General features: G+C 42.0%; 2 protein-coding genes across 5 annotated transcripts; both read right to left on the bottom strand.

The window, feature by feature from the left end:
* Window positions 1–5,333: 5,333 nt before the first annotated feature.
* LEPROT (leptin receptor overlapping transcript) lies at window positions 5,334–18,251 on the bottom strand. Its single transcript, XM_053249026.1, has 4 exons — window positions 17,936–18,251; window positions 13,556–13,631; window positions 12,260–12,446; window positions 5,334–8,457 (listed from the first exon to the last, which is right to left on the bottom strand). The coding sequence occupies exons 1-4, from the start codon at window positions 17,949–17,951 to the stop codon at window positions 8,341–8,343; spliced, it is 396 nt and encodes a 131-aa protein (XP_053105001.1). The 5' UTR covers window positions 17,952–18,251; the 3' UTR covers window positions 5,334–8,340.
* Window positions 18,252–20,372: 2,121 nt separating this feature from the next.
* Window positions 20,373–110,822, bottom strand: DNAJC6 (DnaJ heat shock protein family (Hsp40) member C6). Of its 4 annotated transcripts, none has more exons than XM_053249030.1 (20): window positions 110,631–110,822; window positions 80,675–80,849; window positions 68,736–68,886; window positions 67,554–67,603; window positions 67,276–67,424; window positions 53,493–53,615; window positions 51,465–51,598; window positions 50,616–50,810; window positions 49,746–49,863; window positions 48,662–48,741; window positions 46,580–46,773; window positions 46,382–46,462; window positions 45,408–45,857; window positions 40,330–40,479; window positions 38,123–38,194; window positions 37,215–37,346; window positions 32,440–32,706; window positions 30,239–30,384; window positions 25,298–25,474; window positions 20,373–22,939 (listed from the first exon to the last, which is right to left on the bottom strand). In XM_053249030.1, the coding sequence occupies exons 2-20, from the start codon at window positions 80,685–80,687 to the stop codon at window positions 22,838–22,840; spliced, it is 2,784 nt and encodes a 927-aa protein (XP_053105005.1). In that variant the 5' UTR covers window positions 80,688–80,849; window positions 110,631–110,822; the 3' UTR covers window positions 20,373–22,837. The 4 variants fall into 4 exon arrangements, with proteins under 4 accessions (XP_053105005.1, XP_053105006.1, XP_053105003.1 ...); XM_053249031.1 differs by lacking the exon at window positions 110,631–110,822 and adding an exon at window positions 79,828–79,841 and having other exon boundaries at window positions 80,675–80,828; XM_053249028.1 differs by lacking the exon at window positions 80,675–80,849.
* Window positions 110,823–116,340: the final 5,518 nt, after the last annotated feature.

The raw sequence follows: 116,340 nt of genomic DNA, 5'->3' as shown, positions 1-116,340 counted from the left end.
AAGGGAGATAGCAAAACAAAAAACAGAAGAAGAAGATAGAATGTCTCAGTTATAATTGGGTTCTGGAACTTCAGATAATGCGAGGAAAAGGGATAAAATAGAGAAAAATAATAATCAAGCTGAGGAACTCAGCACAGACGCTGCTGCTGCAATGCCATCCTGGCTCTTGAGGAGGAAGCTGATTATCTAGACCCGTTTCAAACTGGCAAGCTATGGAGTGGAGACTGCATTGGTTGGCCTGATGGATGATCTCCAACTGGGAATTGACAGAGGGAATGTAACTCTGTTGGTCCTCTTGGATCCCTCAGCAGCCTTTGATATTATTGACCATAGTATCCTTCTGGAACATCCAAGGGGGTTGGCGGTGGGAGGCACTAATTTGCCATGGTTCCAAGGGCAGATTCCAGATGGTGTCTCTTGGAGACTGTTGTTCTTCAAAATCTGAATTTTCCTATAGTGTCCTCTCAGGGCTCCATATTGTCTCCGATGTTGTTCAACATCTACATGAAACTGCTGGGAGAGATCATCAGGAGATTTGGTGCAGGATGTTATCAATATGCTGATGACACCCACATCTATTTCTCCATGTCAACATCATTAGGAGAAGGCATAACCTCCCTAAATGCCTGCCTTGAGGCAGTAATGGGCTGGATGAGGGATAACAAACTGAGGCTGAATCCAGATAAGATGGAGGTACTAATTGTGCGGGGTTGGAACTCGGTAAGATTTTGATCTTCCAGTTCTGGATGGGGCCATGCTCCCTCGGAAGGACAGGTATGCCGTTGGGAGTGCTTCTGGATCTGAGCCTCTCCCTGATGTCCTAGGTTGAGGCGGTGGCCAGAAATGCTTTCTATCAGCTTTGGCTCATACGCCAGCTGCGTCTGTTTCTTGAGATGAACAACCTCAAAATGGTGGTACATATGCTGGTAACCTCCAGACTGGGTTACTGCACTGCACTCTATGTGGGGCTGCCTTTGTGTGTATACTGGAAACTGCAGTTGGTCCAGAATGTGGCAGCCAGTTTGGTCTCTAGGTCATCTTGGAGAGACCATATTACTCTTGTGTTGAAAGAACTACACTGGTTGCCCATATGTTTCCAAGCAAAAGGTGCTGCTTATTACCTATAAAGCCCTAAACAGCTTAGGTCCTGAGTATTTAAGAGAACATCTTCTTTACCCTGAGCCCGATTGTCTGTTAAGATTATCTGGAGAGGTTCATCTGTGGTTGCCCAGTCATCTGGCGGCTACTTATGAATGGGCCTTTTCTGTTGCTGCCCCTGGACTTTGGAATACGCTCACTGTTGAAATAAGAGCCTCCCCATCTTTGGCAACTTTTTAAAAGACACTGAAGACACATTTATTTGTCAGGTTTTTAATTAGATTTATAGTTTTAATATTTTTAATGTTGGGTTTTAAATTATTTTAATGCTAATAATTTTAATGTTTAAATGATTTTAATTGTTTAATTGATTTAATGTTTAAAAGATTTTAATTGTAAACTGCCCAGAGAAGCAAGTTTTGGGTGGTATATAAATATGTCTTAAATAAATAAATAAGGCTACCAATCTAGGATAACCAAATGGTATGCAAAACATTTTGATTCCTTATCACTAGAAAGCATTAAAAGCAGCAACAGATAAAGTAAGTTCAGGTTCATTCACATTATATTAAGTGGCAAAGGAAATGCTTGTATATAAAAGGAAAGTGAATACTTTAACATACTGGAAATTAAGGAAGTATTAGGTGTATTTGACCTTTGAACAAATTGGCCATCGCACCATATTAGAACCAATTGAAACACAAACACATATGAACAGTTCTTCTCTGAGTTTCTCTTATCGCTACTGACAAATATCAGACATTATATAAGCAAAACACAAGAACCTTAAATTGAACTTAAGATGTTTACTGAGCAACAGTTGCTGTCCACATGTGCAGAACAAATATGGTTTTTGAATGTTTGTTCTTGTATGCTTTTCTCTACTGGCATTAATATTTTACAAACTATGTAAAAGGTAAGTGCAAGCTTTTCATTGAAAATAAATGGAAAAGGACAAAATAGATGACGGAAAATGTTCCAAGTATTGTTTTATTAGAGTTTGAAAAAACTGGTTTCCATTCACAAATATATTACAATATTGTATTATTTCAGTGACTACTTCAAGATATAGCCTTTACAAATGTTACAAAAGTTCATATTTATTTTATATAAAACATGAAAAGCTAGTTAGAGAATACAAAGCAGCTGTTTTTTCAAAATATAAAAATAATAGCACACCATTGTTTCTATGCACGTCTTCTCCAAACCATTGTAATTTTGAGCAAAAAGGCACTGTGGAGTAAGTTTTCTACCATGTTATGAAAACTACTTATTATGAATTAAATGGATGTTCACAGAAAAGTGGCAGGTTATTCTTGCTTTTTAAACTTTTGTGTGTGTGTTTTTTTAAAACAATCCTAGTAGTGTATCTGTTATATACCACCGCAAATAGCCAGGGGCAAACTCATCCGAGTTTGCATAGGAACTGGGGGTGGGTGGGAATTACCTTGCCCATAAAAGCATTTATGCTCCTATTTTAAAGGGAGAAATATTAGTTTGGCATCTGCTAGAAAATTAGTAGTATTAATGAGATTAATAATAACTGTAATTAATTCTAGTAGTATATTCCAGTTTGTAAAGGAACCATTTTGTTGGGATGGGCAGAAGAACACTAAATTTCACATTAGTTTCAAGTTCAAAGTTATGATTTTCCCCCTTCCTTCTCAGTGCCACCACATTAACAAAGCAACCTTAACTTACCTTTCTCTATTTACAGGATAACTAGAATTTTAAAGACTAACTTTAATTGCTTTTAACTTCAAACAGAATAAAACTTCCAGTGTCACTATTCTGCCCCATCACTTGCAAAACTGCCCAAATGTTAGCAGCTAAAAGATTACTACTATTAAATCTACTAGGCACCCCACAACTGTTTTTAGAAGAATTTTAGTACTCTAGAAGTGGCCAAGTTTTGTCACATTTTATGTAAATTGTGATTGGCTATTGTGTAATGTAATGTTTTTGGTCATTGACTGAAATGATTGATTAGTACTCTGAATAATTACAAACCCTGAGACATTTAAGATTTTAGCATTCTGGATATTTAAATGTTATGGTTAAAAATGTGGCATACTTCTACCATTAAAAAGCTTACTATAGCTAACTTAACATTCTAATTTAGCAATTTATTGCTCTGGATCTTTTAAAAGAGTGTGTGTGTGTGTGTGTGTGTGTGTGTGTGTGTGTGTGTGTGTGTGTGTGTCTGTGTCTTCACAACTTGAAATGAGATGAACTCATGATTAGGGAAGTTTTCCAGCATTTTCACTACTAACTAAGCATTTAGACTCCAAGGTTTCATAAGACTGGCCTTTCAAAAGCAGAAAACCACATACTTAGGTAATTTAAACATGGTAGCTACCTCTCCCCAAAACAATAAACTGGGTAAATCTACTCCCAGTCTGTTTTTAAAATTTCAGTGTTACCGACTGTGCCCATAATAAATTCTCCACTATACTAATGAATCCTCTACGTTAAAAAAGCTTGATTGTAATTACAAGAAATAAATGTTTAAAAGTTGGCGTATACATTGGCGGACATGTTCTGCAGCTAAATGTGGGTGGTGTAGACCTACCTGTGCCACTGCAGGGCTCCACCATACATGGCAACACTGCTGCACAAGGAGCTTTCCCAGAGAGCAGGCTTTACCATGAACTGCCAAAAAAAAAAAAAAAAGGCGCAAAAAGTGGATTTTGTAAACCCCAGATATAAATGGGACTACACTCTTTTTCATGTGTGATGAAAAACCCAAATTGTGTGTACAGTGCTCCCTCATAGCTCACAGAGACTTTAGGATAAGTTTGGTCAATATGTGAACACACACCTCCATTCTGGATATGTGAACTAAAAGCCAGATGCAAAAAACTTCAAGAGTGTTGTTCCAGTACAGCTCACAACTGCAGGGTTATATTGGAAACAATGCAGGTAGCACATGTGTGCTAGAGCCCTGCAGTGGCTCAGTGGGTGGGTCTGCACCGTCTATCTTCTGCTGTAGAACATGTCAGCCACTGTGTTTAGCAGTGCACTGTTATTCATGACACAATCAAACTTGTCACAATTTAGCAGTATAGTAGTTCAGTAAAGTGAACTAATGTCTACAAGACATTTTTTAAAAACTGAAAAACTGCTCTTGCCATTAGATTGACAGGACAGATACTTTCCTTCTACATCTATTAAGTAAAAATTGATTGTAGAAGTTGCTTTGGGATTATGATATATTCTGCCAATAAGCTGCATGACTGCCTAGGGTCATATTTATACTATTTCTTCAACTGAACAAATCCATAACACACTTTAGTTACTCTTCTGGGGAGTTAAAAGGAGGTGGGAACAGGAATTCTGGTCCCTCTTTGAAAAACAGCACCTCTCTCGCTCCTCCACATCAACTCTTTGCTCATGTGAACACTACTTTATTATAATTCTGCAAGCTCACTCTCAGACACCACTCCCTCTTAGGAAAACAAAATGTTTAGTCTTTATGAACAGTGTGTAGTGTTCATAAACTATAACTGAACAGTAAAGTAGTAAGGAGGCGTAAAGTTTTGAAGAAGCCCTTCAGGAATACCCAACACCTTTTCTGTGTTCATGCAAACACTGGAGCTTGCTACAACAGTCAGCATACAAACACAAACTGCTACAGCCCCTGTAGCATACTCAGCCATCAGTTTTTATGTCAGAGAAAATGAAATAACTTTCAATTTTTTTATTTCTAAACTAATGTAGTTTATCACATCCCTCTTCACCAGTACGACACACACTCCTACTAGAACAAAATTTGGTATTATGTGCAGAATACTGCACCCTGAGAAACCCAGCTTTCATTCTCTAAACGTTTACAACTATAAAAGTCTGTGAAAATATGCTTGCAAACAGGTGGAGAATGTTGGTGAAATTTTGAAGCAGAGAACTACCAGGCAGAGAGTAGAGATTCAGTGCTGTGTAGCTTCAGTGCTCCTTGCCCTTTCTAAGGATGCTGTGATAACAGAATTTGAATATTTTTTTTTTAAAGATATAGAACCCTATATAGCAAAGCTACCTTAAGTAGACTGCTTGAGGGCCGTGGAATATCAAGAATAATAAGGAACTAGCTGATCCAGTGCAGAACATCTGCACCCCTAGTTTGCCACCACCACTGCTTTCTCCCCCCACCCCTGCTTTTTTGCCTGCCCGCCCCTGCTGCATTCTCCCCCCGTCTTCTTCCCCGCCCGCCCCCTACCCGCCATCTTCTTCCTTCCTCACCTGCCATCTTCTTGTTTCCCCTCCCGCCCGCTGACTGGTTGGCTGCCACTGCCATTTTCTTTCTCCCACCCGTCCTGTGGCTACCCAGCAGCTCTCCGAACTCTTGCGAGAGCTGCCATGCATGGGATTAGCCATGGATATGCCTTAGAAAAATATATATAAAGGTGGTGATGGCGAAGATGCATGATTTTAGCAGAAAGGACATTTTAAAGAGGAAACTAATATATCAGATGCTGATAAGCCATAAAAATAAAACTAGCAATATAAAAATTCAGTATTCCAATAATGCACAGGTTTCCAAATTGTGGTAATTCCGGACAGAGGGCTCTTCTAAGTGAGCTTCTCTGGTCTTATGCAATGAAGTGCATGTGGAGTGATGGTCTATACCAAGCAATTCTTGCACTAGGTCATCCCACTACTTTTTGTCCACACCAGAGTGCAGTGCATTGAGAAACAATGCAGGTTTGGGTTCCTTCTACTGTTCTTTTGTTTTTGTTTTAAAGAATTTAAATTTTGGGGTTGCACACTACACTTCCAGTTTATCACACTTCTGGCTTACCAAATTTCTACAGCATTCCTCGCTCCACTTCTGTCAAGACTCCCATGGAACTTGGAATGAAAGAAACCTTGTTTGAACATGGTTTTCAGTGTTTCCCTGTTCTTTGGTTTTCATTGCCACTCTTTTAATAAATCCTACCTGAACATCCCACTGAATTGTTCACTTCCTGAAATCCCACTGAATTGTTCCTTTCCTGTCCAATTGTCTCCTTTTAAAGAACTGGGTGCAATCCAATACATACTTTCCTGGGAATAAATCACTGCACTTAGTTGGACTTATTTCCAAGTAAACATGCATCTATGCTGCTGCTGGGAACATAACTGCATCCTTTCTGTGTTTTTTGATGTTAAATTGCTGCTATTTTGATTATGGGTGAGAAGGCAAGAAGAATTAGCATAAATATTGCTTTTTTAAAAATGTAAATATAAAGGGGGAATATTTGGTGTTTAGAGTAGCTCCCCATTCTCTGCAGCATTGAATGAGGTACACAACAATCATTTGGAGGACCACAGAGAGAGAAAAAGAGAGATGGAGGAGTGGGAGAAGGCTTCTTTTCCTAAGGGCTGAATAATAAGAGCAAAATTGCACTTTCCCCCACCCTGCAAAAAAGCTAATAAGTAATGTTATTGTTGTAACCACAGATCATAACACATACATTTAAAAATTTAATTTTAAAAGGGGGGGCAAAAGACAGTAATATCACCCAATCAACCACTGTGAAAAAAATAAAGACCTCACAAGGTGAGAACTGGAAGTGAGGTCAGTGTGAAAGTGAAGGGGCATTGTGAGGTCTGAACCTCCTCTTTTTTGTATATAAGATTTCTGTACTGCAATTGCTTTGCTTACTCCCTGTGTTAAAAAGCTGAGTAGGGCTCAAAAGTTCACAGCCCCTGTTCTACAATTTGGTTTTGGAGGGAGAAGTGTTTTACTTGTTTGATTTTGGAGGGAAGAGAGGGTTTGATTTGATTTGGTATGTTTTAAAATAATGGAGGGCATTTGAGTTGTGTTTATTGGTTTGTTTGAAAAAAAGAGAATATAAGGAGACTGCCTTCAGCAGATTTAGTGCAGTGAGAGCTGAAGTTGAGCTCAAGAGAAGTTGGAGAGCTGAAGAGAGTTCAAGAGAAGGAGTTGCTGTCACAGATAATCAGAATTGGTGCTGGAAAGAGAACTGAGAAATCACTGGGAGAGTTGTGACTCTTTGGAGGACCAAATCACTCCTAAAGTAGCTGAAGAAACAGTCTGGGACTGAACCCACAGAATTGGAAAGGAAGAGCAGGACCTGAAGCTGAGCAAGGGACAAGCTAGACTTTTGTGCATATTTTATTTTATTTCTTCTTCAGGGGCATAACTACTATTAGGCAAGGGGAGGTGGCTGCCTGGGGGCCCCCATGCCTCAAGGGGCCCCCCAGAGGCAAGTCACATGACTATATATTGTGAAGAGTGTGTGTGTGTGTGTCAGCGAGGGGCCCATTTTAAAATAGTGTATCTGGGCCCACTCCAGCATTGCTACGCCCCTGTTCTTCTTTGTGCTCATTTGGTTGCTGTTTTGCACAATAACTATTGTATACTGAATTGAACTATTTTAAAATAAAGTTTTCTTGTTTTGAAGTTAAAAATGTGTGGCTACTGTCTGTTTCCCCACGCCATGCTTAGAAGCCTTTCCACCATACCTAACTTTTAATAAGACAGAGGTTTGGAAGGCTGTTTTAGTAGACACAGCCTAAGGGGGTGGTGTGTGTGTGTGGTGGTGGTAGTGGTGGGGTATAGACCATAAAAGTCTACTTGGTGGCAGTGCAGAAGTTTAGGATCACAGGGCTGGTTGAAACCGGGCTGTGACATGTTGTAACAGCATGGTGGGGTCTGTGACAGGCATGCAGGGAACTCTTGGGAGCCAGCCCTCCCATATGTCACCACCTATTCAGATAACCACTCCTCTACAGGTTGTGCTACAGTCTGTCTTCATTTTTTCATCCTTGTGCAGAGTATTCCCCTTCCATGACCAAGTTAGGATAAATGTAGTAATGAAAAGACTTTGGTGTTTCACAGATTGTCAAGCAGATCATGGAGCAAAATTATTCTTCAATATCCATAATATTATCTGGACCCTCCACAAAAGCACCCATAAGAACCAGCTATAGTGTTGGAGTAAGCCACCATCTGCAAAGACTCATGGATACAATTTTTCACTTGGCACTAGCCAAATATTCAGAGTGCAATTTAAAGTACTACAATTTAAAATGTAATTAGCTTCCCCTGTGTTAGGCTAACACCTATATTAAAAATTACATTCAATATGCAGAATGTCTAGTATATAAGGCTACAGAGCATCATATAAGTCAGAACATGCACATATATACATGGTATATATACACACAAACACAAAAGGTTCCATGTTACAGTCAGTTTCCATATAAGCTATATAGTGAAGCGCTATATCACAGTGAAGTCTACCACTGTTCCCAGTTAAAGTCATCTCCTCTACCAAACAGAACAAAAAAACCTAAAATAGTCAGGAAAATTACTGCATTGCCAGCTAGGACAAGACCACAAGCTCCCCATGCGATCTGAAATACAAGAAGGGGGGGGGGGAATTAACTAACTAAATTAATTAACATTCATTGATAGAAAATACAGGTTGTTTTGAGCATTAGAGAAGTACAAAGAAATACAACATCAGGATGCTAAAAGCACTTAAGAGCAAGTAAATTCTGAGTACTAAGCAAACTAAAATAATTAGTAGTCATTACAGAACTAGTGGTATACTTCAAAAATCTCATTAAATATTTTGCTAACTATACTGAAATACAGAACAATTACTTATCCTTGAGGTATAATAAAATTTGGTCAAGAGCAATTCATAAAAAGTTTGTAAGACATTCAGGGTGATTTGTTTCAAGCTCATCATCAAGAGCAGAAAAAAAAATCATGAATAATCATTTACAGTCAGCCTGCCATGTGTTTTCCCCCAAAAACAACAAAATAAAACCCTCCAGCCATCAGAAGATTTAAAGGTCTAGAAGAAAACAGAAAAATACTGTCTGCCTGCCAGACCTCAAATGAAAAATGAGGAATTTGTGGGGAGTGAGGAAACCACTTCTAATGAGAAATTTAACTTGCAGGGTGATGACTGGAATAATGTTTAAAGCACTGTCTTTAAATAATAGTCACATCTTGACATCTCTTTGAGTCAAGATTCAAAATGTAATAGTGTTAATGATAACAGAAATGGTATAATGTTTGACTGGATTAACACTCTTGGGACCTGGGGTTTAAAGAGTACGTTCAAATGCTGCAGAATGCACAACAGCCACATACAGATGTAACACTAACACCATGGTTTAGTGTTACATGTATTTGCAAAGCTGAGCCTTGGACTCAGTAAAGTACTCTTTACACAACGTGTACTTCAACTATGGAATTTGCTGCCACCAGATGTGATGATGGCCACCAATGTAGACTGGTTTAAAAGGGAATTAGACAAATTCATAGAGGATTGGGCTATCAATGGTTATGAACCTGTATATTTCCAAGAGGATGAGAGGAGGCATGGCACTGAACACCAGGTGCTAGGGGTGGTGTTAGGGGCATGCTTCCTCTAATCCTAAGGGGACATAGTTGCTATCCAACAGAAGGAGGTGATTGTCCTCTTTTCCCACTTGTGGGCCTCCCAGATGCACTTGGTTGGCCACTGCATGAAGCAGGATACTGGACTAGACGGGCCGTTGGCCTGATCCAACTAGGCTTTTAAAAAATGTTCTCATGCCTTACCCAGTCCTCAAGCACAAGGGGACTGAAAGTTGTTGCTTTAGAACAAACTAGTTTCCTGTGACACTGAAACCTGAGAAATTCTAGTTTATGCCATCTACAGTTAGTTCAAAAACGAGGATCTGGAACTGCAGTTTGACACAGTAGCCCTTGGAATGGGTTTTGGCTAGGGATGTGCGAATCGATTCAGGTACAAATTAATTTGTACCCAAATCTAGCTGATTCAGGTGATTTGGAGACAGAACAAATCACCCCTGTGGTCCATTGGCTAGATTCAGGTCCAAATTGAATCGTGCCAGATTCGATTCAAATTGCATCAAGATTCGGGTTCCTCCTCTCCCCCCCCCCCCCAATTCCCAGCTTTCTAAAAAAAAAAAAAAAAAAAGCTAAGTTCTAACCTTTGTAGAAGTGGAGTTATGGAGCAAAATGTGTGGTCACTATTCTTCAAGTGTTTGGATTCTTTGGTGTATAATAACTTTTCCTCAATGTATCCCTATGAGGATTCATTACACACCTTTATTTCTTCTATTCATGTTGACTGTATTTGAATAGTGTCAACTGTCAACTGCCATGTGCACACAAGACCCCCCACCCACCCACAAGGCAGTGGGGTACTACTCAGTTTATGTTCTAGAAATGTTTTCAAGTGTTTAGACTCTTTGGTGTCTAATAACCTTTCCTCACAATGAATCCTTATCAGGATTCATTATACGCCAAAGAGTCTAAACACCTCAAAAAATCCTAAAAAATAAACTGAGTAACCCAGTGTGTGGGGGGTGGGGGTGTGTAGTTGACACATGGCAGTTGACAGTTGGCACGGTCCAATGACTGTCAAAATGAACAGAAGAAATGAAGGTGTGCAATTAATCCTCATAGGGATTCATTATGAGAAGATGTTATTATACACCAAAGAATCCAAATTCTTTGGATCCTTTTTTTCATCCTTTTTTCAGAAGTATTAATATGTTTATTAGCAATTAAATCTTGAGTTATGCAGTTCAAACTGATACAGGCAAAAAGCATTGATCTGAAGACAGAAATGACATAGAAATCATTTCCAGGTCATTTCCAACCATGCAGACCCGCCATTTTGCTTATTTAAAACTGGGTCTCTAAGACCCATCTGCGAATACACAAAACCATGGTTGTTGAAACTGTGGATAATGAGGGCCACCTGTACATGAAGGCCACAGTGTACATAAGATAAGACTTGCATGGCATTTATAATTCTGCTTTCATAAATATGCCCAATACATTGTTATGTGCTAATTGTTATAAATAACATATTTTCTGTTCTTAGAGTAGTAACGTATGTTTAAGTTTGAGAAGTCTTAGATACATTTCACACTTGCCCACACCCAAAAACATAGAATACAATGGCTTTTTCCTACATTGTCAAAATTTCCAGATGTTTTACCTATCTAGATTTCAGCAAAATGTTTTTTATATAAAAGGAGGAGTTAGAGCTCTCTCTAATGGTGTATTCTTACACTGCATCCTTCAGAGATAAATCTATTTGAATCAAGATGCAGAGGCAAGATTTAAAACAGTACTACTAGAAAATAATTAGTTTAAATTGTGGTGATCAAATTTTATAGACATCGTAAGTGTCAAGAATCTCTCTAAAATACCTGGGAGTAAATAAAGCAGAAGGAATATTGCAACTAAATACATGGAAAAAACATACTAAAGATATTTCCATTTGGTAACAAAGCATCAAGTATACTGACCAAAAGTTGTGGATAAATGCATTTAATTTTATTTAAAAGTGCATAACCCACTGAGCTGGACTCTCAAAGTGCTTACAGCAAGCATAATTATCAAGAGAAAAATGTAGATGGGGTAGAAAAAGCTCCTCATCATTCATTAATAGGAAGTTTTGAGCACAGTGAGTAGGAAACTGTACTTGAGGTATCTCATTAGATTATCTTGAAGAACAGCCAATGTGAGAGATAAAAGGGAATGCAACAGTGCCAAAATGATTTTCTGCCCAGTACTGTTGCATATAGTTACGGCCTTTTCTGGACTGGCAGGCCCTGGCAATAGTAACTCATCCCTTTGTTACCTCTTGCTTGGATTACTATAACATACTCTTCCTAGGGTTGCCTTTGAAAATGAATCGGAAGCTTCAACTAGTCCAGAATGCAGCGGCTGACCTCCTCAAGGGTGGCCGTAGATTTGATAGTGTTACACCTCTTTTACGGTCGCTGCACTCGTTGCCTGTTCACTTCTGGGTCCAATTCAAAGTGCTGGTTCTCACCTATAAAACCCTTATGGGCTTAGCACCTGTAGATCTCCAGGATCACCTCTCTCAGCCAGTTGTATCCCGACATGCGATCTTTTCAGCTGGCCCTCCTTAGTGCCTCAGGCCCTGGTGTAGTGTGTGGTGCCAAGGCCCGTAGGAGGACCTTCTCCTATGTGATGTAGGATGCGACCACAAAACCAAGAACTAGGTGCATGCTGCTTTTGGGTAGCATAGTATCTGAATGCAAGTTAATCAGTTATTACCTATTTGGCAATAGCCTATCTGCAGGATAGTTTAGAAAGGTGTCGAAGCTCTGAGGTGTCAAAGAGGCATATGAATCAAGTGTAAGGCCTTACCACTTTAACACGAGCAAGAATCATAGGAAATCCAAATGCAGAAACGACAATTCCAGTTGTGAAAAAATATGCCAACTCCACGCATGCACTGCTTGCAGCATCTGTATCATCGCTTACTCTTTTTGCAATCAAGTGAGGAATAGGACACATGGCGTAAAATATCAAAACAAAAAGTGGCCAATACACACTGCAGAATGATAAACACAAAGAAATGGAAAAGATACATCAATTTAAAATTAACTTTGTGCCCAGCTTATTTTTCTCCTCTGAAATCACAATAAGTCAGAAACACACCCACATACACACAAGAAGTACACTGGAACCATAAACCCAATACATCTACGTACCTTTTGGCTCTTCAGGTGTTTTTTTTAACCCCAATGGCATGTATTATCCTTATCCTTTTCCTTATCTCCCTACTTATGTCAATTACCACTAAACACCCACTTTAGCGAAGCTTTTCTCAAACCACACTACCTTCACTTTTCTCAAACCAAGCACTACCTTCACTTTCTTCTTCCGCTTGCTCTCCCACAAGTTATGCCCATTGACATCTCTGACCTCTTGCTCATTGTTATCTCTAAATATAAACTCATTTTTTAAAAAACCAACACAATTTTAAGCCACCTTTTAAAAATTCTAAAGAAATGTACTTAGCAGAGATGCGGGTTTTAAAAAAAAATCCAGAAACCTTTCCCATACTTTATTTTTCTGTGGAAAATTTTCCATTTCTAAAAATTCATTCATTAGTAACAATGAATTGATGCTAAGACAATTTTAGGCAAGCTTGGCAATTTCAAAGTTGTAAGTAATACTTTTCAGTCATTATCCCTAGGAAGTGTGGGAAAAAGAAGGTTTTGTAAATGTATGTGTATTCCAATAAAAATATTTTTTTGCATAAAGCTTTGAATTTTTTTTATAATGCTTAAACCACATTGTGTCTTTATTGATTCCACCACCACCACTCTGCCAAACAAATATTTGATTTCACTTACTTGGCTACTTGGAAAACTTTAAGAGGCAAGATGTAGTATTGTGAAAAGTAGTATGATGAATTCTTTTTTCTAAATCTCTAACTCAAAAACATGCTAAATAAGATCACAATCTATTTAGGCATCAATCAAATTTGCACAGAAATTTTTTCTGAGAAAAAATTGTGTAAATTTTATGCAAATAAGAAAAATTGCATGGGATTTTCCAATTCAAAAATTTCCAGAAAACTCACATCTCTGGTAGTTAGAACTAGCAAGTTAGGTGAAAGAGTATAGCACATATCCCAAAGTTATATATTCTTACCCATAATGTTCTAAGGCACAACCCAGCATGAGAAATGTCAGACCAATTACTCCAGTGAATGATAAGCCAACCAGAGCTAAAAAATAAAAAATAAAAGGAATGAAATCAATAACATGAAAAACTTCAATAATGTTGTAATACAAAGTGATCAAATATTGTATTTAAATGTTAAATCTCATGTGGTAAATGTTCTAACAGCACAACTTTATTTGGCTTTCAATAAAATGTGGCTTTTAAAGAATTCTGTATACCACCTAGAGATACACATATCAGGCGGTAGATAAATACGAAAAATAAATATGATAAACATAATTCCAGGTTAAGTGTTTACATGATGAACATTTATAGATTTCTTTTGCTCAATTAATTTCTATTTTACATTTTTTAAATATTCCACTCTTCTTCCAATGAAGAGTTGTGTACATAGTTTTATTTATTTACTTACTTACTTACTTACTTACTTACTTACAATATTTATACCCTGCCCCTCCAGTGCACTACTGCTAGGAGTGGCTCACAGCAATAAGACAGACACAGATACAATAAAATAAAATTAACTAAATTTTAAAAAGTCAGATTAAAAACCACAATTAGATTCAAATTAAAACTGAAAATTATAAAAAGCTAAAGAACCTACCAGAAATAACAAAATAATAATGGATCATTAAAAAGCCTTAAAAAGGTGTGTCTTAAGATGTTTTTTAAAAACACTAAGGGAGGGAGCATGGTGAAGCTCTTCAGATAGGGTGTTCCAAAGCCGACGGGCCACAACCGAAAAGGCCCTGTCTCTAGTCCCTGCCAACCAGATCTCTCTTAGTGGCGGGGTCATGAGCAGGGCCTGAAATGATGGTCGGAGGGCCCTGGCAGATTCATATGGGCGAATGCAGTCCAACAGGTACCTTGGCCCCAAACTGTGTAGAGCTTTAAAGGTACCTTGAATCTCGCCCGGAAGCAGACCAGTAGCCAATGAAGCTGACTCAGGGTGTAATGCTCATGGGTGTAATGCTCATGAAGCAACTTGCACCCACGAGCATCCTTGCAGCAGCATTCTGAACCAGCTTCCGAACAGTCTTCAAGGGCAGCCGCATGTAGAGTGCATTGCAGTAGTCCAATCTGGATGTTACCAACACAAGAGTGACTGAGATCAGGTCCAACTTCTCCAAGTAGGGTCGCTGCTGGCATACCAGCTGTAGCTGGTAAAAGCGTTTCTGCACACTGCTGCCACCTGTGCTTCCAAGGATAGTGCTGGATCCAGAAGCACCCCCAAGCTGCGGTCTTTGTCTTTCAAAGGGAGTGTGACCCCTTCCAAGACCAGATTTATCTCATTACTCGGATGATCAGTTCTACCAACCCAGAGCACTTCTGTCTTATCTGGATTGAGTTTCAGCTTGTTTGCCCCCATCCAGTCCAAAACAGCCTCCAAGCCTTGGTTCAGAGCATCCACTGCCTCCCTGGTGTCTGCTGACTTAAAAGATAGGCAGAGCTGGGTGTCATCAGCATATAGATGGCACCGCAGCCCACACGTATGGATGACCTCTCCCAGGGGCTTCATGTAAATGTTAAACAGCATGGAAGACAGAATAGATCCTTGTTGCACCCCATAGGCCAAAGGCCAAGGGGTGGTGCAGGTATCCCCCAGGACCACCTTCTGAGTACAAGCCCCTAGGTAGGAACAGAGCCAGTGTATAACCGTGCCCCAGGTCCCAACCCAGAGAGACGTCCCAGGATACCATGGTCGATGGTATCAAAAGCAGCTGAGAGGTCCAGGAGGATCAACAGAGTCACACTCCCTCGGACTATCTCCCAGCACAGGTCATCCACTAGAGTGACCAAGGCAGTTTCAGTCCCATATCCTGGTCAGAGGCCAGACTGGAAAGGGTCCAAGTAATCCGATTCATCCAGGGCTGCCTGGAGCTGAGACGCCACAACACTCTCCAACAGCTTGCCCAAGAAGGGGAGGTTTGAAACAGAAATGAGCAATTTTATCTGCAAAATGTAAAGCAAATTAGGGATGTGCACGAATAACTTTGGCGCTGGCGGGGGTAGTACTTTAAGGGCGGAGGAGGGTGTACTCACCCCTCCAGCCGCATTTCCCCCGCTAGCACTCTGTTATCTTTAAGCCCCTTGGGGTGGCAGCGTTCCTCCCTGCCGCCCTATTTCCCCCATTGGCCAGAAGCAGTGAGCGTGCATGTGCCCAGCGTGTGCACACAACGGGCGCACACGTGCTTGCTACTTCCGGCTGTCGGGGGAAACGGGGCAGCAGGGAGGAACACTGCCGCCCCGAGGGGTTTAAAGATAACAGAGTGCCTGCGGGGGAAATGCGGCGGGAGGGGTGAGTACACCCTCCTCCACCCTTAAAGTACTACCCCCGCCCGCGCCGAAACCACCCCCAGCGCCGAAACGTTTTGGAGGCCTTTATAATGGTCTCCGAAACATTTCGGGCACATCCCTAAAGCAAATCGGTCACAGTGGGCTGCCGAATGTTCTGTTTGATAGTCTTTGGGGTCCTCACCTAGGAGGCCTCAAACCACTCGAAAAAGCTCCACTGGATGACACTGAGCCGATGCGATTTCTTCACCGCCATGACTACCATAGAGTAGGCCCTAATATGGGCTCTAGCCTGTCTTCGGTCACATCCATTCCGAGTTTTCCTCCAACAGTGCTCAAGCAGTCTACCAGCCTGCTTCATTGTCCGCAACTCACCCTATACCAGGGAGTCGCTTGGGCTCAGCGGGTTGGGAGAGGGTGCCTAGGCACGACCATGTCAATCGCCCGACCCATCTCCTCTTACCAAAGGGAGACCAGGGCATCAACAGGATTGTCTGCAACTCTGTGAGGTAGATTAAGCTGAGAGGTAACTGGCCCAAAGTCACCCAGTGAACTTCATCGCTGAACAGTGATTTCAGCCTCCTCAGTCCAGTCCTAGTCTGACACTCTAACCACACTTAATGCATAAACAACACTAAATGAACTGCATGGCATCCCAGAGTTTATAATCCTGCTGAAACCAAACAACTCTAGTTCTGGTCAGTGCCTGGATGGGTGACTACTTGGGAAGCTAACACAAGTCACCATAAACTCTACAATGGAAGCAGGAAGACAGATGGACTAAATGTGTAGTTTTAAAAATAAACACCACTACACCAAGAACTACAGGTTTGGGGGTTTGTTTACATCAGAGCAGACCACCAATAAAAGTAAGCTTTGGGTCCAGAGCTCCTATGCTTTTAAAAGCTGTCCAGAAGAGAAAACATCAGCAAGTTCCAACCATACTACCTGACCAACTGCACTAACCAGAATTAATCTATGCAATTATTAGAAACAGGAGCCCTGCCCTCTCTGGCATCTGGATGCCCTGCTTGGGAGGGAGCTGTCATAACCCCATTGCTTCTGAACAACTCAGACAGGTGTATGACAAAGCTATACTAGCAAAAACACAGAGCTTTCCACCAGAGAGGTATTGCCATATGAGTGGTGAAGAAATTAATACTGTGGGCATCCTAATTAAGAAGCATGAAAAGGTTTAGGTAAAATACTTTGCTCATATATTTCTACTCTCACCTTTCCACCAACTGTCTCTAACTGACATACAAAATTAAAATTAGAGTAAAATCAACGAGAAACTTCAATAAAAAGGTTTTTAAAAAGATAGTATACTGTATAGTGGTTAGAGTGTTGGACTAGGACCGGGGAGACCCGAGTTCAAATCCCCATCAGGGGCATAACTACTATTAGGCAAGGGGAGGCAGCTGCCTGGGGGCCCCGCCTTGAGGGGGCCCCCAGAGGCAAGTCACGTGACTATATATTGTGAAGGTTGTGTGTGTGTGTGTGAGAGAGAGAGAGTGAGCGAGGGGCCCATTTAAAAATTTTGTCTCTGGGCCCACTCCAGCCTTGTTATGCCCCTGATCCCCATTCAGCCATGAAACTCACTGGGTGACTCTGAGCCAGTCACATATCTCACCTACCTCACAGGATTGTTGTGAAACCCTGAGTCGAATCATGCCCAGCCCAGGGTGCACTACTGCCGCCGCCACCTCTCCGTCCAAACAACAAGGTCAAGGGTGGGGAAGGGAGTGGGGCGCAAGCAGGCCGAATATTTGGGTCCCCGCCCGCTCGTGCCCAGTGCTGGCAAGGCAGACGACACACACGGGCGTCGGCTGGGACACGGGCAGCAGCAGCAAAGGGAAAGCCAGCCCGGGGCCGGTCCCAGCGGCGTGTGGCAAGATGAAGCCCCTCTCCTCCTCCTCCTCCCCGCAGGGGACCGGGCCAGGTGGGGGGAGGGCGTGGGAATCATGGCGACGGTGAGGAAGGAAACCTAGCAAAGAGAGCAGTCCTCAAGGGAAGAGTGGGGGGCGGCCGAGGGAGGGAAACGGCCAATACCTTTGATCCCCGCCATATCCCCTTCCTTTGCGGGGCGACTTCCACTACTTCTGGGCCCGCTTTCCCAACCATGAAACTGAAGAGGCGGAGAGAGCCGAGGCTTCTTCCGCCTTCTGCTCACGTGATGGTACCATACTCCTCCGTCCTTCCCCTTCCCACCGTGTCGGGGGAAAGAAAAAGCCTGCCCGTCTCGTCAAGGCGGAGAGAGGAAAAACACACGCTCCTTCCCCCTCTGGTGATAGCGCGCCCTTATCTGCGCCTATCTACTCCTTTCGAGGCGGAGGGCAGCGCACCCCCGCCCCGCTCCTCATCAGCGCTTCAGTCCCCCGGTGGGTGTAAGCCGGGGGGGGGGCGGGGCGGCGGCTCTTTTGGCAGGAATTCTCAGAAGTTCGTTGTATGGGGCAGGGGAGAGAACACACACATTATATAAATGTGGCAATTATTGGTTTCACGTGGGGTTTGCAGTGATTAAAGGACCCACCAGGAGTATAGAACAGAAATATTATTAGGGAAATCAGCTTCAACATCCACCGGAGTCCCCCCTACTCCATACAGTGACAAGCACTTTCCAGTAGCTGTTCCCTTTGATCTGCATCCCTTCCTCGTTTCTGTGTTATTGTTCCCTACTTAGTTCTACGTACATTGATACAGCAATCGCTACAACTGTTGCTCAAGCACTAGGGGTATGCATGGTGGCTGGGGCACCAGTTTGGCCTGGGACTGGGAGCTTTAAGGTATGAATATTTATATACAGCTCTTTTCAACCAAAGTTCTCAAAGCGGTTTGGGTGCCCTGTCCCCAAAGGGCTCACCATCTAAAAAGAAACATAAGGGAGATACCAGCAACAGCCACTGGAGGGATGCTGAGCTGTGGTTGGATGGGCCAGTTGCTCTTCCCCTGTTAAATATAAGAGAATCACTACTTTGAAAAAGGTGTCTCTTTGTTCAGTTAGCACAGGGGTAGAAAAGATAAGAGGGGAACAGGTCCTCATATGCTCTCTGCCGCCCTTTGGAGCTTCTTGCTAGGACCGCACCTGGCCCAAGAATCCCGCATGACTCCAGCAAGCACATGTCCGTGCATGCATGGACAGCCATTTGTGTGGTGAGCAACACCATGCTGACCACACAAACTGGACCCATGTGTGCACAGACGCCATGCGTGTTGGCGCTGTGTAGGGATTCTTGGGCCAAGTGCTGCCCCAGCAGGAAGGTGCATGGTAGGACAGAAGGTGGATAAGGATCTGCTCTCCTCTTAAAGCTCCTGCTCAAACCAGTGCTCAAACCACAGTTTGTGCACACCCCTATCAAACACCAATGTGATCAAATGCCCCAAATTGTCACTGTCTCACTATACACACTTGGGCCTGGGCAGAGTTAGGTGCATGCTTCTGAGTTTACAGTTCCCAGCAGACTACTGAACTCAGGTGGAGCATTTTGAACGAGGCAGCCAACTTCAATTTCTCCACTTAAGTGTGTGCATTCCTATGTGTGTGCATTCCTATGGCACACCTCAGCCAACAAACATACACACTCATCTTCCATTTTTAGGATACAGATACACCACTGTACAGTTGCAGGAAACATCTACATTTCAGCTGCAATTATTTAAAAATATTGCTGTAAGCCTTGTCAAAGTAATGTATTTAGTTTGAAGACCATCTACATTTTTAAAAGTTCTTTAATAGTGCACCCAGATGCAATAAAACCCCTGCTAACTGGGCAAAGAGGCACCCTTTACCATGGTGATTCTCTTTATTTAGCAGGGGGAGAGTAACTGGCCCTATCCACCCCCAGCACAGTACTTCCAGTGACTGTTGCTGGTGTGTGTCCTATGTTTCTTTTTAGAATGTGAGCCCTTTGGGGACAGGGAGCCATCTTATTTGTTTTATTTCTCTTTGTAAACCGCCCTGAGCCATTTTTAGAAGGGCGGTATAGAAATCGAATTAGTAATAGTAATGATGATGATGATGATGTCATTAAGTTGTATGACTCAAGTCTATTGCTCCTCAAATAATATATAGAAAGGGACCTAAACTAAATAGAGAGCTGGAAATCTGTAAAATGTGAGTCCCATACAGACATGTTGTAGAGATGCATTCAGATGGTTTTAGACACATACATGTTTTTGTATCAATGAGTGTAGTACCAGGTTGCTCAAGTGTATAGTACAGATAGGAAGTATACTGTTGTACCTGTGTCCCACAGGTAAATGTGAATAACTGTATCTGTACCTACACAGAGATTGTACAAATACTGAAAATAATGTGTGAATAGGTCATTAATCAGTAGTAGAAAGTCCTGAGTTCAGTCCTCACCATTTCTAGTCAAAAGGGTCTCAGGTAGCAGTGCTGGGAAAGGCCTCTGCCCTAGACCTTCGAGAGGCTACTGGTCAGAGTAGACACTACTAGATTTGATAGACCACTAGTCTCACTCATAAGTGGCAGTCATATTTTACTTCTTGAGCATTTAAATTTATCTACAAAAGCATAACATACAAATAAAATGGACTGAGTTTGGAGCTTTTTTAAAATATATACAAATGTTTTAGGCCAGTCACATTTTATTGAATATACCATATATTTACACACACAAAACACACATTAAGAGTTTTTAGTCAAACAGTAAACCTGAACACTGACAAGCTCTGTAACTATCAGATATGACCAAAAATAAACCTGTTTGAGTTCAGTAGTTTTGACACATAGCAGGTCTCACTTTCATGCACCATAAAAACACTGCAGTTTTTAAAAGTGTTTAAGAGGAAGTGTTTAAGAGTGTTTAAGAGGAAGTGTTTAAACTGGGTAGGTTTTCCCCCTTTTTTACTGAACTAGATGAAGCTTAAATGATATCTGGTGTTTTGTGAACATGTTAATTAGAGGGCTTTCCCCCCGCTTTCTATAAGTCTGATGTACAAAGCAGATGTTACCTTTTCATTTTTAAAAAGTATGTTATATTAAATCCATGTATATACCATAAGCATAGTTCACACAATATCTACAGATGTGAATGAAACAGAGTAAAACAAGTCACAGGAAAATGATTCACATTCCAAAAATGTTTTTAATAAGACAAGCACATACTTGATCAAAACATTTCATAATATGTTAATAAATAACATCCAGTTTGTTGTCGTTCAAACATCTTAATCTTTTGTATATATAAAAAGGAGAACTTGGTGTTTTGTTTCACATTGGCAGTAAATGGCAATAAATAATGGATCAATACAACAAAAAGATGGCATTTAATATAAAAATAAATGTCGGCTGGGTGAATACATGCTGTATCTGCAGAAAAGGGTTTTTTCACTAGAAAAAATCAGAATGAGAAAAAACAGATTGTCTTTAAAACAGTTTGATCACAATTTTCACATTGGCTAGAGATTTCTTTCTTTAAGAATGCCTATGAAAACCTCTCTCTCAATTCACTACTATCCAAAAGGCAGATACAGATGGCCAAGTTTTTCCATGCAGTAACTTTTGCATCTACTATGCAACAGCACTATGAGGAAATAGGCTGTATAATGGGAGCCAGCATGTGATGACTCCAATGCCATCATGCCATCCACAAGCTGCAAAGATCTCACTTTTGAAAGCAATGTCACACCAGAATCTATAAACATTATGGATCTCTTCACACAATCCAGTTCCACATGGCTGTCACTGCAAATTGACAATGTCAACAACAGAGGTGGTAAGGACGATGGTGAAGAAGAAGAATATCAATCCACCCTATGCCCTACAGATTCTGGACTTCATTCAGGAAATGTCAGTAAATAAAACTGCCTTTACAAGTTTCTCTACAAAAGGAGAAACATTTCAAAGTGCTATGTAAAATTAGTTTTGTCGGAAGGTGAGAAAACCTACTTTTGTTCTATCTTTATAGATGCCACCATGTGAATATATGAACATTATTGCTTACTGGGCCAATAGGTATTTCATAGGTCAGTAGATTTCACTATTTGCTTACTTCAGATTTGATAGAATTGAGATTAAGTTATGTCATAACATAAGGTTGTGTTCACAAATGCTCAGGGAAACTTTGGATAATTTGATCTGAATAAAGATAATGTGAATAAATTAGGAGGAACGACCCCTCTTGTCACTGGAGAAAGCAAGGATTAGTTTTTGTTTTACCTGCTGTAGAGTTTTAAGACATTTCAACTGGGGATATTCAAAAGCATTTGAAAGATATATTAACTCACACCCTCACTTCTTCTAAATGCACAGCACTCTCAAAACTCAATCAACTATTGGATTCAACATTATCTTCAATAGGTTTGTGCCTGCAATTAAAGACACTTCCCAAACTCTGTGGTGGTATAGAATGTCTGGTTATCTGCTTGTCTGAAACATGAAATACAGTACTATGCTTAAGGCAGCAGCAAATTGCCACATATATATCCAGTTTCATAGCTGTCCCTTTCAAAAATATAGTACAGTAAATAACTGAAGGGTCAAATTATTGTCAGATCATGTAAACATCCATATGAACATCCTTAAGTTTTAAGAAGGTTTGTCCTGGGAATACATTTTCAACACTACACCACTCCCTGGTGATACAGAATTCAATTTGTAAGCAATGGAGGATACTTTGTTTACCTCACTTGTTCCAAGACAAAACGATCCCAATTTTCTAGAATGCATCCTTACCTACCCTGTTTAAACCTGAAAGAACACTATATGATTAGTGCCTAGAACTCCTCTCTTTGCATTTGTAATTCATGGCATATGTAAGGAGCAGAGTCCGCATTTCCCCCCCTCTTTTCATGACGAAAGTGTTAATATCAGGGCTAGTTTTATTATTTCCAAATTTCCAGCCAGATATCAGTTCAGCTGTGAGAATCTTGCGGCAAGAAACTATATGAGCACTAGCACAGGTCTACAGCAATGTCTGAGGAAGAATCCTAATATAAGGGCTTTTGGCCTTGGTTTTCAAATTCTGACCAGGCATCATTGAGCTCCATAAAAATCATCTTTGCATATTGTTCATATGGCTGCCCTGTAGCCTAGAAGAAAACACAGTAAGACAGAAACATATTAAAAGCTGTTTAAGGTAACACTGCTCATGTACCATATGTTCCCAGATAGAAGACTATTCTGAATTTAAGACCAGTGGGGAATTTAGCCATGGACCACAGGGCGGGGGGTCCATGGCCTCCTGTGGGCCTCCAAATGTTTTGGGGGACCTCGTCAGAGCCCTAATGCCCTGCTACTTCTGCCCACACCTGCCCCACACACTGCCACTATTTCCTCCTCTTCACCAGTGAGCTGAGTGGAGGAGGCCAACCCCCCCCCCCCGGTGGTGTTGGTGGGCACAGGTGGGCCTCCTTGGCCTGCGCACGTACACAGTTGATGTCACGGGATGCGATACTCCAACTGCACTAACATGCAGGTTGAGGAGGCCTGCCTGCGCCTACCACCATGGGGATGGTGGTCTGCTCCACTCACCTCCCCTGGCAGTGAAGAGGGGGAAATAGTGGCGGCACATGCGGCAGGGCCGGGCAGCAGCAGCGGATCAGCTGTGGGGCCAGCCAGCCACCTAAGAGGTATTTTTAAAAAAATTAAGGGGGGCCTCACAGCAGGGGAGGGATGGCCTACAAAGCCCTTCAGCTTCAGGTCTGGGCACTAAAAATACCTGAGTGCATCCCTAACTTAAGATGATCCCCTTTAAAAGTAAATACAGGTTATGCCTGCATTTACTTGAACAGGACTCTGAATTTAAGACGGCCTTCCTGATTTCTATTATCAAAAAACTGGGGGGGGGGGTAGTATGGATTCAGGTAGAGGACTGCTCTAGAGGTTTTTATGGATTTTCAAATACATTAAAAACATACTACAGGAATTTTTGCTATCTTCCATCCCCACCTATCTACTAAGGATGTACTGAAACTAGTTTCGGCTGTCCAAATTGCAGGCACCTCCCTTTACATCCAAGGTCTTACACAGCCCCTTTAAAGCTGAAGAGAACAGGTCTGTACCTGCTCCTCCTCGACTCGCCACCATTGGATGGCACATGTGCAGAAGCCATGTGTGTGCTGGTGCCACACAGAGACAGCTAGGAAATGGCCTGCCTGTGCACGGGCATAGCTGGGAGGAACACCGGGATGGCAGCAATGGCAGTGAGCCGAGGAGGAGCAGGTACAGACTTGCTCTCCTCCTCTTTAAAGGGGCTGTGTAAGCCCTCAGATTTAAAGGGAGGTCCCTGCAATTTGGACATCCACGTCACATTTAGGCACATCCCTAACATCTACCTATTACCTGTATTCCTTTGTGACCTAAAAAGCAGGCAGCCAAGCTTCTCCATCCGATTGCCTGGAGGAGATGCTTATTCATCAAAAGCAACCAAAACAAATGACTATTTCTAAATTTGAGCTTTATACACATGCATTACTTAGGATTTACATCTGGATTTATATAGCTGGATTTATCTCTATGGTACAACAGAAGGAGGCTGTGATTTCCTCCGATACATATTTATTACCTTTAGTGAATTATCTCTACAGTCATCTGCAGTTAGACTTGCAACTGTGGTCGATGTCATGGTTACCTATTGATATAGCTCCCATACACTATAATGCTGTTCATTATGATCTAAAATCTTGTCCACAAAAATGTATCAACAGGTTCACTTTATTCGATAACGCTATTTCCTTTGTCACTCATCAGACATTTTGTTGCCCTGGGAAGAATTATTGCTTTTGACAGTCCTTTGAACTATGATTACAGGATCAGAAACCTATGCGCTAACATACATACAAGGCTTTCTTTCTTTATTCAGATGACTGAAGCGGTTTATTAACAGGCTTAATATTTTTAAAACCCAAGATTAATATCCAAGTCACCCAGCTCTGAACCCTGTGGTTTATATTAGCCTATCTCACCCACAAAAGGCCTCTAAAAAGGAACCACAGCCTTCCAGTCACAGTAAGGACCTGTTCATAGCTACATAATTTGTCTCTTCCAACGCTGTCAGCATTGAAAAGCTGGTATTTCTGAGCATGATGTTAGCAGAGGATGAAGCTTCAGGACTTTCTGGATGCTGTACTCATGCACGGCATCCCTGCCCACAAAGATCCTTTAAAAAAAAAAGTCTGAAGAGGACTAAATTCTCTCTACAGTCTTAAACATTTTTAAGCCCTATATCAACTGAGCTATACAGTTCTGTCCCTTCTGGAATAAACTCCCACCCCCCTCCGCCGCCAGCAAATCACCACATTGATAATAAATGAGAGGCATAGAGAAACCATTTCTTACTAATCATTTTAAACCAATAATGGTGAAGGTAAAGTGATGGGGTGAAGTCCAGTAGCAATCTAAAAGCTAGTCAGTCAATTAGATGATATGTCTAAAATCTAGCTACTTACTTTATCAGGATGAACAACAAGCACTGCTCTCCGATAAACTTTCTTAACTTGCTCAGGAGTGACAAGATCTGCCATGCCCACTGGTTTCCATTTAGTTTCTCCTTCCCATAACACTGTGTGCATTGTGGACAACAATGCTCTTATGTTTCTCTCCTTCCCTTCAATCCATTCAAGGATCTGTGTAGACAGATATAATTGTGAACCAGACTGCAAAACAACACCCACACCAAGTAGTATACACAAGTGTGACTGAAAATTTAAACACTTTTCACAGACTTGCTTCAGATCTTAGAATGGGGGGGGGAGAGAGAGAGAGAGAGAGAGAGAATGAATCAAATGGAATGATTTTTTAAAAAAAACACCAAGTAGAATTTGGCTTAAAAGTTGGTAAAAACACCTAGTATCTATCTATAGTTCTCCAGATTAGAATAGTATTTTAAGGCTGTCCCAATAAAAATGATATTTAATATGGATGCCAAGAACCTGTGGCAAAACTGTCTTACAAATTTCAGTCTCCCACGCAGTATCTACAATTAAGTCCACAGCAAAAGGCTAACCAAATTGTTGCTGCGTGAATAGCAGTTAAGTTGCTGAATGAAATAGGCTCTTGCCTATGAGGATTCATATCATCATTTAAGAACATAAGAACCGCCCTGCTGGATCAGGCCCAAGGCCTATCTAGTCCAGCATCCTGTTTCGCACAGTGGCCCACCAGATGCCCCTGGAAGCCACAGGCAGGAGTTGAGGGCATGTCCTCTCTCCTGCTGTTACTCCCCTGCAACTGGTACTCAGAGGCATCCTGCCTTTAAGGCTGGAGATGGCCTTTAGCTCTCCAACTAGTAGCAGAAGATAGATTTGCATGAAGGTACTATATGCACACATAAGTTAAGGTACACAGAAAGAAACTGTGCTACCGGTAGCATTGTGATGGTGATGGTGAGGATGATGATGATGGTGGTGATGATGATGATGATGGAGGATAACTCTTACTTTTGCATAAAAACCTAGAACTTTTGGGGAAAGGGAGGGCAGGAACAAAAGTGAGAATTTTGTTCTACCTCCCTTGAACTCTCTCCTAGTTACCATGGTGGGCTCAGTCCCCTTCTTCCTTATTTGAAGGAAGCAAACTGGGCTCAGAGACCCTCCCTCTAAAGGCTTTGTCAATAAAGAGGAGTCAATAAAGAGGAGGCTTTGTCAATAAAGAGCAGGCTCAGCACCGTCCCCCTCACCCCACATGTGCACACATGAGTTTAGAAACAGGAAGAAAGGCCAAGTTTTCAAGTTAAAAAAGGCTTGCACCTCCAAAACAAATCACTGTGGGATGAGGGAAGCTCTAGCAACTAAGAGATAGGCTCTCTCAGAGCCCAATTCGACACCCCACTCCTGCCCCCAGGTTAACAGACCAAAAGCTAGTGCCTGCTCTCTGCCCTTTGGTGCTGAGGATATTTCCGGGTCACATGAAGCATTCATGTGTAACCTTTTCCCATTTGATTTGAATCCATTGGAAGGGATTCATTCCAACCCCTGCTCCACCCTAAGGGTAAGGGGTCTTTACCATCAATAGAGATTCTCTTTTACCCTATAGAAACTCCCCCAATCCGTGAACATGATAAGAGGTAGGCTTGTGAATTGAACCAAACGTCTACCTAATCCAGAAATTCTGCTTCCTATAGCCAAGCAGATGCCTACAGGAAACTCACAAGCAGGGCACAAAGGCAATAGTCCCCCCCCCACTTATATTACCTAGCAACTGATATCCAGTGGCATACTGCCACTGAATAGGGGTTCATATAGCCCTATGGACATGGACAATTAGCCACTGCTATGGTCTAATTCTATTTTAAAGCCATCTGGCAGTGGCCATCACATCTTGTGGCAGCAGCAAGCATATATTAATCATTGGTTGTATGAAGACATCTATTTTTTGTACTGGAGGACTGGAGAGTAGCAAATGTAACACCAACTTTCAAAAAGGGATCCAGGGGCGATCTGGAAAATTACAGGCCGGTTAGCTTAACGTCCGTTCCAGGCAAACTGATGGAGAGCATCCTCAAGGATAAAATTGTAAAGAACATAGAACAGGCCCTGCTGGAAGTGAACCAGCATGGCTTCCGCAAAGGTAAATCTGGCCTCACAAACATTTTGGAGTTCTTTGAGAGTGTAAACAAGCGTGTGGATCAATGTGATCCAGTTGATATAATATATCTGGACTTCCAAAAAGCTTTTGACAAAGTTCCTCACCAAAGACTCCCGAGGAAACTTGGCGGTCATGGGATAAGTGGACAAGTACATGTGTGGATTGCTAACTGGTTGAAGGACAGGAAACAGAGGGTAGGGATAAATGGAAAGTTTTTACAATAGAAGGAAGTAAGAAGTGGGGTTCCCCCAGGGAGCTGTACTGGGACCAGTGCTTTTAATTTATTCATAAATGATCTTGAAGCAGGAGTAAGCAGCAAGGTGGCCAAATTTGCAGATGATACCAAACTCTTTTGGGTAGTGAAATCCAAAACTGATTGGGAGGAGCTCCAAAAGGATCTCTCCAAACTGGGGGAGTGGGTGAAAAAGTGACAAATGCGGTTCAATGTTGGCAAGTGTAAGGTGATGCACATTGGGACGAAAACCCCAACTTCAAGTATACGCTGATGGGATCTGAGCTGTTGGTGAGTGACCAGGAGAGGGATCTTGGGGTCGTAGTGGACAGCTAGTTGAAAGTATCGACTGAATGTGCCGCAGCTGTGAAAAAGGCCAATTCCATGCTAGGGATCTTTAGGAAGGGGACTGAAAATAGAACTGCTAATATTATAATGCCCTTATACAAAAATATGGTGCGACCACACTTGGAGTACTGCATACAATTCTGGTCACCACATCTAAAAAAGGATATTGTAGAACTGGAAGAGGTGCAGAAGAGGGCAACCAAGATGATCAGGGGCCTAGAGCACCTTTCTTATGAGGCAAGGCTACAACTCCAGGGGCTTTTTAGTTTAGAAAAAAGATGACTGCGAGGAGACATGATGGAGGTCTATAAAATCATGCATGGTGTAGAGAAAGTGGACAGAGAGAAATTCTTCTCCCTCTCCCATAACACTAGAACCAGGGATCATCCCATGAAATTGATTGCTGGGAAATCTAGGACCAACAAACGGAAGTACTTTTTCACACAACGCATAATCCACTTGTGGAACTCTCTGCCACAAGATGTGGTGACAGCCAACAACTTCATGGAGAAGAAGTCTATCATCGGCTACTAGTCAAAGGGCTGTGGGCCACCTCCAGCCTCAAAGGCAGGATGCCTCTGAGTACCAGTAGCAGGGGAGTAACAGCAAGAGAGAGGGCATGCCCTCAACTCCTGCCTGTGGCTTCCAGCGGCATCTGGTGGGCCACTGTGTGAAACAGGATACTGGACTAGATGGGCCTTGGGCCTGATCCAGCAGGGCTGTTCTTATGTTTGTTTGTCCTGAATCTATTGCCAATCAGTTTCAATGGTGTGGACCACAAGTCCTATATTATGAATGAAGAGAGAGAGAAAAAACTTCTATCCACTTTCATCACACTACACACACTTCATACTAATTTTTTTTCAAGCTCAAAAAATCAGAACAAAAAAAGGTAAACCAAATTTGGTTGCTCTTTTCTGAATCTTTTCCAGTTCTATGATATACCTTTTTGAGATTGAGAATGACAGAAATATATTCAGTACTCTATTAAAAACCTGACCATACCATAGGATTGGTGTTTTCAATCCCTTCCCTAATAAATCCCTAGCATATAATTTGCGTTTTCACAGTTGATGCAGAGTTGACATTTCAGTGAGCTATCTACCACTATGCCAGTATTTATTTCCTGATTAGGTAAATACTAATCAGACCCAAGTGTATATGTGAAGTTGAGGAGTTTTGTTTGCCCCAGTGTACATCACTATACACTTACTAAAATGTAAATACACATGAAGTTGCCTTCTACCAAATCAGATCATTGGTCCATCTGGCTCAGTTTTGTCCACACTGCATGGTAGCACTTTTCCAGGGTTTCAAGCAGAGGTCTTTCCCATACCTACTGGAGAGGGCAGGGATTAAACCTGGGATCTTCTGCATCCAAAGTATGTGCTCCATCACTGAGCGATGGTCCCTCACCAACCTTTAAATTAATCTCATGTACCATTTTGTTCCCTATCTGCCCAGTCTGATGAAACCTTTCTGGAGTTTTTCACAGTTCACTTTGCAGTTTACCATTCTAACTAAAATGTCTTTATCAAACTTGGCCACTTCAATTATAATTGCTGTAACTACATATGTATTCCTACCCTACTCCAGCTTTGTAGACAGAGGCGTAACTATAGGGGGGGCAGGGGGGGCACGTGCCCCGGGCGCCATCTTTTCTGGTCACGTGGGGGGGCGCCGGCATGACAAAAAAAATTTTTTTAATTAAAAAAATTTTTTGTTGTTAATACAAATGTTTCCTGCTCAGTGCTGCAGCAGTCAAGGGAGCGTGTCGGTGCCCCCTCCCCCACGAGCGGTCCCTTCCGCACCGCCCGCGGGCGCCCCCCCCATTGCTTTGCTGGTGCCTGGCGGCCAGTCAGTGGCCTGGCTTGGCGGCGGCGGCGGCGGCGGGCGCTTGTGAGGAAAAACCTAAGTATAATGTAGTATGTTGGGGGGGCGGGGGGGCGCCATTTCAGTGCTTGCCCCGGGTGCCGTTTTCCCTAGTTACGCCTCTGTTTGTAGAATCAGTGTCTGCATGTTGTCCACCTGAAAATGGAAAGATGGATGGAAATGCAAAAAATGCACAGCTTAATATGGTGCCCCCACATTTGGTCTTAAGTGATCATGATGATATGTTTGCAGTACAAGAGGCTATCAAAGTAAACCATCTAAATATTAAACTGTCTTCCATTCCAAGCAAAACAAAGTAAAAAAATTAATTGCTCACAAAAATGCAGCTTACTTTTAATTTTTCAGGGTCCATCTCCTTGGCCATTTCTTCTTTCCTCATTTCTGCTATTGTTCTAGGCCCCTTTTTGTCTTTGTGGGCATTAAAGCCTTGACCAGATAAGAGATCCTCAAAATCAGCAGACATTTTGACCTTTGACTCTTAATCACAAAAAAAGAGAGAGAGAACTTAAGTGACATTTTATTCTTGATCTAGGTAACATAAATGTTATTATTCCTATTTGTCTTTACCATGTACTACAGCCTGCAAAACTTGTAGCTCAAGCCAAATAACATGTTAGGAAAGTATTGTATTTTTCTCCCAAGCAAACACTCCTTCTGCCAGTACTGCTGCTGTGGATACAATGGCAACTTCTCCTCAGAAAGTTTAGGTTTTAAAAAGGCATAGCAGGGGATTCAAACACAGGTCTTCCATTTAACATGCAATTTGGCCCCAATGTGTAGGCTCTTCTCTATTATCCATAGTTGAACAGGTCATCTCCCACATCCCAAAGTCAACCGGATATACTGCACAGAAACTCAGATGTTTTGTGTATCATTTGGATTTGAATTAAAAAAGCAATTCAAGCAGAAAGAAAATGTTTCTGCTGAAGAGAATAGGAAGACACAGGATCTAGATGCATTCTGGTTATCTATATTCTATATAATTAATTCTCCAAGACAGTCCAATCTTGGATGCATGGGGATGCGTGGCAACCTCTCATGAGAGTGGCAGCACCACTTGTGAAAGTTCTAGGCTTTTGGTGGGAGACAAGCACCACGCGAGGCGCAACTGTCAGCAAGGGGTTCAGTCTCTTCAGGAGTGGCAGGAACTTGGGTGGCTGCATGTGGCTGGGCCCCCTGAGGATAGTGAGAGAGGAGGCAACTGGCACCAAGAAGTTTGGCTGCTTTGGGAGCGGCAGGGACTGGGGCGGCTGGCCACATGAGGGCGGCAAGAGAGGAGACAACTGGCGCCGAGAAGTTTGGCCACTTCGGGAGAAGGAGGCAGGAGGTGGTGGTGGGACAGCCTGGCCCTGGCTCACCTGCCCCGGCCGCCAGGGTGAGGAGGCAGCGGTGGGCCCTGGCCCGGCCACCAGTCAGCAGGAGGAGGCGGCGGCACAGCCTGGCCCTGGCCCACCCATTGGGGTGAGAAGGAGGCTGTGGCAGCCTCCTAGTCTGGCCACCGGGAGGAGGCAGGAGGTGGCAGCAGCCAGCCCTGGCCACCAGGAGAAGGAGGTGGGAGGCAGAGGAAGCCAGAAAGTGGGGGTGGGTGGGGTGAGAAACAGGCGCAGGGGGGAGTGGCCAGTTGGCTGGCCAGCCAGCCAGAAATCTGGGCATGCCAGTGTCGGGGGGGGGGGCATGGCTGGGCCCAACTAGAGGCGCAGATGCTCTGCTCCTGGGCCCACTAGTCTGCTCATAAAATGTGTTGAGTTCAACACTAACTTTATGGAAATATACTTTGGCTATTGTTAAAGTTGTGATGCAAGAACATGATGACAGATAGCTTCTGCTCATCTTGGGTGAAATTCACTGCACAATATGACATCATGTGGCGTTCCTCTCCCAGATCATGCTGTGGAATGGAGATGGGGAAAATTTACAGCATAATGATATCAGCAGATGTGACAGAATAAGATCAGTGATGGAAATGAAATGAAATGAACAAATTAAATGAAATGTCCCAAATGAAATGAACAAGCCCACCCAGACACCTGTTCCAGTGGCCTTCTAAAACAGTAGCTCAGGTCCACTATGGATGAGAAGAAAGGCTTAAGAGGGCTGATAGAAGTACCAAGTTTGCCACAACATCTTGTTCTGCCCTTAGAAACCCAAAATGCCACAGAGGTTCAGCACACACAGAAGTCTTTCTGTAAAGATAGCTCATATCTATATTAGTGTTGATTAATTTTATATAGTTTTTATTCACAGTCTTATTTTTTAGCTTATTCTACTCACTGTATTATGCTCACTGTATTATGTTTTAAGTGTTTGAGGTAATTTTATAGAGATCCCCTATTACCTTGTAGGAGTAGATTATTTTAACTGCTTCTTGTCTATTTTGCTGCTATGCTGGTCACAGACCGAAATAAAGACTTGTCTTGTCTATAATAGTTGACTGACTACCTTCAGCCTGAAAATACTAAATCTCTTGGTCTAGTATACCACATTGCTGATGTTTTACAAGAAGAATCCAAATGTTTTCAAAAGTCAGTTTACCAGAACTGCCAGGTCCTTTCCCTCGGTCATTTTGGCCACCAGGCATTGCAGAAAAGCTCACGTTGTAATTCGGCCTATTTTGGGGAGAGGAATGTGGCATGCTTTGTTGGGGTTTGGACTGGGACTGGGACCAGGAGTATCCAGTGCCCTGTTGCCAGGTGCCACCTGCCACTGGCTGAGGGGACGGTTTCTGAGGTGAACCCATGGGAGGAAAACCACCACCTATTCCTGTCGGAGTGCTGGGTTTGCTGGCAAAGGATGAACAACCTAAAACATGAAAAAAGAAAAGAAACGTGGCTTAATACTGTAGCCTGTTTAACAGGAAACCAGCATGAGGATGCTGTACTTCATTTATTGCCCCCACCGATATCACTTTTCTATAGCCGTACATAATCTCACTTTGGACTGTGGGAGGTATTCTATAGCGTTAGTCTTCCATTAATTTCAGTTTTCATGATTTGCAGTTTTGTTAGAAATAGTAACTTAAAGTTCTATTTCGATGTCAACAACATAGTTTATGCAGGGTGGTTTTTTAAAAATATACCATGCCCAGAGTTCAAAATATCATATGCAAATTTCTACTTGTTCACAAAGACACCTTTCCTAATAACTAATAACTTAGAAAGGAGATTTCTAGTCTATCATAAAAACTTTCTAATCTAGTCAGAAAAAACACTGACTTTCAAACCATGCCCCACCCCCAACCCTGATCCGCAAATACAAGATCAAATGTAGATTGAAAATACCAAGCCTTTTTTGCTTTTAAAGTTGTCACCACACACTTGAAATCTAGTTGCTACCCTGCATATTCTTCTGCTCCCCCCTCACTTTACAGTTATGCAAGCCCTTCCATATTATACAGAATGAAAAGAACTAGTCATAAGTAGCTGCACTACGTGACATCAGACACATTTTTTGTTTTGATCCTGCAGAACAGCAGTAAGCCAGCAGAGGGAAGCGGGGTGCCTAATTTCAGAACCACTGTGACATTTAAACAGATGAGGCAGTAAGCAGCAGGGGGCGAAATTCAAGCTGTTACTGGCATGGTAGAAATTAGGGGCCAAGAGAGGTGAAAAAGAAAGGGAGGCATTTACACACACACACAGACAGACATACACACAGACACACACACAGACATACACACAGACACAGACACACACACACGGAAAATAGAATAAAAAGTATTCATAGCTTGAGTAGGTATTGAAAGCAAAGGAGGCATCCACATTTTATTATCAGTTAAATATTCATTGGACCTCCTCCTTCCCAACATTACCTGCTTTGTTTCTCAACTATCTTTATTAATGGCTAACTTTCTACTTAGAAAGACAAAGCTGCAACACTGGCAATGATGTGAACATTTAGAGGATTGGGATCTTTAGATCAGAGTGTTCAAAATCACACATCATACTTTTCAAATGAAAACTGCATCATCCTTTAAAGTAATGAGTTGCTGCTTTTTAAAAATCAGTGCCATCCAATCTTCATTGGGTAAGCACCTGCTACATACAGTAAATCCCATCATATGTAAGAGTATTTTCATATATCAAACTTGAACTGTGAAGTGTCAAGCCTCATCTCTTCTGTACTGGCAAATGTATACAGACTGGTTTTAAAATGGCTCTTTCATGTTTTCTCCTTGATATTAAATATTCACATGTACCCAAATAGCAAGAGATAGGGATATGCAGTACCTGTTCAATTGTGAACCGGACTATCATGAACCAGGCTATTTTGAACCAGTTCATTGAACAGACAAGCCCAGCTGATAAGTTCAACTAAACCGGTCCGCATACCCGGACTGAACCATGCCAAATGGACCATGCACACCCCAATAAGAGAGACTTAAATGTGCCTTTACTGTTATGTCTGAAACACTCTACAACATACTATTATTACACCACTTTAAAAAAACACACCAAAAAGTTCACACAGTGGAAGGAATGAAAAGTCAGTTTCTGTCTCAAAGAAACTCTTAACGTTAAGAAAAATAAATCTCAACAACCTAAATGCTGACTGTCTCTTGAACTAAAACACACAATAAGTGGTGAAATAAGAGAAAACCACAAGATTCCGTAGTACAGGGAGGGGGCCAACCAGAGGCTCTGCAGTGTTACTGGACTACAACTCCCAACACAGTATGGCTGAAGATGATGAGAGTCGTAGTCCAACAACAGCTGAAGAAGCCCAGGTTGGTCACCCTTGCTGTAGCAAAGCATTTTCAAGTATCAGAGAGAGAAGGGCCTATGGAGGAAGAAGAAGAAAGGATAGACCTTTCAATGATTCATTCAATGGTTTAAAGACATGTCTTTTCAAACTACTTCTATACTGTCAGGAACGGCTTACAAGACTCCATGTATTCCATGTCACAGCAAAATATGGATTTTTACTGCACTGCCAAGTGTTGCTTCTTTTAAAGTGACAGCTTTTACCCTGAAGGGGAAAACCCACTGATGGCATAAAAAACAAAGAGATTTGGACAAGGCCTCTAGTATTCAGATGGCAGAGACCCAACAAGCCTGCTTAGCTGTATTCCAACTCTTTTCCTTGCACTGTCATCCTAGATCCAACAAATATGCCCAACCAGAATCATTTATACACATTAAAATTTTTCAGAATTTAATTGAACAGTATTTAAAATCCAAGAGATAAAATGTAGCCCATTTACCTCTTAATCGCTTCTACCCCTAACCCTAACATCAAGCTAATGAAAATTATATTTAAGAGCACCAGAACAGGCCTGCTGGATCAGGCCCAAGGCCTATCTAATCCAGCAACCTATTTCACACAGTGGCCCACCAGATGCCTCTGAGGAGCCCACAGGAAAGAGGTGAAGGCATGCCCTCTCTCTTGCTGTTGCTCCCCTGCAACTGGTATTCAGAGGCATCATGCTTCTAAGCCTGGAGGTGGCTCACAGCTACCACACTAGTAGCCTAATAGACCTGTCCTCCATGTATTTGTCTAAGTCCCTTTTAAAGACATCCAAGCTGGTGATCATTACTACATCCCATGGCAAATTCCTTAAATGAATTATGCACTGTGAGAAAAAGTACTTCCTCGTGTCGGTCCTAAATTTCCCAGGCTTCAGTTTCATGGGATAACCCCTGGTGTGAGTGTTGTAAGAGAGAGAGAGAAAATTCTCTGTCTACTCTCTCCACTCCATGCATAATTTTATACACATTGATAATGTCTCCCCTTAATCGCCTCTTTTCCAAAGTAAAAAGAGTGCCAGATGCTGTAACCTAGCCTTATAAGGAAGGTGCTCCAGGCCCAATCATCTTGGCTGCCCTTTTCTGCACCTTTTCCAGTTCTATAATATCCTTCTTAAGACACAGTAATCAAAACTGTACACGTACTCCAGATGTGGCCGCACCAGAGATTTGTATAAGGGTATTATAATATTAGCATTTTTAATTTCAATCTCCTTCCTAATGATTCCTAACATAGAATTGGCCTTTTTGACAGCTGCCACACACTGAGTCAACACTTTGAATGATCTGTCCACCATGACCCCAAGATCTCTCACCTGATCAGTCACCGACAGCTCAGATTCCATCAGCATATATGTGAAGTTAGGGGCAGGGGGTGGTTACCCCAATACGCATCACTTTACACTTGCTTACACTGAACCGTATTTGCCATTTTGTCACCCACTCACCTAGTTCTTTTTGGAGCTCCTCAAAATCTTGTGTGGATTTCACTATCCTAAATAGTTTAGTGTCATCTACAAATTTGGCCATTTCACTGCTTACCCCAACTTCTATAATTTATAAACACGTTAAAGAGCACTGGTCCCATGATCCCTGGAGGACTCTACTCCCCTCCATTGTGAGAACTGTCCATTTTATTTCTACCCTCTATTTCCTTTAGCTCAACCAGTTACCAATCCACACATGAACCTGTCTCCTTATCCCATGACTGCTAAGTTTACTCAAGAGCCTTTCGTGGGGAACTTTGTCAAAAACTTTCTGGAAGTCCAAGTATGCTATGTCAACTGTATTACCTTTGGCCACATGCCGGCTAACACTCTCAAGGAACTCCAAACCATTAATGAGGCAAGACTTTCCCTCTATATGTTTAAAAATATTGTCCTTAAGTATGCTTTCCATCAATTTACCCGGCACTGGAGTCAAGCTAATCAGTCTGTAATTTCCCAGATCCTCCCGGGATCCCTTTTTGAAAACTGAGTTACATTAGCTACTTTCCAAGACAGTTTAGAACATCTTCCCTTATCACCTCAAATTGGCCCAGTTCTTCAACCTCTAAACAGGAGAAGCTAAAATCCACCATTCCATCAACTTCCATCATTCCATCTCCTAACACAATTTTTCCAGGGTAACTATGGATAAAGCTTATGTGCAAATAGATTTAGTCCATTTTAAAGACATCATATTACATGTATCATTTTTACTCAAAGCGTGGATCTATATTCCATACAGCATGGATCTATATTATCCAATACCTATAATACCCTAGTTAGCCTTTCAAAGTCCCCACTTCCACCCGTTTCTGTCCATCCCTTCCCATCTATCTCTGATCAATTTCCCCACATAGATTGAATATCTGGAGTATGGCAATAATACAACTCCAACAGTATTTGTTTTCTTGCCACATTGGTTGGGAATAACTACTCACTGTGGGGGAAGAAGCCAGTGAGTGGTTAATTGCATCACTGTCCAATTTCTTGGTCCCTCTTCATTGCCCTGTGTAAAATGACTTCTGCTTACCCACGCTTTTCACTAACCATGTCATTCAATCACCACTTTTATCCTAACCTGCTAAATTTGCTCCAAGAGCCCCCAAGTCAGCAAAAGGATCCAGTGTTTGTGGCTTGGCTTGATGTGTAGGAGTGCTATGTAGTGATCCCGTAGGGCTCGTAGCAGCTGATTTGCTCCCCATACCTAGACCTAGGATGAAAAGGGTAAGCTTGTAAATAGTAATGAATGTGCTCAAAACTTAAACTAGCCTAATTCTGCAGCATTTATCAGTTTAGTCAGGTCGACATAAACAAACTGGTAACACATTTATACAAATGTTGATGTAGAAAGAAATAGTTCTGCAAAGTTGACACAGAAAATGCATTCAACAAGGAGTGTTGAACATGTTCCAGCAGCCACCCAAGAAACTTCTGGCAAAGCTAAGTGGGGGAGGTAAACCCTTAGGCTGCCTCATTAAATTTTGCCATCAAGTGAACAGACACTAAAGAATTTAACTTTGTGCATGTTCTATGAAGTGGCTTTTGACAATTGCGTTAACATAGCTAGCAGCACTGGGTAGTGTGCCAGTAGCATACAAGCCATTAGATATATTTAGCGCATGCACAAAGAGAAGCTAGAAAGGAATCCCTGTGTGTGTGATGATTTTGCATTTCATTAAGGGTTTGACAGCATCTTTGGGCAACTCTTGTACTAAGTTCAGGCTTCCTTTTCTCTTCATACAATCTTGTTTGCAAGGTACACATTTCTTGGTACCTTTGAGGATGCCTTATATTAAAAATTTAAAAATAGTTTCTTATAGGTAACTTAGAGATACATCTGTGTTTTTACCTCTTTAGGTTACTCATATGAACAGTAGACACTTTTTAACTAGTAGAAAATATAATGGTTTCCTAGCTAATATGAATATGTTTCCCATATTATATCACTTTTTTTAAAAATGCAGGGAAAACTAGTTTCAAACAAACCTGACTTGCTGGGCCATTCCCAATCACCTGAAACATCTGGCTGAATGGAAACAGTTGGTGTACTAGAAGGACCTAAACAAGATACAATTACCTATTAACATACATTTTCTCAAATTAAAGAATATATAAATCTTTGAATGTGCTTTTCATTTTCTTACTTAAACACCTTAATGGAGCACTGTTGGAAGCCTCCTATCTTCAGAAAGGATATGACAGACTCACATATACCGTATTTTATGGACTATAAGACTCACTTTTTCCCTCGAAAAATATCCGCCAAAATTCAGGTGCGCCTTATATGTTTTAACAGTTTAATATGTTAAAACTCTGAAAAATTGGATTAAAATTAAGGTGTGTCTTATAGTCCGTAGCGTCTTATAGTCCGTAAAATACGGTAAACATTTCTCACCACAATCAGCTTTGACAAAAAACCATGTTCTCATTTTCTTAGAAATCAGAACGTGAATTTTCCTAGCCTATTTATCATGAAAATAGTTACATTTGAAGCTCAGAGCCTGCTGAAAAATTGAGATGCACTTATACTCAGCTTTTAAAATGAGCCAATTTCTCCTGCAATATTTAGACACACCAGTAGTGAAATAATTTTTGGCTACTGTCACTTATGCCTTTGTTACACATTTATTAGACCATTGCACCATGTTCTATATCAGTAGCAGCTGGTGCAGGCACCGCCAGGGGGGCAGCGGGAGGCAATTTTAAGGTAAATTAATAGGTGCTTATCTCTACTAGCACTGCACCTGAATGCTGTTCTGAGCTGCAGCATGCCCTCCAGCACCCCCTGCCGTGGAGGATCACCCCTGCCACTCACCTGGCCTCCGCATAGCCAATCCCTTGCAGGCGGCCATGTGAGTGGCGGATGTGATCACCGCAGGGGGTGCTGGGCAGCACACTGCAGCTCGTAGTGGCGTTCAGGTGCAGCGGTAGTGGAGGTAAATGCCTATTAATTTACACTTGAAGGTGCCTCTCGCCACTACCCTCAGCAGCGCCCGCCCTAAAGTAAAGGGTGCCACTGAGTCCATTTCGATTACTGGCAACCACAGAGCCCTGTGGCTGTCTTTGGTAGAATACAGGAGGGGTTTACCACTGCCATCTATGAGACGATGCCTTTCAGCATCTTCCTATATCAATGCTGCCTGATATAGGTGTACCAGCAGGGATTCAAACCGGCAACCTCTTGCTTGATAGTCAAGCATTTCCCCACTGAGCCATTAGTTGGCTAGTGCCCACCCCTAGCTGGTACTATTCTATGTGCCCTAAAAAAAAGTGTTTGTATACTAGAATGCTGGTGCAGAATGCTGCATCCAGGTTAGTATGAGCATATCACTCCCCCTTTGTTTGATATACTCTGATTCCAATTTGATTTTGGGTTCATTTCAAGGCCCTAAACTATTTGTGCAAGACAATCTACTCCATCTGTGATTTTGCCTATCTGTTAAGATCTTTGAGGGAAGGTTCTGCCCTTGTGTCAAAACATTCTGAGGTTTGCTTGGCATGCAAGCATGCAAAACAGAGCCATCTTAATTGCTGCATTAGGTGCCAGAATTGTCTCTCCTGAGAACTTTGAACCAACCCATCCCTCTCAGTATTAGGCAGACATTGAATATTGTTTACTTCATGTATTTTGTGCTCTTACAGTTTGAGGACTTCTTGGTTTTCAACTTTGGCTGGTTGTCTGTATGTACTTTTAATATTGCTGTTTTATTTATAATTAATTTAATGTATTAAATTTATTATTGATTTATTTGTGGGAGTAAACACCAAAAAATGTGGTATACATGTCAAGACTCTTCTTTGTAAGGCTGAAAAACCCCTACAATCCATAATAATGTGGTTTTTTTCATGCCATGCAGCTCAAGTCTATGGATGTTTACTCAGAAGTAAGCTTATCGAGGTAATTAGGATTTGTACCCACTTAACGCTATATATTACTGTAGCCATGTTCACATTTTATAGAAAAGGACAATACCCCTAGCTAAGAAAACAAAATACAAAAACATTGTGTGTTATTGGACATGTGGACAATTTATACATGTGTATAGCTTGTTGCTGTTAACTTCAAAACATGGGAATTACATTTTGCTAATGAACATATGTGGCCCATAAACATTTAAGTAAGTGGGAATTAACACTACCTGATTTACTAGTCATTCAAAGACAAAATAGGGAACATTTGACATTGTTCATACCCATGTTAAAAGGGTCCCCTTGCACTGTAGGTGAAGGGCTCCTTGCTGCTTGAAGAAAAGGATCAGCAGTGACATCTGATGAACCAAGGAATGAGCCTAACAGATCTGGAGGTTGCTTAGGAGTGCTCCCAAATGGATCGAAGGAAGTTGCTGAAAGAACAACATATTTTTAAGCATGTAGCTTAAAAATTCCAGTACTGATCTGTATTTCTTTGCTCGGAAACTATATTGTTGCAGACTTTTTGGCGAATAAATAAATTGAATATTATTAGGGGCAGTGTGCAAATTACAGAGAGAAAGCTAAAGAAGACTTAATGAAATCCACATGCCCTACCCTGAATCTTCTCCCAACACCCCCCACACATTTATTGCCAAAGTTCCCCCCACGTAGCCTTCTGCCATCACAAAAGGTAAGGAGGCTTGACCCTGCTGTAATTCAACCACTGATTCAGTGTGGCCTGAACTGAATGTACTGGCATGGTAAGTCGAATCAGGTACTATGCAAAATTAAGGATTTGTTTAAAGGTTTTTCTCATGCTGCTGCATTTTCCATTCATTTTACCTCCAAAAAGGAAAAGCAGAAGTTCTTAGAACTGGAAGTTTATGGGAGGATATTTAAGTTCTGACTTATTCAATTGGACAACCAAACAAGCAAAACTGGCAATACCACTATAGGGATAAGCACAAATAATTTCTTTTTATTCAATGTGTGCCCAAATCAAAGCACCCTTGATTTGTTTTGTGTCTGAATCTGTCCCCCCAAATCACCCCAGATTTGATTTGGATTTGATTCAGATTTAGATTGATTTGGACCACTTATAAAGGTCCTAATGGCACCAATTTTGGGAGGTAGATAGGTCCCTATGGGTGCCATCAATCACCAAAACTTCAAGGCAGTGGAGCACTTGGTTGATATTTAATGATTTTTAAAGTTTTTACTGATTTTGTATATTTCTGCCATCAGAAATAATGGGGATTTGAAGTTGCCCTATCCTAACCCTAACATGGATCCCCAGCTTTCATTTAAAAAAAAAAAAAAAAAAAAAGCTAAGTTCTAGCCCTTGTAGAAGTGGAGTTGTGGAGCAAAATGTGTAGTCACTATTTTTCAAGTGTTTGGATTCTTTGGTGTATAATAACCTTTCCACATAATGAATCTCTATGAGGATTCATTATACACCGTCATTACTTCTGTTCATTTTGACTGTCTTTGGACAGTGACAACTGCTATGTGCCAACTACACCCCTCTCCTCCCCACCCACCCCCACACTGGGGTACTCAGTTTATTTTTTGGGAATTTTTGAAGTATTTAGATTCTTTGGTGTCTTCATTATACACCTTCATTTCTTCTGTTCATTTTGACCCCACTGCTTTGTGGGTGGCAGTGGAGAATTAGTGGCATCCAATGTGCTAACTATCTCCCAACTCACAAGTCACAGGGTACTCAGTTTATATTTTAGGAATTTTTGAGGTGTTTAGACTCTTTGGTGTGTAATGAATTCTCATAGGGATTCATTATGAGGAAATGTTATTAGACACCAAAGAGTCTAAGCACTTTTTAAAAAATCCCAACAACATAAACTGAGTAGTATCCCACTGCCTTGCAGGTAGAAGAGGGTGTTGTTAGCACATGGCAGTTGACAGTTGGCACTGTCAAAATACAGTCAAAATGAATAGAAGAAATGAATGTGTGTTGTGTAATGAATCCTCATAGGAATTCATTGAGGAAAGGTTATTATACACCAAAGAATCCAAAACTTGAAAAATAGCGACCACACATTTTGCTCCCTAACTCCACTTCTACAAGGGCTGGAGCTTAGCTTTTAAAAAATAAAAAATAAAAAGAAAGCTGGGAATCTGAGGAAATTAACAGAAAGTCTCTGAATCTCAAATCGGATCTGGCACAATTAAATTTGGACCCGCATCTAGCCAATGGACGACAGAGGTGATTTATTCTGTCTCCAAATCACCCGAATCAGCTAGATTCAGGTAAAAATCTATTTGTAGCAAACCAATTCACACATCACTACTACACAGTATACAGAGGCTTTGCCACACCATGCAAGGCTATGTCATCACGATTATGCAACTTTTTACAAGCTATTAACACTTGAAAACCACCCATGAATTTGCATTAGATTTTATTATTACTGGCCAATATAAGAAGGATAATTACCTAAAGTTGTCCTATTGAAATTAAAATGTATGTCTAACATCTATTATATTAATTCTCCTGGGTGTGCCATGGAATGTGTGTCCCAGCTCCCAGCTGATTGGCTAGGAGGCAGCCCCGGGCCCGGCGGCCTGGTTCCAGCCACGGAGATGGCTGGAGACTGGGGAGGAGAGATATAACTGCAAGCCCCGAAGAGCGCACAGATGCTCTGTGCGGGGTCGGCTAGTATCCTTTTAATTTCAATGGCACAGCTTCGAGTAATTATCTTCATGTCAGCCATTTCTTATTCTGTTTTCTTTAGCATATTTCTTATTTATTTAGAACGTTAACCTCACTTGCTTTATCAACAGTGAAACAATGTACATAATTTAAGCAATGAATTTTGTTCACATTTAGCCCCTAAGCATTTTAATACTTCATTTTCTTATTCCAGTCTGTGTTCAGTCTTCTACAAAATTTAGTAAAGGATACGAAATAGCCTGGTTATGGCTACAAGAGAAGGACGCAATGCTGAAGAACAGGACTGGTCTGGTCGTGGAGAGCTGATCTTGTGGTAGCAAGCATGACTTGGTACCCTTGGCTAAGCAGAGTCTGCCCTGCTTGCATATGAAAGGGAGACGAGAAGTGTGAGCACTGTAAGATATTCCCCTCAGGGGATGAAGCCACTCTGGGAAGAGCAAAAGGTTCCAAGTTCCTTCCCTGGCTTCTCCAAGATAGGGCTGAGAGAGATTCCTGCCTGAAACCTTGGAGAAGCCGCTGCCAGTCTGAAAACAATACTGAGCTAGATAGACCAATGGTCTGACTCAGTATATGGCAGTTCCTATGTTCCTATGTCTGTGAATATTTATATACTGCTTTTTAGCAGAAGTTCTCAGTGGTTTACCTACCTCTACCACTACTATTTATATACCACTTTTCCATGGAAAAAAAGTTGTCAAAGCGGACAGTTTACATAGAAAAAGAACAACAATATGGTCCTGTCATCCAAAGGGCTCACAGTCTAAAGGAAACACAAGGTAGACACCAACAAGAGCTATTGGAGGGATGCTGTGCTAGGGTTTAATAGAGTCCGTTGCTTTCCCCTTAGTAAATACTGTGTAACAGAATCACTGCTTTAAAATGTGCCTCTGTTCCTAGTTAGCAGCTATTTGTTTTTCTATTTTACATAGAAAACCAAATATAAACAAACACCTAAAATGTCTATACTTCCAGTGTGCTCCTAACCATTAGCTGAGCTGTTGTGACTCACATTCAAACTCTCCAGCTGCTCAGGATGAATATGACACCAGGACTGGCACACAGCCATTTTTATGAAGAATGCTATGAGGATATTAAGAATATTAAGGCATGGGAATGTTGCTCAGTGGTAGAGCATCTGCTTTGCATGCAGAAGGCTCAGGTTCAATCCCTGGAATCTCCAGGTAGGGCTGGGAAAGATTCCTGCCTGTAACCTTGGAGAGTTGCTGGATGGACCAACGGTCTGACTCAGTATCAGGCAGCTTCCTATGTCCCTATGACAGGAGAGAAGCTTCATAGGACCAAGGAACAGTCATGACTTTGTGCTATTGACAGAAAAAGTTGGGACACAGCCAATAGCAGAGGAAAACAAGGCAAGGACCTGAAGGGAAACTGTGGGAGACAACAGAAGCATGGCAGGCAGTGAGGGTGAGTGTATGTTTGCGTGCTCATGCATGCACAGCTGGTTTAGAAAAGGAGAAAATTATTAGGAAAAACATCACAACACAACAAATCAGGTCTGTTCAATTGGCAAACACACTCTGAAAACTGCTAGGCAATGAACCCTGGAGACATGCATAGTGCAAAGCACTGAGATTCGTATTTGGATATGAATTATCGAGCTACCTCATGAGCTGCATCTCTAGTTGTTTTATCACTTAGAAGACAGAATAATGTATGTTTAGCATAATTAAACAAATGTGTTGGTCATTTTCTGTTGCCTAAGTCTGAAATGGAAAGACTCAGAGCTGGCACATGATCCCCTCTTTGCACAGCTGCCACTGAGAACACTCTCTCTCCCGGGAGGGAGCACACAACTGCTGCTAGTATGTCCTAAGCAAGGATAGGCTTTTAAATATGCCTTGGCAATAAAAAGTAATCAAGTAGTTGTGATGGCATGCTAAAAGCTCATCCATGCTAAGCGCAGCATGTATTATTATCATTCATTCATTCAATTTCTACACTGCCCTTCCAAAAATGGCTCAGGGTGGTTTACACAGAGAAATAATAAGCAAGTAAGATGGATCCCTGTCCCCAAAGGGCTCACAATCTAAAAAGAAACATAAGATAGACACCAGCAACAGCCACTGGAGGTACTGTGCTGGGGGTGGATAGGGCCAATTACTCTCCCCCTGCTAAAATTGATTGTAATCAATCAATCAATCAATAACTCAATCAATCAAAGAGAATCACCATGTTAAAAGGTGCCTCTTTGCCAAGTTAGCAGGGGATGTAGTGGTGGCAGCAGTCACAACACACACACACAACCCTCCATGAACATTACTAAGCTGGAACTCAGCAAAGGAGGGGTGTTGTCCACTAGCAGCAAAGTTCTGAGAAGGTTGTGCAACTGTGTAGAGATGTTACCTCTAGTTAGTGGAGTTCACTGTTCTTTAAAGATCCAAGAAGAACAACCAGAATGAATCAAAACAGCAGTCAAAGCTTTTGGTCTGAAATAGCAAGGTATTACTCATTTGCCTAAATGAAGACTGTTACTCCAAATTAAGAGCTATGGAACAACGCTTTCAAGTTGTGTAAACAGGCCTTTAAAACCAGAGAATCCAAGACAGACTAAAGACTTTTTACAAAGAGATTACTGGTCCTAGGATAATCCTATTTAGCAGCTTAAGACTTAGAACAACACTAGCCTTTAAAGATAGGAATTGTTACCTTCTCCTATTTTGGGGGACAAAGATGGGGATGCTGAAGCTGCAGACCGTCGTGGTGTGGATTGTGCTGATCCAGTTCCACCCATCTGAAAGACATCTTCAGCAGCTGACTGCCCACCTTGACTTGGCCCTCCAGAATGGCCAGCTCCAAAGAGGTCACTCAACAAGTCAGAATTAGAGGGGGCTGCAGTGGGTGGGACTGGGATGTTCTTGTTCATCGGGCTGCCATCCAAACCCAAAAGGTCCACATCCTCAGGGGGTGCTGGGCCCGGTGGCTCTTGATGCTTCTTGCTGTGCTTTGGTACTCCGTGGAGTTTGTCAGTGCTAGTGCCACTGTGCTGACTAGAGAGGGATAAGAGTTCATCATCGGACTGCTCACTTTCTTCATGCACTAGTGCTGCCCGGTCCTCTGAGCTGGGGTGAGAACTGGTGGTTCTCTCAGATTTTTGATCTAAGTGATCGGAACAGTTCAAAGTAAGGTAGCAGTTCTGTTCATTCTCTGACACATTCTAGACATACAAGCATGTTTTGATTTTTAGCATCAAGAAGCCACACATGAAGGCAAATAATAATAATAGAACATGCCTTTATACTTAAAACGCAAGTACTTTTCATTCAATTCATAGCAAAAATGAAAAGGCTATGCCAGACCTGGACTTCTCCAATACAAAATTGGAGAAGTACAGCTCTGGCATTCAAGCAATTTTCTTCAAGAAACAGTTCTATTTTGTAATGGACAAGGTGGGGAAATGAGCATTTCATCTGATCTTTATCATGAAGTGATACTTGGAACTCCATGCATGTGCAGGTACTAGCCAGTTTTTGGGGGTTTTTTGCTATGAATGCACGACTGTGTGGACATAACATTCCTAAGCTTCTAGAATGGAAGCAGACAATGAGATGAGGGAGGGAAGATAAAGCAACATTTCAGAATTGACAATTTACATAGGTTACTCAGGCAGAAATTGTACATACCTTGCCAGCTGAGAGAGGACAAGAATGCACCCTGCCCAGCATTCTTGAGGTTATCTTGTGGCACATCTACAGAACCTCTACCTACAATGTACACAGATGTTTTAAAATACCAGATATAAGAAAAGAGGAATTTCAAGTTACCAATATTTGAATCAAAGTTGAAGCATCTACAATTCACCAGCATTATGCAACTCTTACCTGCCAGGGCAAGGGTATCTTGGTGTTCCTGATGAGAAGAGAAAAGAATGCTTGGGTTGATGTCTTTTGTTGTGAAGTTCTCCCATGGAGGGGTTAGGTCAGTCTGTCTATCAGCAGATTCTATTTCTATTTCCAGTATGGCATGAAACAGCTGGGGATATTTTTCTGGTGAGTCACATGCATCCAATTCAGGTCTAAATATTGACAGAAACTTCTTCAAATTAAAAACAAAACGGTTTGAGGATGACCTGTTAAAATCAAATCTGGAGCCAGAATCGGATGGTGATAAAGCTGATATAGTTAAACAAATAATACTTTTTCTTTTAGTCACACATGTAGAAGATAGCACTACAAATCCAGATGTAGCAGAGAGTCATCCAAATTGATAGGCATGTCATATCAATCTGCAGGGAAAGCATGTATACAGCTCCTTTTAGCGTGTGTAAAAGGAGAGGCTTGTTCGCATCAACATTCTGCCTGATGAAAAGCTATTTCAGCTCAAGCTAGTTCCAACACAACACATGTTGGAACAACATTTTATTAAAGAACTATTGTCTGTACCAGTTTGGACTGCTTTCTGCTATTTCTAAAAGGTCTGGAACCCATGTGTACAAAAGCATTGGACCTATGGTAACACAAGCAAATATGTTCTGTCAGTTGCTACAGCAATCTCTGTTCTAGCCTTGCTGCTAACACCTCCACCCACTCACTCACTCTCCTGAGCAGTATCTGGCTTATTTAAGCAGCAGAGCAGATGAAGAAAATCACTGAAGTAGCACTCCTGAGATGACTGGAATGGTTATCTGGCTAACTGAAGGAATGGTCAGAGAAGAACTATTGTAGCCATCTTTGGTACATGCAAAGGCTGATTCCCAGCCTGTTGAGTGTTGAGCTTCCATGAGTCTTCTAGTGTATTCAGTTCGAAGGCACCTGGTGTGGTGTATGTCTTGGTTACTCTAAGGAATTCCACCCTCCCATGAGCTCTATCTTAAGTCTTAACTTAAAAAACAACATACTACATTATTACTGGAAGGACTGAGGCATTTTTATAGCAAGCAATAGCTTATTTCCTAGCAAACGTTTGTAAACTTCATAGTGCATCATTTTAAAAGTAAGACACTTGATTTTAGAATTAAAGAAAACAATCATGTATCATTATTAGAAATATCTAACAGAAATCTATGACTACCAGTAAAACATACAGACAATTACTTCTGTGCCTTTAGGTCGAAGCCACGCAAGCCTTCAAAAGAATTCAGCTGTGGCTGTAGGAAGATTTCCTTGTTGCTTTTTATTGTGTAGTTTAATGATACAATATTAAGTGCTTGGACTTGCCTACAATTCTTCTATCCTAGATATCCATTACCTTAGTGGGAAAGATTTGACAGCATTTACTCTACCATAGTTGCAATAGAAATGTATTACGATAAAGTAGAAAGAGTCTGCGTTTGATCTCTCACAACATCTTCATTGGGCAAACAAAATTACAGCCTGCTTTTCAACAATTAGTCTCAACATAGGTTACAATAAAATAAAATATACTAATAACATTATAGCAGCAACACCGTAACGGGGGCAGATTAAACACAGAACCAGTAGTAAAATAACATCTTAGTCATAAAAGGCTTGCTTGAAAAGAAGGGGTTTAATAGTGCATTTGGGAAGGTCTGCTCTTCAGGGAAGGCTGTTCTTCTGGTTTTGCCACACAAAGCTTGACAACTGATTCCAAACTTTCAGGCCATAACCAAAAGAGACTGTTCAGCAGTGGTCACCAGCCCATTAGATAGACTACCAGATCTCAAAGAGAAGGAACCAACAAAAGCATTCCCTCAGGCATTCAGGGCACAGATCAAAAAGGCACCTTGAAATTAGCCCAAAAGCTTGCAGCCAACAGAACTCACATAGCAAAGGTGTAATGTGTTCCTTATGGTTAACACCAATTACCTGTTTATGACATTCAAGGCCAATTTCTATTGCTCTAGGTGGATCAGCATCCCTGAGTAACTGCCATGGTGAAGATCTTATACAGCTGACTACACTTCCTTCAACACAATGCATTGCCCCAAGTTGTGGGATACTTACTTAGTAAATTTTAACAACGTTGTTCCCAAGGCTATGAATCCAGTGTGAAACTGAATCTGGAATATTTGTGTGTTTGTCATCTAGGAGCAAAAGTTAAAACACAACTTTTAAAAAATCAAACATATTAGTCTCAGATTAACCAGTTCTACTTCACTGAAACTATTGCAATAAGCACTAACACAAGATTGTATTGCAAACTACTGCGGCATGGTATGACTGACTTTGCATACATCTATAAACAAAGATTATCAGGTTAGTAATGTGAGAGCTAGGTTTTGTCTGGTATTCCAACCGGTAATTCAGAATTTCACTCAAGAATTATTTTTCCTATATTTCACTAAACATTTCAATATTTATTTATTTTTAGTTTATTGCTGGCAGAATAATCTATTCTAGTTAGTGGAGTATCACTATGCATGAACCTAAGACTTGGGGAGGCACAGAATTTTCCCTTACCCATAGTTTAACTTCATTGGGCCAGGATGATGAGTACCCACTTCCATCATGTAACTTGCAAGAGAAATGCTAAAATGGCATTCTTGCTCTCTACAAACCCTTTCCATTTAAATTTTAGGGTTAGGGTGATCTTTCCACTCCTTTTAGGGTGGAATTACAAATGATCATTTGTGTGTACCAGGATACACATGCTTCTAAAGACCCACTCCAGAATGCTAGCTTGCAAAGAACATTACTATGGCACAAATGTCTGAATTTAGACCTGAGCTGCAAACTAAAGTGGCACCAAGCTGTTAATGTGAAATATTCCCTCAGCAATGTTATAAAAACAAGCAAACCTTGCTCCAAGCTAGCTAACAGCAGAGGATACTCCAACTGCCAAGCAGCTTTCGAAAAGGAGAATAACCCAACCTGCCTCTAATTTTACTAACATATCTCCCAGATTTTAAAGTATTGGCAAAGAATTCATCTACTTCACTTGTACTACAGAAAAGAATCTGATCCCTCCAGAAAAGGTTCAAGATTAATACAGCCTATTGTTACATCAGTATGAATGTACTTTGAGTCACCTAACCATTTCACTTATTTTATTTATTTATGCATTTCAGAAGATAAATTCGAGTCATACTTTAGCTTGAAGCCGTCCCCCAATGGTTGATCGCATGTGGTAGACAGAAATGACTACGTCACCATGGACAGTGACTCCTAATGGAATAACAACTTTTCCTTCCTGAAGACGGAACTCCCTAAAGAAAGGGAAAAAGAGAAAGCTCATCATATAGTTGAACTGAACAGAAATACCCCCAAACATAGGAAGCTACCATATACTGAGTCAGACCATTGGTCTATCTAGCTCAGTATTGTCTTCACAGACTGGCAGCAGCTTCTCCAAAGTTGCAGGCAGGAATCTCTCTCAGCCCTATCCTGGAGAAGCCAGAGAACGAACTTGAAACCTTCTGCTCTTCCCAGAGCGGTTCCATCCTCTGAGGGGAATATCTTGCAGTGCTCACACTTCTAGTCTCCCATTCATATGCAACCAAAGTGGACCCTGCTTAGTTAAGGGGACGTCATGCTTGCTACCACAAGACCAGCTCTCCTCTCCTGTTGTTCCCTATTTAAGATCAGGACAAACCTTGGAGCTCAACAACCCCATTCAGTTAGTTCAGAGGAGGATTGTAATCCAAACACACTGGCATCCAAAGACAGATGCCATTCATATCCTTTTTCAGTTTCTGTTTACATTCCGATGGCATTGTCCTGTTCAGTTTGGAAAACTGACAAGAGATTTCCCACACAAACAACGTTTCACATAGTAAATTCCATACAAGCCACAGGCATTCACATATGGCACACAACTTCCACTGCGCATATTGCACATTGTATGATGGTCACACATGAGGAGCTACACATAGTCTGAATTGAATTTCCTAGATGGAAGCTCCATCTGTTTAGGCCCATAATCAAACATCACATCAAACTTTGTTCACACAAGACTTACTTCATTCTTTCATAGTCTTGGGAAGTTGTGAAGATTCTAGTTTCTCCAAGAAGAATATCACAGAAAGGCCGGCAGCCATTTCTTTGCTTGTTGAAACATGGCACTGGACTGAGGATGACCGCTTTGATAGTTAGAGGCTTGCAATGAGGTTGAATGGACTTGTCTGCTATTAGATCACAAATATATCCTATGTACCTTCAATGGGGAGGGGGGGAAACCCAAGGAATTCACATTATTGCTTTCTGCCGCTAAGCACTATAAAAAGAAATACATATTTTGAGCTTGTTCAGTTTGCCACAATCCAACATTTTCAACAGCAGACATTCTGCTGTCACAGACAGAATTGCCATACCTTGAAAAATACAATGAAAAATCCTTAGAAACTCATGGGGAGAAATAAGCATAAGCTTCTTTCTAAGATCAATGCAGCTCTATTTAAAAGCTACAGAAGCATGTAGCTCCATACAACAGGACTACCATTAAATCCAGTGCTGCAGCAACATAAATCCATAAATTTAACTCTTAAAGTTTAATAGCATTGTTGAAGTCTTACATCTTTTCTGCTTCTGCAGTGGTGTCTGAAACCCAAGCCTCAGTATATAATGTATATAAGTTAACAACTGAAGAAGTGTCCTGGAACTTCTGCCCTCAACCAGTTAGTTACACATTTGAACAACTCGATACAATTTATTGCCATTAATTTCAATGCAGTTATGAAGCTGTACAAGTTGGAAAGAGATGGAATTGACTCAAATCTTTCTCCAAGAAATAAAGAAATGGGATCACAATATGAAAATCACATTATACTTCATTAGATATTCAATAAGTCAGGAAGCCGGCATGCTATACCTTCTGTGAGATGGCCACAGAACTATTCCAGGTCGCTTTGAATTTAACAACTGAAGGGCAGGAACTGGATTAGAGAAGAGATGACAGAAACAGAACATTGCACTGACCAGGACTGCTGATGCTACACGACCATCCTGTCAAACAAAACGTAAGAGCATCAGTCATTTAAAAAAAAACTTACCGTCCAATTAGTTACCTAATGCATACAATATCATCTGAATGAGATTCCCTCAATGTGAAAGCTCCCCAGCTAGGACACACAACAGAAACTTGGGCTTTCTTCCAAGTTAATATGGATGGAGTTGACTGATAAAATCTGCAATAAATATTTAGTTAAGGCTGACACTAGTGGTATAAATATTCACTTTAAAAAAAAGGCGAGTTGTGTCAAAGGAAGGTTTTTAATTTTTATATAGCACATTAATTTATCAAATGCTGTATACCTTTTCCTTTCTATTTGAAGAATTTAAAGTTTATTAACACAGCAGCAATTAACTGTAAATTACTTAATGTTCCCAATTGCATTAATTAATTAATGCCCACTAATACACCAAAGTACTGTACTGATCTCATCTTGCACTCCATGAGGTCCATGTGGTTTATATGATCATTTCATTTTTAGACCTAAGGTGGAAGCCACACCACCTAATGGCACAGCAGGGAAATGACAGGCTTAGCGAGCAAGAGGTTGCTGGTTTGAATCCCTGCTGGTATGTTTCCCATACTAGAACCTCTCTCCCTGGAAGTTGTTGGCTTCAGCATGAAGACTCCACGCAGCTGGATGTGGTAGGAAACATATTCAGCATTGACATCCCTGCATGTAGTACTGCCACATGAAAGCAATTCTCAGTAATTTCCACACAGAGTCAATAACATATTAAAAACAGCCTTCAGTTTGTCCTAGGAGTACTCGGAGGCCAATAAATGAGCACTGCAAGCTACTGACAGTTGCTATTTTGTTTCTATCTCTTCCTTGCCCTACTTAACTGTGCTGGGGTATAAAGAAGTACAGCACCATCAAGGAAATGCCTTTATTAGTATGGCCTCTATTTAACTGAGCAACCGATATTGGGGGGAAAGCAATATAAGTATTTACAGATGCCATTGATTGCAAGTACCACCTTAGGAAAGGCCATCAGCCTTCTCTGGGGGGGGGGGACTGTTGCTTCCTTCAAACCTGTTTTACTCATATGCAAACATACACTGATTTAATCCATTAACCTTCATATTGAAGCTCTTCTCATGATCGGTGAGAAAAACCACTTGGCGGTCTGTGGGGAAAGGGGGTTTGTCCAACCCTCCCCACAGACAATCACTAACCCATCACTGGGCAAGTGGATTGGGAGCCCAGACAAGCAGTTACTCTCCTGCGGGCCACCTGAGCCTCGCCTCGCCCGGGTGCTCCAGGGGTTGGGTGCAGGGAAGTGATGCCATTACTGGGAGCTCCCCTGCCCTGTCAAGTGTGTCCACTGCAGCTGCAAGCAGCCGTGGCAGACACACAATCGCAAAGCCCAGTTTGGGGTGCTCCCAAAACTTTGGTTAAGCAGCAGGCTACTTGAGAGCCCTCTGCCCCACCACCGGGAGCTGTGCAGCGTCCAGTGGTTTTCACGTGCCACAGAGGCTGTGCTCCCTTAGCCCAGTTTCTGCTGCGCGTGTGAATAGCCTCATAATCAATTTGCTTATTCGCACAAGGACAATCTTAGGCATTGGACTGCTCAGTGCAGCCACATTTCTATAGCAATAGTATTTCAGCATCAACCATTATAAACATACTGTTGTTTAAAAACCCAAAACACCTTTCAAAAGCAACAGTTCAGACTTATTGAATTGAAAGTTTTGCAATGTGTGCAAAAGTTATTATCACTGTAATATCGATTCAATGATTTACTTCTTTCAACCAGGTTTACTCTTATGTCATTAGTAATCTATATCAGCAGGTTTTTAGCAACAGTCAAACGTATTCTCATCAAGTGATATTAATTCGTATGAAAAGTAACCTCAAAAGTGGTTACTTACTGGCTGACTTACCATACAGTGGATGACACAAACATTTTTGGGGTTCTGCTGCAACCAGTTGTGCATATTCTTACATACAGCATAGAGGTTATGTAGACTTGGTGCTTGTCTAACTGGCCAACTACATTCGGATACCTAAGTGAACACAAATCAACTTTAGATTTCATTTTAGTACATTAAGTCATCTCTTCCATTACTCTTATTAGGGAAAAACAGCAATGAATTAATTTACACCACACTATTGTCACATTGCAGAACAAGCAGGACCTTTAAGCATATGTTTAAATCATTTAATGGAAGGAACTAGGGTAAAAGAGGACTGCAGGGGAGAGGGAGAGAACTCCACTCAGCTTGAGCAAATCAAGACCTTTAGTACTTGATATCTAATCACAGGCAAAGATTGGCATAAATAAGTCTGTAACTTTTATAATTCTAACTTCTATGCCTAAAACTGGTTCATGCTAAGATGGTTTGAAATCTTAAAAAATTGCTAGGCTATGATCCAAGTACTCACATCTTGATAATGCAATGAAGAACAATTCCTCAAGACTGGGTGGGAAGGAATATCTTTTTTCTTTTTTTAAAGACATGCCAGGGAAGGCAGAGTTTAGCTTCTGAACACTTGCCCAATAAGCTTTCAGGAAGGCTGAGCTCACTGAAGTTACTAATTTAGGATTAGCCAAAACCTACACCACCATTATCAGGTAGGCAGCGACAGTAATTTCTTAAAGCTAGGTTTCACTTTATAAGTAGATATATTTGTACCTGATAAAGTGGACTGTATTCCACAAAAGCTTATGCTACAATAAATTTGTTAGTCTTTATCGTTTACAAAACTCTGCAGCTATTCACATGACCGTTCGGGAGAGTGGAAATCTGTGAAACCTTACCTCCCCACCACCACCACCCCACCACCACCCCGATGAGCTTTCAAACATTGCTGAGAGTGCAGATCACACTCCCAGACAAGCAACTCTACACCAGGAAGCGTGCAGCTCTGGAGGCCCGGACAATGCATCTGAGTATCCCACAATGCACTGTGCACAAAGAGCAGTGCATTGGGGGATTCCCCCCTTCAGATGGGCACTCTAGGCAGCTGTATCTGTGGCAACTGCCTCTATTCCCATTTCATGCAGCCCAAGGAGACACACGATCCTGGCAGCTGGGTTAAGGGAACCTCACTCCCATAACCTCAGCTAAGAGCCAGGCTTAAAAGCAGGGTTTGGCTGGGCATGGATCCCAGGCTAGGCTACCCATGAGAGCAGCCACTTTGTATTGTAAAGAAGCTCCACTTAAGTTCCTTATGACAGCCAGTATAGTTATTAGAGTGTCAGACTAGGACTTAGGAGAGCCAGTGCAAATCACCACTCAGCCATGAAACTCACTGGGCGACCTTGGGCCAGTTACTTTCTCTCAGCCTAACCAGTCTTGTTGTTCCAAGGATAAAATGTAGTAGGGGTGGGGGTAAAATGCAGTGTACACTGCCCCAAGTTCCTTGAAAGAAGGATAGGGTAAAAATATAATTATGAATTCATCTTGCCAGTAGGATGGGCCATAAAGGGGGGGAGGGGGGGTTAGATGTTTTGGCCTATTACTATACATCTAAGTTTGACGGACACCTCAAACAAGAGTTAGTGTGGTGTTGTGGACAGAGCCCTGGATTAGCAGTAGGGAGACCCAAGTTCAAATCCCCATTCAGCCATGAAACTTACTGGATGACTCTGAACCAATCTCAGCCTAATCTGCCTCACAGGGTTGTTATGATGACAAACATAACCACGTACACTATTCTGAGCTCCTTGGAGGAAGAGTGAGATGTAAATGTAAATACACAGTATCTAAATAAAAGGGAGGAGTTGGCAATTACTTTGATGTCTACGTTCCCAGGATTGCCACTGAGCAGGGCCCATTTCTAAAACAAAGATGTCACATTCATCCCTTGCCTTTATGGCACATCAAGGATGCAAACTGACTTATAGGAAATAAAATAATAATAATAATAATAATAATAATAATAATAATAATAATAATAATAATGGGACTCACTATCCCCTCTGTTGTTTGTAATCGCCATGACTCCACTTTCACAAATACTAAACAAAACAGGCCTCGGATACCAGACATCTAAAATATCAAGTAAAATAAACCATCTGCTGTACATGGATAATCTGAAGTTTTTATGGAAAGTCCCAGTCAGAAATCGAATCACTGCTAAACACTGTCCGTATATTCTGTAGCGATATAGCAATGGAGTTTGGACTAGACAAGTGTGCTGCATTAATAATGAACACAAGAAAAATAAGAAAAACAGAAGGAATAGAACTGCCCAATGGAAGCAACATCAAGAACCTGGAAGAGAAAGAACATTACAAATACTTGGGCATTCTCCAGGCCGATAACATCGCACACACTGAAGTTAAAAGAAAAATTGGAAGTGAATACATCAGGAGAGTTAGAAAAATCCTCAAGTCCAAACTCAATGGCGGGAACACCATACACACCATAAACACCTGGCCTCTACCTGATCAGATACACCGCAGGAATAATAGACTCGACCCAGGCAGAGCTAGAGACACTAGATTGTAAGACCAGGAAAATCATGACCATCAATCATGCTCTGCACCACCGCAGTGATGTAGATAGGCTATACCTCCCTCGCAACTCAGGTGGAAGAGGAATGCTGCAAGTCCATCAAACAGTAGAGGAGGAGAAAAGAGGCCTTGAAGAATATATCAAGGACAGTGAAGAAGATGCACTTAAAATGGTCAATAATGAGAAACTATTAAACACCAATGAAACAAAGCAGGCCTACAAGAAAGAACAAGTCAAGAACTGAACAGAAAAATGGAAAAATAAGCCCCTGCATGGTCAATATTTGCACAATATAAGTGGAAAATCAAACATCACCAAGACCTGGCAATGGCTTAAGAATGGCAGCTTGAAGAAAGAAACAGAGGGTTTAATACTGGCTGCACAAGAACACGCACTAAGAACAAATGCAATAAGAGCAAAAGTCGAAAAATCCACCACAAACAGCAAGTGCCACCTTTGTAAAGAATCAGATGAAACCGCGGACCACCTAATCAGCTGTTGTAAAAAGATCGCACAGACTGACTACAAACAAAGGTATGACTAGGTAGCAGGGATGATAAACTGGAACATCTGCAAAAAATACAAGCTACCTGTAGCCAAAAACTGGTGGGACCATAAAATTGAAAAAGTTGTAGAAAATGAAGATGTAAAAATATTATGGGACTTCCGACTACAAACAGACAAACATCTGCCACACAATACACCAGATATAGGTGTAGTCGAGAAGAAAGAAAAACAAGTCAAAATAATCGACATAGCAATACCAGGGGATAGCAAAATAGAAGAAAAAGAAATAGAAAAAATCACCAAATACAAAGATCTACAAATTGAAATTGAAAGACTGTGGCAGAAAAAGACCAAAATAATCCCAGTGGTAATTGGCACCCTAGGTGCAATTCCAAAAGATTTTGAAGAGCACCTCAGCACCACAGGGGCCACAGAAATCACCATCAGCCAATTACAAAAAGCAACATTACTGGGAACAGCCTATATTTTGCAACAATATCTATAATAACAGCAACAACACTGATAATAAAATTCAGCCATCCCAGGTCCTTGGGAAGGACTCAATGTCTGGATAAAACAAACCAGTCAATAACACCTGTCTGACTGTGTGAACAATAAATCATAATAGTAATAATAATTTGATTTCTATACTGCCCTTCCAAAAATGGCTCATGGCGGTTTTATTTATTTATTGTTAAATTTATATACCGCCTTTCATTAAAAACAATCACAAGGCAGTTTAGAAAAGTTAAAAAACATAATAAAAACAACAGCTAAAAGTATTAAGCTAAAAATAACAAATCTGATTTAAAATATATAATACACAAACATAAAAACCATACACAGATAAAAACACACAGAAGCAGCAATAAAACAATCATGTAAAGGCCTGGATTAAAAGCCAAGATTTAACAAGCTTCCTAAAAACTGTGATGGAGACTGAGGAGCGAATAACCACTGGGAGAGCATTCCAAATTCAGCAACAGAGGGCAGCAACAGAGAAAGCCATGTCCCGAGTGCACGACAGCCGAGCCTCCCTCATTGTTGGCACCCAGAGCAGAAGCCCCTCAGATAATCTCGTCAAGCGGTCAGCAATCCTTGGGAGCAGGTGGTCCCTCAAGTATCCCAGGCCCAAACCTTTAAAGGCTTTAAAAGGTCAAAACCAGCACCTTGAATTGGACCCAGAAACACACTAGTACCCAGTGCAGCTCTTTTGAAATAGGTGTGATATGATCACACCGGGCGGCTCCAGATAGAACCCTAGCTGCCTCATTTTGTACAAGCTGCAGTTTCTGGATATTCTTCAAGGGCAGACCCACGTAGAGCACATTACATTAACCCAGCCGTGACTAAGACATGGGTAACTGTGGCCAGATCTGCCTTCGTGAGAAAGGGACACAGCTGATGCACTAGCCGAAGCCATGCAAAGGCACCCCTGGCCACCACCTCCACCTGAGATTCCAAAAGCAGAGCCGGGTCCAATAATAACCCCAAGCTGCGTACTTGTGCCTTCAAGGGGAGTGCAACCCCATCTAGAACAGGTAGAATCACCTCATCCCGATTGGCTCTCCTACTGACCAACATTACCTCCGTCTTGTCTGGATTCAGTCTCGGTTTATTAGCCCACATCCAACCCATCACGGCCTCCAATCCCCGATTCAGGACATCCACCGCCTCCCTAGGACCAGGTGACAAGGAGAGATAGAGCTGAGTGTCATCTGCATATTGCTGACAACTCAATCCAAATCCCCAGATGACCTCTCCCAGTGGCTTCATGTAGATGTTAAACAGCATGGAGGACAAAACCAAACCCTGCAGACCCCACAGGCCAATGGCCATGGGGCCGAGCAGTAGTCCCCCAGCACCACTTTCTGGACCCTCCCCCCAAGAAAGGAATGGAACCACTGCAACACAGTGCCTCCAATTTCCATACTCAAGAGGCGGTCCAGAAGGATACCATGGTTGATGGTACTGAATGCCGCTGAGAGGTCCAGCAGAACCAAGAGGGACGCACTCCCCCTGTCTAGTTCCCGGTGTAGGTCATCCACTAGCACGACCAAGGCAGTTTCAGTCCCGTATCTGGGGCGGAAGCCAGATTGAAAAGGGTCCAGATAATCCATATCATCCAAGACCCTCTGCAGCTGGGACGCCACCACACGCTCTATCACCTTGCCCAAAAAGGGAAGGTTAGATACAGGTCTGTAATTGTCCAGGTGGGAGGAATCAAGGTTTACACAGAGAAATAATAAATAAATAGATAAATAAGATTGATACCTGTCCTCAAAGGGCTCACAGTCTAAAAAGAAACATAAGATAGACACCAGCAACAGTCACTGGAGGTACTATGCTGGGGGTGGATAGGGCCAGTTACTCTCCCCTTGCTAAATAAAGAGAATCACCACGTTAAAAGGTGCCTCTTTGCCAAGTTAGCAGGGGTTAGCATATCTTTGCCAAATTAGCAGGGGGTTAGCATATCAAACACAGATCAATAAAGGGGTTTTCTATCACAGTGCAACAGGCTATAAAGAGCCAGACTCAACAGCAGGGCTGTTTTCCCTGCCTTTTCCCTTTACTGCTTTAGAATTAATGAGATTGCATGTGCAATTAGTCTAGATTGTTCACTGCTGTTATCCTAAGACAAGCCGTTGCTGTGTCAATACGACCAATGAACCATAAACTAAAATATCCTCTAACTAGGCCTCAACACAGCTGACTGTAAGCTATTATCTGAGAATCACATTTAAGAGAGTCTACAACTATTCATTTATCCCATGTGTATATTTAGGTCATTTTCAAGTTAAGCGTTCTATAATTTGTGAGGGAAAATATTGTTAGAAAAAAGTGTAGACAAAAAAATTAATGCAAAAAGTCTCTGATAATTTTAGGAGCCAAAATAACAGTGTTCAACTGTTCTGTAACTGAGAACAGTGGCAATGTAAGGATAGTAAATTTTGATGTTTGGAAAATCTGAAGTCTGAAATTGAATTGTGTAGAATAGGTCCTTGGATATGGACCACTAACTACCAGGACAGCACTAACATTTTGTTCAACCATTACAGAACACAATATTTGTTTACTTGCAAAGGCTAAATTTTTATTCGTGTTCCTCAAAATGCTGCCCCTTTGAAAACTGCAACATATCTCAGAAAAGGAAAAGTTAGCTAACAAAAAATACAGTACAATAGCAATAGTACAAAGAACCCTGTGATAACTTAAGGGATGTAATCGTACAGACAATTAACCTGCTTAAGTCCCTTGGAAATCCATGGGATTTAAGCAGCCTAATTTATTACATGCTTTTGCATATACAAGGGCCTACATCTTTCATTTGGGCTATAAAAAGGTTAAACATTTTAAAATTTTGCAGAAAGAGTAAGCTTTCTGCATAATCTTGGGTATACAATGGGACGGGTGCTGTAGACTTTGTATGCAGAACATCCCAGGTTCAAGCCCTGGCATCTCCAGGTAGTAGTCTCTCTAACAAGTACATCCTATATTGCTGGGTTTCCAAGATTTTACAAAATCTCAATCTTCACACAGTAGTAAATCTCATGCATTTCAACTAAATGTACTTCCAAACAAGTATTGGAAGTACGACATGATTCACTGATAGTGCTGTATTTAAAAAAAAAAATTACCAACACATGACAATATTCACATAAGAACACAAGGACAGCCCAGCTGGATCAGGCCCAACTAGCCTAGCATCCTGTTTCACACAGTAATCCACGCATGCCCTGTTTCCTGCTGTTACTCCCCTGTGACCAGTATTCAGAGGCATCCTGACTCTGAGGCTGGAGGTGGCCTATAGTCCTCAGTCTAGTAGCCATTCATAGACCTCTCCTCCATGAAGTTATTCAAACCTGTCTTAAGGTCATCCAGATTGTTGGTGGTCACCACATCTTGCAGCAGAGAATTCTGCCACAAGATTATATGTTGTGTGAAAAAGTACTTCCTTTTGTTGGTCCTAAATTTCTTGGCAAACAAGTTCTAGCGTTATGCAAGAAGGAGAAAAATTTTCTATCCACTTTCTCCACACCATGCATGATTGTATACACTGCTATCATGTCTCCCCACAGTCATCTTTTTTTCTAAACTAAAAAGTTCCAGGTGTTGTAGCCTTTCCACATAAGAAAGGTGCTCTAGACCCCAGATCATCTTGGTTGCCCTCTTCTGCACCTTTTCCAGTTCTACAATGTTCTTCTTTATGTATGGTGACCAGAATTGTCTGCAGTACTCCAAGTGTGGCTGCACCATTGTATAAGGGCATTATAATATTAGCAGATTTATTTTCAATCACCTTCCTAATGATCCCGAGCATGAATTGGCCTTTTCCACAGCTTCCACACATTGAGTTGACACTTTCAACAAGCTGTCCACCACAACCCCAAAATCCCTCTCCTGGTCAGTCACCAAGAGCTCAGATCCCATCATCATATATGTGAAGCTGTGGTTTTTTGCCCCAATATGCATCATTTTATGCTTGCCAACTTTGAACAGCATTTGCCATTTTCTCACCCACTCAGCCAGTTTGGAGAGATCCTTTTGGAGCTCCTCACAATCTGTTTTGGATTTCACTACCCTAAATAGTTTGGTGTCATCTGAAAATCTGGCCACCTTGTTGCTTACCCCAACTTCTAGTTCCATTTATGAACAAACTAAAAGCACTGGTCCCAGTACAGATCCATGGGGGACCACACTTCTTTCTTAGTTGTGAAAACTCGTTATTTATACCTACCCTCTGTTTCCTGTCCTCAACCAGTTGCCAATCCAAACATCAACCTGCCCCCCTTATCCCATCAATGCTAAATTTTCTCAAGAGTCTTTGATAAGGAACCTTGTCTAAAGCTTTTTGAAAGTCCAAGTATACTACAGGTGAAACTCGGAAAATTAGAATATCATGCAAAAGTCCATTAATTTCAGTAATGCAAATTAAAAGGTGAAACTGATATATGAGACAGACGCATTACATGCAAAGCGAGATAAGTCAAGCTTTAATTTGTTATAATTGTGATGATCATGGAGTACAGCTCATGAAAACCCCAAATCCACAATCTCAGAAAATTAGAATATTACATGGAACCAAGAAGACAAGGATTGAAGAATAGAACAATATCGGACCTCTGAAAAGTATAAGCATGCATATGTATTCAGTACTTGGTTTGGGCCCCTTTTGCAGCAATTACTGCCTCAATGCGGCGTGGCATGGATGCTATCAGCCTAAGGCACTGATGAGGTATTATGGAAGACCAGGATGCTTCATTAGCGGCCTTCAGCAATTCTGCATTGTTTGGTCTCATGTCTCTCATCCTTCTCTTGGCAATGCCCCATAGATTCTCTATGGGGTCAGGTCAGGCGAGTTTGCTGGCCAATCAAGCACAGTACACTGTATACTTTTCAGAGGTCCGATATTGTTCTATTCTTCAATCCTTGTCTTCTTGGTTCCATGTAATATTCTAATTTTCTGAGATTGTGGATTTGGGGTTTTCATGAGCTGTACACCATGATCATCACAATTATAACAAATTAAGGCTTGACTTATCTCGCTTTGCATGTAATGCGTCTGTCTCATATATCAGTTTCACCTTTTAATTTGCATTACTGAAATTAATAGACTTTTGCACGATATTCTAATTTTCCGAGTTTCACCTGTATGTCAGCTGGATCACACTCTAACTTCAAAAGGTTGGTGAGCCAAGATTTACCTTTGCAGAAGTCATGCTGGTTCTCCTTCAACAGGGCCTGTTCTTCTATATGTTTAACAATTTTATCCTTGAGAATTCTGTCTATCACTCTGCCAGGAACAGATGTTAAGCTATAAGGCCTGTAATTTCCCAGATCGGCCTGTAATTTCCCTGGATCCCTTTTTGAAAAACGGTGTTACATTTGCTACGGCCTGTAATTTCCCTGGATCCCTTTTTGAAAATCGGTGTTACATTTGCTACTTTCCAGTCCTTTGGTACTGAGCCTGATTGTAAGGATAAGTTATATATTTTTGCAAAGAGTTCAGCAATTTCACGTTTTAGTTCAAGGACTCTTGGGTGGATGCTGTCTGGCCCTGGCAATTTCCTAGTTTTTTAATTTTTCCAGACAGTTTAGAACATCATCTCTTGTCACCGCTATCTGACTCAGTTATTTAGCCTCTGTCCCTGAGAAGCCCAGTTCAGGAACAAGCATACGCTTAGTATCCTCTGCCATGAAGACAGCTGCAAAGAACTCATTTAGCTTCTCTGCAACCTCCATATCCTCCTTAATAATCCCTTTCACTCCCTCATTGTCTAATGGCCCAACCACCTCCCTGGCAGGTTTCCTGCTTCTGATGTATTTAAAGAAGTTTTTGTTATTCCTCTTGATGCTTTTAGCTAAATGTTTCTCAAACTCTCTTTTTGCCTCCCTTATTGCCACCTTGCATTTCTTTTGCCAGAGTTTGTGCTCTTTTCTGTTCTCTTTATTTGGGCAGGACCTCCAATTTCTGAAGGAAGTCTTCTTCCCCTTTATAGCTTCCTTGACTTTACTGGTTAGCCATGCTGACATCCTTGGTCTTGGTGGTACCTTTCCTCCTTTTTGATATACATTCTAACTGGGCTTCTAGTATTGTGGTTTTAAGTAAACTCCATGCATTCTGGAGCGAAGTGACTCTCCTGATTTTCCCTTTCAGCTTTCTTTTCACCATACTCATTTTACAGAAGTTTCATCTTCTGAAATTCAAGATGTCTGTGTTAGACATCCTTGGTGATTCTCTCCCCGCATGTATGCTGAATTTGATCACACTATGGTCACTGTTCCCTAAAGGGTCCATGACACTGACATCACACACCAGGTCCTGGGTGCCACTCAGGATTAAGTCCAAGGTTGTCTTCTCTCTGGTTAGTTCCATGACCAATTGTTCTAAGGTACAGTCATTCAGTGTATCTAGACATTTGACCTCTTTGTCATTACTTGACTGTGAATTTACCCAGTCATTAATCCAGTAATTGAAGTCACCCATTATTACTGCATATGTCTCTCCTTGACCTCTCCCTGATTTCCTTCTGCAACTCCCAATCACTGTCAGGTTTTTGATCCGGAGGGCAATAGCACATCCCCAGTAGCACTTTTCCTTCCGGATCTTGTATTGTCATTCAATGGGGTTTCTGTGGAGGACTCCAATCTTCCCACGTTTTCTAGCTTGTTAGCTATTATCCCTTCTCTAACATACAGTGCTACTCCACCTCCAAGGTGCCCCTCCCTGTCCTTTCTATAGAGTTTATATCCAGGGATAACAGTGTCCCACTGGTTCGCACTGTTCCACCATGTTTCTGTTATGCCCACTATATCTATTCTGTCTATTCTGTCCCCTTCTGTTTTATCTGAATCTCTTACAGCCTCGCATCTTAAGGGATGACATTTGCCAAACTGGATACTGCCTAGTTCCTGTCTGCTATTTGCCAGGAGGTTTTACAGACAGGGCTTTCCCCCAAAATCCACTCCTGATTGGAGTGTGCCAGTCCACATATTCACTGGATTTAACCTGATCTCCCTGCAGGCTATCAGGGACCAGGACAGATAGGGCTTTGTTTTTCTCTGAAGGCAGGCTGTGAATTCTAGCTTAGCCTGAGTTATGTCTGGGGTTTAAAAAAAATCCTCTATTTCCATCAGCTTTTTGGGGGGAAAACCTCTGGGGCTTCTGCTTTCTCCAAAGGTGTTGAGAGAGGTGCTGATGGCTATGCGAATGGTCCATCTTATCCCTCAAATGCCTCGCATCTGCTGCGAAGCAGATTCGCTCTTCAGATACCCCAAGGCATAGAGCCATGTGTGAAAAATCTCCAGGCATCATTTTAAAAGCTTCTCTGCGACCTTTTAAAGTGCCTACAGTCTGGTTCTATCTTATGCAGTCCATCCCTTTTGTATAGGCTTTGCTTGCCCCAAAATATATCCCAATGCCTAACAAATCTAAACCCCTCCTCCCGGCACCAACATCTCATTCACGCATTGAGATCCCTCAGCTCTGCTTGTCTTACTGAACCTGTGTGTGGAACTGGTAGCATTTCTGAGAATGCTACCTTAGGGGTCCTGGACTTCAATATGCTACCTATAAGCCTAAATTTGGCTTCCAGGACCTCCCAACTACATTTCCCAACACTGTCGGTGCCAATGTGCACCACAACAGCTGGCTCCTCCCCGGCACTTTGACCTAAAAGCTACACGGTTCTTTGGGCTTTTTGCCACCCAAGGTCTAGACTGCCTGGAAGATGTTAACATTTTAGACAGAGGTCCTACTTTGGATTCAATTTAGAATCATCTGCATGCCACCTATGCACTCTATCACTGAACTACAGCTGCATTCATGTACTTGTGCTCTAGGCAGGGTTTGTGGAGAGCAATAGGGTTTAAGGAAGGCAGAAGTGGTGCAGCAATACACTAGCAGGTGGCTTGAGCAGCCTGCAGCAGCTAGTTGCTCTTCTGTTCCCCCCCCCCCCAGCCAGATTTAGTCCCCGCCACTTCTTTTCACCTAATGCAGTGGTGTACAAAGCTCCAAGGAGCAAAAAACTTAGTTCAAGATTTCCTTGTGCTGAATACTATACAGGATGGTGATGGGGAGGAAAGACAAACCATTCTCAGCCAGAGTAGCAGCTTAGAGCCTGTAGTGGCATTGGGGGTGGGTGGGTGGGAGGGATAGGATGGCACAGAAAAGGCAGAGTGCATGTCTGGGGGTGAAGTGTGTCCCACATGTTATATTTCTGAAACAGAAATGGGGGGCAACTACTTTTCTGTAGTGGTGATTGCCCTCCCCCATCCAGCCTGCCTTGATTAGGACTGAGACACACTCACTCAGTGCCCACCAAGTTATTCTCCACATGTATACTTTGAAGAGGGTTCAGTTACTTTCTTCCTGATTTGGAAGATTATGGTGCAAAACCACTGCAGAAAAACCGATGAACTAAGATCTTTTTTCCTCTTCCAAGTACACAGGTGGAAGAGCTGTTAGAACATGCAAACTGGAATCATCATCACGCAAGTGCGTTTTAAAGTACCATTGATCATCCCAATAGTCATTTCTTTTACTAGTATCAGATAAACAGTGAAGTGCTGAAAAAATGCTACAGGCTTGCAGGACCAAATAATATTACTGTATACTATAACTCATGGATTTGAAAATCATTGTGACTAACAATACAGTCACTGCGTAAGACACATGCACTTCACTGACCACGTGAAACGTCCCACAATTCTGCATCTCAACTGGAGTCGTCGGCTGGCCGTCAGTAAGCTCAGGTGGAGGCGGTAACCAGGGGTGTCTTTGCATGGCTTCAGCTAGTGTGCCTGCTATGTCCTTTTCTCGAGAAGGCAGATCTGGCCACAGTTACCCATGCCTTAGTCATGCCACGGCTGGATTACTGTAACATGCTCTACGTGGGCCTGCCCTTGAAGAATATTTGGAAACTGCAGCTAGTGCAAAATGCGTCAGCTAAGGTTTTATCTGGAGCTGCCCACTGGGATCACATCATGCCCATTTTGAAAGAGCTCCACTGGTTACCAGTTTGTTTCCGGATCCAATTCAAGGTGCTGGTTTTGACATTTAAAGCCCTTAACCGTTTGGGCCCAGGATAACTGAGGGACCGCCTGCTCCCAAGGGTTGCTGCCCGCTTGACGAGGTCATCTGAAGCAGCTCTGCTCCGGATGCCGACAATGAGGGAGGCTCAATTGTCATGCACGTGGGACAGGGCCTTCTCTGTTGCTGCCCCAAGACTCTGCAATGCTCTCCTGGTGGCTATTCACTCCTTGGTCTCCATCACAATTTTTTAGAAAGCATTTGAAATCTTGGCTTTTTACCCTATTATAGTATAATAGCTTTTATACTATTGTCTCTACTGCTCCTTCTTTCTATTTTGTATGGTTATTTTAGGCTTGTATTTTAAATCTTTTTAGTCAGATCTACATTTTTATATTTTAGCTTATATTTTAATTATGTACTTGTTATAGTCTTGTTTTAATTTTTGTGTAAACCACCGTGGGATTGTTTTAATGAAAGGCGGTATATACATTTAACAATAAATAAGAAAATAAATACATAAATAAATAAATGATGGATTCATCAGACATTAAACTCTCCTACTAGTTTACAAATCCAGAACCATAACTATCGTTTGGCACGCTGATATTACAGTTTTCTCCTTTGTACACAATGCAGCTGTAGATACTGTAACAGTAAGACAAGTATGCACTCACTAACATATCTCAGATCGCGCACGCAGATGGGCCATGGAGGAGAGATCGTGGTGTGCAGTGAACAATCCAGTGGAAGAGACCAGACCACTAACCTTTTAAATAGTTTGACATTTGGAGAGCCTTATAAGAGCTAAGGGACAATTATATGCATGGAACCGACAGTTTGTTGTACAAAAATTGCACACTCTTCCCATTCTCCAGCAGAAAGACAGAACCAAATCTTGAAATTATAGTAGCTAAAATAGCTACCTTTACTGCAGATAGTTTATATCAAGTTCTCTTGCATTGTACTGTTTTTACCTGTCCAAATTTTAAACTGCTACTTTTCCACTGGGCTGCCTCTTTCAAAAGGAAGATGGACATGGTACTGCCTACATAATTCCCTTTTATACCATAGTCCACACAAAAGTGGTATACCTAATTTTACCAACATGAATACCTTCAGATCATCTCTAACATATCACTATAGCAGCAGAAAGTAACTTACCCTATTATGAAACCTGGCACTACGATAAGATTTCGGTGACAAGTTGAAAACTGTGTAGTGATCAGAATGTCTTGAATCCAAGAAGGTCCGCACGTCCTCAATATGATTCCTAAATCCCAGTTCAACTCCTTCAGCAGGAAATGACATCACTATAAGAAATAAAAAGGCAAGTTTACATTCTAAACTACAACAGAGGGGAAAATAGCATTCAGAAGTTTTAGATTATTGCAATGCTGTATGTGGAGTGTTTTATTACTTGAAGTAACCGACACACTTACCAATAATTCTTGAGGTAATATAAGAAATATCTAGTTCTCCCTTGGTGTAGCTATAAAATAAGGTAACAAGGGAAGACAAGAAAAGAGATGCTGGTTATACAGTATATACACATATCAGAATTTAAAGGGGCACAGCGTAAGACCTATATCTCAAGACAACCCATTAAAACCTATTCACATGATCAGCCTTATGTATCACCATCCAACTTGTTATTGTACATGCCAAGGGGCATGAGGGAAAAAGAAAGAATATATATGTGGAACAAATTCAATATCAGAGCATAAGCAAAATTAAAGATACAAATCAAACAACTGGACTCCCTGCCCCCGAGGTCCCCACAAATTTAGCTTTCATTTTCCTTACTGTAAGGGCAAATGTGGATACTTAATAGGTTAACACCAAATCACAGTCAGACAACAGAAAAAAAATTACATGAGGTAACACTTCAAGTCCTCAACTAGATGAAGACATTTTGGACACCCATTGCTCCCTGGGAGTTTTGTGTATGATAAGCACATCCTCCAGACATCTATGAGGATGTCATATCATTATGATTATCACCCTTAATCATATTTGGCTGCCATGTGCAGCATTTGCAGCCATGTGCAGAGAAGAAGTGCAGCATTTTCTCATGTTTTATAGGTGCATTTTGCCTCTATACTTCCATATCTCACTGCTAGATTCATATCACTTCACCTGCAACGGTGCAGCTGGATTTCACGCAACTGGTGCGTTTGCATCATTTAATGCAGAATCATGAAAATATTTTTGTCAGTGAATCACTGGTTTTTCAAACTGAACCTGCTCAAGAATACAAAGAGAGATGGCAAATAAGTGGTAAACCATATCTGAAGCCACCTACTCACATGGCTGGCTCTCATGTGTCCCAGTGTTAGAAACACATGTATGTTCATGTGACCAGTCTCCTGTGTCCTCTGTCACAATGTTACTCAAACTACAGACATATGTTTGGTTTTAACAAATTTGGCTTAATTCCCAAGACTTACTTTTCATTCCACCACTAGTCTTTCACCAGAATGTTAATAATTAAATTTCCCTTTGTCCAAAGCCTATTAAAAATTATTATTTAATTGGTTTTGGACAAATTATTTCCCCACAACCAGCATCCTAAAGTTACTATTCTGCTGGTACAGCTTTCAAGCTGTTTTGTTTTACAGTACCTTGCGACAGACTGCATGACTTTAGAAGAAGTGTCTTTCAGAGTATCCTTCAAGTTGTCCTTTAAGTTACTGAAGAGTCTCCCTGCTCCTCCTTTCATCATGTCTAGCAGGCCACCCCCATAGTTTGACTCCATGTCAGGGGATGAGGCACCTTGAAAAAAGAAAACTACACTTAAGAACACATGCACTGCTTTGCAAGAAAGCAAGAGCTACTGACAGCAAGCACACATTTTACGGCAACAGTAACAATGCAGCGGCTAGTTCAAAATGAGAAAATGGAGATGTAAATGCCAAGTCGCAATCTCTAGTAAAACTCTGATTAACAGACTAGGGCAGGGCTGCACAACTTCAGCCATTGATGGACTACAACTCCCACGATCACTGGCCACTGTGGTTGGGGATGACGGGAGCAGTAGTCCAACAACCAATATGTAAAATGAACAAACAGCTAGAAGATTGAAGTTGCACATCCCTGGGTTAGGGCAACATTCATTAACTTGTGGCAATAAGATCGTAACTAAAGAGGTGACCAGACATGACAACTATGCATTTTTCTGTCCTGTTTCAGTCAGTCTATGAGTGCTGTCAGAGTTGAAAGGGAACTTACCTGGAGCAGTGGGTTACCAGAAGCAAAATATCACAGGAGAAACATGTTTCAGATAGAAGAGAGCATGTTTACAGGTAGGTAGCTAGTAAGGTAACCTGGTCAGGATCTGGGATTGCACCCAGAAGTTCTCATTTTTTTATTACAGGCACTTACAAACATCCAAATTATGAACACCTATACATACAAACGAAGCTTCACAACATATTACACTAAGGAAGTTCTCACAAATGGCAATTTACAAACTCACAAATGCCAACCTGCACATACAAACAAGTCATTGGAACCAATTAATTTCCAAGTTACAAACATCCAGCTTATGAACAAACGTTTAGAACCCAACCCATTAATAAGTGTTTTAAGTTGCAATATTTCATTTTATCCTTTCCTTCCTCCAAGTTGCTAAGTGCAGTATACATTTCTCCTCCTTTTATCCTCACAGAAACCCAGTGAGGAAGGTTAGACAGAGATAGTGACTGGCCCGAAGTAATTCAATGAGCTCCATAGCTGAGCAAGAATTTGAAGCTAGGACACCTCTTTGGTGGATTCCTCTAGCACTCTAATCACCATACCATACTTTTTTGGTTGATGTGATAAAGCTCATCTCATTCATTATATCTGGGGAGGGGGGTGTTGTTTAGTTTGCTATCTAAAGAGAGTTCGCCATTTCAAGTGAGGCTGCAAGGTGCCCAGTTTAACAGAGGCCAATGTCAAGAAGACACAGTTTAAATATTGGCATATAAGCTGAAACTGTTAAATGCCTTTAAATCACACCAGACAACCACTGTTGAAATGTTTCCACAATAAAGAGATGTCACATGGAAGAATCAAGACATCTTCAATCCTGAACATAGCTCACGAGAACAAAGGATGAACAGGCCATAAGACTTCAGTCATTGTCACCTGGACAGATCAAGTCTGAGCATCACATGTTTTCAGGACTTGAAAATACTGCCCTCTTTAGAGTCTATGGCAGGAGTCTAATAGTTAGATCATTCACATTCCGTGGTGAAATTCATACCCACTACTATCCAGGGGCTCATCAGCTCTTATGGCATGTTCAGTAATATCTGCACATTAAAAAAAAAAAAAAACCACAGGAAGAGCAAGCAGACATTTCTTCTAACATGCTTTCATTTGGTTTTTTGTTCCACTTAGAAGCCCAACCCCCAGAATTTATTTTTCAGCTTTATTCCCATCACCATGCCAATCTCCAATTGAATCTACAAACATTCTGTTTGTCAGAAGAAGCGTAGAGTGTTCAGTCAAGCTCCCAATCCCAAGAGCATCTCCATTCATTCCAAGGAAGGAAGCAGGTCCACGTGCCTGAATAGGCACAGAGCTTTGGATTGGGGCATGTATGTACACAAAAGCAGAAGATGGAGTCCAAAAGTGAAATCCTGCAGTGGCCTAGTGCCCACTAGTACAAAATAGCATGCAGAACCATCTCACTGGAAGTAAGAGTTCTCCATGCCCCCCGCTAGACCATCTCCATGCTTCTGGATGCACAATATCAATTCTGAAAAAGAGATGCTTGTGGCTACTCCCTCCATTAAATTGCTTTATTTACATAACATGCTTTAATACTGCGGGATTTCAGCAAGTTTTATTTTTTAAAAGCCACATGCTTGTGTACAACGTGACACCCCACAAATTGGTCAGCTAAAGTTTTAAATGGATTAAAATGTTTTCTTTATTTTTTAGCTTCACAAAATAGTAGCCTTCCAGTGAAAACTATGAAATTAATGTTGCTACTTAAAAACAGCCACAAGTTAGAACAATATCAGACAAAATAAAGACAGCAAGTTACGCTACTGTGACAAAATGTGTGTCAATGATTAGTTCCTAGAAACAAAGAGGCTTATGAAATGGATCTTTCTCTTTTAAAAAGACAAAAGGAGAGAGACAGACCAGCTATTGTATAAAAGACTGCCTTGTTTTGTTTCCACTGATACGGAGATGTCTCCTTGCTCATTTGAAAGTAAAAGCCAAGAGATGAGATTTTAATGTCTAGAAAACCTAAAATATTTTGTTTACTTCATCCGACTATTGTTAGCTTCTGATTCTCTAACCTTTTCCAGGAACCCAACCCCCAAATTTTAATTTGGCATTTTTAATGTGCTTTAATTGTATATTTTATTCAAAAAAAATTGTTTGTGAGCTGCTCAGAGAACAATTGTTATGGGCTGGCCAACAAATAAAGTTATCATTTTACTTACTTTTCCTGACCTGAAATTATACAAGAGTATTCTAACCTTTGCAGGCAATTCTTATATAAAACAAAATTATTGTTACAAATCCTGAGACCCCATCACTTGTCAGTCTGTAGTTAGTCCAAGATGATAAGATAAAGGTTTCATCAATTGGAGTTAATCACAGGACAGAGTCTCCTATTAGCAGAGAATTTCCCTTCAGCTTTCAGAATGCAATGTCCAGCAGAGTTTGAAAAGTTGACAGCCTCCAGATATTGGGAGGCGAGAGGGGAAAAAAGTTTATATTTGGAGAGAAATAGAGTGTTTTGGGAACTTTAAGTTGGTTGAAGGTGAAGCACCGTGAGGTACACAGACTATTTAGGAGCTATACTGTCACCGGAAGGAGTGCCCATTTCTCTCCCCTATCCTCATAAACCTGTAATTAAAGCAAAGACCACAAAGACCCCAAGTCTCCAACGTTCTTTTACCCAAAGCAAACTATATCATGAACTTCAGAACTTCTCACTCTTCTAAGTGTGAAACATATAGGTTATTATTATATATGAATATCTAGCACAAAATATGACAGATTTTTGGTAGAATCTGTAGCATTGCAACTTGGTTTAATGAAAAAGCATTTTTTTAAAAAGAGGGTGTTTGTCTTATTTGAGGTTCCATGCCAAAGGCTGGTACTATATGTCGATACTGGCACAAAAGACTCCAACGAATTATCTTACGTGATCCAGCAGCAAAGTGATAGCTCTGGCATTCTGCAATATCTCTTACAGTTTACACAGAACTCAGCTTCAGTATCAGAGAAGACATCTTTATTCTCCTTCTTTCTAATATCTGTTTAAAAATAACGATTTGTCAAGACACCTCGTCTATGAACGTTACATTTTTTAAGATTAAAACTATTTTTTCTGCCTAAATGGTCATGCTGTTTTACTATTTCATTTAGTATTTCAAATTAAATGTAGGATATTTATTCTCAATCAGTACCCTGTAGGTGCACCAAGGACCATAAATTTTACAAGTCCCCCCCGCCCCATTTCCATGAGTTGCTGTTGTAATTCCATGTTTAAAAGTTCTATCTAGCACCACTTTAAAAACACTACTTTACTATAAGCTGGGTGCTTCAGCCTGATTGTCAACTGTGATAAAGGCTCAGTTCTATGAACAATTCCTGGGGAGCAAGTCCCACTGAAAGCCACAGGGTATTATGCAACATGCATCAAATAATATTGCAGAGTATGCAGTAGAACAAAAGGAGGCAGATTTAAGGCTCTCACAAGAACAGAAGTGGCTCTCAGAAGTCTCAGAAGCTACCAGCATGAAATGATGGCTTGTGGGACTGGAGCCAGACACAAAATGGTGGCTTAGGTAGGCAAAGCCATCTACAATATAAGAGGTTACAACATCAAAACCACTAAAATTGCCAGACAGACATCTGATCAAAGGCAACCAATTGATGTTCATTTAACAAGATGAAACACACTGAGGCTAAGAGATAAGCCCAAGACCAGACTTTGAATCCAAGGCAGACCAAAATAAATAAATGGCCATTTCCTCACCCTTATCAAAGAAAAACACTCTGTAGCAAACTACACATTGTTTCATTCCATACAAAAATCCACTCCTTGTTTTTAAGATCATTAGAAAAAACATTTTTCCACAATTCTTCCATCCTCTTTATGTCATAGGTAAGACACACACTTACAATTGAGGAATGAGCAATCCTGAGCACCCATAAAGAGAAAGATGGAAAATTCTGGGACCACTTTATTGAACTATTCTTAGAATAATTAAAAAACACAAATGAACAAAAAAACAATCCAGAAAACCCTTTGTGATTTACCCACATCTATTGGTGCAACAGTGTGTATTTCCTTGTCTTCTTCTCTCCCTTCCCTCCTGCCAACAGCATAGGGAGGCCGATGGCAACTTGTGTACGGCCGCTGCCACGGCCCCCTGGCCCCACCCCTCATGTCAGACGCAGGGGCCCAGCTAGCCACGCCCCTGCATCTGCCATGAGACACGGAGGTCTCCCTCCCAAACGTGGTCTCCTGCGTGGCCCCATTTGGAAGGGAGAGCTGCCCATGCTGTGCTGGGCAGCCTGGGCCGGAGCAACTCTCCCTGCCTTAAAGGCAGGAAGAGCCGTTCTGGCTGCACTGCCAATGTAGCATGGGCCGATCTCTCTCCTAAATGGGGCTGCGCAGCCCTGTTTGGGAGGGAGATCGATCGGCCCCAGTACATTGGCAGTGAGACCAGGAACAGCATTCCCTGCCTTTAAGGCAGGGAGAGTAACTCTGGCCGTGCTGCCAGGGCCAATTTTGGCTCCAAATGGGGCCACGGGGCCTCGTTTGGGATCAAAATAATGCCCCGTGTCTGATGTCAGATGCGAGGGGCGTGTCTGAGGCTGCGCTAGCGGCCCCTGATTGGTGGTGGCCCGGGTTCTTTGAATCTGTCTGCACTGCTCCTGTTCCTCCTCCAGGGGCATATCTAGGGTAGGGCAGGCAGGGCACATGCCCCAGGCACCCCTTGAAGAGGGGCCATTTTTTTAATTTATTTTTTTTAATGGCCACCGAAAACAAAATGGCCACAGTCCATGCTCAAATGGCCTCTGTGAGGCCCTATGCCATGTCAGGCCTTGCAGAGGCCATTTGAGCATGTGCGGTGGCCATTTTGTTTTCTGCAGCCATTTCTTTTTAAAAAACTATTTTAAAAAATAGCTGCTCAAATGGTCAAATGGTCCCTGTGAGACCCTAGAGGCCAGTGGAGGGAGGGGGAACCTTTGCAGACACCCCCACCCCCACGGCCTTTAGGAAACCCTCCAAAGGGGCTACAGGTTAAAAAAATTTTTTAAAAATTAAATATAATATGTCACTGTACACATATTCCGACTGGCATTATGTACAGAGATTCAGGGCTTGTGAATACTGAGCTGCAGCTTATGAGCTAGGATTTTATTCATTTGCTCTTATTTTGCTTCTTGTGATGAGTTAAATGTACTGTCTTAATAATATGGCTATTAATGGTGAGTTTGCCTTTGAATCAGTGTGAAATCCTTAGTATTAATGCCCACTGGGAGTTCCTCGCTTTCTTTCTCTCATTTTAACTGTCTTTCTGAAATACTAGAATATATTCCAAGCAGTGACACAGTTTACTCTGCATAGCCTTTAATTATTTTCAGAGTATCTGGGAAAAGTCAAATTCTCCATTTATTTTTAAAACTTATGTAAGAGTGATGCTACAATGCATAGTAGAGAATTGCACAGGCACTTCTGTTTAGTTTTCCAAGTACATCTCCACATAGTATTTGGGTATTTCATGAGCCCCAGCATACTGAAATTTGTAGTTTTCCAGCCTTTTTTGGTCTGGCTACATCCACTGCTAAATAGTTTTTGAAATTTTAAAAGATTAACGAGCTTGACTTGTATTTTTGAGCTTATATTATGGTAAAGTTATCTGAAGGATGGGTGTCAGATGTTTGGACAGGGGGTGCAATTTCAGTGCTTGCCCTAGGCGCTATTCTCCCTCGATACGCCTCTGTCCTCCTCTTCTTCTCTCTCTTTCCCTCTATCTCTCCTTTCTTTTCCCACTTCCCCCCAGCCAGCACAGCACACAAAGGCTGATTAGGGGAAGGAAGGTTGGGCTTGTGGCGGGGCGGGTAGGGGGGAAATGGGGAAAGATGTATGTAAAATACAACTGTAAAAAAAAACACCTTTTTTTAAAAAAAAGATGGAGAATAATGCAACCATGTCCCCAGGTAATCAACCAGATTTGTGGTATTGGTTGGAAGGGAGAGGGAAAGCTCAAATTTCTGCAGAGCTACCTCAGATAAGCCCAGAAGCTGCTGGAAGCTCCCAAACTACCTAAAGCCTAGCCCTGCAACAGAAGACTATTGTATGACCAAGACCACTCTGGTCTTTTATTCCTTCAGCTTAACTGATCTGGACCTAAGTTTGCCAACTAGGGACTTTTACAGAGGACATGCAAGTCTTTTGGGCCCCAAAATACTTTTTTTTGCATATGCTGTGGTGTCCGAAGTTATGGGAAACAGCTGGAACATTTTGTTCACTCATGAGCAGCTTCTCTTCCTTTGTCTCCTTCCCCTTTCTACTGACCATCCATCCAACAGGGAAGCAGAGAGGAGGTTCTGCTTCAGTGGCAGGTTGCAAAGCCATGTGAGGCAAGAGCATGGACAGGTGGGCCAAGCAGGTGCACCTCACTTCCTTCATGTGGTGGCAGTAGTAGTGCCAGTGAAGTGTTAGTAGTTAGCTAACTTTACTCAGTTGGGAGCTACACCTGCTAACCGAGTAAAAAGGCACCTTTTAAAGTGGTGAATCTCATATTTATTATGGGGAGAAACAACTGACCCTAAACCACTCCAGCACAGCATTCCTTCAAAGGTTGATCCTGGTGTCACCTTGCACCATTTCTTTTTAGATGGTCAGCCCTTTCAGGACAGGGAAGCACCTTATTTTTCTATGAAAAACACTGTGAAACCTTCTGTTCAGAAGCCATATATAAAATGTTTGTAGTCGTAGAGAACATCAAGCAAGTGGGAGACCATGCATGCACCACTGCGCCAGCATGCAAAGAAGTTGGCTCAGCAGATAGCTGGCTGCCCTGATTCCAGCCAAGAGGTGAAGTTGCTGGCCTGGCTTTGTGTGGGGGAGAAAAGGTTCGCCAGCAGGGAGAAGGACAGAGTACGGTGTACAGTAGAACCTCATTATTCACAGGTGTCTAATTGACACTCATTTTCATAATCCACAGATACTATCCGGAGGATCCATTTTGTGGCTCATTTCTTTTTAAAGAGATACACATTCTTCCTATGATTTTTCACTGTTTGGGGGCCTTTCCACAGATTGAGGGGCATTCCTGAGCACATGGGAGTATGGTATAGTAAACAGTTTCAATTATTTCCATTTTTATCTGGGAATCAGCTTCACAGTGGTGAGCTGTATTTATTCTCAAATTATCCAACATTTATCAAAATATGCATAAATAATACCAATAAACATATGTGGAGACTTTTTTTGGTGAAAAGCATCCTCTATTTCCACTTTTTTTGTGATGGATATAGACTGTTTTTCACCATCTGGACCTGGCAACCCTATCTGGACCTCAACTAGTAGTTATATCAAATGATCACAAATAAAAACATGGCCATAAAAACTGGCCACTTTACTAGAGCACCACTTTACTAGAGTCAGTGAAATAATTCAGTTTTTATACCAATTTAGAATGAGAAAGGTACTGATGAGGACTCTACACACTCAGACGGCTTTTTATTTGACCAGTTGTTGCAAAAGATTTTATTAGCTTATCCTACAGTATCTAGTGAGGTCTACAAAAGACTTAGGAGCAGTAATAAACCAATGTCTGGCAATGTGCACTTGTTAGAATCATAAGGGGAAAGATTAACTGAATTAAGTACTAGAACTGGTATGCAGGGCCTATAAATTCTACAGAATAGCTCCCAACAGACATTTGTCTAATTGAGAATAGTTAAATGAGTGGAAAAGAGTAGAAGTTAAGGTGTTATCACCTTTTCAAGCAATAACATGTATAAGAACAAGAAATACTTGAATGCGTGTACAGTTTCTCAGTTCCGGAAATGCTCCTTAGCCAATCACATTTATCTTTAGTAGAAATGTTCCTAGCATTCATAATAGCTTACACAATAAGTCTTGAGACTTGGGAGCAGAAACTTTTCATTATATTTACATAGTGAATTTATGCGCAGTCAAAAGCATGGATTCTTGTTACTAAGCAAGAGCAAATGGGCACTGAATAAATGCATTACAAAATGCAGCCCTATGAAGGTGCCACACAAGCCCTCTCAGAACAAAGGAAAGAATTTAAACAGCCAGATAATATTTCCCACACTTGGCTTCTATAAAGCAAACATTGCTATCTGCTTTACATAATTCCCATCTTTTCATTATCCTAGAACATTCCATTTGATTACTTTGAAATGCATTGAGCAATACATTCAAAGAAGATGACACTACTAGATGTTCAAAAGTCCTTGAAAAGAGCTGGTCCCCAGGGGTTCTCTTCATTCCAAGCAGGAAGGTGCCAGAGGAATGGGTGAATATTTCTCTTGGGACCTTCCCTGCTCGTGTTTTAGCAGGATTCTATCCTTCCTTTTCTTCCGGAAAGAGAATTTTGGCGAGAAACACAAGACACCTGGAGAAGTGGACACAAAATTTCATAGAGGGAAACGACTCTGGAACCCTGCAGCAGGCAAACCAAGAGGCCCTTTCCTCCCAGAAAGGACCCTGCAGCAGGCAAACCTTTCCTCCCAGTAGCAGAGGTTTAGCATTGCAGCCACTCAGACTGCTTTCAAACTATGGAGTATATGGGAGCTTCTGTCAACAGCAGTTGCTCCCCTGCTGACTGTAGTTGCTGGGTGGTTTTAGGAAGAAATTGGAGGGTCAAACTACATATTACGTGTAGTCCCATGGTTCTTTTCCCCTAAATGGATGGCATCAAGACTGAAGCGAGGACCGGCTGCTTAACTCTTTCCCTTCCAGTCATGTATATGGAAGCTTTCCTATCCCATGAGGGGAAATAATGGTGGGAAAGCAGCTTGAGGGGGAAGGATTTTAAATGGACAAATGGTAGGAAAAAAAGAGTTAAGCAGCCCCACTTGCCAGTCTTCCATTCAACTTAAACCCCTCCTCCCACAAGTATTTTGTGTACCGTTATTTAAAGAAGTTTGCAGATAAGCTACAGGGTTGTGGTTTTGTTTTGTTTTTTAATACTGTGCTAAACAATAGCACTTTAAACAAAGATTTGCCACATGTCAGAATGAGAATAATAATCCTACATTTAATTTGAAATACTAAAAGAAACCATGAAACCTACCATTTAGCCAGAAATATTCATTTAAGAGAAGTAACATTCATAGACCAGCTGTCTAGATGAGTACTTGTTTTTCTGAAGAAAATTTGCTATGTAAACCACTTTCTGAACTGTTTTTGTACAAAAGCAGTACATAAATATTATTATTATTGTGGTTTTTTAAAATTATTATTATTATTATTATTATTATTATTAAGCATATCCTCCTTTATAAGCCACCATCTCTATTTTTAAAAATCAACAGGAAAAAGAACTGCAGAACAGCATGGGATATGTAGTTTGACCTGAAGATACTCTGCCCTGGTTCCAGTGCATTTTACTTAGATTTCAAAGTTTGTCTAGCACTCCATGGGAACTAAATACAAGTTAATTAAAAATAGCAGAGTCTACTGCATCCTGCCTCCCAAGAAAGATCCCCACTACTTCTGCCAGCGGGGAAGCAACCTGCCTAGAGAGCAGGAGGCTGTTGGTTTGAATCCCTGTTTCCCTCTCACACTGTGTTGTGTTTCCCTCTCACACTGCATGGGAGATGGCAATGGTAAACCCCTCCTGTATTCTACCAAAGGCAACCACAGGGCTCTGTGGTCACCAGGAGTCGACACCGACTCGATGGCACAAGCAACCAACCAAACTGCTTTGGGAACTTTTGTTGAAAAGCTGTATATATAAATATTTTCCATATTGTATATTTTTGCTTTTGAGCATAGTTGAAAAGCTGTATATAAATATTCATTGTATTTGTATATTAGTGCTTTTGAGCATAGTTGACAGTACAAAGAAACCTAGATCTTCCAGACCTCAATATCCCAGATTTTCTGGACAGTGTTCACAGGACTGAGAGTTCAGCTACCTCATTCTGCTCTCGTCCACTGTCCCAGGCATATGCTGTGTGATCTCATGCAGAATGGTCACTTTCAGTGCCCATTCCTACCCATGGACACACCACCAAAGAACAATACACTGCTTGGCACTTGCTACAAGAATATTTTTAAAACGGAGTGGCATCCCATCACTTTACAGAAAATGCTTACACATCAAAAAGCTCTGCAGAAAATAAGAGATAGTCAACATCAGAAATGAAGCAGGGCCATTGACAACATTCTTAGCAAACACTGCTGGTACCATTTCATTGCATAACCTGGTCCTTTTCAGAAGACAACCCTCCACCAATTTCAGTAAATAACTGCTCTTAGCAATCTAGGCCAATCTGAACCAGGACCCCTGAGGTGAATAGTTTCTCATTACCAATCCTATGAGCCATCTGGCCCTCCTATGGGGAGATTTAGCAGACCAAAAGGAAAAAGGAAAAAGAAGCAGTAGCAGCAAAGTCCATATTCATGCAGCATGCCAATCTAATTCCACTGGCTATATGTAGCAGAACTCCCAAGAAAAAGAAATCTAGGAAGGTTGAACACACCTTTTCCCTTTTTTCTGTGGGGGTGGGAGGGAAATAAGACTTTAGTCACTTGATAGAAAAATATTTGATGCAAATAAAGTAATGTTCTTTCAATCTCTTTTGTACATTGCCCTAAAATTTTAATTTCACCCAACCAGTAGCAACCAAGAAAGTCCTGGGTGTGCTTATCTACAGACACAAAATTATTATTTTGACCAAGCCAATAATGACAGTCCTCTGTAGAAATCAATGAACACATTGTGTGATAGCCTTCATTTACAATGCACCAACCATTTCCCTACATTTGATTATACTATATACTTACCACCACATATTAACCCATACCCAGTGCATTTTTTTCACTGAGCAAACATACTCCTTTTCAAAGCAATGCTCACTCATAAGATTTACTGGTCATAGGCCAGATACCTTTTGGGAAAACACACATTTTCTTTTCTACTCTCCTTCCCAGAATTTCCCTGAGGCTATTTTTCTATCATAAGGCACATTGAAAATGAACAATCCTTCCATCCTCTCACTCCTACCCATGGACACACCACCAAAGAACAATACACTGGCCTCAGCAGTTTCCTCTGTGTCTCTCCTCACCCCCTTTCCCCATCAGCTGGGATACGTTTCCTCATTAGCTCGTCAATAGCTCTTTAAATGTGCAGCACCAGGCCTTCTAAGGTTGCCTCTCCTCAGAAATTAGAGGCTCGCCTGGATCACGTCCAGCCCTGCAACCACAGCACGGTGCATGCCTGGGCCTGGCGCATCCTGCCGAGCGGAAGGTGGGGCTGGAACATGATCTCCCATCGCCCACACCCTCCCTTCCCTTGCAAATAGGCAAAGAAGTTCAACCCGCTACCTGAGCTGTCCATGGTGCTGCAGTCGAGCGGCTGATGTTGTTGTCGCACTGGGCTCCTCGCTGCCGCCGCCGCCGCCACTACCGCGGGGATCACCCCTTGCTTGCTGATGCTGCTGCCTCCGCCGCCGCCGGTTCGCTCCCGGCTGCCGCAGAAGTCACCGTTGCTGTCCACCAGCTGCAAAGATTCATAGCCATCATTGTTGGTCTTTTTCCGGTAGCTCCCTAGGAGACTCATGGGCGAGTCAGACAGAGGGAGTCTCCACCGACATAAAGAAGGAAACAGCAGGAGGAGGAGGAGGAAAGGGAATCACAAGTGCATTAACCTTCCCCAAGAGGCGGAGGCGGCAGCAGCCACACACCCAGAGCGGGGCTGTAGCCCCAGCAGGGCCTTGCTTGGCTAGCTGGGTGTGTGCGGCTGCCACCCCGCCCCTCTTCCCCCGTCCCCGCCTCTCTGCCTGCAAGCTATTGGAGAAGCCTTGGCAAGGCACGCCTTGCCGGCTGCTGCACACATGAGCCGGGTCCTTTCGGCAAGGAGCCCGTTGCTTGCTGGAGACGATGACCGGAAGCAATCCAGGAGGTGCCTTAGCTGTGCCTGCGTGCGGTTGCTGCTTCGCTCTCTCCATCCTGCACATAGCTACGGAAAGGGACCGCAGCAATGGGGCATCGCTCGCCAGGCGGAAACAGGCAGTTCTTCAACGGAATGGGGATACAGCGGTAGGAGAACGTTTCGTTCCAAATATAAATATTTCGTTCCAAATCTGTAGAGGCGAGCCTACTGCACAATCACTATTAAAGAACTGGAGTTTTTAGCTCTAGATTCCCGAGCCAGTTGGGCGCGGGTGTCGAAGTGAATGTGACACGCCCCTAGACAACGCTTGCAAAATGGATTGTAGCTGCTATAAGCGTACACCACAAAAAGATGAGCGTTAGTTAGTTGTCCTCCTTCCAGGGGCGTAACAAGGTTGGAGTGGGCCTAGGGACAAGATTTTAAATTGGTCCCCTCGCTGCTGGCTGCTCAGGGCTGTAGCCAGTGTTCCCTCTATTTTTTTCATCAGTGAGCTGAATGAGTTTTGTTCTGAGCGTCAGTATCAAGGGAGTGTGTGCACCTGTGTATTATTATGCACCACTATAGATCTAACACACACACACACACACACACACACACACACACACACACCATAAATATGGAAGGAAAGGAGTGTACTTTACAATTCTGTTTATCTGTCTTCTATTTTAATAGCAATTGCATTTGCCATTGGTGGTTAAAAGTGGCCTATAAAATCATTTTTAAAACTTATCTAAGTTTATTTAAATTTGAGCTCATCTTTGCTTTCTTGCTCTTAGCTGTAAAATGCTGATTGCCTAAGTTTTAGTTGCCCCTACAATTGAATAGTTAGTAACAGTAAAGTGTGCTGTTGTGTCGGTTTTGACTGCTGGCGACCACAGAGCCCTGTGGTTGTCTTTGGTGGAATACAGGAGGGGTTTACCATTGCCTCCTTCCACGCAGTATGAGATTATGCCTTTCAGCCTCTTCCTATATCGCTGCTGCCTAATATAGGAGTTTCCCATAGTCTGGGGAACATACCAGCGGGGATTCAAACCAGCAACTGCTGGCTTGATAATCAAGTAATTTCCCTGCTGCGCCATTAGTAACAGTAGGCTTGCCATTTCCTTCCAGATATCCTGGAGATTGGAGATAACACATGCCTTCGATTAACCAAACTAGCTGCTTGCTAGAAGGGAATGTTAAATAAGGGCCTTAACTGTAGATTTATTTTCTACATTTTTGTTCCATCTTTTGGATCTGATTCAAACCTAAAGGCAGGTAATAATATCAGACATTTATAGATAAACATGAGAATATAGGAAGCTGCTATTACTGAGTCAGATCACTGGTCCATCTAGCTCAGTATTGTCTACACAGACTGGCAGTAGCTTCTCCAGTATTGTAGGCAGGAATCTCTCTCAGCCCTGTTTCGGAGATACCATGGAGGGAACTTCAAACCTTCAGTGTGCAAGCATGCAGGACTGAATCCTCACATTTTCACAATTAAGACTTTTCATGCTCTTTAAAGGTATCCAATGCTCTCTTCGCCCCAAGTTTGCTTCACAGGGCAGCAGATTGTCATATATGGAGTAACCCCAGTTTTTTAGGATTGAAAAACAAACATTTCAAGGGCTTTTAAAATGAGTTTCCTGTGATGAAGCAAGTGTATAAAAATAGACTTTTGGTGGGGGAGTGGGAAATGCTTAATGTTCGTTTTAGCAATTTGTGACGCCACTTTCAAGATTGAGGATATTTCAGTCCAGTACAAGCTTATTAAAAAGGCTATAGGTTATTTATATATTAACTTCTGTTACAAGCACAAAGCAAAATAAAATATTTATTATGAGAAACATATTGCAAAAGAACCATTTTTTCATATTTTGCTATGTAAGCAATTTTGAGAACTTTTGTTGCTAAAAAGCAGCCTAAAAATATTTTAAATAACAAATATAAGCCAAAGATGCAAGAAGGAAACCCCACAGACCACCAGATTAGAACTACAAGCAGTTTGGTGTCTTCAAACTTTACTAAACAGCCAGCACATGGTAAAACTCTCTCTCAATCTCTCACACACACATACTCAAACACACGTGACATGAGTTCCAAACCAGGGAAGGAAGTGAGGGTGGGAGAAAAAACACAAGCAAGCGCACACACACACACAGAGTCCTTTCCTCCCCACAGTCCTTTTTCCTCCCCTCCCCTCTACAATCTACACAAACATAGCTACAATCTACACACACAGCCAGACAAGAGCATGTCTTGTCCCCTCTCCTCCTGAGCACTCCTGTGACCTCCACTTCTGGCTCCTCTAAAGTTTCATGCTGGTGGCTTGAGCAGGGCCGTGCACATGTTCTCTCTCCCAGCGCTGCTGCACTGGAGCTCCTAGCAGAGGTCCCTCCCCCAGTTTTCCCATTGGGCAAGGAAGCCTGGAGGGAGGCAGAAGGGAAGAGAAGCTGCTTGCTCCCAGCTCACAACATCCATGAACATGCACGGAAGCAGCTGCTTGGCAAAAGGAAGCTAGCTTGTCCGACCAGTGAGTAGGAGGACAAGCAGGCGAGAGGGCGAGCAGGGCAAGAGGGACTGGCCTGGGACCAATCGCCCTCCCTTGTCCAATGGAATCTACGTCTCTGCTCCTTCCCCACTGCCACAAGAACCATCCTGGTGGTTGGTCAGACCAGAAGTCCATCCAGTTCAGCACTCTGCTTCCCAAGGCAGCCTACCAAATGCCTCTGAGAATTCCACAAGCAGGATTGGAAGGCTATAGCATGTCCCCCCACCCTGTTGGTGCCTCTTTCCCCATTCCATTCCCTGATGCAAAACCCCTTCCAGCCTTTCTTACAGATGTTTCCCTAGCTTTTCACTTTTTAAGGACCAAAATAAATAGATTTAAGCAAAAGTTGAGGAAGAAAAATGTACAAATATATACCACACTTGGGGTTTATAATTCAAAAATGTACAGTTTAAACAAAGAGTGAAGTAGATGGGGTTGCTACTCCAAGCTATCTACAATGCAAGAAAGATCTGGCTGCTAAAGCACCAGATCACACCAATTACTCAGTAATAAACCCCACTGAGTTCAACTGGCTTACCCCCATGTAAACGTACATAGGATTGAAGATGTGGCAATGAGAAGGGCTCTACTAGCCTATCTGCAGTCAGAGAAAAGCAAAAAGAAAGAAGAGACAACCATAGCACTTCGATGATGGGGGCGGGACTGGTTTTGAGACAGAAACATCCTCTTTCCTGCAGTGACACAATATATTAATAAGCCTTAGGGAACCTATGAGGAAGAGAAGAGGGGGCTTGTGCCTTGGCATTATTTTGAACATACCACCTATGGTTACACCATTTCAGCTATACCCTTACCCTGCCATATTACAAAGGCTGCAATCCTAAACATTCTTCTGTGTCAGTGCCTTTGTATGAGGCTGGCTTCTAATATGTAGTTTATATATAAAGATATATAAATATCTTCAGTATCAGAGGGCAACTATATGCAAATATTGTATATACAGTACTTATGTGCATCTCTGGGGTTTATTCTTCATGTGTTCCTAAATGCTCATTTATCAATTGGCTTTAATTTACTAATTTTTTAAAAAAAAAAACAAGCGTGCACTAACCAACTTGCCTAATATGGCACACATTTACAAACACTTTGCTCCACTGGGTGATTTTTGCAGCTACTCTCTTGTGTGATTCAGTGGAGAGTAGAACTTTGAAAGGTCTTTGATTGCTGAACTTTCACACACGGACACACAGAGAGCGAATGTACTGAAGCCAGCAGGGAGTAAAGAATTCTTGACATGGTGACTAGCTGCTGTAGTGAATGCTCTGATGTGTCATAGATCCGTTGACAGATCTTGGTTCACCACCTGCTGAGTCAACCCAGATCTCAAGTTTTCTAAGACAGCACTGGTACAGCTACAAAACCTCAGTCCTCCAGCTGTGGTTGGACTACGACTCCTATCATTCTCAACATTACCATTGTGGCTGGGGATGATGGGAGTTGTAGTAGAATGACAGCTGGATGGCCAAAGTTTTGCAGACTTTTTCTACAGAATGATGAGCAACCTTGTCAGCTCATCAGCCGCATCAAGAACATTTAAACTGATAGTGAATTCACCATATCTGTCTGATCTCCGCTCTTAATCTGAATCCATTCCTATGATGCATCTAGCACATCCGAAGACCAGGAGAGCTGGTCTTGAGGTAGCAAGCATGACTTGTCCCCTTAGCTAAGCAGGGTCCAGCCTGGTTGCATATGAAAGGAAGACTAGAAGTGTGAGCACTGTAAGATATTCCCCTCAGGAGATGAAGCCGCTCTGGGAAGAGCAGAAGGTTTCAAGTTCTTCAAGATAGGGCTGAGAGAGATTGGCTTCTTCAAGATAGGGCTGAGAGAGATTCCTGCCTGCAACCTTGGAGAAGCCGCTGCCAGTCTGTGAAGACAATACTGAGCTAGATAGACCAATGGTCTGACTCAGTATATGGCAGGATTCCTATGTTTCTGTTGTCTCATTTTCCAGGAATGTGGTGGTATGGAAACCTTAACCTACTCTTCTGTGCACTTTCCATATTGACTATCCATATTGTGAGTATCAGCCCACAGATCATGTAAGTAGTTGTTTTCATAGCTCCTTAAGGTGAGCTGCGGTCACCTGGTCCTATGTGTTGGCAGACTGAAGTCTAGGGTTATTACAGCCCTGAAAAACTGAGCTCATCACTTACCAACAGAACACAGATGAGCCAGCACTGGTACAGCTACTCCCCACCCTGTACCCATAACACATCTACAGTGCCAGGGCCACAAAGTGCCATACACACCACAAACCAATAGGAATAACACCACACTTGTCTATCCTCCACTACACTCTCATCCTTTCAATACTTCAGTACTTAATAATTCAATCTTTTAAAATTCCTTTCAGGTTATAACCTAATGTCACGCACTGGCTTGGAATCACAGTCTCCAACCGCCTCCCTTCCTCTGATCCTGTTCATAGGCTATGGAAATGGCCTCAGATGTGCTGGTGAGGGTCTTTAATTGTCACCCTATTCCTCTATCAGTTGTCAGGGAGAGGACTGAGACTGCTCCTCACTGGGAGACTCTAAGTCCAAATCACTCCCATCTCTCCAGACCTCCTCATCCCTCGCCATCCAAGCCTTAAATAAAGCCCTGCAATCAAGGCAATCCCAACCACCCTCTCCAATGTAGCTGCCTGCATCCACCCTCCTTCAGCTGTTGCCTGTCTTGTCAGCTGTTAAGGCCCTGCCTTCTCCTCTTTGCCACCAGGAGGCAACCTGTTGGGCCATCCTGGCCCATCTACGGTCTGTGTGTTCCTGTGTGTCGTGGCTCTCCCTGGCAACTGTGTAGGGTCCTAGCTGACTTCGCCTGTACCCAGGGGCTGTATTGCCTCCATCTTTTTGGCCCCACCAACTGGGTGAGTACTTGGGCTCACCCATGGCCAGCGGGAAAGCCCAGCACCTATAAAGCCCTAAACAGCTTAGGTGTTGGGTATTTAATATATCATCTTCTTCACCATGAGTCCCACCGCCCATTGAGATAATTTGGAGAGGTTCATCTGCAGTTGCCACTGGCTCATCTGTTGGCTACGGGGGATGGGCTTTCTCTGTTGCTTCCTCAAGACTCTGGAATATGCTCCCAGATTAAATAAGAGCCTCCCCATCTCTGACAACTTTTAAAAAGTCTCTAAATTCACATTTATTCACCCAAGCTTTTAAAATGTTCTGTGGTTTTAAATTGTTCTAAGTGGTTTTCATTTTAATCCGCTTTATGTTGTTGTAAACTGCCTGGAGATGGACATTAGGGGTGGTCTACAATTTTTTTTAAAAGCTAAAGCTAATGAAAAAGCATTTAGGAAATGTTTCCTTAGAACACCTATATTAAGCAAGCCTTTTCCCTGAAAATATGCAAGACAAACCATCAAGGCAAGAGGATGCTTTTTAGTTATATTTAAGGATGACAAGACACTAATTAATACTAAAAGGATTTTGACAGAGTCATTTTTAGCAGTCTGTGGTGCGCTCCAATAATTATGGGCTTTCCCAGTCTCCCCACCCCCTTCATTCAGAGAGAAACAAAATGGTCATACTATACGGATAGACTTACATTAGCAACACAGATAGACACATGTGTCTTTCATTTTACCATCTCTCATAACATTTGCTTAACTTTTCCTCAAACCCCTTCATACGTTCTTGAGCAGTTTAGGCAGTTACAAAATCTGATTCATCAAAACTAAAAAGAGCTATCTATGGAAACAGTTTTGATGATTGATCAAACATTAATATTTGTTTCCAAGTCTTTCATCAAAATTCTTTCTTCATGTGGTTCAACAGCATTTGAATTAAGTTTTAATTTTAAATGTGTTGCCTTCCCACAATTCTTAAGCAGGAGGCAAACTGATGCGGTCACCTCAAGCAACTGATTATCAGGGGGTTGGGCAGAGGCAGTGCAGGGGCAATACCCTCCCCCTCCAATTTGTTACTTGGCAGCTGTGCAAAGAGCCACTCCTCCTGGATTTGAGAAGGAAGAAGGGGACGGAATGGAGGGAAATGTATAGGAGAAAAGAACGGCAGAAGCTGCTCCCAAATAGTTCCCAAATAGTGGTACTCCAGATGTTGCTGAACTACAACTTCCATCATCCCCAGACACAATAACTTGTAGCTGGGGGTGATGGGTTGCAGTTTAGCAACATCTGGAATACCACTGGTTGGGAACCCCTACTCTAGGCTATCACTCTCCTCTCCTATTCTGACCACCTCCTTTCAAATACAGTGTATGGAGGAAGAGGACTGAGCAGCACTTTGCTGCCACTTTGCTGCACTGAACAGCAGAAGGAGACAAGAGGGTAGCAACCCACCTCAGGCACCGTGTAGTATTGGGCCACCCCTGTTGTCAGGAAGGCAGATCTGGCTCATCTCTTTATAGCAAATCAGAAGAACTGAGGGTGCCTTATTTGGGAGAGGAATATTGGATTCCAACTTGCCTGGAAGCCAGGCCCTGTCATTAGAAGTCTTCTCTTCCTCCCCTTCACTGACTCCCAGAACCAAGGAGTTGAGCATTTAATGATGCGGAACTTAGATATATACTTTTGTAGCCAGTAGGAAAACACAGCTGTAGCAAATAATACATGCTATGAATGACAACTTCCAGTGTTCCTCTGTAGTTACTTTTGCCTTAGCTACATTAACCTAGAGGAGGATGAATTATTTAGACATAAATTATAATCGGAGGTGTCGCACACAAGTAGTGCAATGCATATATTTCACTTATTATAATGTATTAACATTTATACACTAACAGCATTATAAAGAAAACCCTGCTGAATTGCTTAGACTACTCCACATAAGCTGCTGAACCAACAATTGTAGTGCCAGCATAATGCTCATACATATCATTTGTATGGCCTGTATCAAATTTTATGCATATGCATATGCAGGAGACACATTGATCACATCAATTAGCCCTACATTTCCACAATGGTCAGTGAACATGTACTGCTACAGGCCAGCTTCAATGGATGCACATTGTCTAGCACAGCAAGATGCTGCATTTCAATACACATCAAATATGTCAGTCTATATAAAAAGCATACAACTGTGGGCTTCCACCGAGACAGCATTAAAATTATTCAGCCTATCCTGTCTTCTCTGAGTGCAGTTTACTGAAGTAGTTAAAGAACTTCATTCATTATTAGTTAATAACAGGCTTATTAGTTACTAAGATTCCCAGTTAGCAGCCTCTATTTTAGTGATTATATTTAAACTTCTGTAAATGAGATCTGTAGAACACTTTTGTGTAAATGTTTTAAGAAAATATTTACATTTTTTTAAAAAGAAGATGAATAGGTGTATGTGAAGACCTAATGATCTAATACTACTACTATGGATATTTATATACCACCCTTCAACCAAAGTTCTCAAAGCATTTTACATTGAAAAATAAATAATACATAAATAAGTTGGTTCCCTGTCCCCAAAGGCAACAGCCATTGGAAGGATGCTGTGCTGGGATTGAGATATGGCCAGTTGCTCTCCCCCTGCTAAATAAAGAGAATCACCACTTTTAAAAGATGCCTCTTTGCTCAGTTAGCAGGGTTTAATTCATTTAATAAATGAATTAAAATGTGATGTCAGAGTAAAGGCCCATGACCCTCAAAGCTTAAGTGAAAAAAGAATCCAGGCAGCAGGGAACAGTACATTAAGGATAGAGCTTCATCTGAAACTAGACTTGGAACCCACTTTCAATGGCCATAGCAGGCGATATTATATATGTCTTTGAGCACATAAATGAGTGTCTTTGAGCACATGCAATGTGTTTTTTCTTCACCACTTAATACCAGATCTGCAATCACACATCTGAGACTGGAAGAAGGGCTTCTTCCAGGCACAGTTATTATGTTAGACATTAAGGGACTAATTCAAGGTCTGTTCAGAGAGTTTGAGACTTCTTGAATATTCACCAATTAATTGGTCCTTTAAATATTCAGGTCTTGACCAAAGATTTTGAATGTTTTAGGCAAGAATGCCACACAGCCTTCCTGGCTCTGTTTCCACTCCTTCAGGATAGCAGGGTGTCCTTGTTTATGTCATAGATGCTGCTAGTGATGTTGTGCTCATCTATCCCAGCAAAATGGCCAGACCAGACTGATGGCAAACACAGCCCTGAAAGGACAGAACTAGATCTGTAAATGAGCACATAGGAGCCTAGGGCCGAGTGCCTTTTGCAGGCTCATATAAAAGACACAAGTTTTCCATTTGTTCAGCAGGCGGGTTCATCATCATAACTTAGCCCTTCCATATACTTTATCACCATCTGATGGAGAGTTTACTAGAATACATTTAACATGCAATCAAAACCTAGCTCAAGACTCACTCAAGTTTTCCATTCACAAGCCTTTCATATGCCTTGAGGTGGACATGCTCTCTGAAACATAGTTGGTGGGGAGAATTAAAGTTGCTTATTCTGTCTCTCCAACAGTCTATTATATATACACACAAAAGTTTCATAATTATTTTCTAATACTCTCAGCTTCCCATCCATTTTTGCCTGCCTTGTATTCATCTTCATTGTTTCACTGTATAACACAATTTTTCCCTCCTTATTTATTATTTTCTCAAGCCTTTTCATTTGAACAGTAGTTACCAAGTATTTTCAGTCTGCAAGTCACTGTATTGTTCCTCTTATTAAAGAGAATGTGGGTGAATTCATACTGGATGTATGAAGCAGGAAGTGGGGGGAAAATCAATGAATTGTTGAGCACACATTCATAGAATATATCTGTTTCACTGCTGAATTTTAGAAGTGTTTGTAAAGACTGTCCAGATGGCCTACCTTCAAGAAAAGTTAATTTTACCCAACTTGTAAAGAGCTCTCAATCTGCATTACCTTAAGAAAGACATTTTTCCAGACAATGAGTGCCTCTTAATAGCCAAAAATGCCACCACCCCCTACCCCCTCCAATTGGACTGCGATTGTTTCTTTTAGGGCAGCTGTGCTAGCAGACAAGAAACACTGGCAGTTTGAAATGGAAAACGTGTTTGTATGTAGGGTTATGCTTGCTTCTAAAAACTACACCTGGCAAGCCCTTTCATTTTGTATACCTCGTCCTATTTTTCAGTGAAGCTACAACCATAAATCTAGGGTGCTGTTGCGTTTTTAAATAAGGGTAATCTAGAGCCACCTAATGGTGCAGTGGAACTAAGAGGCCATCACTTTTTCTATCACCTTTCCCAGCCATGGAAGGTTGGAAACAGGCCTGTCGTTGCTTAACTCTGAGGGATCCAAGGCAGGCTTCTTCAGAAGTGGTCTAATGATTGCCTCCTTCAGACAAGGGAGCATCCTACCCTCAGAGAAGCATTTATGATCTCTTCCAGGCCCTCTACAACAGCCTCCCTTTAAGGCATTTTGTAGATTTAAATGGCAAAACCTCTAGGCAAGGTAACTAACTGGGTAATTTTCCCTATACAAGCATCAGAGCTGAGAGAAAGAAGGTGGAAGTAGTTATATTGACGTGTTCAGAGATGACTTGCTTGTGGAAGGGCAAAGAGAGCTGTGGCTGAATATACTAATCATGAGCCTCTTCACTCAGAACTTAAAATCACACACTTGGAAGCCTCAAAATTGTACAGAACAAAACCTAAAGAAATATTTACTCCCTTCTTATGGAAAAAGAATCTGCTTGTTTTCACAAAACACTTTAAGACCCTCAATGCTTAAGAGGAAAAAAGAGGGCTCACCTTTTAACTACAAGGATAAAAGATCGGAAATGCTCAGTTGTTTGACCTTAGAATAGGGGTACCTCGATATATGGCTTTAGGCACTCTTGGGTGTCTCTTGGCAAGAGCTTTATTAAACATTTCCATCAGCAAGCATGTCCCAGGTCTTAAGCCCCACCTTCAGGCAGCAGATCTGGAATACCAGAACAATGGTACATCTGCTGGTAGCCTCCAGACTGGATTACTGCAATGTGCTCTATGTGGGGCTGCCTTTGTATGTAGTCCGGAAACAACAATTGGTACAGAATGCGGCAGCCAGGCTCGTCTCTGGGTCATCTAGGAGAGACCATATTACTCCCGTATTGAAGGAGTTACACTGGCTACCGATATGTTTCTGGGCAAAAAACAAGGTGTTAGTTATAACCTATAAAGCCTGAAACAGCTTGGGCCCTGGGTATTTAAGAGAACGTATTCTTCGTCATGAACCCCACCACCCACTGAAATCATCAGGAGAGGTCTGTCCCCAGTTGCTACCAGCTTGTCTGGTGGCTACTCGGGGACAGGCCTTCCTCATGTGCTCCCCATGGGGAGCTGCTGCCCCAAAGCTTTGGAATGCGCTTCTGCTGAAATAAGAGTCTGACAGTTTTTAAAAAATCTTTAAAGACACATCTGTTCATCCAGGCTTTTAATTAAATACTATTTTAATAGTTTTAACATTGTTTTAAAACATTGTTTTAAACTTTTAAATTGTTGTAATGTTCTAACTTCTTTGCTGTCATTTAGTTTGTTTTGTTGTAAGCTGCCTGGAGATGTAAGTTTTGGGCAGTATAAATATATTATTATTATTATTATTATTATTACTACATTTATATCCTACTCTTCCTTCAAGGAGCCCAGAGCGGTGTACTACATACTTGAGTTTCTCCTCACAACAACCCTGTGAAGTAGGTTAGGCTGAGAGAGAAGTGACTGGCCCAGAGTCACCCAGCTAGTTTCATGGCTGAATGGGGATTTGAACTCAGGTCTACCCAGTCCTAGACCAGCCCAGGAAGATAGGGCTCAAGCTAGACACTCACCCCTAAAGACCAGCTAATTATTTGTATAAGCTTGTTCTTGCCAGAATGAAAAGGGCATTTACCTTAGCATGCCTGAATGTGTTGCCCTCAGCTCTTTTAGAGGGTTGCTATCTTGATATTACTTTTTCTCAGTGGGTATGCCTGTGTCAGTCAGGAGAGGTTGATCATGTGCTGCTCCACTGTTTGTTTTATAGGTATATTTGGTTGTCACTTTTGTTACCTATTTTGTCTAAATTCCCAGGTAGACCATCGACCTTTTGTGTGTCTCTTCTTTTGTCTGACAGTAATATTAATATTTCTGTCATGGTGGCAAAATTTGGTTACATCGCAAGCTGTGTAAGGAAGTAATTGGTAAAATCATGAGTATTGGTTGTATTGTATATTGTTATATTCTGAACTGTGTTCTGTAATAAAGTACAGGTAAAATCACGATTGCTATGTTATTACTTAATGTGTTATATATTTTTGTCTGGTTGATGACTGTAATAAAGATTCCATTCCGTTCCATAAGCTCCACCCTCACACTTAGGAGGGGGGGAAAGGCAGGAATTGTAGGGCTGTAATCAGGTGCAAACTTACTTAAGCGGTAAGGCTAAGTGAGACCTAATTCAGAGTAAACATGTGTATACTACAATCCTCTACATACTTACCTGGGAGTAAAGCCTTACTATAGATAACCAGGCTTACTTCCCAGCAAACATGCTTTGAATTGCTCTGCACTGATTACTATGCATGGCATGATGCTCAGCATATCTGCAACCTGATTCTGTACATACTTACTTGGATGTAAGTCTCATTTTATTTTATTTTTTATTTTTTTTATTGGTTATATTTGTACACTATCCCAAATTTCTCTGCATGGTTTACAGCAAAATAAAACAAATTAAAACAGAAATTAAAACCTTAAAACAATTTAAAACCACAAGGCTGGTTAAAAGGCTTGGCTGAATAAATGTACCTTTAAAGACATTTTAAAAGTTTTCAGAGATTGGGGAAGCTCTTCAGCAGGTAGAGCATTCCAGAGACTCAAAGTGGTAACGGAGAAGGGCCATCCCTGTGTGGGAACATTCAGTGGGAACACTTACTCCTAAATAAATGCATTTAGGACAGCTGTCTTATTATGATTAAGCTGCCTTTTTAGGCTTGGAGAGAAATTATCTGATTTTTCCTTTGCATAGGGTGCTCTTCTTACAGATTGAGGCTCTCCACACGAGCAATGTGGAGAGCCAAGGAGGATTTGGTGGGCTCTCCCTGCTCTGCATTCTCTCCTTGGCCTCCTCTCTCTGCACATGAGCACTCTGACCTCCCTGGGTGACCGGATTGGCCACACACACGATGACCGGCTCCATCACGGAGCCGGTTGGAGCGGCAAGGATCGGGGGCCCCCTGGACTCTGGAAGTCCCAGCATGGCCCACACAAGTGTGCAGGGCATTCTTGAAGGACCCCTGACAACGGAAGGCTTGTTGTAGCCTCCCTGTCAGGGGTCTGCTTGTATGTTGCTGCAGCACAGAGGCACACAATCACCAAAACAGGGTTAGCGGCACACTTGCTCCGCTAACTTCATTTTAGGGGAGCGTTATTTAGGCGGGCTAGTCTCTGAGCTACCAAAGCCTCTGAGACAACAGCTTTAATCTGCTACACCAGTATTCAAAACAGAGCACACCGTGTTTTGCATGCAGATTTGGGCTTTTCAGCTCCCCCTTCCAGTAGCAAACTTCCACAGTCCCCAAAAGTTGGACCCTTTAAAGCAGCACCCTATAATGCAACTGGCTGCCATCAAGTAGCTGCCATTGGCAAAACCTCTCTCCAAGTATGTGCGGACTCATGCTGTATGTGCTTGGCTAGCTATTAATATATACTTTTGAATGTCAAATTGGTTGGTATACTTGAGGTTATTCAAACATAAAGTCTCAGAAGCAGCTATTTTAAGGCCACATATTTCCTTAAGAGTATAGTAAGTGGCCCCTACTGAGTAAATGTGTACAATCAGGCTGCAATTCAAAATTAAGTCAGTTTTACAGTCAATCCTCTCCCACTCCTTGGGCCAGACGGTAATCTCTGAATTGCATAAACAAAACATTTCTGTCTTTTTCTTCATAATGCAACAAAAATACCAGTTACATAAGAACAGCCCTGCTGGATCAGACCCAAGGCCAGTCTAGTCCAGCATCTTGTTTCACACAGTGGCCCACCTGATGCCTCTGCAAAGTCCACAGGCCAGAGCTGATGGCATGCCCTCTCTCCTACTGCTACTCCCCTGCAACTGGTAGCCATTGATGGCTATTGGCTGGAGGTGCATTCAATCTATGCTGGAGAATACATTCAACCTAGGGTGACCGGATGCAAAGGAGGATAGGTGTCCTCTTCCCTCCCCAGCTGTGTCAAAAAGGGAATACTATCAGATAGTGTTCCCCCATATGACCAAGTACAACTTGCCAGAACTGCTGCTTCTGTACCACTATTCGGAATAGGTGCTCTTTTTTTCCTTTGCATTCAATTACTCTAATTTATAACTTCATTTCTGACAACAATAGAAGTAAATATTTGGTATACTAGTCAGTTTATAACATATCCCTTTTTATGTAGCAATAGCTGTAGCTATAGCATTTTCCAGACAGCAGTCCTTAAGTCACGTATTTCTAGAGCAATCCTGTTGGCTTCAAACATAGAAGCCAATAGAGTGAATTGTACATGAAGATTGCAACTGTGTACATTTCCAGATACTAAACAGCAATTACATATCACTAATGATATGATTAACTGATAACTTGGGATGTGATGAGTGAAGGTAAGCCTCATGACCTGCTATAGGGAACTGATTAATATGTTGATGCTCCCTCACATTATAAATGCTTGTATTTACAGAAAACCTTACTCTCAATAGCTTGCTTATGGTACTCTAATATTTGCTTCCTCAGGTAAGAGCACCTGTCAAACAACATATTCATACAAAAGTGACAAGACACTTTGTGGTGATTTTGCCTCATCAGTAATCAATTCACTACAGCATAGTCAGATATTATTAAAAGCTTAGCATGAGGTACATGGAATGGGATGATGGGGAAGCAGTTCTCTCTAGCCTCTAACCACACACATAATCCCAGCACAGCCACTAGTTTGAACAACTGTTTAAGTAGCTATGTTGGAGTTCCTGGTCATCTGAATCCACTCCCAGATGAATATATGTTCCCATCCCTCACTGGCAGCATTAAAATGTAGGCTTCTCATCTATACATGTAACAGCTACAAAGAGCTGTAGGAAAAGAAAAACTTGCCTTGATAGTTTAATTGCTGATCTAAGCCCTATTTAGACATTACATTCAACTCTGACACAACAAGTGTTGTAGCAAGTGTTATGAGTGTACACAAACCTGTGTACAGGTTTCATACGCAAGTACAGCAGTACATTTCCCAGTTGTAGCATGCATTTTAGAAAGAAATCAGTACAGTCATTCACACAAAAACAAATATGGGTGTGGGGACATCAGTACAGTTGAGCAACATAACATCTGTATAGGGCTATGATAAGTTTTATAAAAGCAAATATTCTAGATGTAAAGCCTGAAATGCAGCAGGGAAATGCTTGACTAACAAGCTGAAGGTTGCTGGTTCAAATCCCTGCTGGTATGACTATGGGAAACACCTATATCGGGCAGCAGCAATATAGGAAGATGCTGAAAGGCATCATCTCATAAGGAGGCAATGGTAAACCCCTCCTGTATTCTACCAAAGAAAACCACAGGGCTCTGTGGGCACCAGGAGTCGAAATCGACTTGATGGCACACTTTACTTTAAAGCCTGATAATTAACCATTATATAGAATTTACAGTGATTCAACATGAACCCTGTCACCAATTAAGATAATCTGAGTTCATCTGCAGTTCCCACTGGCTTGTCTAGTGGTGACTTAGTGGTGAGGAGAGCTGGTCCTGTGGTAACAACCATGAATTGTCCCTTCTGCTAAGCAGGGTCCATCCTGGTTTCCATTTGAATGGGAGTCATGTGTGAGCATTATAAGATATTCCCCTCAGGCCATTCTGGGAAGAGCACCTATATGCTTGCATTCAGAAGGTTCCAAGTTCCCACCCTGACATCACCAAGATAGGGCTGAGAGAAACTCCTGCCTGCAACCTTGGAGAAACCGCTACCAGTCTGTGTAGACAATACTGAGCTAGACGGATCAATAGTCTGACTCGGCATAATACAGCATCCTATGTTGCTTTGTGAGCCTTTTCTGCACCATCTCTGATGGCCTTTCGAAGAGCATTGAAGGCCCACCTGTTCAGTCAGTTGAACTTTACATTTGTTTTTAATTTTAATCATTTGTTTTAATTGTCGATTTCTATTGTTTATAGTGGTTTTTCACCAATTGTAAGCCACCATGAGACTTTGTGTTTGGCGGTATATAAATGCAATAAATAAATAAATAAATAAATAAATAAAAATCCAAGACTGGACCACTGTATTTCTCCCTACACCTTATGGAATATTTTATGCATTGTGGCAGAAAACTTGGTTTAACACTCAGTATATATATGACAGGAAGTTATAGACCATCCATGATTATTGTACTTCTGTGAGATGCCTAAACTTGTTGTAACCTGTTTCTAGCATTGACACTTTATGTGCTTAAAACATCTTAGGTATATGTTTAAAGACATAATGTGTGGAGAGGTGTACAAGAGAAAGAGACCAATTGTTTACATTAACTATCATTGTTGAATAGTTTCATCTTAAATTACTGGCCAAAAATACACTCAATGGCCAAAGTAATAATTAGAGCCTTTCTTTTAACAAGTGATAGCAGAAGGTAATATTTGTTCAGAAGTAGAGAAAACAAACTGGAGGCAGTAATCTAGATTTATTTATTTTTAGCATAAAATTAAAAGGTGGTATGGAATGATTCTAGGGGTTGCACCTATGAAGTGTGGCTGCAGTCCAGAGGAACCCCCCCACACCTGAATCTTATTCAGAGTGCCACTCAGCAGCTGTCCTCAGAAAACTCTCACATGACTTCTTACATTCATGTAGACTTTAGGCTAAGCTACACATGCTGTTTATCCACCTAATGGCACAGTGGGAAATGACTTGCCTAGCAAGCATGAGGTTGCCAGTTCTAATCCCCTCTGGTCACCTATATCGGGCAGCAGTGATCTAGGAAGATACTGAAAGGCATCATCTCACACTGCGCAGGAGGCGGCAATGGTAAACCCCTCCTGTATTCTACCAAGGACAACCCCAGGGTTCTGTAGTTGCCAGGAGTCAACACCGACTCAATGGCACACTTTACCTTTACACATGCTGTTTAAAGTGTTAATAGCCCTGACGCTGATAGCCTAAGAACATAGGAAGCTGCCTTACACCAAGTCAGACACTTGGTCCATCTAGCACAGTACTGTCTATATTGATTCACAGTGGGTCTCCAAGGTTAAAAGCAGGAGTATCTCCAGCCCTTCATGGAAGTACCTGGGACCTTTTGCATGCAAACATGCAGATGCTCTACCACTGAGCTGTGGCACCATCCCCTAGGGAAATATTTTACAGTGCTCATATGTAGTCACCCATCCAAATGCAAACCAAGATGGACCCTGCTTAGCAAATTGTAGGGACACTTGTGGGGACATCAAACTAGTTTACCAAGCAATCTGGATTTGTAGTGTGAGAATGCCTGAAAGGGAAAGTCATGGGTGGGAGTCTGGCTTGGCACTACTGACACTTTTCCTTTAAAAAGCTCTCAAGACAGATCTCCCAAATATTTTGTAAACTCAGGGGAACTGTCGGGGCAGCTGTGCAGAAGGAAAATCTCTGGGGGGGGAATATGCATTTGCAGATGGTTGCACTTGCTCTGGATTGAAGGGTGTACATTTTAGCACCAACGTGTTAAAATGTAGTAAAATAGGGCAGCATTTCAACGATTTTTCTCAAAGAAAGTTAGGATGAAAGATGACTGTGTCCAAGAAGAGAAATGATGATACAGAAAGAAAAGGTGAAGGTAAAGATTAAATGGGAGGAAAGGAATGCTATCAAAGATTACTGGTAGCAGCAGAAATGCAATATGTACATACAGTAAGACTTTTATGCATTTACTTGGGCGAGTTCACATATAATGGCTGAAAGTATAGGGAAACCAGTTCCTATAGGAACAGTTCCTTTTATAGGAACCACCAGTTCCTGCTGAGTATGCATTCCTGCTACTGCCACTGCTGTTGTGTCATGAGAACTCAGAAATGTCAGGCAAAAAATTACTGGTACCCACCTCAGCCCAATTTCATCAAGCCACTTCAAATGTTCATATCCGTTGAAGGCCTAGCGGAGGTGGGTATCAGTCCATCCAATGTTTCTGGGTTCTCATGACATCAAAGTAGCAGCAGTGTTACCATGCTCACCTGGCTCAGTTGCACCCCTGAAACCCCATGACTTGATCTTTGGCTTGCCACTATAGCTAAACTGTTGTCTCTGCTTCTAATTAAAACCAGGCAGGCATGTCTCTCTAGTCAATGGCAAGGAGATTAGGGATGTGCATGAACCTGTTTGGAGGCCCTTTTACAGACCTCCGAACAGGTTCAAACACTGGCCAGTTCGAGGACAGGGGTGTCTTCCTTTAAGGGCAGGGGAGGCTGCACTTACCCTTCCCCCACCCTTAAAGGCAGACACCCGCCGCCTTCAAACAGGGCCCGCCCAGTTCCACGCACATCCCTAAAGGAGATTAGCCATTCTGACTTGGGTACATTCCTGATGCCCCTAAATCAATAATATGATCACAGCAGATTGGGAAATACTGTAGTTACTTGCTGCCTCTAGGCATACACAGATTTCATCAGGATAGACCAATCTCCTCCATCCATGAGACTTGGATGAAGACTCTTTAATGAGCACGTAAGGAATACCAAGAAATGCAAGGTCATTCTCATCTTACAGATAAGGACCCTAGCACTCTTCAGTATGGGTCATACTGAAAATCACCGGGTTTTGCACAAAATACCTACACTGAAATCACCCTGGCATATCCTTTGTCTTAAGAGAAATGGCTGAAAATAACTTGTTATTCAGCAGTCCAACACTCTGCAATTCCTTTTTTTTAGAGCCAAGAGAAAGATAGGAAGCTGCCTTATAGCTGTCAGACCCTTGGTCCATCTAGCTCGGTATTGTCTACAGTCTGGCAGTGGCTTCTTCAAGGTTACAGGCAGGAATCTCTCTCAGTCCTATCTGGAAAAGTTTGTATGGTTATGTGCAAAAAGACAAGAGTATCTCTTCTAAACAGCAATGGGACAAATTGTGGAAATGGGCGTTGGATGTAAACCCCCCCCCCCGATTACCTGATCTGCCTTGTAATCCCCCACCCCCGAGTTACAGTACTACCTGCATATACTTCATAACTTGTGTGTTTCCAAATTCTTGTGTGTAAATCTTTGTAGATATACCGTATCATGTACAAACAACCACTTTGTATATAATTGTGCTTTGGCAACGTACTGTATGCTTTGGTAGTTTGTTGGTTCAATAAAAAAATCTTGTCCTATCTGGAGATTCCAGGGAGTGAACTTGGTCTGCTGACAGTCTGCTGCCACTGACTGTCTTTAATAAAGTTCCTTTTTCTCCATTTAACTTTTGTCTTAACTTTGTATAATATTAACGTCTGCATAATTTCTTGTCTTAGACACTGTAATTTTTCTTTCTAATCTAGTTGAGAAAAATCAAGCATTGAAATATGTTCCTATGTTATTACATTTTCACAAGAAAGAAAGAAAAGTTGTTTCATTTAGTCTTCTTTCTACCGATGGCACAAAGGAAGGGTGGAGAGCAATCTGACCTGCATCTAGAATGTCTCCATGGTTAGTTCCTAAATTCCCTGCTTTATGTCATACATACATTGAAAGTAAGTATCTGGTCAAAGTACCTGAGCAAAGAAAGTACAATGTAGCAGGGCTTTGTACATACTACCATAATTCTTTCCCATCTGCACTGGGCAGCCTATATCCAGAGACCCACCATTCCCTGCAGTGCCAATCCCAACTCCAGTTCTGCTTGAGATCCTCCCCCAACTTCCAGTACTCAGAGGAAGATGACATTAAACACATTTAATTTTAAGGCACCACTATAAAGACTTAATCCCCCTCCCCCGCCCCCCCCACACACACCCAATCACCTTTGTTCAGCCTGCTGAACTAATTTCCTGCTGGAAATTAGACAAGGAGCACTTGTGCACTTAAAGGTAAGGTTAAATTGTGCCGTTGAGTCTGTGTCGACTCCTGGAGACCACAGAGCCATGTGGTTTTCTTTGGTAGAATAGTGGAGGGGTTTACCATTGCCATCTCCTGCGCAGTATGAGATGATGCCTATCAACATCTTCCTATATCGCTGCTGCCCGAAATAGGTGTTTCCCATAATTTGGGAAACATACCAGTGGGGATTCAAACCAGCAACCTTTTGCTCCCTAGGCAAATTACTTCCCCGCTGTGCCATGAGGTGGCTATACTATACTTGTGCACTTATCTTGCATAAATCAGGGATAGCCAACCAAAGGCGCTCCAGTTTTTGGACTACAACTCCCATCATCCCCAGCCACAATTTATTCTCAAAAGTGAAGCTGAATGGTATTTAAGCAACATAGCCGGGCAAATTGGAAAGCTTACAAAGATAACCAAACAACCCACCGTGACTAGAACAATAAAAAAAGGAGTACTCAGACCGTCAACTTAACTCCCACAATTAATTTATCTGATAGACATAACAGAGCCAAAGTGGCTTACACACTAGATATGACAAAGCGCATAAAAATATATGACAAGAAGTCTTCCCCCAGATGTATAGTACAACTTCACATATTGGGATAAACAGTTCTTTTGGGTTGTTTGGTTATCTTTGTAAGTATTGCGTGACTCCTGTTGGTTTAGTAACAAATTGGAAAGCTGCCATCTAATACATGACAGAACTTCAACACATATTATTTAAATGTCATGTTCAAATGTTGATTATCTTTTTTCTTTCTGGTAGGTTTCTTGAAGGCAGCCCTGTATATATCTATCAGTATGCTGATGTAACTGAATCATAGGATTTCTCTCTTAGACTTTAGGTGCAAATGCTGCCATTTCGTCCACATTTCACACTCTTATAAGAAGGGTGGTGTTTGAAAATGGCAGTCTGAGTACTTGAACTGGGATTAAACCACTTAGTTCCCATGACTTTATTTACTGAAATGTGCATCACACCCTTAAACAGTTGCTCAGGCTAAATGGTGGCCTATCGTTGCTTCTAAGGTTGGCACAGCATTCCAAAGCACATTGTGGTGATCCACCATGTCCCTGGGTTAAGACTTACCAACCATGACTTTTCAGGTGAATGGCCATTTCTCCTGCTGCTGCACTACAGTGCTCACTTCAAAGAAAAACAGCTGAATGTCCTCTTCCCTTAGGGCCGCGTACCACTTTTACATTGGATGCAAAATGTGCATTGTGTTTGCTGAGAATGGTACTGTATGTGTATCTGCTTGCATTGCCACTTTTCATGCCAAATGCGGAAGTGGAGACCTCTTCCTTTCTTGGTCACTGCTGCTATGCATTTAACCACAGCAAATTGCTTCTTGCACCATCCTCATTGTATCCAGGACACATAGATTTTTTTTTTACTTGGTGTCCACATTTAAAGAAAAACTGGGAACACCTGAGCAACCTTCTAGAGAACTCTACCACTTCTTTACTTATTGGTTCTAGCTGACTCACTACCTGTAACAATGTATGAGCATCAGGTTAAATTCTTGTTATGGCTGTGTGATCCCTCAGTGTGCTAGTCTTTCTTCTTGCTTGCTTTCTTGGTCTTGTCAGATTAGCTTCAGCCTTCCAGATGGTCAATACTCTTACACAGGTGCTGTCAAACTCAGGGTCCCAAATGATGATGGACATTGTGGCTGGGATGATGGGAGTTATAGTCCAACATCATCTGTGGGTCCAAGTTTGAGAACCTCTGGTCTTGCCTTACCTGAAACAGAACCAGCCTCTCCTTCCTTCCAGAAGTCATGTATCCCACATAAGCCAGTTTGTATGCCACTCTGTATGAGTCAGTTGCATGCCACTCTTTCACATTTTATAGAGCAAACTACAGCAGTTCAAGGTGAAACTCCCCCCGCCCATTTTCACCAAGGCTAAGCAATGCAGCTGTGCACTTAGTTTGAGAGCAGTCCTGCTGATCTCAGTGAAGGTGTTCTGTAGGAAATGCTTTGAAGATTGTGTGTGAGACTCAAAAGATCCTGACCTGCAAGTCAGCCCTGAGCAGAAAATCATCTAAGAAGAATTAATCATGGGAGAAAGAAGTCATAATAACTCAGGCAGGCCCTGTCCCAGACATCCGCCTAACCCTTTGTATAGACTGTCTAGGCATGTACAAGTTATGGAAGGCTGTGTGTGCAGGTTTGGATTATCCTGGCCCTCCCAAAATTATTAATTTTTCTGGATCATTCTAGGAGAAAGGAGCTCTCCACTGCCGCCCACACACTGTGACTCTCTCCTCTCCTTGCCCCTCCACCCTCTCTGCAGCCAGCTGCCACCACCACGCCCCATCCTGCCACCTGTGATCTTTAGGGGGGCAAAAAGGGGGAACCTTCCCCTCACCCAGTTGCCCCCTCACCCCCCACAGCTACTGCCGCCACAGCTTTTTAAAAAATCAGAGCAAAAGGGGAGACCACTTTCCCCGCCCCTCTCCTCCCTGGAGCTTTCTCTTCCCCCTAAGGGAGGCAAAGCCTTTTTGCCTATGGGCAACAAAAAGGTTAATCTGCCCCTGGGTGACGGACTGTGAGCAAGCAAGCCCCAGGTGAAGGAAAGAATTCCTCACTCAAATGTACCCAATTTGCATTTAAAATTGGCCACACAGACCTCTTTCTATGTGACTGCAGCAAACTAAAGTTCAAATGCCACATCTAGTTGGTCCTTCAGAAGACCACTGGAGAGTACGGTGGACAGGGAAGCTCAATAAGTTGGTCCTTTTATTGTTTATGTTTTGCATAGTGACAGTATTTGAATAATCTTTCATTTCCTAAGGCCCTTGCTGATATTACCTTTAGTGGCATGACAGTCAGTGAGTATAACCCCTGCTAACTGGGCAAAGAGGCAACTTTTACCGTGGTGATTCTCTTTATTTAGCAGGGGGAGAGTAACTGGCCCTATCCACCCCCAGCACAGTACCTCCAGTGACTGCTGCTGGTGTCTATCTTGTGTGTGTTTTAGAATGTGAGCCCTTTGGGGACAGGAAGCCATCTTATTTATTTATTATCTCTCTGTGTAAACCACCCTGAGCCATTTTTGGAAGGGCGGTAGAGAAATTGAATTAATAATAATAATAATAATAATAATAATAATAATAATAATAATATATGTTTCTCCCACCTGACGGTAGTAATTACCAAAAATCTGGACCACAGAGAAGAGCCCACGATGCACCTCCCCATGCCAGTGTTGTCCCTCTTAGGAACTAGAGCAAATGGAAGTGTCAGAACCAGTGTTGCCTATAAGCTGTGTGCGTGTACACACGACTTTTTTTTATGTCCACTCAGTTAATCTTAGATCCCGCTCAGGTTGAATCAGGAAGGCCCCACACTGAATGCACATGCACACACACTGCCTTGCTATTTCTGCCCAGAACAAAACTCATTCCCCACACAGATGGAAAAGAATTAGAGGGAGCACTAGTCAGAACTAGGGGTGTGTGAGCCGACTTAAATCAAGCCTGCTTCGAGTTTAAGCTGGCTCAGCTCAAAGGTTCACACTCGAGCCAGACCAGCCCCATCAAAAGTGAAGCTGGTCCTAGCTTGAGTCCAGCCCAGCTCAAAGAGCTGACCCATGAGCCAGATCTAGGGATATACTTAAAAAGGGGAGTCCAGAGAGGATTCCTCTTTACAAGTAAAGAGCTTTCCCTAAAGTAAATGTGGGGGCTCGGAAGAAAAGGTAGTCTTTACCTTTAAAAATAAGGCGGCTCATCCAAGTCCCCCACTGGCCTCCCAAATGACAGGCCAGGCAGACTTTGGCCTGGTTCGGGCCTCTGCACATGCGTGGAGGCCATTAGAGTGACTTCTGTGCATGCACAGAGGTGATTTGTGTGGTGATGCACAGAAGACCCTAATGAAATCACATGTGCACAGAGGCCCGAATTTGGGAGGCTGGCAGAGGAGGTCGGGGAAATCCCCACTACCCTGACTACCTCCACTATAGCTGCTGCCACTGCCTTATTTATAAGGGTAGATAGAACCTTTTCTATCCCCCTCACATTTACTTTAAGGATTCTGTGATGGTGGTGGTGGTAGTAGTAGTAGTAAAGGGGAATCCTCACCTGATTCCCCCTTAGAAGTCTACCCCCCAACCAGCTTGTGAGCCAGCTTGGCCCGCTCGATGTCCAGACTGGAACTGATCGTGGCTCAATTAAATCCAAGCCTGAGCTGCCTGGAATGGCTCCAATCCAGTGTGGATTCAAGCCAAACTGTGAAAAACGGTTCCGTACACATCCCTAGTCAGAACTAACACATGTCCACACATGGTCAAATGTAGACCCAACAAAACCTTCTCTAAAGAGGAAGAGGAGCAGGATCCTACAGCTGATCCCAGTACAAATGAGGGAGTCAACATCCTCTGATGAACAACTAGAGGCCAACAACCCAGCTGACAGCCCACCAAAAACAACTGCAATAGCAAGGGACCTAGATCTCCACTTTTGAGACTGCAACTGCAGCTCCGAACCTTCTTCATCAACCCAAGACCTTAGGAGCAGCAGCAACAATGGGCCCATGCTCATTGTGCACAGGAGTGCAATGTATATATGGCAGCCAAGATGTTTCCTCCAACTAACCTACCTGGGTCACTAGTGCATGCTTGGAGTCCAGGAGCAGACAAGATCCATGAAGAGGCAGAGCCACCCCTCGATCCTCTCTAAAGACTCACTGCTCGCTGTGCAGTCTGTAGAAAAGTTCTTCATCTGGCTTCATCGATCCAGTACTGACTGCTCAGAATCTGCTGGACTGACAGCAAACCTACTATTCATGAAGGGACAGAAACCCTCCCTGGTCTTAAACCTTATCCTGCCCAAGACCGATGCTTTCCGACTGGGCCAGACTTCCTGTCCAGTGCCTGCTGCTACTACTCCAGTCCACCTGCAATATTTTGGGAAGGCATAAATGGAAAGAAAAGAGTCCTGGTGTGGTTAACGTCTTCTGGTGAAAATTGAATGATATGGGGGGAGCATACACTGGCTGCCCATAGACGATAAGATCACAACCCCCATTTCCTCAAAAATGTGTGGAACTGTTTTCATATCGTAAACTGTTATCTCAGGCAGCTTGATTCTACTATGTGCTGGCACTGAAGGCACCAAGCAAGCACCTCATCCATGCTGGTCATTGAGCAGAATGGTTTTCTGCATCTACTCATATACAGTATTTGGTCTGGTAATGAATGTAGTCACGCTAAAGTCAAGTCAAGCTAGAGCAGAAAAACAAAGCTATCCAGCTTCCACTATATGATCTTGGGGATGTACCCACTGTTTTCAAGGAAAACATCAGGAACCGCTTTGAAGTTCTGAAACTCATTGACAGGAAACCAGAAGAACTGTGGAATGAAATCAAAGAAGTTGATAAGGACACATGTGAAAAGAGATTGCCAAGAAACAGAAGAAATCAAAATGGATGTCAGAACAGACGGAGGAAATTGCCAAGAAGAGGAGAGAAGCCAAAGTCAAGAAAGATAAAGACCTCACAAAAGAACTTAATAGGGAATTTCAGAAAGCTGTTAGAAGAGACAAGGAGCAGTATTACAATGACATCTGTAAAGACCTTTAGGATGGAAATAGACACGGAAAAACAAGAAAGTTTTTCCAAAACCTCAGAAGGAGGTTCCGACCTTGTATTGGTATGTTAAGGGGTGTCAAAGGACAGATAGTAACTGATACAGAGAAGATCAAACAGAGAAGGAAGGAGCATACTGAAAATCTGTACAGCAGGGATGTCAACATCCAAGTTACGCTAGAAAATATTCCCTACTTGCAAGAACCTCTAGTACAGGAAGATGAAGTTAGATCGGCACTCAGGTCATTACTAAGTCGGAAGGCTACAGGAATTGATGGAATAGCTACAGAAATATGGCAGGCTACAGAAGAAGAATCAGTCAAGGCGCTAACCAAACTATACCAGCAAATTTGGAGAACAACACAGAGCCCAACAGATTGGAAGAGGTCAGTCTACATACCCATACCAAAGAAAGGAGACTTAACAGATTGCACAAACCATTGCACAATATCCTTAATTTCACATGCTAGCAAAATAGTGCTCAGGATCATCCAACGCAGATTAGAGTCCTACGTGCAAAGGGAAATGCCGGATATCCAAGCTGGTTTCAGAAAAGGCCAAGAAACAAGAGACATCATTGCCAATGGCACGCTGAATAATTGAGAAAGCCAAAGAATACCAAAAAGAAATCAATATGTGCTTTATTGACCACAGAAAAGCCTTCAATTGCATCAACCATGTGAAGTTGTGGAATGTCCTTAGGAAAATAGGCGTCCCAGAACATCTCATTGTTCTCATGAGAAACCTGTACACAGAGCAGGAAGCCACGGTCCAGACAGAACATGGTGAAACAGAGTGGTTCCAGATTGGCAAAGGCAAGGCTGTATACTTTCTCCTTCTTTATTTGTATGCTGAACATATACTGAGAGAAGCTGGATTAGAAGAAGATGAGTGTAGTTTTAAAGTTGGAGGAAGAAACATCAATAACTTATGCTACGCTGATGACACCACTCTGATAGCTGAAAATGTGGATGATCTGCAAGCTCTAGTAATGAAAGTCAAGAAGCACAGTGAAAAAAAATGGGATTTTTTTGGACTAAACTAATGACAACGGGTACTGCAACCAGCCTCAGAAATGATAATGAAGACATTCAAGTGGCGATAGCTTCTGCCTTTTAGGATCGAACATCAACAGTAAAGAAACCAGCAGTCAAGAAATACACCACAAACTAGCCCTTGGTAGGGTTGCAGTGAAGGCCTTGGAAAGGATATTTAGATGCCGTGACGTGTCTATACATACAAAGGTTAGAATCGTTTGGACAATAGTTTTCCCCATGACACTCTATGGATGCGAAAGCTGGACTTTGAAGAAGCAAGATAGAAAAAGTATTGACGCTTTTGAACTTTGGTGCTGGAGAAGGCTTTTGAGGATACCATGGACAACCAGGAAAACAAACAAATGGATCATGGAACAAATCAATCAAGAATTTTCTCTCAATGCACAAATGACCAGGCTCAAACTATCATACTTTGGACACATTATGTGAAACCCCAACTCCCTTGAAAAGTCCATAAAGATGGGGAAAGTTGAAGGAAAGAGAAGACGACCAGCAGCAAGGTGGATGTACTTGATTACGACAGCAGTGAATGCACCACTGAGAGAGCTTAAAGGCCAAGTTGAAGACAGATCATCCTGGAGAGAATCTATTTATGCGATCGCTATGAGTCAACACCGACCTGACAGCACTTAATCAATCAATCAATCAACCAACCAATCAATCAATCAAATGAATGTAGCAGATAAGAAGCTGCACTGAGGAATGGCAGTGTTTTCATTTGAGCAGCTTCACCTAAGGTACAGAAATATAAAATAGTACCAAATAATATTATTTTAAATATAATGGCATTGTCAGTGTGTATATTTTTTATTTGTCATAGGCTATAACCAATATAGTTATCTACACTCTGTCTTGTGAAATAATTACAGAGCTATAAGCAACTGAAGAGTCAAGATCTTCCATGGCCAATCATTTTTAACATATTAGCATATTGTCCATATTACAGTAAGTAGCACTAGTGCAGGAAGGAAAACAAGTACAGTGTGCCAGAGGTGTCTTTAAGGCAGAGAATATGTTTATGTAATGCTGCCAGATAGTTCAAGCAAGTGAGTCATACCCCAGAATTCAGAGATGATGTCCCTTTCTCACTAACCAGCCAAGTGAGTCATATGTCATACTAGGGAGGAAAGTGACCCTCTCCACACAGGTATTAACCAATTAGACTTAAGAGTCTGGAAAGTTTCTTTTGTGCCTCCAAACAGAATATTAAAGCCAGTTCATGCAGTCAGCAGAATAAAGTTGTAAAGATTTCCTGGGCTATACCATGTGAGGCTGTGCAGACAGGATTGCATGACTGAATCCATCTTTAAAAGCTCTTTGGACATACAAAACAAACATGCCAAGGGAAGAGGATCCAAAACCCAGTGTTCACCCTAACATGTTATTTATGTTTATGCAGGGAGAGTCTGTTTTTTGGAGAGCAGGTTTCAAATATGAAACCTCTACCTGACACCTGAAGTACTATAATCCAGAAGAAGCTCTATATCCTTTGATTCTGCTGCGTGTACCAACTGACCCTCGGACTATTCATCTATAGATTGGCCATACAGATGTTATAATATCCTAGCTATACAGATTTAAGCACTAAAAATGGGGAAAACATAAACATACACTGCAGCTTCTATAAAATCCAACTGGTCATCCAGTTGAACTTATTTATAGACTGTTAATCCAACATCATCTCTACAGAACAAAATGATTTTTACATGATTATCTCTTCTCTACTATGCAGTTCTACATTTAAAAAATCATAAAAATTCTCAAGTCCTGATCTAAGAATAGATTTTTTGAAGTGTGGGGAGGATTGCCTGTATTTGAATATGCCCAGTTCCACAGTAACTATGCTTAAAAAAGGGTGCCAGGTACAGAGAAAGCGAATGAAACCACACAGCAGACAACATATAGGTTTGAGGCCTAAGCTTTCTTCCTACTCCAAGGCTTAATCTACAGCAGGGCAAAAGCTGTATGTGGAACAGATTAGTTCAGTCAGCAATTAAACAAGAGTGCTTATACTATCATTGGCATGCAGTAAAAACAAGAGTTTCTAGGGCAACGTGTGATTCCTCCTCAAAAGGTTAAAGCGATTCGTAAATGGTGTGCATATCAGCCGCTTGCATTTCTTAGACTGAAAGAAACAGATGCTGTCGCAGCTGGCTAAATATAGCGTGTCCCTGCATTGTCTTCAAGTTGCTGTTGGTAGCATCTGAATTTCATGAACCAATAAAGAGAGGTTTGCCTCTAAAATGAAGCTGCAGCTGAGACACACAGCTTTCTCCCTCTAAGGAACATTAGAAGATGGAGGCCTCAGCCCAAATTCAGCATCCAAATCTACTCTGTTCACATCACTTTTGCTTGCTTGTAGGAGTACAAAAATGTGTGTATAACTCTCTAAATTGGGAAGTGTTGCAGGAAAGGCCAAACACAACAATATAACATTCTGGAATAGTGTATCTGTAACAGAATGTCAGAATAACCTATCTGTAACAGACTATTAACACTGCAACATCATGACAAGCACACTGTTTAACCAATCTTTCTTCACTCCTAGACAGCTTTATTTTGGATATTTCAGATTTCAAAGCAGAAATAATGTAGCACAAATACTAGATGACCTATAATTGGAATTTAGAAGTATGTTTTCCAAAGAGGATGATCTTGGAATATCATCTTGATAGGGTTATGAAGGTCAGTTTGATGCATATATCCCAAAAGATCAATACTTTTAATATTTCATTTCTATTTTAAGAAAGCAGCACTGCATATCACAGGCTGGTATTAATATTTTAACTTGAAACTATCCCATTATTCAGCAAAAATAATATTATCAGACAACACAAATATATATAGGCATTTGAAGAAAGCCTTAATAGCACATGGGAAAAGATTGTTTTCCCAATTAAGTAGTAATATATATTAAATTCATAGCTATGAAGTTATGAATCTGGCATCCTAATTCATACATCAAAGAACAAATATGAAAGGTTTTGACATCAGAAGGAGATTTCAGTGCAAAGTCTATCCCTCAGCATACAGTATTATATAACTGCATTTATTTTTAAACAAGGCTTCTTTGCATTCAAGATGCAGGATGCTAGGATGCAATTTAAAATGGTTACTCAGCAGAACAGACTGTAAACAGTATCACATATTTTAATTAGGCATCATCTCCTTGTAACACTGTACATGTTTCCAGTTATAGGTTTTCCTTACCTTTATTTTCAGACTCTTTCATTCTCCCTTTCCTCTCCTTGCTGCAGCTCAGAAGAAAAAACCCAGCTGATTTCTGAAACGCTGACTTTTGATTTGTCATTCACAGCCAGTCATAGGTCACAGAGTCTACGTTTCTCAGACCGGAGCACTGATGTGTGATAATTTGTATGAAACTGTGTATAGTGCTGGGTTATAGATCGGATTATCAGAGAAAGGATGAGGATGTAAGAAGACATATTTATAAAATCTGGCATGGAATGGGATCTGGAGTCAAAAGGTTCTCTCTCACATCATTTCTGCAGACAATTATCCAGACCTTTTTGTCAATTTCAACAGGGAAGTAGAATGAAGAGGGGAAAGCTAAAATATGTTTATTATTAAGAAATATCTTGATCCATCCATCATTCTGAGTTTTAGAATGAGAGTTGGAATCTATGTGGTTTAGAAATCTAGAGATTTCATTTCCATTTTTACTCATTTTCTGCTGATAATGACACTATTCCTTCCATAGCATATTAAAATGCTTCTCCCACCTCACAATAAACATCCAGGAAAAATATAAAATAAATATAGTGTACTGAGCACTAAACATTAACCTGTGACATGTGAATCTGTAAGTAACTCTCATATTTGCTAGTATATGCAGTAGTGTTACTATGTAAGTTGTTTATCATTCAATTATTTTTTACCCCAGTATAGACTTACCTACAGTAAGGTGTTAGCTGTGGTGCAAACTATTTCTATAAAGAAATGTGCCACTAGTTCTAATTGGTTGTTTAATGTACAAGATTAATGTGGGCGGGGGTGGGGGCGCGTTTCCACTGTGAGTGGGGAAAGCCAGTTTAGTCCATTCCTAATTGCAGTTGCTTCTCCTTATCCCACAGAAATTATTGGCTGGTGAAATTGAGTAGACCAGATGTGGGAGTCTCTGCTCTAGATAATTTAATGCTTTCTAGTCAATATAATTCTAGTTTAATTATATATTAATGGAAGTTTGACACTTTTAAAAGGGCTATATGGATGCTTATTATTATGGCTCAGGGCAGTAGAAAGAAAGAAAGAAAGAAAGAGAAAATGGATCCCTGTCCCCAAAGGGCTCACAATCTAAAAGAAACATAAGGCAGACACCAGCAACAGTCACTGGAGGTACTGTGCTGGGGGTGGATAGGGCCAGTTACTCCCCCCCTGCTAAATAAAGAGAATCACCATGTTAAAAGGTGCCTCTTTGCCAAGTTAGCAGGGGTTAGAGTGAATAAAGCTGTCTACAGCTTGGGCGGGTGCATTTCTGGGCCTGATGCTGTCCTTTGAGGCACAGGTAGTGGTGGTGGTGGTGTGCAGAGGTGCTTTTTACCAACTATGACTGGTACACCAGCTGTGACCCTACTTGGAAAAGTTGGAACTCACCTCACTCATGCTTTGGTAACATTCAAATTTGATTACTGCAATGCACTCTAAGTGGGGCTGCCCTTGAAGATAGTTCAGAAGCTTCAGCTGGTCCAGAATGCTGCTGCAAGGATACCGTGAGCGTGCTTAATGGAAATCACACCCATCCTGCGTCAGCTTGATTGGTTACCAGTCCATTTCCGAGCTAGATTCAAAGTGCTGTTCTTGACCTTTAAAACTCTACACGGCTTGGGGCCAGGATACCTGTCAGACTGCATTCGCCCATATGGACCTGCCATGGCCCTCCACTTGGCATGTCAGGCCCTGCTCATGGCCCCACCACCAACAGAGATCCAGTTGGTGGGAACTAGAGACAGGGCCTTTTCGGTGGCGGCTTGTTCTATTGGTGGGAGTGGATTAAGGAAAGATGGCAGGTGGGATTTTTAGGCTATTTGGTAACTAGAAGATTGGCGTTAAAGCTCCCCTGCATTCTACTATAGTCACACCAACATGTGCACATGTTTATTACAGTAGCATTGGTCACATTGAATGGGCTACTAGTTTCAGCCTTCCCAATACCCAACCTGGTGAAACAACACTGTATCAGCAAGACCTAAGCAATTAATGCATATACTACAAGCAATGATTGCACTACAATGCATCTTCCGAGTCTCTGAAAGACATTGCCTGCACCCAGCATATTAGGATAGTCTTTTCTAAACAGCATGTTGATAAAAACTTCATTTTTTGTGGATGAACAATCCAGTTTATATAATAGCTGTACAGAAATCTCTTTCCTCTAATCTTATCACTTGGAACAAATATAATCCCCTTGCTAAATTCAGGTTCCTGGAGCACGTAATTCAGACATGGTTATTCTCATTGTTGTTCATCTGTTATCTATGCTGTAGTTTGTATGTGCTTAAGAGAAATGTTTTTAGTTACTCTAAATGGTAGCCAAGCTCTTTTTGTGGATTAGTTATAAGCAACAGTTTGCATTCAAACTTATTCTGTCAGGGTTTATTCAAAGCACATAATTTAACTTGCTGCTGAATGACAATACAAACCACATTTGTTTTTTGTTTTTTTAATCTTTCCAGAACAGCTACTTTTACCAAACACCCCACATTCATAGATCAGTGAAAAGGTTCCTATAATGCACCATTGCATCCTCAGCTGCCCTTTGGAGATGACTGAACTGCCTGGAGACTTGCATCTCCTCTTGCTGGGAGGTCGGAGAGAGTGAATAGAGGAATGGGGTAGACACTGTCAGCTCCCTGGCCTCTCCTGACGAACAACAGCTGTCTCACCCTGCCTGCACATTCCTGTCTCGGTTGAGGAGGTTTGTTTCTGCAACCCCAGACCTTTGGAAGAACCAGCTTGTGGAAGCCTGATTGCTGTCCTATTCCACCTGTGCCTTCTACCCAAGTGCTTGAATTGCTCCACCTGTCCCTAAGAACCAGAGGTCTCTTGTGAGAAGGGAGATTTCTGGAGACCTTGGTAGCATATATTGGAGAAAGGCATGCCGGAGGCGTAGCCGACAGTGAAGCTGGTGGACTGTCTGTAGGCGGCTGCCAAAGCCAGCCACCAAAGGAGACCAGCCTTTGGTGTCTGGCCTTCGGAGTGGGACTCGTGGGGGGGGGGAGTTATATTAAGGTGGGGTTGGAGATCTGGGTTGAATATTGTTAGTTTTCCTTTTATTGGGTTGTGCCAGGCCTTTTGTTGTCATGTGTTTGGGTTCTCTTAGGCAGAGTGATGCAGGTGGTGTGTCCGGCAGCTCTGGGGCAGCTATTACTGTTGTAGGGAATAGAAGAATTGGCATTGGCAGAGCAGCTGTCTGTTACAGGGGAAGGGAAACTAGGAATTTAATAACTGTTTCCACTTCCGGCTGCCCTGTCAGCTCTCTGGCCCCGGGGAGTAGTTCCAGCTTCCCACAGAACGTAGCCTTGCTCCTTTGCAATGCCAAGAATAAGACCAAAATCATCCATGACTTGATCGTGGATGAGGGAGCCGACCTGGCTTGTATAACTGAGACCTGGATGGGGGAGGCTAGTGGCCCAGTTTGGGCCCAGCTTCTTCCACCAGGCTACTCTGTTGTGGAGCAGGCTTGGGGAAGTGTGGGGGGGGGAGGAGTGGCTATGGTCCATAAGGATACAATTTTCCTTACCAGGGTCCCTGTGCAACAGTTGACTTATATTGAGTGTGTCTTTCTGAGGCTGACAACTAGGAATAGATTGGGGATTCTGTTGGTGTACCGTCCACCCTGCCATCCAACTGACTCCCTAACTGAGCTGACGTAGCTGGACTCGGAGTTAGTGTTGGAGTTGCCCAGACTTTTAGTTCTGGGGGACTTCAGTATCCATTGTGAGGCTGACTGTCTGGTGTGGCTCAGGAGTTCATAGTGGCCATGACAACTATGGGCCTATCCCAATTAGTTTCAGGACCAACTCATGTTGCTGGCCACACACTCGATTTGGTCTTTTGTTCGGATCAGGGGTGTTTCATGGGTGCAGGATCCTGTGGTTTCCCTATTGTCATGGACAGACCACTACTTGGTTAAGGTTGGTTTCACAGCCACAACTCAGCCCTGCAGGGGTGGAGGACCTATTAAGATGGTCCGCCTGAGACGGCTGCTGGACCTAGTAGGATTCCAAAAAACCTTGGAGGATTTTAATGTTGGTCCTGTCAGTGATTCTTTCGATGCCCTGGTGGGAACCTGGAACAGGGAACTCACCAGGGCAGTAGACACCATCTCTCCTAAGCATCCCTTTCCGACCTGCTTTAAAAGTGGCCCCGTGGTATACAGAAGAATTGCAGGGTTTGAGGAAGCAAGGCAGGTGACTGGAGTGCAAGTGGAGGAGAACTCAGCTTGAATGTGACAGGATACAGCATAAGGCCCATTTGAAGGTTTATGCAGTGGCGATGCGTGTGGCAAAAAACTAATTCTGGTCTGCCCACATTGCTGCTGCAGGTTCGCGTCCAGCAGAGTTGTCCCAGGTTGTGAGGAGTCTGATTCAGGCTCCTTCCAATTAGAACCAATTCCCGGGGACTTTGTTCTGCTGCAATGCTTTTAATGGGTTCTTTGCGGACAAAATATCTTGTATCTGGGTTGACTTATTCGACTCCACTGTTTCTGTAGAGTCTATTAAGGTGACTCTTCAGAGTAAATTACAGGCCGATTAGTTTAATGTCCGTTCCAGGCAAATTGATGGAAAGCATCTTCAAGAATAATTTTGTAAAGCACATAGAAGAACAGGCCCTTCTGGGAGAGAAGTAGCATGACTTTTGCAAAGGTAAATCTTGCCTCACAAACCTTTTGGAGTTCTTTGAAAGTGTCAACAAGTGTGTGGATCAAGGTGATCCAGTTGACATAGTATTATTATTTATTTGATTTCTATACTGCCCTTCCAAAAATGGCTCAGGGCAGTTTACACAGAGAAATAATAAATAAGGTGGGTCCCTGTCCCCAAAGGGCTCACAATCTAAAAGAAACATAAGATAGACATCAGCAACAGACACTGGAGGTACTGTGCTGGGGGTAGATAGGGCCAGTTGCTTTCTCCCAGCTTAATAAAGAGAATCAACATGTTAAAAGGTGCCTCTTTAATATCAAGTCATTACTGAGGGAGAGTAGGATGCCTTCTTGTTTGAAGGAGGCAATGATTAGACCGCTTCTTAAGAAGCCTTTCCTAGATCCCTCAGTGATGGATAGTTATAGGCAGCTAGTTGGATAGATGGATAGTTATAATGGGCTCTATGCTGTGTCCTGTCACATTCAAGCTGAGTTCTTCTCCACTTGCACTCCAATCTCCAATGGTTGGGCAAGGTGATTGAGAGTGGTGGCTAGCCAGTTTCAGGCAGTTTTGGAGGAAACCGATTATCTAGACCCATTTCAAACTGGCTTTAGAGCGGCCTATGGGGTGGAGTCTGCCTTGGTCAGCCTGATAGATGACCTTTACCAGGGAATTGACGGAGGGAGTGTGACTCTGTTGGTTCTTTTGGATCTCTCGGCAGCATTTGATACCATCGACCATGGTATCCTTCTGGATCGCCTGGGAAAATTGGGAATACGAGGCACTGCTTTGCTGTGGTTCCGCTCCTATCTCTCAGGCAGATTTCTGATGGTGGAGCTTGGTGACAGTTCCTCTTTAAAACGGGAGCTATTATATGGAGTCCCTCAGGGCTCCATTCTGTCACCAATGCTTTTTAACATTTACATGAAACTGCTGGGTGAGATCATCAGGAGATTTGGTGCTGGGTGTTATCAGTATGCTGATGACACCCAAATCTGTTTCTCCTTATCATCATCATCATCAGCAGCAGCAGC

This window comes from Hemicordylus capensis, chromosome 4 (genome assembly GCF_027244095.1).
Source record: "Hemicordylus capensis ecotype Gifberg chromosome 4, rHemCap1.1.pri, whole genome shotgun sequence".
Taxonomy (NCBI): domain Eukaryota; kingdom Metazoa; phylum Chordata; class Lepidosauria; order Squamata; family Cordylidae; genus Hemicordylus; species Hemicordylus capensis.
The sequence above is the reverse complement of the archived record's forward strand: the minus strand, read 5'-3'. Positions and strand labels throughout refer to the sequence as shown.

Bases quoted from the DNA above. Each gene is read 5' to 3' on its own strand.
- DNAJC6 (XM_053249027.1), bottom strand. From the start codon at position 80,909: ATGAGTCTCCTAGGGAGCTACCGGAAAAAGACCAACAATGATGGCTAT. The intron at 45,858-46,381 runs GTATGTACAATT...CCGATCACTTAG, and splicing joins GTCCTCTCTCAGCTGGCAAG to ATCAAAAATCTGAGAGAACC. The intron at 30,385-32,439 runs GTAAACTGACTT...TTTGTGATTAAG, and splicing joins GAAAGGACCTGGCAGTTCTG to AGTCAAAGGTCAAAATGTCT.
- LEPROT (XM_053249026.1), bottom strand. The intron at 12,447-13,555 runs GTAAGAATATAT...ATCATTCTGCAG, and splicing joins TGTGCCTTAGAACATTATGG to TGTGTATTGGCCACTTTTTG. The intron at 8,458-12,259 runs GTAAGGCCTTAC...CTTGTATTTCAG, and splicing joins TTCTTGCTCGTGTTAAAGTG to ATCGCATGGGGAGCTTGTGG.